Source organism: Mobula birostris, chromosome 14 (genome assembly GCF_030028105.1).
Source record: "Mobula birostris isolate sMobBir1 chromosome 14, sMobBir1.hap1, whole genome shotgun sequence".
Taxonomy (NCBI): domain Eukaryota; kingdom Metazoa; phylum Chordata; class Chondrichthyes; order Myliobatiformes; family Myliobatidae; genus Mobula; species Mobula birostris.
In genome coordinates, this window is record NC_092383.1 from 87,817,668 (window position 1) to 87,950,575 (window position 132,908).

Genomic DNA, 132,908 nt, shown 5'->3' on the forward strand with positions numbered 1-132,908 from the left:
ATTGAGTTCGATGGAAGCTTGGCTACACAATCATGGGTGTACAATGAGTACTGCAGGGGGCTGAGTACACAGCCTTGTGGGGCACCCCAAGAAGAGAAGATGGCTAAACCCACATCCCTGAGCAGAGCCTGTGTTGATTGTCAGCAAGTTGGAGATGCTACTTCCAATCTGCACAGATTGAACCAACGGACCAACAGAAGAAACAGCAGATGCACAAGTTGGAAATGCCTAACTGAGCGATTCCACTTTCACTGTAACTTCAAGAACAATCTCAGTGAAATAAGGATTAACATCAGAGATAAACTATTAAAATGGAACATGATCTCTGCAAAATCATGGAATTTTCTGAACAACTGAAATGATGAGTTTATATTGCTTACTGCACTTTGTTCTGGTGACGTGTGAGTGACCTTTCATTATTAATCTCTTCACAGGCTCAACTGCATTAACTGGACCTGAGAAGGTCAGAGGAGTAGAGGGAGAATCAGTCACTGTGGAATGTCGGTATGATCAGAAATACAAGGACTACGTGAAGAAATGGTGTAGAGGTGAAGCTTACTTTGGTTGTCAGGATCTGGTTTCGACTGAGCAGCCACAAAATGGACAAGTATCAATGACTGATAACAAAACACAAGGGATATTTTCAGTAACCATGGATAATCTAAAGATGAGTGACGAAGGGCTATACCAGTGTATAATACAAAGGGCAATGTTGATACCGAGCGAAAGGTTTACCATTTCACTGGAGGTTTCTGAAGGTATGTTAATTTTTTTTTTCACTCTCCCAGCCTGGGAATTTCCTCCCTCACCTCTGGGTGAAGTAAAAATATTCTTTATATGCCCTCTAAATCTTTTATTCCTCACCTTAAACTTCAGTCCCTGGTTACATATGCTGTGAGCCGAAGTTTACCACGAAAAATGCCATCTATTCCCCATATAGTTCGGCAGATATCAGTCAGTCCCCCTTCAGTCTTCACATCCCCAAAAAGAACAACCCAGTCTCTCTAGTCTTTCCACATAATTTTATTGTTACATACCAGGCAACATCCCGGTGAATCTCCTTTGCAGCCTCTCGGCCCTGCTCCCTGTCCTTCCCACAAACTGCTCATTACAACTGCACTAAAAGAATGGTTGGGATTTCTGACAATCTGAACAAAATACAAAATTCAAAAAGTCTGAGGATTGTAGGTAACATACCAAATCTCCTCAAACTGCGAACGAAATATAGTCTTTTTCATAGCTGCATCGATATGTTGGAACCAGACTAGGTCCTCATACCTAATGACACCCAGGAACTTGAAATTGCTCCCCCTCTCCACTTCTGATCCTTCTCTGAGGATTAACATGTGTTCCCTCATCTTACCTTTTTGAATTTAAATAGTAAGCTCTTTGGTCTTGAATGCACTGAGTGCAAGGTTGTTCCTGTGACACCACTCAACTAGCTGGTAGATCCCACTCCTGTATGCCCTCTCGTCACCATCTGAAATTCTGCCAACAATGGCTGTACCATCAGCAAATTTCTGGATGACATTTGAGACATCACAGACATTTACACCACATGCGGCATCCGCAAAGCAAACAGCATTATGAAGGACCCCAAGCACCCCTCATAAAAACTCTTCTCCCTCCTGCCATCTGGAAAAAGGCACCGAAGCATTCAGGATCTCACGACCAGACTATGTAACAGTTTCTTCCCCCAAGCCATCAGACTCCTCAATACACAGAGCCTGGCTTGGCACCAACCTACTGTACCCTCCACTGTGCCTATTGTCTTGTTTATTAATTATTATTATTTATTGTAGTGCCTGCACTGTTTTGTGCTCTTTATGCAATTCTGGGTAGGTCTGTAGTCTAGTGTAGTTTTTGTGTTTTTTCTGACGTAGTTCAGTGTAGTTTTTGCATTGTTTCATGTAGCACCATGGTCCTGGAAAACGTTGTCTCATTTTTACTATGTTCTGTACCAGCAGTTATGGTTGAAATGACAATAAAAAGTGACTTGACTTGACTTGACTTGAGCTGTGCCTAGTTATGGTTGTCTCGGGAATACTTTATACTTTTACTTCATTGTCGTCAAACAATTGATACCAGAGTGTACAATCATCACAACGATATTTGATTCTGTGCTTCGTGCTCTCTGGAGTACAAATCGATAGTAAATATTAAAAATGTAAATTATAAATCATAAATAGAAAATAGAAAAGGGAAAGTAAGGTAGTGCAAAAAAAACAAGAGGCAGGTCCAGATATTTGGAGGGTACGGCCCAGATCCGGGTCAGGATCCATTCAGCAGTCTTATCACAGTTGGAAAGAAGCTGTTCCTGTCACAATGGGGTGCTGGGAATGGACCCAAATGCAAGACACAGACACTTATGTACAAGGAACAGGACTTGAGTAGAGTAGGGTCGTGACAGGATACAGAGAAGGAGCAGAGACAAGAACGTAGACTAGGACTTGGACCCCGAGCCAGAGACTGGACAAGGACCCAGAACCTGGATCTTGCCTCGGGCTTGGGCCCCAGAACCAAGCACGGACATGACATGATTGCAGGACTGGAGGCTGGGGTCTTGAGGCTAGAGGCTTGGAGACAAGCTTGGGGTCTTGAGGCTTGAGGCTTGGAGACAGGCTTGGCTTGAGGTCTTGGATCTTGAGTTTGGCTGCTGGCTGGGGTCTTGGATCTTGAGCTTGGCTGCCGGCCGGGGTCTTGGATCTGGGGTCTTGGTCTTGAGGCCTGCCGGCTGGGGTCTTGGGTCTTAGGTCTTGGGTCTAGGGTACTTCGAGGCTTAGGTATGGACTCCGAGCCAGAGACTCGGAGGACCCAGAATCTGGGACTTGACTCGGGCTTGGACTCCAGAACTAGGCAAGGACAAGACGAGGCCACAGGGCTGGACATGGCTTGGGTGTGGAACTCCTGGGTAGGGCGAGACACACAGACAGGTAAAGGCACATGGACAGGACTCGGATAGGGCTGGACTAGGCACAGACTGGATGAGGGCCTTCAGGAGCATGGAGCCTTGGACTAGAAGAGACAGGAGCACAGAACACAGAGCTGGGACACCTCCTTGGGAACAGGACATAGGGCCGGGACTCACACACATAACACAGAGCTGGGACCCCTCCTTGGGAACAGGACGTAGGGCCGGGACTCATACACAGAACACTGAACATGAAGAGACAGATCCCAACACAAGGCGGTGGCAAACGGCGGGATCCACCTCGCGAAGGCGTGGACACAGAGACAGATCCCAACACTGGGTGGCAGCAAATGGCCAGACCCACCTAGCGAAGGCATGAACACAGAAGCAGATCCCAACACTAGGTAACGGCAAACAGCCGGACCTACCTAGCGAAGGCGTGGATCCAGAGAGACAATTCCACACAACGAAAGACAGTTCCTTATCTTGACCTAACAAGGCTCTGGTCTTGCTCCGGCAGTAAGACTTCAGCGATACAGGCGGGGTATCCAGGCTAGGTGAGCAGCCAGAGAGTCAGGCGAGGTATCCAGGCAGAGAGTCAGGCGAGTGGGGAAAGACAGGGATGGGAACAGGACAGTCCAGTAGGGAATCCCTAGTTTGCAGAGGTATTTATGTCTCAGCCCCAAAACGAGAAACATGTGACCACAACAGAAACTGGGGAAAACCAGAAATCCCAGAACAAGGAACCATAGACCGGACTATGACAGTTCCCAAATCTGGCCGTATGAGTCTTCAAGCTCCTGAGCCTTCTCCCAGAGGGACGAGGGATGAGAAATGTGTTGGCTGGGTGGATCGTGTCCTTGATTATCCTGGCAGCACTGCTCCGACAGCGTGCAGTGTAAAGCGAGTCCAAGGACGGAAGGTTGGTTTGTGTGATGTGCTGGGCTGTGTTCACGATCTTCTGCAGCTTTGTCCGGTCTTGGACAGGACAACCTCCATACCATGTTGTGATGCACCCTTTGGATGGTGTATCTATAAAAATAAGTGAGAGTTTTAGGGGACAAGCCAAATTTCTTTAGCTTTCTCAGGAAATAAAGGCCCGGGTGGGCCTTCTTGGCAGTGGACTCTGCTTGGTTGGGCCAAGTCAGGTCATTTGTGACATTAACCCCAAGGAACTTAAAGATTTTGACCTGTTCCACTTGCGCACCACTGATGTAAATGGAGTTGTGTGGTCCGCTACTCCCTCTGAAGTCAACAACCAATTCCATCGTCTTGCTGACGTTGAGGGATAGGTTATCGTCTTCACACCATGCCACCAGGTTCTTAATTTCCTTTCTGTACTCAAACTCATCATTACCCGAGATACGGCCTACATTTATGGTGTCATCAGCAAACTTATATATTGAGTTCGATGGAAACTAGGCTGCACAATCATGGGTATACAGTGAGTACAGTAGGGGGCTGAGTACACAGCCTTGTGGGGCACCCCAAGAAGAGAAGCTGGCTAAACTCACATCCCTGAGAAGAGCCAGTGTTGATTGTCAGCAAGCTGGAGACGTTACTTCCAATCTGCACAGATTGAACCAACAGACCAACAGAAGAAACAGCAGATGCACAAGTTGGAAATGCCTAACTGAGCGATTCCACTTTCACTGTAACTTCAAGAACAAGCTCAGTGAAATAAGGATTAACATCAGGGATAAAATATTAAAGTGGAACATGATCTCCGCAAAATCATGGAATTTTCTGAACAACTGAAATGATGAGTTTATATTGCTTACTGCACTTTGTTCTGGTGACGTGTGAGTGACCTTTCATTATTAATCTCTTCACAGGCTCAACTGCATTAACTGGACCTGAGAAGGTCAGAGGAGTAGTGGGAAAATCAGTCACTGTGGAATGTCGTATGATCAGACTAACAAGGACTACGTGAAGAAATGGTGTAGAGGTAAAACTAAAGTTGGTTGTCAGGATCTGGTTTCGACTGAGCAGCCACAAAAAGGACAAGTATCAATGACCGATAACAAAACACAAGAGATATTTTGAGTAACCATGGACAATCTGAAGATGAGCGAAAAAGGGCTATACCAGTGTATGATAGAAAAGGAAATGTGAAAACCGAACGTAAGGTTTACCATTTCACTGGAGGTTTCTGAAGGTACGTTAATAATTTTCTTCACTCTCCCAGCCTGGGAATTTCCTCCTTCGAGGGTCTCGGCCTGAAACATCGACTGTATCTCTTCCTAGAGATGCTGCCTGGCCTGCTGCGTTCACCAGCAACTTTGATGTGTGGTGCTTGAATTTCCAGCATCTGCAGAATTCCTGCTGTTTGCGTTTTTCAGATCACTATTTAGAAAGATTCCAGAAATTACACTCAGTGCCCATTTTACGGCTACTGAGGTATGTTCATAATCAATAAAATGTGAGAACACAGCTTTCAGGAAGGTGATGACTGCTTTGCTGGATGTTGATTGCAGTGTTGCAATATCTGGGTAATTGGAAAAGTAGTTTGTTACAACAATGTGATTCTTCCCATTACAATCAAACAAACCCACTCCAACATTGAAGTACCAGCTGTCTGGTACAGGTGTTGGTGTAAGCAGTTCTGCTTGCTAATTTCTTGTCTGTAGGTAAGGCCTATTTCACATGAAGCGATGGTCTGGTTGATGTCTCAGTTTATTCTTGACCAGTATATCACTTCACAAGCTCTACGTTTACATCTTCTTCACCAAGATGCCCTTTGTACATCCTCTGGAGCATTTCCTTGCATAGCAGCACCAGAATCACAAAACTGTTCCATTTGAGGACCATACCTTTCACTACGAACAGTTCAGCTCTGGATGCCCAAGAATCCTGAATACTCATTGGACAGTCATTCTTCGCTGCTGTCAATGCTTTCCATATTGTATCTTTGAGTTCTTTCATTGTTTTACCTGACCCTGCTGCTTTCCTAATCTGCTCTGTTCTTCTTGGAGATATTGGAAGGGAGGTGCTAATCATGTCAACAAAGACCTGTATATCTGAATTAACTTCTTGATCAATCTGTTCTTTCTCATAAATTGCACAAGACAACGCATCAGCAGCAAACTTTTATTTTCCCACAGTGTAGATCATCTTCACATCATATTTCTGCAGCCTTCTCAACATGTGCTGTATCCTCATGGGACAGTCATTCAGTGGTTTGGACAGGAATGAGACCAATGGTTTATGGTCTGTCTCCACTTCAAAATCTTGTCCATAGATGTACTGATGGAACTTTTTGCATGCATATTTGCTGGCGAGAAATGCTTTCTCTATTTGTACGTAGTTGTCTTCCACGCTTGCTAAAACCCTTGACGCACAGGTCACAGGTTGACATATGTCATCATGCTGCTGCAGTAGTACTGTTTCAAAGCCATTTCGGGACGCATCAGCTGAGGTCCTAGTACACTTTTCTGGATCATAAAACTTCAGCCTGTCTCTTCAGTTATGACTCTTTTCTCTTTTCAGCATTTGAAAACAATCTTCTTGCCCATGAGATAACTTTTGATGCTCAAGCAGTGACATAAGTGGTTTGACACAGCTGATAGTTAAGGGTGAATGTAGCCAGATAAATCACCATCCCCAAGAAATGTCTCAGCTCCTCTTTGTTTATGGGCCTCTCCATGTTTTCAGCGTCCGACGTCTTTCTTGGGGCAGCCACGACACCCGCTTCAGATATGACATTGTGGTGAACTCCTCGCATTGCCCACTGGAAACTGAAGTTTTTATTATCTAACATAATAACACGCAGAGTATCTAATAAAGTGGCCACTGAGTATATTTCCCAGCAAAAACCTGCTCACATGAGCAAGTTCCTGGGTAGGCTGCATAACATGTTGCTCTGAAATTAATTCCTCATGTACTCTACAATTTTTTTCTCTTTTATACCCTCGCCAGTTTGGTGCTTGCAATCAATATGAAGGAGCTTTTCATTGATATTCGAAAGTAGGATGCAGTACATGATTGTGTCTTTATCATTAATGCAGAGTTGGAGATGGGTGAGAACTTCAGTCACAGCTGTAGATATCACTAAGAATTTGTCCTGGCCCTGCCATATAGATGCTACAATAAGAAAGCACATTGACCCTCTACTTCATCAGAAGCTTAAGGGAATTTGGCATCTCCAATGACCCTCACCAATTTTTGTAGATGCACCACAGAAAGCATCCTATCTGGATGAATCATTATTTTTATAGCAACTGCTCTGCCGAAGACCACAAGAGCTAAACCAGTCTCCCTTCTTTGGTCTCTCTCTGTACTTCTGTCTCTTGTCTATGGCTCAGGAAAGCATCCATCAAAAATTAAGGACACCTTTCACCCTAGTAGTTTGCTCTTCTCCCTCCTCCTGTCTATCAGAAAGTGCAAATGCTTGAGAGCATGTACCACCAGGCTCGAGGACACCTTCTGCACCACTGTTAACAGATCCTGAGCAGACCTTTCAGACACTCAAAGTTGAACCCTAGATCTTCCATTCTACTTCATTGTGGCCCTTGCACTTTCTATGTAACTGCATATTACATTCTGCATTTTGTTTTCTTTTTACTGCCTTGACATACTGATGTAGAGAATGATCTGTCTGGAGGGAGTTCAAACAAAAACTTTCCAGTGAATCTCGGTACATGTGACAATAATCAATCAATTCCAATTCCCACTAAACTTTCCAGTGACGATTGCAGTCCCCTTCAAACATGCCTTTGTGATTTCCACATTTATGCTCCGAAGTAATGTAGGATCACATTTTGGGAGGTGGGGGTGGGTGTAGACAACTCCTATCTTCGCTTTGTACTTAGTGATTTTAACCTATTCTGATTCAACATTACTACCCACAGACTGAACCTGAACAACTCAAAACCCACTGATACCTTCCTTGATTAATAACACTTCTGCCACCTCATTTATGGTTTGTCCATTTGTTCTGGAACATTACGTAATCTGGATGAATGAGTACTCAGTCCTGGTCACCCTGTAAACATTCAATTTCCCCCGAGCTTCTCATAATCCTTCATCAGAAACTCCATCCTATTCCTGCCTATGTCCTCAGTACCAATGCTAACCATGGGATCTTCCCCATTCCCCAACTCCAACTTCTGCTTCAGCTCAGAAGGAATATACTTCCCCCTAACACACACAGACAACACAACTTGGAGCATTTTGAAAGTTGTGAAAGAAGTTTAATAATGTGTGTAACAGTGAGAAGGATTCTCATTCCTTTTGCTAATTACCTCAGTTAATACATTGCAATGTAAGTTGCTTTTTATAATGCTGTTTACATTGTAAATATATGCTGGTATTTATGAATTTATGTAAATTTTATTCCAAAGAGCATAAGACATAGGAACAGAATTAGGTAATTTGTGCTCCACCAATCCATTAATACCTTTCTCAAACCCATTCTCCTGACGTCTCCCTGTAACCTTTGACATCCAGACTAATCAAGGTTCTGGAAACCTTCACTTTAAATATACCCCATGATGTGGCCTCCACAGCTGTCTGTGGCAATGGATTCCACAGTTTCACTATTCTCTGGCTGAAGAAATTCCTCTTAAATGGACATACCTCTATTCCCAGGCTATGCCCACTGGTCCGAGACACTCACGTGAAAGAAAGCATCCTCTCCACATTTCATAGTCTATCCTGTCATTTCAATAGTCAGTTGGTTTATGAGATCGCCCAACATCATTTCATTCTTCTAAACATCAGTGAGTATAGGCTCAGAGCGATCAAATGCTAATTAAACATTAACCCTTTCTTTCCTAAAATCATTCTTGTGACCCTCTCCAATGCAAGCACATCTTTTCTTAGATAAGAGGAGCAAAACTGCTCACAATACTCTGTGCGATCTGACCAATGGCCTATGAAGCCTCAGCATTACATCCTGGCTTTTATATTCTAGTCCTCTCGATATGAATGCTGACATAACATTTACCTTCCTGACTTTACACTGACTCAACCTGCAAGTTAACCTTTAAGGAATCCTGCAAAAGGACTCCTTTGTACCTCTGAATTTTGAATTTTCTCCCCGTATAGAAAATAGTCCATCCTTTTATCTGTCTAAGACCTTCTGCAGACTCCCTGTTACCTCAGTACTATCTGTCTTTGCACCTATCTTTACATCATCTGTAAACTTGGCCCCAATGCGATCAATTCCATCATCCAAATCATTGACATAACATGGAAGGTAGTCCTAACACCAGACCCTGTGGAACATCACTAGTCATCAGCAGCTAACCAGAGAAGTCCCCTCTATTCCCATTCTTTGCCTTCTGCCAGTCAGCCAATATTCTATTCCTGCTAGTATCTTTCCAGTAATTCCACAGGCACTTATTTTGATAAGCAGCCTCATATGTGCCACCTCGTCAAAGGTCTTCTGAAAATCCAAGTAAAAAACATCTAGTGACCCTCCTTTGTGTCTCTTGCTTGTTATTTCCATAAAGAATTCCAACAGATTTATCAGGCAAGATTTCCTCTTACCTCTAACCTCTATCCTTGAAAGAATAAAGAAATAGATAATTCTTCATTCTTTCTAATGGTTTTTTGTTGCATGTTGCATCAACAAACACCACAGTAAATTCCAAATACGTGTAAATGTAAATAGTAAATAAAATGTATCCTTGATCCTTAACGCTTCGCTTATGGTACTTGGCCATCTGAAGATGACTTCAGCAGGAGGGGACTGCATTGGATCACCAGACTGGAAATTCTTGCTCAAACCGCTGGTATCAGGTTTGAACCAAGAATCAACCCGCACATTGCAGGAGACCTCCTAGCTGGGGCACTGCAGACACATCATGGAGACAGAAATTGCTTTAAGACATTCAATGAGCAGATATTTGATCCACTTTAGCTCCAGAAAAGAAGGCAACCACCTTGGAAATTTCCACTGAAACCATGTGGACCACTTCACCTCAGAATGAGATGTCCACCAGGAAAGCAGAATCCACTGAGTCTTCAGTTTCCTCACGTCAGATCAGGTTAGTCATTTCATGGGACAATTTGGCTTTACCTCAGCATTACAGTATTCAGAGAACAACTCACAGTAAATATCAGAGGAAAATGCAACTTTATCAGTACAGTAATATAGTGAAACTCACACGAAATGCTGGAGGAACTCAGCAGATCAGGCAGCATCTATGGAAATGAATTAACAGTCAACATCTTGGGCCAAGACCTTTCATCAGGACAGGAAAGGAATGGAGGAGATATCACCAAGAATCTATAGAACTGAATAAAGTACCTGCAGAGACTTAATAGACAGATAAGTGGGTAACAGTTAGGAGAAGGAAGGGCAAGAGTCAGATACTAGAGAGCACCCCTATGGCTGTCCCCCTTAACAATAAATATTCCTGTTTGAGTACTGTTGCGGGGACAGCCTACCTGGGGGAAGCAACAGTGGCCGTGCTTCTGGCACAGAGTCTGGCCCTGTGGCTCAGAAGGGTAGAGAAAGGAAGAAGGCAGCAGTAATAGGTGACTATAGTTAGATGGTCAGACAGGCGATGCTGTGGATGCAGGAAAGAAACATGGATGGTAGTTTTCCTCCAGAGCCAGAGTCCGGGATGTTTCTGATTGCGTCCACGATATCCTGAAGTGGGAAGGTGAACAGCCAGAGGTCGTGTTACATACTGGCACCAACGACAAAGGTAGAAAAAGGGAGGAGGTCCTGAAAACAGTCTACAGGGAGTTAGGAAGGAAATTGAGAAGCAGGACCTCAAAGGTAGTAATCTCGGGTTACTAATGGTTATTAATGGGGTGTCATGGTTGTGTAGTAGTTAGGTTAACGCTATTACAGCTCCAGAAACTCAGGTTCAATTCCCGTCACTGTCTGTAAGGCGTTAGTACATTCTCCCTGCGATTGCGTGAGTGTTCCAGATTCTTCCCACTTTCAAAATATATGTGTGTTAAGGTTGGTGAGTTGTGGGCACTGGAAACATGGCAACACTTGCAGGCTAGCCCCATCATATCCTTGGGTTGTGTTGGTTGCTGATGCAAACAACGTATTTCGCTATGTTTCGATGATAATATGACAAATAAAGTTAATCTTTATAAAGATATTAGATGTTTGTATTGGCATGGAGAGAGAAATGATCAACAGGTAGGAAGCAGTGAATAGGGACAATGGTGTCAACTTCAGATTACAGGGCAGTGTCACGAGGCTAATGTTTGCAATGTTTGCCCTCCTACTTCAAAACATCCACCATTGTTCCTGTACCTAAAAAGACCAAGGTAACATGCTGAATGACTAGTGTCCTGTTGCACTTACCCAGACATCCTACCCTGCAAAAACTCATTTCAGGGAGGTAGCACCATCAATTTGCAGGAGACTTCCGGAGAGGTGGGACGTCTGCAATAGAGTAGCTCCTTGGCAGCTAGCCAGCTAGTTTAAATAACGTTAGCTTTGCTAATGAACGAATGACACCTGTTAAACTCACCTCAACATGTCTTTTACAGTCTGAACCCACCATGGGCAATAGAAAAGTCACTGTTTCAAACAGTGCAGCGAGCAACACTGTCATTATTTTGACCCCTATTAGGCAGGGGTACACTTTAGTGTAGTCTGGGGTGACGTACATTTCATTTTTTTTTGGAACACTCTGCCATGGCGCGCTCTTGCTCGCGCTCTCTCTCTCTCTCTCTCTCGTGGTCGCTCACGGGTTCTCGCTTGCTTTCTCTCTCACTCGTTCTCTCTCCCTCTCTCGCTCACGCACTCTCGCTTGCTTTTGCTCTCGCTTGTTTTCTCTCTCGTTCTCTCTCTCGTATGCACGCTCACGCTCGTGGCCGCTCTCGCACTCTCTCTTGCTTTTCTCTCGCTCGCTCTCAAAAAAATTGATTTCCGTGGTAGTCTATATAATTTGCAGGCATCAGTGAGCCACTGTTAATATGCGGGAGACTCCCGGAAGTTCCGGGAGAGGTAGGATGTCTGCTCACTTCAATAATAAACAAATGCTTGGAGAGGCTGGTCAAGGACTACACCTGCAGCACACTACCACCCGTACTGGACCCCCTGCAATTCACCTACCGACACAACTGATCGACAGATGACACAATAGCCACAGCTATACACACCATCCTTACACACCTGGAGATGAAGAATGTTTATGGGAGAGAATGCTGTTCTTAGACTACAGTTCAGCATTCAACACCATAATTCCCTTCAAGCTTGACAAGAAGCTCAGAGACCTCGACCTTCACACTGCCTTGTGCAGCTGGATCCTGGACTTCCTGTCACCTCTGCCCCTCTGACCCTCAACACAGGAGCCCTTCAGGGCTGTATCCTAAGCCCTTCCTTTACTCTCTGTACACCATGACTGTGTCACCACCCACAGCTCCAATCTGCTAATTAAATTTGCTGATGATACTACATTGATTGGCCTTATCTCAAATAATAATGAGGCGGCCTACAGAGAAGAAGTCATCACCCTGACACAGTGGTGTCAAGAGAACAACCTCTTCCTCAATGTTACAATAACAAAGGAGCTGATTGTGGACAACAGGAGAAATGGAGACAGGCTAACCCCTATTGACATCAATGGATCTGGAGTTGAGAGGGTGAACAGCTTTAAGTTCCTCAGTCTGTGTGGTGAAAAAAGCACAACAGTGCCTCTTTCACCTCAGACAGTTAAAGAAGTTTGGCATGAGTCCCCAAATCCTAAAGAGTATCTATAGGGGCACAGTTGAGAGCATCCTGACTGGCTGCATCACTGTCTGGTATGGGAGCTGTACTTCCCTCTGCAGAGAGTGGTGCGGACAGCCCAACGCATCTGTAGATGTGAACTTCCCACTATTCAGGACCTGTACAAAGACAGGTGTGGAAAAAGGGCCGGAAGGTACATTGAGAACACCAACCACAAATTGTTTCAGGTGCTATCATCAGGGAAATGGTACTGCAGCATTAAAGCCAGGACCAACAGTTCTCTGACACAGTTTCTTCCACCAGGCCATCAGACTGACTAATTCAGGCTGGTGCAATTTTATTTCTATGCTATATTGACTGTCCTGTTCTACATATTATAAATTACATATTGCACATTTAGACAGAGACATAATGTAAAGATTTTAACTCCTCATGTATATGAAGGATGTAAGAAATAAATTCAATTCAATTCCAATATACAGTACAGTAGCCACCCCTACAGGCAATGTTTTGATCATCTACCTACAGAAAAGGTGCCAATAAGGTTGAAAGAGTACAGAAAAAAAATTCAAGTATGTTTCCAGGATGGGCAGAGTTATATGGGGAGATTGAATAGGTTAGGACTTTATTTCTTGGAAAGTATGTGGTGTATAGATAGGATAAATGCAAGTAGTTTTTTTTTCCACTGAATTTGGGTGCAACTGCAACTAGAGATTATGGGTTAAGGGTGAAAGGTGAAATGTTTAAGGGAAACATGACAGGAAATATCTTCACTCAGAGTGTTGTGAGTGTGTGGAATGAGCTACCAGTGCAAGTGATGTGAGCGAGCTCAATTTCAATGTTTAAGAGAAGTTCAGATAGCTACATGGATGGGAGGGGTGAGCGGGCTATGACCCAGATGCAGGCCAATGGGAGTAGTCAGTTTAAATGGTTTGGCTTGGACTGGATGGGCCATAGGGCCTGTTTCTCTCCTGTACTTTTCTACTTCACTATGACTCAATGTAAAGATAGGCAGGAAAGTAAGCTGTGAGGTGGGTAATAATTCACAGAGATTCTGAAAGATTAAACGAGTGGACGAAGATGTGAAGTTGATACTTTGGAAAGATGAGCGAAAGAACATTAAAACTATTTGAGTAGAGAAGAAACTGCAGAAAGTTGCAGTGTTAAAAGGTTTGGGTATCCTTGTGCACAGAAAGCCAGCACATAGTGAATCAGGTCAGGAAGGCTAATGGACCGTTGGCCATTTCTTCACCAGGGTTGGAGTATCATGGCAGGGAAGTCTTCTGGTTGCTAGTGAGACCTCATTTAGAGTATCGTGAATAACTTTGATCTTCCTATTTATGAAAAGATTTCATGAAGGCAGTTCAGAGAAGGATCTCTGGGGTGTTCCTGGAGGGATCCTGGAGGCCTGCAGGGATTGTCCAACAAAGTTAAAAGTTCAGCATTTTGCAACACTAGACTTTCATGCATACTCCAATGAGTGTGCAGTCTACTTTTAGAAGGGTGCAAGATGATCTTATTAAACTATGTAAGATTTTTTCTGGGGGTGATCAACATAAATTGTGAGAGGGAAGCACAAAAGACTGCAGATGTTGGAATCTGAATATAAAAATATCAAACCCCTGGAGGAACTCAATATGCCAAGTAGCCAAACCCCTGCATCAGGGGTGAGAGGGTAAAGAGCAGACCGTCAGTATAAATAGGTGACAGGGAGGAAAGTGGTAGGGACAGATAGGTGATAGGTGGGACCAGATGATGTGGGATTAATGGGCAGGTAAGGGTGGGGGACAGGAAAGTTCAGACACAAGAGGCTGCTGGGTGATCAGAAAGAAGAGATAAGGACCTAAAAAAAGGTCAGGTGGAGTCAAGTGGGGGAGGGGAGGGTGAAGGTGAGGTCAAAGGCTGGAGACTGATAAGTGGAACTCGATGAAAGTATGATAACCAGATAAAACCAGGTAGGGAGGAAAGGGATAGAAACGGTAAGGCCAAAGGAGAGGAAACCCAGGTGGATAAGTGTATAAGTGAGTGATGGGCAGAGGGAGAGGGAAAGGTGAACAAAGGGAGAGGGAATGAGGAAGGAACATGAAGGTGTTAATCAGTCTATTGTTTTGGGAGAAGTAACTGGTCTTGAGTCCAGTGGTGCTGGTGTGGATATTGTATAGTCTCTTTCCTAATGGGAGAGAGAGAAAGAGATGGACAGGATGGCTGTAATCCTTCATAATATTGCTGGCATTTTACCAGTACCTTTCTGTATATACTGCGTGTCCTTGAAAAGCGTCGGGAAAAGGCAAGCAATATCATGAGGGATCCTACCCACCCTGCTGACGGACTGTTTGGCTCCCATCAGGACTCACTTTTTTACAACCTTCTACAGGAACCTGCCATTTACTGTGTAAGTCCTGCCTTGGTTTACCTTCCCAAAATGTAACACTTCACACTAATCCTACTTAAATTCTATCTGCTATTCTTTGCCCCGCTCTCCAAATAAATAAAGATCCCGTTATAATCAAAGAAAACTTCTTTATTGTCCACTAAACACCAATTTTGGTGTCATCTGCCTGGAAACTATATGAGTCATGCCAGTTACTCGCTCATCCAAATGGTTAATATGGACAACAAACAAGTGGGTACATAGCACCATTTCCTGCGGTACAGGGCTCAGTACTGAAAAACAACCCTCCAATTCATCCCTCTGACTCCATCCACCAGAACAATTCTATATCCTCCACTTCAGCTGGCTGCAAATTCTACACTCTCACCAACCTCTGATTGAAGAAGTTCACCCTCATATTCCCCTTAAATATTTCACTGTTCACACCTAACCCATGACCTCAAGTTCTAGTCTCATCCAACGTCTGTGGAAAATAGCTTGTGAGCATTTACCCTGTCTAAACCCCTCATAATTTTGTAAACCTCTATCAAGTCTCGCTTCATTTCTCAATGCACCAGGGAATAAAGTCCTAACATATTCAAACGTTCCCTACACTGTTTCGGTTACTGATTACTTTGTGAGCAATAATTATATTTTCTTAGTCCATCAGGAACACAACGGAAAATTCACCACTTTTGGGCTCTGACCCGCTGGATAGTCTTTGGAGTTCTGGTTCTTTGCACCGTTTCAATACTTTGCATGACAGCTGTTCAAAGGTATATTGTTTCCAATCTCTTCACTTCCATGTTCACACTAAATGCAATCAAAGGCAGAATCTGAAGAGTTGCTGTGAATTCCCTGAGATAACTGCTTCACATAGGAGAGATTATAACCTGCACATTAAGTCAAAGTTGAGTTGATTGTCATTTGCATAGATACGTGCATGCACAAGTTCAACAAAGAACATGCAGCAACAACACAGACAGAGTATCAGGTGCACAACATTAAAACATGAATTATATAAAACTATAAAAGAAAGAACTCAATTAGACAAAAAAATCAATTATTGCAAAGACGTCAAAGTGATCATATAGTTGCCATACAGCAATGCCTCAAAAAGTGGCGTCCATTATTAAGGGCTCCCATCACCTAGCACGCGACCTCTTCTACAAGAGACACAGGATCCTGAAGGCACACACTCACCAATAGAATTCTCACCAATACAATACCAATTCTCCCCCTCTGCCATCTGATTTCTGAATCAAAATTGAACCCATAAACTTACCTTACTGCTTTTTTCAGCACTACTTATTTATTTTCACTGTTTTACATATATATACTTACTGTAATCCAGTTTTTTATTCTTATATATTGCAATGTCCTGCTGCTGCAAAAACAACAAATTTTAAGATATATGCCAGAGATATTAAACCTGATTCTGATTCTGATTACAGAGTGCCACGTTATTGTAGCAGTTAGCGAGATGCTATTACAGCTCGGGGCAGCAGAGCTCAGAATTCAATTCCTGTATCCTCATTAAGGAAACCTGTAGGTCTTTCCCAAGTGCACGTGGGTTTCCTTGAGTGCTGTGATTTCCTCCCACAGTCCAAAGACATACCAGTTCGTAGGTTAATTAGTCTATGTAAGTTGCTCTATGATAAGCCTGGGGTTAAAGAGGTGGGTTACTGACCGGCCACAACTCACAGGGCCAGAAGAGCCTGTTCCACACTGTATCTCTAAATAAATGAATACTGAGATAGAGATTACGGTTCTGCAGTTCCTTCAAGAACCAAATGGTTGAACCTTGAACCTGGTGATGTCAAACTTCAGGCTTCTGTACCTCCTGTCCGATGGTAGCTGTGATAAATGCATAGTCCAAATGATGGATCTTGCACGATGGTTGTTGCCTTCACAAGGCTCCGGCACCTGTAGATATGCCCAGTGGTGGGGAAGGATGTTCCCATGATGTAATAGGCAAAGTCCACTACCCTCTTCAGCTACTTATTTTTCTGCAATTACCAGACCACGATGTAACAAGTCAAGATACTTTCAAAAGTACATATTTAGAAGCTTGTTAGAGAGCTCCTTGAAATATTGAATCTCTTTGACTTTCTTTGGCATGCAATTTTTGTGATTGTATCTACTAACCATTATCCTTGGAGTGAAACAGCAGCGGCGACACACAAATGGTTATACGCCTGAACAAAATGTGTATAGACCATATGAGAAGAATAATATTGAAATGAAGGCTAATAACTGTATTTGAATTCAGATTCACATGTACATTGCAACATACAATGAAATGCATCATTTCCATTAACAACCAGCACACACAAGGACATTCACAAGTGTCACCACACATTATGGTAACAAAATAGTATTCCACATTTCTCCGCAGAACAATGTAAGCAACAACCGCAACAACAACAACAAAACAAATCAATAACAGCAAAACTAGTCCCTTTCCCGTCCCTTCCATACACTAACTCACCACCCCACCCCACACACATAGACAATCAGGCCTGCAACCCAGGCCAGGCCACCTCAAGGCCTTCAGTCCTTGAGCCAGATTCTCAAACTCAATCTATAAAAATTATTCTTCTGATGAAATGGCACTGCACACTCATGCTTAGCTTTTCAGGGCTAGAGAGGGTGGTCACCATTTGGAGACATACAAATCTCATCACATGCATGCCCTGACACTACGCTTCCATTTACCTCCAATCTAATTTCACCATACCCTTCTGACATGTTACTAGACAGCTCCCCCACCCCACCCACTCCCCAAACAACTTTATGGCACTTCACTCACAACTCCTGCAGCAAACAGCTCACAGTCTTCTCCCTTTGGGCCCCACCAGCCTGCACATCATCCAACATCCACACTCCACGCACTACAGCCCCAAGGAAGCCACACAGTTTAACAGACTCACACACCAGCCTACCAACACACCATCCACATCACCACCACATAAATCCATCCATCCCTGACACTCCACCTGGAGACTATCAACAGTGTCTCTTGATGAGAAATATCATCAATCACATTGCAAATTCTCACCTCTTAATCAGTGACTTTCTGTTTTTCTAGACAAGCAAATGAGAAAGTCCATGAAAAGCAGAACCTACGACTAAGACAAATCAGCCCAGTTTCCAGACCAGAGATTCGCTGAAAGGACCGGTAGTATTTTGACCTGAACTCACAAGTTGCTCTCAGTGATGTGAAATGTTTTACTTTTTACCAAATGAAAGATTGTGTAAAATTTTGCACAAACAATAATGGTCAAAATAATCCAGATTGAATAAAAATGACTGAACTTTGTAAACACTATTGACCAATCCTTTGTAATAATGCAACAACAACTTGCATTTCCGTGGCACCTGGAATATGGTAGACAAGTCCCGAGGTGCTCCATAGCAGTGTCGTCAGAATTTGCCACTGAATCACAAGACCTGTTATAAGCACACGACCTAGTGCTCAGTCAACGAGCTGGGATTAAATGAGCATCGTCAACAGGGACTGAGAGACTTCAGGTTTGAATCCAGAACTCAGAGCCTGGACTGATGAAGATATGACCACCAGAGAAAGAAGAATTAAGATCAGAGATGTTCTAGTCATCTAGCTCCAGGAAATATATCTACAGGAAAATCTGTAGATTTGGACTCTCAGGTTTATGATATGTTCCAGTTCTGGTCGTGGTTTTTTGCTACTGCTTTTGGGACATTTTTGAATCAGGGTGGCCTGCAGATAATGGAACACTGAGCTAAACTGTACTGAAATATGCCTCTTGAATTTGTGTCTTTATATTCCCTGCTTTTGCTCGGTTTTTTTTGTTAGTGCCTGCGTGATTTTTATGCGCGTGAGGGAGGGGGCTTTGATTCTTTTTCAAAGGGTTGGTTCTGTAGTTTTGTTCTGTGATAGTCTGTGGGGAAGACGAATTTCAAGGCTGTGTACTGCATACATATATTGATAATAAATGTACTTTTGACCATTAATAAGATTGCAAGACAGAAGAGAAAATTTACAAGGACGTTGCTGGGACTTGACAACCAGAGTTATGAGGAAACGTTGAACAGGTTCGGAATTTGTTCCCTGGACCATTTGAGATTAAGGGGAGATCTGAATGAGGTATACAAAATGATAAGTGTAAATACAAGCAGGCTCTTTCCACTGAGGTTGGGTGGGACAAGAACTAGAGGTCCTGATTAAGGGTGAAAGGTGAAATGTTTAAGAGAAAGATGAGGGGGAAGTTCTTCACTCAGAGGTTGGTTAGAGAGTGGAACAAGCTGCCAGCGGAAGAGATGGATGTTGGTTTTGTTTTCAACTTTTCTGAGATATTAGGATAGGTAAATGGTGGGAAGGGGTCGCAGCAGCAAAATAGTTCAGAATGGGTTTGTGCTGTAGTGCTCTATGACTCTACTCTCAAGAACACAGAGTCAATACCTTAGGGAGTCTGTTCTTGTTGCCAACAGCACAATATTGTAGGGAACACCATGTACTTGAATGGAAATTGGTCAATCGCACATGATGCTGATGCAGGTTTCCCATTTATCAAGCCTTTTGTGGCTGGGAATTCCCAGGACAGTGACAATTCTTGACACGGAGTGGCCAGTGACGTCAACAGCAATTAATTCCAATTAATGGAAGAAGTTCTGGGGAGGCTAAAGCTTCAACAAAAAGGCAAGACACACCTGCCTTCTCCCCAATGCCTACTCACAGGCAGACATCTCAAAGATGACTGACCATGAGATCTGAACACAACGCTCCCCACGATCCCTCCCCTCCACAAATGTCTATAATTTAAATGTACGGGGTCTTTTTTTTTCTTTGTATGTTAAATTTAAAATGGCTTCTTTGTTATGTTATACTGGGGAATGCTTCTCTGTTATGTTAAATGCTGAGAAAGTCTCTAGCTAGACAGTTGCTTGGGTTAATACAGACAGCAGGGTGCTATTAGCCAATGGGTGGTCATGTATCGTTTTGTTTCCGGGTGATAATGCTGTCTCATATGACTGGGGACGGGGTTTTTGGGGGGAGTCAGAGGAGAGACGGGGAGGACGGCGGACATGCGGAAAGGCTCCGGTCGATCACTTCGGGTGGTCTCGAGCCATGAGTCGACAGGATTCGGGTGGTCGTCAGGAATCAATTGAGCTCCAACGGTTGCGCACAAAGAACTTGGACTTTGATAAGTCTTGGCACCTTTTTTTTCATTACTTCCTTTTCTGTATCGAATTTATATTAATGTCATAGAATTAGTAATATCTATAAAGTGTACTTGGTAAAACGTACTGGGTGTGCTGGCTGATGATTGATGTTTGGGATTGATTCGGGCGGCAACCGACTCGGTGGGAAGCGTTGAGGCAGGTGCTGGGTGGGATTTCCCCGAGACATATACAAACCAATATAACTGAGCGTTATATAAATATGACTCAATTTTTTCCTAATCAGAGCCTCAATGCCCCTTGTCCACCTAATCCTGCCAGCTTTGCCCTTCACTCTAACTGGAATACATTGGCCCTGAATTCTCCCTAATTCACTTTTAAAGTCCTCCCAATTGCCAGCCATCTCTCTACCTGTAGGCAGCCTCTCCCAATCAATATTTCCAAATTCCTATCTAATACCATTTGGAATTAGCATTGCCCCGAATTAGGACTTCAACTATGGAGCAAACATATATTTTTCTATAACTATTTTAATGCTCATGGAAAAACAGTCACTGGTCCCAAATGCTCCCCCTGCTACAATTCAGTAACTTCTCCCACCACATTTCAATGTTCAAATTAAATTTTATTATCGAAGGACATGTATGTCACCAGATACAACCCTGAGATTAATTTCTTTGTCGGCATACTCAATAAACCTCTGGAATAACATACAGATCACAATCAATGAAAGACCACCCTACCAGGGTGTTCAAACAGAGTGCTGAAGACAATAAACTGTGCAAATACAAAAAGATGAAATAATAAGAAATAAATATCAAGAACATGAGATGAAGTGTCCTTGAAAGTGAGTCCAATGGTTGGCGGAACATTGCAATGATGGGGCAATTGAAGTTGAGTGAAGTTATCCAATTTGATTCAAGAGCCTGATGGTTGAGGGCTAGTTACTGTTCTGTTCCTGAACCTGATGGTGTGATTTCTAAGGCTCCTGTACCTTCTTCCTGATGGCAGCAGCAAGATGAGATGGTCAGGGTCCCTGATGATAAATGCCGCTTTGCTGCGACAGAGGTTTATGTGGATGTGCTCAATGGTTGGGAAGGTTTTACTCATGAAGGATGAGGCCATATCGACTACCTTTTGTAGCATTTTCTGTTCAAGGGCATTGGTGTTGTTCAACTGTTGCCTCCTCTCCAGTAGGGCCATCTACGTATTTCCTGAGAAAACATTCCTGGACAATACACACAAAATGCTGGGGGAAATCAGCAGTTCAGGCAGCATCTATGAAAATGAAGAAATAATCAACATTTTAGGCCAAGACCTGATGAAGGGTTTCAGCCTGAACATTGACTGCTTATTAATTTCCTTGACGCTGCCTGACCTTCCATCATTTTGTGTGCATTCTAGTAAAAGCAACTCTTGTGCTACTGATTTCCTAGAAAATTCTGCCCCATGCTAGTCCTTAGCAGCGTGGCAGTCCCAGTCAATATTAGGAAATTTAACATTGTTTGTGCTCTTACAGCTACCTGTGATTGCCAACATATTTGCTCCTGTAATTCCTGCTGACTATTGAGGCTATGATAACATTTCTTCAAACTGATCATTCCCTTCTTATTTCTGAATTCCATCCACACTGCCTCACTGGATGATCCATCAGGAATATCCGCTCCAAGTACTACTGTGATGTCCTTCTGAGTTAGAAACACAACTAGGGTCTCAGCCCAAAAAGTTGATTACTTTTTTCCATAGATGCTGCCTGGTCTGCTGAGTTCCTCCAGCATTTTGTGTGTGTGCAGTAAATGTCACAGGTAAGTTCTTTGCACAGAGATTGGTGGGTGCGTGGAATGCCTGCCAGGGATGGTTATAGAGGCAGATACATTAGGGACATTTAAGAAACTCTGAATATGGATGCTAGGAAAACAGAGGGCTATGTAGAGGGGAAGGATTAGATTAATCTTCCTAGGTTAAAAGGTCATGAGCCAAAGGGCCTGCTCTATGTTTATATCAAAATCATCATCTCCTCTTTGTTCACAATCAACTCTGGTACACCACAAGAATACGTACTTAACCCACTGCTCTACTCTCTCTTCACCCATGACTGTGCCGCTGGGCAGAGATCAAGTGCCATCTATAAACTTGCCAATGACACATACATTGTCGGTGAAATTTCAGACAGTGATGATGAGACATAGAGGAGCGAGATAGATCAACTGAATGTGTGTTGTCGAAACAACAATCTTGCACACAATGTCAGTAAGACCAAGGAATTGACTGTGGTCTTCAGGAAGGAAAAGTTGAAGAAACACACACCCGTCCTTATCAACGGATCAGCAGTGGAAAGAATGAACAGATTCAAGTTCCTGGGCGTCAACATCTCTGAAGCTCTACCCTGGGTCCAACACATTCATGCATTTACAAGGAAGGGATGATGGCAGCAATATATCATTAGGACTTGGAGGAGACTTGTTAGGTTACCAAAGCGATTATTTGCATCACCATCTTGTATGGAGGGTTCATTATACAGGATCAGAAAAAAGCTGCAGGAAGTTGTAAATTCAGCCATCTCCATCATGGCCCTCCCCAGCATTGAGGGCACCTTGAAAAAGTAATACCTCAAAAATGACGCTGGAGATATTGTAATGAGAGATGCAGAGATGGCAGAGGAATTGAATGTGTATTTTGCATCAGTCTTCACAGTGGAAGACACCTGCAGTATACTGGACATTCATGAGTGTCAGGGAAGTGAAGTTTGTGCGGTGAAAATTACGACTGAGAAGGTGCTCAGGAAACTTTATGGTCTGAGAGTGGGTAAATCTCCTCAACCTGATGGAATGCACCCTCGGGTTCTGAAGGAAGTAGCTGGAGAGATTGGGGAGGCATTAACAATGATCTTCCAAGAATCGATAGATTCTGGCATTGTACCGGATGACTGGGAAATTGCAAATGTTACTCTGCTATTTAAGAAGGGTGAGAGGCAGCAGAAAGGAAACTACAGAGCTGTTAGCCTGACACCAGTAGTTAGAAAGTTGTTGAATCAATTGTTAGGGATGAGATTACTGTGTACCTGGAGACACATGACAAGATAGGCCAAAGCCAGCATGGCTCCCTGAAAGGAAAATCCTTCCTGACAAGCCTACTGCAATTCTTTAAGGAAATTACAAGCAGATTAGACAAAGGAGATGCAGTAGACATGGAAAATCTTTGATTTTCAGAAGGCCTTTGACAAGGTGCCACTCATGAGGCTGCTTAGCAAGATGAGAGCCCATGGAATTACAAGGGAGTTACTAGCATGGGTGGAGCATTGGCTGGTCAGCAGAAAACAGAGAGTGGGATTAAAGGGACCCTATTCTAGCTGGCTGCCGATTGCCTGTGGTTCCACGGGGGTCGGTGTTGGGACCGCTGCTTTTTACAATGTATGTCAATGATTTGGACTACGGTGTTAATGGATTGGTGAGTAACTTTGCCGATGATACAAAGATAGGAGGAGGAGCAGGTAGTGTTGAGGAAACAGAGAGCCTGCAGAGAGATTTAGATAGTTTAGGGGAATGGGCAAAGAAGTGGCAAATGAAATACAATGTTGGAAAGTGTATGGTCATGCACTTTGGTGGAAGAAATAAATGGGCAGACTATTATTTAGATAAGAGAAAATTCAAAATGCAGAGATGCAAATGGACTTGGGAGTCCTTGTGCAAGATACCCTAAAGGTTAACCTCCAGGTTGAGTTGGTTGTGAAGAAGGCAAATGCAATGTGGGCATTCATTTCTAGAGGTATAGAATATAAGAGCAGGGATATGATGTTGAGGCTTTATAAGGCACTCGTGAGACCACACTTACAGTATTGTGTGCAATTTTGGGCTCCTTATTTTAGAAAGGATATACTGACATTGGAGAGGGTTCAGAGAAGATTCACGAGAATGATTCCAGGAATGAAAGGGTTACCATATGACGAATGTCTGTCAGCTCTTGGGCTGTATTCCCTGGAGTTCAGGAGAATTGGGGGGGGGGGGGCGGTTCTCAGAAACATTCAGATTGTTGAAAAGCTTGAACAGATTAGATATGGCAAAATTATTTCCCACGGTAGGGGATTCTAGGACAAGTGGGCACAACTTCAGGATTGAAAGGCATCCATTTAGAACAGATATGCAGAGAAATTACTTTAGTCAGAGGGTGGTAAATCTGTGGAATGTGTTGCGACGGGAGGCTGTGGAGGTCAAGTCATTGGATATGTTTAAGGCAGAGATAGATAGGTTCTTGATTAGCCAGGACATCAACTGGTATGGGCTGAAAGCAGGGGACTGGGGATGACTGTAAAAACTGGATAAGCCCATGATTGAATGGTGGAGCAGACTCGATGTGCCGAATGGTCTACTTCTGCTCCTATACCTTATGGTCTTTTGGTCTAAAAAGTGTATGGAATGGGGGCTCCCGGCGACGCTGGTGGAGGTGGATTATGATGGGGGCTTTTAAGAGACTCCTGGACAGATATATGGAGCTCAGAAAAATAGAGGGCTGTGGGTAACCCTAGGTAATTTCTCAGGTAACCTGTTCAGCACAGCTTTGTGGGCCGAAGGGCCTGTATTGTGCTGTAGGTTTTCTATATTTCTATGTTTCTTTGTTTATCTATCAATAAAGACTCCATCACCCAGGACATGCACTCTTTTCATTTCTATCATCAAGGAGAAGATACAGAAGCCTGTAGACACACTCACTCAACGTTGCAGGAACGTTGCTGGGTAGCCTTGGGATTTACAATATGAACACTAAGAAGACACCAGCAAATACGGCTTACACTAGAAAATTGAAAATGGAAAATTAAATAAAATAGATTTGGCACTGGCTTGCCTGTTTCAATCACTCCACAAAATGTGTTTGAATGGCATTTCAAAGATACTGAAATGATGCCTGCAGATATCCAACAAAGAACTTGCGCTGGAGAAAAGATAGCTCCTGTGGGAGTGATATTCATAACAGTGAAATACAACAGAAATGGAAGACCCTTGTGGAGGCCCCATGTGTCAGTACAACAACCAGCAAGCCACATTGGGCTTGTATTTGGTTAAGAACAGGAAGGCCAGTATTGCGGGACCTGATTGGCTGAGACATACAGAACTTGATTGGAGATCCATCAACCATTTGCATGCCACATCTCCGCAATATAGTCAACTGAAAACAAATGAAGAAAGATACCAAATGATGCCGTAGCAGTGGTCAAGGTTGGCACTGGAAAAATCAAACATATCAAGGGTACAATATTGTGAAATGAACATGCCACACCCCAATTTTACAAAGTCCATTTAGTTCATTATATTCTATGATAAAGAAGCCAGTGAGCTAGATTGCATGGAGGCTGAAGGAATTTTCACAAGGTTGAGTGGAGCACACGGACATTATCAGTGGTCCAAGTAGCCAAGAAGGATGAGTCTGTCAGGATCTGTGGTGATTTTCAGGTCCCATCAACCCAGTACTGAAGTAGACCAATACCTTTTGCCCAGGATAGAGGATATCTTTGCAAACCTTTCCGGAGGAAACGGTTTGGCATTGTGGACTCAGCTGTGGTTCCCTACAGTAGGAGATGAAGAGGACTCCAAAGTGTTCCTCACCATAAACGCTCACAAAGGTCTTTATTGCAATCACGGACTTGTTTTTAAAGTAGCATCTCCACGTGCAGTGTTACCTGAGTGACATCATTGTTACCAAGGATAACACGGAACATCTTTAAAATTCCAAAACAAGTGTTAAAATAGCTATGGGCTTACAGCACTATATGGCAAGTGTGATTTCTTTAAATCAAACATTACTTACTGTGGTCACAGTACTGATGCACAAAGATTACACAAGTGTACCAAGAAAAGTCAAGCAGTGGTGGATACCCCAGGCCAAAGGACCTGTCAGAGCTGTGGTCCTTTTCAGGATTTTTCAGTTACTATGACATGTTCCTGCCAAACCTGGCTGCCCTGATGGTTTGAACTCATTACTACAGATTGGGAAGAAATGGCAATGGACAAAGCAGTGTGAGGTAGCTTTCCAAAAGGCAAAGGAAATGGTGAAGTTAGACACTGCTCACACATTATAATCCACATTATCCAGTGAAACTTGCTTGAAATGCCTGGCCTTATGGTGGATGTGTAGTCTTGTCACATTAAGTAAACGCCCCATAGCCCTTGCATCATATTTCCTAACTGATGCAGAAAAAAACGCGCACAGATCGACAGAGAGATCTTGAGCGTGGTTTCAGATGTAAAATGATTCTTTCCTGTAATATCCATGGACTCTTATCTTGTTTAGCAGCTTTATGTGTGGCTTTCTGAAGTAACAGCATCCACTGATTCTCCTTTATCTACCCTGCCTGTTACTTCCTCAAATAATTCAGACAGACTTATCTGGCAAGATTTCCTCTTAAGGAAATCATGCAGAATCTGCCTATTTTTTTCTTCCAGTTTCTTATCTGCCACACTACTGCTCCCACATCACTATCCCACCCACACTCCCCACCCCCCGGCACCCACCATACACGACTACATTAAACTGAGTAGTAAGTCGCAAAATTAAGCATCTGAGCCAGTCTTGGAAGTGTGTGGGTCTTCGTAAGAGGAGCTTCTTGGAAGTGTGTGGGTCTTGGTAAGAGGAGCTTGTTGTGTGTGTGTGTGTGTGTGTGTGTGTGTACGCGCCCTTAACTCCTGGTGGTCGTCGGTTCACAGTCACGACAAGCTTTCGCACCGATTTTTTTGCGGATCGCTCATTGTACGGCGTGTCTTCAGCATATGAAACCTGGCGGAGACAATCCCTCTCCAAGTCTTTTTTTAACGAGGTCGAGTTGCTAGCTTGACACTCAACCCAGGCACGGATGGAGAGCGTGCAAGGTAGCCGGCCGGATTCGAACTCGGGACCTCTCACCCCGAAGTCCAGCGTAGATGCCACTACAACCAGCCGGCATTTGTTATAATACTCTCCTGATTGGTGCATTGTCCATGCTGGATCAGCTGACAGTGACAGGGAATCAATTTCACTCAGCACATTTGGGTTAAAACTGAGAGAGGAACTGGTTTCTTTGACTACTGCCTGAAAAAGGAAGTGACTAACTCAAACAGAACTCAGACACCCAACCCACTCGACACAGCTGGAACAGGGGGTGGTGCAGGGTGAATCTACCCACCAGAAAAGGCAGAGAACTACAGGAACAATTCCTGTGTAGGTTCTTACCTCTGTTGACATTTCATCAGATAAATAGTTTTTTTAATGTCCTTTGTGATTAATAACATGTAACTTCAAGAGTTCTTTATCAGCTTAGTGGATTCAAGTCTAAACCTCAATGTTGCTCCCTTCACTGGGTGTTAAAGGAAAGAGAAACCGTTCACAGCTTTGCAAATTCCTGATACTGCAGTATCTTCCTTCCATCACTGATGTAGGAACAGAACATTAGCAGCAAAGCAAGTTTATGAAACAGCAAACTCCCACGAACAGCAATGAGATGATGACAACGCAGCCTACCTTCTTTCCATTGCTTAAAGGGATTGTTTTTTTTTTGCCCAAGAACATGGAATTTCTTCTCTTTTCTGCAAGAAGTATTGTTGGATGAATCTCCTCATGGACTTGACAAATCACACAGTGGTCAGGCTGAAAGTCTCAATGATGCGGCAGACCTTAATCTGGAATGGAAATAAGAGTCGGATATTACAGTGAACAGTAAGGCCCTGGGTAGGGTTATAGAACTCAGGGGCTGAGGAGTACAAGAGCTTGGTTTCTTGAGAGTAACATCACAAATAGACTGTGTGGTGAGAAAGGCTCTTGGTACACTGCCCTTCCTCACCCCAGTCAGGGAGGAGGGAGGGGGATCGTCAACTCAGACTATGAGAGGCCTGTGTCGGGCATTTTCATGCCTTACAAGGCACAGATTGAAAGTCTGTGTGGGGCGCCACTCCTCGCACAGACATTTGAGCAATGTGTGATTAAGTGCCTTGCTCAAGGACACAAACACATTGCCACAGCTGAGGCTCAAACCAGCAACCTTGAGACGAACGCCTTAACCACTTGGCCATGGAATGATTATCGATTTACAGAGAGAGGTTGAGCTGACTGGGGCTTCTCTTACTGGATGGTAGTTGAATAAGGAAGATTTTACAGAGGTATATACAACCGAGATTTGTAGGTAGGATGAATGCAGTTGGGATTGAGGAACTAGAGGATGAAAGAGCAGAGATGTAATCGGCATTGACTTTGGGGGAGTCAGGAAGTGAGTCACCAAACAGTTCGTACACCACAGCTGATGTGTTTTATTTCAAAACAGGAACTAGTTTCTTTGAGATATCTGAATAAGGAAGTGACCAAGTCAAGACACAGTACAGGGAGCTGATCAGATTGACACTGCTGAAATATGGAGTTGCTGCAGGGTGAAGTCACTCACCAGAAACGGCCCAGGATTGTGGAATCTATCGCTTTCTTGTTTCTCATCTCTGTTGGTTTCATATCAGGTAAATCATTATTTTATAAAATAATCTGATCAGTTGAATTATTAACAAGTGGCCTAAAGTGTTTTTGTCAAAGCAACTGATGAATAACAGGAAATTCTGATGTCGTTCCCTCGCTCGGTGGTTCATCTAATGGTAAATCACTTAGTCTGCAGGATCCTGCAGTAACCTCCATCAGTGTCTGTGTGGTGTTCTGTGTAGCCAATGTGTACACAGCAAGTTCTCCTGAATAGCAAAGAGATAACTGCCCTCTGCCCTGCTTTTTGCCCTTGGTGGTGGGGATAATTCTCATCCTGAACAAGGAGGGTCCTCTAAGAGTGCCAAGCTCCCTCAGATGTACACTCCGTCAGTGCTCAGGCTCCTGGAGCGCGAGAGGAACCGGAAACTCTCTGACTCAGTGGCCAGAACATCACCCATTGAGCTTTACCCAGAACACACCGCTGGCACTGGGTGGGGTACAGCCAGCCTGGGAAAGCCACAGTGGACTGCTCGCGAAGTGGTGGATGCAGGTTCCATTTCAATATTCAAGAGAAATTTGGATAAGTACATAGATGGGACGAGCATTGAGGACTACAGTGTGGGTGAATGTTGATGGGTCTAGGCAGATTAATAGTTCATCATAAACTAGATGGGCTGAAGGGCTTGTTTCCATACTGTAGTGTTCAATGACTCTATGCCTCTATGACACTCTCTATACACTGCATGGGAAAACGTTGAATTATAGGACACTCTAATAAAAATGTGTGCAACCCAACCTTTGGAAACAGATGTTCTTCTGAAATCAGGAAGCACCACAAGCTCTTCTTAGTTTCACATTTGCAGAATTTGCCCCAATGTCTCCCTTCTGTTAAAAATCATCTGTTCACCACAATAAATCGCAACACAGCGGGCCCTAGTAGCTTGAGCACGTCTGCACAGTGGGCTTTACCCAGTCTCTGAAGATCAGGTTACTGAATTCCTCGATGGTAACCGGTGATTGATCTGATCACACATCTCCACACCGGCTCCTTACACTACACAATGGGGAGTGTGGTGTCCACTGCCCTCATTACCAGTGACTGGAAAGAGAATTGAATGATGTTATGTTTCAGAGACTGGATGACGTGCAGTGTGAAGATGTTCCCGAGCTGCCAGTATCCATGGCAGACAGTTTATTTCATGTGAGTGGCTACTTTAACTGTAATAGACCGAGCTTGAGGTTTGGAATCTACTCCAAGCTTCTGGGACACTATTCCCTGGTCTTCCTCCAGCACAGCCTGGGTCTCAGTATCGGACTGAATCCTTTTGTTTCCTACTTCTAACCAGAGGGAGTAACAATCCTGTCATATGAAGGCATGGATTTTCCACTGGGGTTAGGGGTTGAAACAGCAGCTTTCATGAGCAGCCATACAGTTTAATTCAATGGGGACGTGTGACATACTGACAGAAGGCAGTGTATGAGACGAGGCAAGCACAACTCCACATCATGCTCACTCCGCACTGCTGCACCACAGGGGTGTGTTCCATCCCCTCTGCTACTTTCTCCATGCACCAACGGCTGCGTCTTCCGTGATCCATCAATTACACTGATAAAGCTTGCTCAATCACTGACTAATCACCAGAGTCGATACAATCGCAACAACTTGGAGCTGAATGCCCTCAAAACCAGGGAGTGATGGGTCTCCTCTCCACACTCCTATCATCAACAACTCTACAGTGGGCACTGCTTCATCATTCAAGTACCTGCTCATCAGTATTTCACTTAAGATGAAAACATCCTTGGCTGCAGCCCACCATTACTGCAGGACTTGTACATGTCTAGGACAAAGAAATGGGCAGGGAAATTAACTGCATTCTCTGCCCACCCGGCAAACTACTTTTTCCTAAAGCTCCCTTCTGAGAAGCGCGATAGGCCTATTAAAACAAACACTTTACATCATTTTAAAAGTTTCTTCCCCCAGGTAACTATCCTGGATTGCACCCCCACTCATCCCTGTCTCTGTACTAACTGTAAGCACTACAAAACATTTTTTTAATGTTGTTTACATTGCAAGTATATACTGATATTTATTTATGCATGTTTTATTCCGTATCTGTATTTTAAGTACCAATTTATTTTTATATAATGTATTATTATTACAATTCTGAATGGCGATGTTTTCTTTTCTATCTCGCCAACACACCACTGCAAATTCCGAATACATGTAAATCGATATGGAGAATAAAGCTGATCTTTGATTAACGCACAGAACCAGACTGAATGACAAGCTGGCATCCAGGGAAGCAGGCATGGGCTTTAGTACGACTAAGGAGGGGGTGGTCATGATGTTCACCCCAGTAGGGAAGAGTTAGGGTACGGATGATCTGAAGCAAATCCTCAATCGACAGAGGTTCTGATAGCACTGGTTGGAAGGTGGAAGGTCTTCCAGTGGGTGGTGCAATTCCATGGAAGGTTTTGTTTCGGTGCCATGAGGAATATTACCTAGCTCTTGGTGATAAGTCAAATTTATGGTCACATGCACAAGTACTTTGATGTACAGTCACAAGGTAAAATCTGTTTGCAACAGCAACACGGCCATGTAGCTTTAGACAAACACAGAACAAAGAAACTGTGTAAAACAAGACATTAGAGCAAAACAAAAGCACAATTAGAGTCCAGTCCATGGTAGTGCAAGGGATGGTCCACTGTGTTCTGTTGCTGAGGTAGAGATAAGCCCATGCAGGCTGGTTCAAGACCCTGATAGTCACAGGAAAGTTGCCGCTCTGGAACCTGATGGGGTGGGATATCAGGTTTCAAAATCATTCTTCATAGTAGCAGTGAAAAGAGGGCATGACTGAATGTTGTCATGGCGAGTTCCCATAACCATTGGCCTCACTGTCAAGGACTCTTCATCTCATGTTCTTGACACTTATTGCTTATTTATTTATAGACATAGAAACATAGAAAACCCTCAATACAATACAGGCACTTCGGCCCACAAAGCTGTGCCAAACATGTCCTTACCTTACAAATTACCTAGGGTTACCCATAGCCCTCTATTTTTCTAAGCTCCATGTACCTATCCAGGAGACTCTTAAAAGAGACTTAAATTTATTATTGTTATTTCTTTCTCTTTCTACTTGCACAGTTTGTTGTCCTTCTGCACACTGGTTAAACACCCAGTTGTTGTGGTCTTTGTCCACTGCTCGATTCGCTTTACACTTATGCCTGTGTGCCTAAGCATGGCTCCAATGCCATATTCAAGTTTCCTGATGACACTCCTGTCGTTGGCTGAATCAAAGGTGGTGATGAATCAGCATATAGAGGGAGATTGAATATCTGGCTGAGTGGTGGCATAACAACAACCTCGTAGCATGTCCGCAAGTTCAAGGAGCTGATCATTGACTTCAGGAGGAGGAAACCAGAGGTCCATGGGCCAGTCCCCACCATTGCAAATTGTGAACAGTGGTGGTGAGGGCTTTACCCATGATCGACTGGGCACATCTACATGAAACGTTGTCACAGGAATGTAGCATCTGTTATCAGGGATCTTTACCATCCAGGACATGCTCTCTTCTCACTGCTGCTATCAGGAAGAAGGTACAGGAGCAACAGGATCCAATACCACCACCAGGTTCAGGGACTCTTATTACCCCTCAATCATCGGGCTCCTGAACCAGGGGAATAACTTCACTTTCCCCATCATTGAAACGCTCCCACAACCTATCGACTCACTTTCAAGGACACTTCATCGCATCTTTTTGATAATTATAGCTTAGTATTTCTTTCTTTTTGCATTTGCACATTTTGTTAACTTTTGCACACAGGTTGAACACCCAAGAGGTCTCTCATTGATTCTGTCATGGTTATTATTCTATTATAGATTTATTGAATAAACCCACTGAATGGACGTTGATAACAAATTTACGTTGCATTTGAACTTTTTCCGCTCTCTCCCTGCACCCTAGGCTATTAGCCATATGGGCAGGAGTTTCAGTGCATGTACAGTAATCACCAGGGTCCACCAGCCCCCCATTCTGTATATTCAGAGGTTCTCCCGATGGAGATCAGCTGGCTGTGTGAGTAAGTGTGTCAGAGCCAAAGCTATCTCATGCCACCTCCTTGAGCTCTTGATTTCCTTCTTAATCATACACCTGCATCTCCTTTACTGACAGATCCCAGTTGTTCCATGTATCCTTCTTTCCTCCTGACCATTGCTCTCATGATTAAGAATTCTTTATTCCTGCCAGCCATGACAATACTCCAATGGGAATATGGATTACCTCACTTTTACAAAATTCCCACTTGTCTGTCGCCCCCATTGCCTGCAAACAAACTACTCCAATCAACTTCAGCAAGTTTCTATCTAATATCATCAAAATTTGCAATGCTCCAATTTGTCCAGCCCATTTCCCAAGAATAGACTGGGCTTCTCGTTCTCTGTAGCAGAACCTTCTACATATTGCTTGAGGGAACATTTCAGAAAACAATTAATAAATACAACCCCATCAATTTCCTTAGCACTGAAGCAGATTCAATCTTTATTTAGAAAGTTAAATCATTCATGCAACTTTCTGTAACCACCTTGAAGAATTTGTTCCTCCAATTTAGGTTTATTATTAGACGGCCTCTAGTGTAATCGAAATAAAGTATTCACCCAGTTCTTCCTCTGAGTTTCACCCAAAAAGCCACACTGGATGATCCCCCAATAAATTCATTGAGATCTGAGCATCATTGACAAGGGCGGAATTTATTCTCTACCTCTGGTTGCCCCTAAGAATGTGATGACTCTTTCACTGAACCACAGCAGGGATCATTTTCCCAGAAGTCACAACCTGCTCTCAACAAGGATCAGAATCAGAATCAGGTTTAATATCACCAACATATTTTCTGAAATTTGTTAACTTTGCACTAGCTGCACAACGCCATACATGATAATATAGGAAAAAACTGAATTACAGTTGTTTGTATCACCATCTGGTATGGGACTGCACAGGATCGAATTAAACTGCGGAGAGCTGAAAAAATGTATAATGGATAAAAATTGTTTTATTGCATAAATACTGCAAAAATAGAAAAAGAAGACGTTATGTAGTGTTCATGAGCTCAATGTCCATTCAGAAATTGGAGAGCAGATGGGCAGAAGTTGTTTCTGATACTAGATGATGATGCAGCCAGTCAGATTGCTTTTCATGGTACATCTATAGAAATGTCTGAGGACTATAGGTAACATACCAAACCTCCTCAAACTGCGAATGAAATATAGCCTTTTTCATAGCTGCGTCAATATAACGGAACCAGGTTAGGTGCTCATACATATGAACACCCAGGAATTTGAAGTTGCTCACTCTCTCCGCTTCTGATCCTTCCCTGAGGATTAACATGTGTTCCCTCATCTTACCTTTTTGAATTTAAATAATAAGCTCTTTGGGCTTGCATGCACTGGGAGCAAGGTTGCTCCTGTGACACCACTCATCTGACATTCTGCCAACAATGGCTGTGCCATCAGCAAATTTCTGGATGACATTTGAGATATTACAGACATTTACAACACACGCTGCATCTGCAAAGCAAATAGCATTACGAAGGACCCCACACACCCCTCATATAAACTCTTCTCCCTCCTGCCATCTGGCAAAAGGCACGGAAGCATTCAGGCTCTCACGACCAGACTACGTAACAGTTTCTTCCCCCAAGCCATCAATACCCAGAGCCTGGCTTGACACCAACCTACTATACGCTCTACTGTGCCTACTGTCTTGTTTATTATTTATTGTAATGCCTGCTTTGTTTTGTGCACTTTATGCAGTCCTGGATAGGTCTGTAGTCTAGTGTAGTTTTTGTGTTTTTTTCTTACGTAGTTCAGTGTAGTTTTTGTGTTGTTTCATGTAGCACCATGGTCCTGGAAAATGTTGTCTCATTTTTACTGTGTTCTGTACCAGCAGTTATGGTTGAAATGACAATAAAAAATGACTTGACTTGACTTGACTTGAGCTGTGCCTAATCATGGTTGTCTCGGGAGTACTTTATACTTTATACTTTATGATTATGAAGATACGTAGTCCTCTTTTATTGTCATTTAGTAATGCATGCATTAAGAGATGATACATTATTTCCCCCGGTGTGATGTCACAAAACACAGGACTGAAAAAAACTGACAAAACCACATAATTATAACATATAGTTACAAAGAGTGTAACAATACCATAACTTGATGAGGAAGTCCGTGAGCACAGTAAAAAAGTTCAAAGTTTCTCGAAAGTCCCATATCTCACGCAGACGGTAGAAGGAAGAAAAATTCTTCTTGCCATGCCGACCCAAAGCCGACTCTGAGTCATCCGAAAGCTTTGAGCCCTGATCAGCTCTGTGACACCGAGTACTGAGCGCCATCTCTGTCCAAACGATTCGACCTCCTTCTCGGTCGCCAAAAGCAGCAAGGCCGGGGATTTTGAGGCCAACCCTCCGAAAGTTTCACGACCACACAGTAACGACAGCAGCGAACGGGCGTTTCAGAAATTTCTCCAGGTGTTCCTCTGTGCTTTAATTTCCATTCTCCATCAAATCAGAATTGTCCACGGCCCCTATTTAACAGATACAACATCATTTTCCCCGGAGAGCTGCGCACGCACAGCGCGCTGCCATCTTCTCCTCCCGCCTGCTTTATACTTTATTGTCACCAAACAATTGATTTCCTACATCAACTCAGGAAGTACAACCTGCCTCAGGAGCTGCTGATTCAAATCTATTCAGCAACAATCTAATCTGTTCTCTGTTCGTCCATCACTGTCTGGTTTGGATCAACTACCAAACAAGACAAGAATAGACTCCAAAGAACCGTCAGGGCTGCGGAAAGGATTATTGGTGTGAAGCTGCCCTCGATCCAGGACTTACCTGCATCTGGAGTCAAGAAGTGAGCAAGCAGCATCATTGTAGACCCATCACACCCTGGACATCACCTGTTCCAACTCCTTCCTTCTGGTAGGCGCTTTAGATCACTGTATGTCAGGACAAATAGGTACAAGAACAGTTTCTTTCCGTATGCCATCAGTCTTATGAACACTTGAATTTTAGTCCACCTGTACATACACAGGTATACCTCATTTGTATATAGTTCACGATTACTTGCACTATTGTTTTGTTTGCTTTTTGATTCTGTACTGCAAGAGCTCAGGGAAACCAGCATCAAGTTCTCTGTATGTGTCCACAGACATGGCGATAATAAAGGATTCTGATTCTGATTCTGATTTTTATTCTAGGGAGTACAATCATCACAGCAATATTTGATTCTGTGCTTCCTGCTCCCTGGAGTACAAATCGATAGTAAATATTAAAAATTTTAATTATAAATCATAAATAGAAAATAGAAAAGGGAAAGTAAGTTAGTGCAAAAAAACCAAGAGGCAGGCCCAAATCTTTGGAGGGCACGGCCCAGATCCAGGTCAGGATCCGTTCAGCAGTCTTATCACAGTTGGAAAGAAGCTGTTCCCAAATCTGGCCGCACGAGTCTTCAAGCTCCTGAGCCTTCTCCCGGAGGGAAGAGGGACGAAAAGTGTGTTGGCTGGGTGGGTCGTGTCCTTGATTATCCTGGCAGCACTGATCCGACAGCGTGCGGTGTAAAGTGAGTCCAAGGACGGAAGATTGGTTTGTGTGATGTGCTGGGCTGTGTTCACGATCTTCTGTAGCTTCTTCCAGTCTTGGACAGGACAACTTCCATACCAGATGTGATGCACCCTAGAAGAATGCTTTCTACGGTGCATCTATAAAAATTAGTGAGGGATTTAGGGGACAGGCCAAATTTCTTTAGCTTTCTCAGGAAGTAAAGGCACTGGTGGGCCTTCTTGGCAGTGGACTCTGCTTGGTTGGACCAAGTCAGGTTTATTTGTGATATTGACCCCGAGGAACTTAAAGCTGTTGACCTGTTCCACTTGCACACCACCGATGTAAATGGGGTCGTGCTGTCCGCTACTCCTTCTGAAGTCAACAACCAATTCCTTCATCTTGCTGATGTTGAGGGATAGGTTATTGTCTTCACACCATGCTACCAGGTTCTTAATTTCCTTTCTGTACTCAAACTCATCATTACCCGAGATACGGCCTACAATTGTGGTGTCATCAGCAAACTTATATATTGAGTTCGATGGAAGCTTGGCTACACAATCATGGGTGTACAGTGAGTACAGCAGGGGGCAGAGTACACAGCCTTGTGGGGCACCCCAAGAAGAGAAGTTGGCTAAACCCACATCGCTCAGGAGAGCCAGTGTTGATTGTCAGCAAGTTGGAGATGCTACTTCCAATCTGCACAGATTGAACCAACAGACCAACAGAAGAAACAGCAGATGCACAAGTTGGAAATGCCTAACTGAGCGATTCCACTTTCACTGTAACTTCAAGAACAATCTCAGTGAAATAAGGATTAACATCAGGGATAAACTATTAAAATGGAACATGATCTCTGCAAAATCATGGAATTTTCTGAACAACTGAAATGATGAGTTTATATTGCTTACTGCACTTTGTTCTGGTGACGTGTGAGTGACCTTTCATTATTAATCTCTTCACAGGCTCAACTGCATTAACTGAACCTAAGAAGGTCAGAGGAGTAGTGGGAGAATCAGTCACTGTGGAATGTCGGTATGATCAGAAATACAAGGACTACGTGAAGAAATGGTGTAGAGGTGATTCTAACATTGGTTGTTCCGCCGTGGTTTCGACTGACCAGCCACGAAGTGAACGAATAACAATGACTGATTACAAAACACGAGGGATACTTTCAGTAACCATGGACAATCTAAAGATGACTGATGAAGGGCTATACCAGTGTATAATACAAAGGGCAATGTTGATACCGAACGAAAGGTTTACCATTTCACTGGAGATTTCTGAAGGTACGTTAATATTTTTCTTCACTCTCCCAGCCTGAGAATTTCCTCTCTCACCTCTGGATGAAGTAAAAATATTCTTTATATGCCCTCTAAATCTTTTATTCCTTACCTTAAACTTCAGTCCCAGGTTACATACGCCGTGAGCCAAAGTTTACCACAAACAATTCCATCTATTCCCCATATAGTTTGGCAGATATCAGTCAGTCCCCCTTCAGTCTTCACCTCCCCAAAAAATACAATCTAGTCTCTCTAGTCTTTCCACATAATTTAATCGTTGCCTATCAGGCAACATCCCGGTGAATCTCCTTTGCAGCCTCTCCGCCCTGCTCCCTTATCCTTCCTACAAACTGCTCATTACAACTGCACTAAAAGAATGCTTCGGATTTCTGACAATCTGAACAAAATACAAATGATAAGAAGTGGGAATCCTTTGCTGAACAGTTAACAGATTACATTATCTCTGTCTCAATTATTAAAGAGATGAAATCTTGAACATTATTTTCACATCCCTATGGGAAATTACCAGAGCATTTTATATCCACCCTTCACCTTTACCCTTCCTTTCTCCCCCTCTCCACACTGATCACTCTCCCCTTCCTCAGTGTTCTTCCTTCTCTCTCCATCCCCACAAACCCTATTCCCACTCTCCCATCTCAGATGCTCCAGTTTCCCAGCAGTGGGAGTTCGAGGCCAGGCCTTTTCCCTGTAGTCCCAGCAGTGGACAGACTGGGATCAGGAACCTTCTGCTTTCACTCTGTCACCTTGGTTCAGCACAGAAATTTTGACCCAGTGGGATCTGCGCTTGTGACCAACAGCAAGAGCCCAGCTTCGGTGTGGGAGATGTCCCAGTATGGATGGAGGGGGAAATGCAGTCCCAGCTGCTGAGGGGATTTTCAGGGAACTGGGACACTCTCAGGAACATTCTTTGACCAGGAACACAATAGCTCATCTGGAGAGTGTCCACAGAAATCACTACTTTCCTCAAAACTGATGATAGCAAAAAGGTTGATCATGGACTTTCACCAGAAATAAATTCCCCAAAATAAAAGGAACTTTTTCAGATCACTATTTAGAAAGATTCCAGAAATTACACTCAGTGCCCATTTTATTATGCATTGCCTTTACCTAATAAAGAGGCTACTGATGTATGTTCATAATCAATAAAATGTGAGAACACAGCTTTCAGGAAGGTGATGACTGCTTTGCTGGATGTCGATTGCAGTGTTGCATTATCTGCGTAATTGGAAAAGTAGTTTGTTACAACAATGTGATTCTTCCCATTACAATCAAACAAACCCACTCCAATATAGAAGTACCAGCTGTCTGGTACAGGTGTTGGTGTAAGCAGTTCTGCTTGCTAATTTCTTGTCTGTAGGTAAGGCCTATTTCACATGAAGCGATGGTCTGGTTGATGTCTCAGTTTATTCTTGACCAGTATATCACTTCACAAGCTCTACGTTTACATCTTCCTCACCAAGATGCCCTTTGTACATCCTCTGGAGCATTTCCTTGCATAGCAACACTGGAATCACAAAACTGCTCCATCTGAAGACCACACCTTTCACTACTAACAGTTCAGCTCTGGATGCCTGAGAATCCTGAATACTCATTGGACAGTCATTCTTCGCTGCTGTCAATGCTTTCCATATCGTATCTTTGAGTTCTTTCATTGTTTCATCTGACCCTGTTGCTTTCCTAATCTGCTCTGTTCTTCTTGGAGATATTGGAAGGGAGGTGATAATCATGTCAACAAAGACCTGTATATCTGAATTAACTTCTTGATCAATCTGTTCTTTCTCATAAATTGCACAAGACAACGCATCAGCAGCAAACTTTTATTTTCCCACAGTGTAGATCATCTTCACATCATATTTCTGCAGCCTTCTCAACATGTGCTGTATCCTCATGGGACAGTCATTCAGTGGTTTGGACAGAAAAGAGACCAATGGTTTATGGTCTGTCTCCACTTCAAAACCTTGTCCATAGGTGTACTGATGGGACTTTTTGCATGCATATTTGCTGGTGAGAAATGCTTTCTCTATTTGTACGTAGTTGTCTTCCACGCTTGCTAAAACCCTTGACACACAGGTCACAGGTTGACATATGTCATTATGCTGCTGCAGTAGTACTGTTTCAAAGCCATTTTGGGACACATCAGCTGAGGTCCTAGTTCACCTTTCCAGATCATAAAACTTCAGCCTGTCTCTTCAGTTATGACTCTTTTCAGCATTTGAAAACAATCTTCTTGCTTATGAGATAATTTTGATGCTCAAGCAGTGACATAAGTGGTTTGACACATCTGAGAGTCAAGGGTGAATGTAGCCAGATAAATCACCATCCCCAAGAAATGTCTCATCTCCCCTTTGTTTATGGGCCTCTCCGTATTTAGAGCGTCCGACGTCTCTTTTTTGTTATCCATCACAGCCGCTGCAGGTATGACACTGGGGTGAGCTCCTCGCATTGCCCACTGGGAACTGAAGTTTTTTATTATCTAACATAATAACACACAGAGTATCTAATAAAGTGGCCACTGAGTATATTTCCCAGAAAAAACCTGCTCACATGAGCAAGTTCCTGGGTAGGCTCCATAACACATTGCTCTGAAATTAATTCCTAATGTACTCTACGATTTTTTTCTCTTTGATACCCTCGCCAATTTGGTGCTTGCAATCAATATGAAGGAGCTGGTCATTGATATTAGAAAGTAGGATGCAGTACATGATTTTATCTGTATCATTAATGCAGAGTTGGAGATGGGTGAGAACTTCAGACACAGCTGTAGATATCACTAAGAATTTGTCCTGGCCCTGCCATATAGATGCTACAATAAGAAAGCACATTGACCCTCTACTTCATCAGAAGCTTAAGGGAATTTGGCATCTCCAATGACCCTCACCAATTTTTGTAGATGCACCACAGAAAGCAACCTATCTGGATGAATCACTATTTTTACAGCAACTGCTCTGCCGAAGACCACAAGAGCTAAACCAGTCTCCTTTCTTTGGTCTCTCTCTGTACTTCTGTCTCTTGTCAATGGCTCAGGAAAGCATCCATCAAAAATTAAGGACATCTTTTACCCTGGTAGTTTGCTCTTCTCCCTCCTCCTGTCTATCAGAAAGTGCAAATGCTTGAGAGCGTGTATCACCAGACTCGAGGGCACCTTCTGCACCACTGTGAACAGATCCTGAGCAGACCTTTCAGACACTCAAAGTTGAACCCTAGATCTTCCATTCTAATTCATTGTGGCCCTTGCACTTTCTATGTAACTGAGCTTGAGGTTTGGAACCTGCTCCAAGCTTCTGTGACACTGTTTTGTTTAGATTATGAGAACAGTCATTTCTCTTTTATTGTAATTTAGAAATGCATATATGCATTAAGAAATGATACGATGTTTCTCCGACGTGATATCACAGAAAACAAGACAGGCCAAAGACTAACACAAACAAAACCACATAATTATACCATATAGTTACAGCAGTGCAAAGCAACACCATAATTTGATGAAGAACAGTCCATAGGCATAGTAAAAAAAATAGTCTCAAACTCCCCGAGTCGATCGACTCCCGAGTCCCCGATAACGGCGGCAAAAGGGAGAAACTCCCCGCCATAAACCTCCAGGCACCATCAACTTGCCGATGCCTTGGAAGCAGCCGACCACAGCCAACCCTGAGTCCATCCGTTCGAAAACTCCGAGCTTCCGAGCAGCCTTTCCAATACAGCCTCCCCAGCGCCATCCTCTGCCGAGCACCTTCGACCTCTCCCGGGCCATTGAAACACGCAAAGCTGAGGATTTCGAGGCCTTCAGCTCCAGAGATTCCTGTTACCACACAGTAGCAGCGGTAGCAAAGCAGACATTTCAGAAGTTTTCCAGATGTTCCGCTGTGCACTCACGTCTGTCTCCATCAAATCAGAATTGTGCACGGTCCCCTACTTGGCAGGTAACAGATATCCATCACCGGAGAGGCCACACACACTGTTGTCGCGCCGCCATCTTCTCCTGAAGATTTTTCCAGGTTTTCCTCCCGCACAGCCTGGGTCTCAGTATCGGACTGAATCCTTTTGTTTCCTACTTCTAACCAGAGGGAGTAACAATCCTGTCATATGAAGGCATGGATTTTCCACTGGGGTTAGGGGTTGAAACAGCAGCTTTCATGAGCAGCCATACAGTTTAATTCAATGGGGACGTGTGACATACTGACAGAAGGCAGTGTATGAGACAAGGCAAGCACAACTCCACATCATGCTCACTCCGCACTGCTGCACCACAGGGTGTGTTCCATCCCCTCTGCTACTTTCTCCATGCACCAACGGCTGCATCTTCCGTGATCCATCAGTTACACTGATAAAGCTTGCTCAATCACTGACTAATCACCAGAGTCGATACAATTGCAACAACTTGGAGCTAAATGCCCTCAAAACCATGGAGGTGTATATCGACTTCAGGAGTAAGGGTCTCCTCTCCACACTCTTATCATCATTCAGTGATGTATCATCACTGTTACATCATTCAAGTACTTGGTCCTCAGTATTTCACAAGAGCTCATGTGGAAGACCCATATGTCCTTCATTAACAAGAAGGCTCGGCAGAGGATAGAACATAGAACATAGAATAGAACAGCACAGTACAGGCCCTTCGGCCTACAATGTTGTGCTGACCCTCAAACCCTGCCTCCCATAAAAGCCCCCACCTTAAATTCCTCCATATACCTGTCTAGTAGTCTCTTAAACTTCGCTAGTGTATCTGCCTCCACCACTGACTCAGGCAGTGCATTCCACGCACCAACCACTCTCTGAGTAAAAAATCTTCCTCTAATATCCCCCTTGAACTTCTCACCCCTTACCTTAAAGCCATGTGCTCTTATATTGAGCAGTGGCGCCCTGGGGAAGAGGCGCTGGCTATCCACTCTATCTATTCCTCTTATTATCTTGTACACCTCTATCATGTCTCCTCTCATCCTCCTTCTCTCCAAAGAGTAAAGCCCTAGCTCCCTTAATCTCTGATCATAATGCATACTTTCTAAACCAGGCAGCATCCTGGTAAATCTCCTCTGTACCCTTTCCAATGCTTCCACATCCTTCCTATAGTGAGGTGACCAGAACTGGACACAGTACTCCAAGTGTGGCCTAACCAGAGTTTTATAAAGCGGCATCATTACATCGCGACTCTTAAACTCTATCCCTTGACTTATGAAAGCTAACACCCCATAAGCTTTCTTAACTACCCTATCCACCTGTGAGGCAACTTTCAGGGATCTGTGGACATGTACCCCGAGATCCCTCTGCTCCTCCACACTACCAAGTATCCTGCCATTTACTTTGTACTCTGCCTTGGAGTTTGTCCTGCCAAAGTGTACCACCTCACACTTCTCCGGGTTGAACTCCATCTGCCACTTCTCAGCCCACTTCTGCATCCTATCAATGTCTCTCTGCAATCTTTGACAATCCTCTACACTATCTACAACACCACCAACCTTTGTGTCATCTGCAAACTTGCCAACCCACCCTTCTACCCCCACATCCAGGTCGTTAATAAAAATCACGAAAAGTAGAGGTCCCAGAACAGATCCTTGTGGGACACCACTAGTCACAATCCTCCAATCTGAATGTACTCCCTCCACCACCACTCTCTGTCTTCTGCAAGCAAGCCAATTCTGAATCCACCTGGCCAAACTTCCCTGGATCCCATGCCTTCTAACTTTCTGAATATGCCTACCGTGTGGAACTTGACGAATGCCTTACTAAAATCCATATAGATCACGTCCACTGCACTACCCTCATCTATATGCCTGGTCACCTCCTCAAAGAACTCTATCAGGCTTGTTAGACACGATCTGCCCTTCACAAAGCCATGCTGACTGTCCCTGATCAGACCATGATTCTGTAAATGCCTATAGATCCTATCTCTAAGAATCTTTTCCAACAGCTTTCCCACCACAGACGTAAGGCTCTCTGGTCTATAATTACCCAGACTATCCCTACTACCTTTTCTGAACAAGGGGACAACATTCGCCTCCCTCCAATCCTCCGGTACCATTTCCGTGGACAACGAGGACATAAAGATCCTAGCCAGAGGCTCAGCAATCTCTTCTCTCACCTCATGGAGCAGCCTGGGGAATATTCTGTCAGGCCCCGGGGACTTATCTGTCCTAATGTATTTTAACAACTCCAACACCTCCTCTCCCTTAATATCAACATACTCCAGAACATCAACCTCACTCATATTGTCCTCACCATCATCAAGTTCCCTCTCATTGGTGAATACTGAAGAGAAGTATTCATTGAGGACCTCGCTCACTTCCACAGCCTCCAGGCACATCTTCCCACCTTTATCTCTAATCGGTCCTACCTTCACTCCAGTCATCCTTTTTTTCTTCACATAATTGAAGAATGCCTTGGGGTTTTCCTTTACCCCACTCGCCAAGGCCTTCTCATGCCCCCTTCTTGCTCTTCCAAGCCCCTTCTTAAGCTCCTTTCTTGCTTCCCTATATTCCTCAATAGACCCAGCTGATCCTTGCTTCCTAAACCTCATGTATGCTGCCTTCTTCCACCTGACTAGATTTTCCACCTCACTTGTCACCCATGGTTCCTTCACCCTACCATTCTTTATCTTCCTCACCGGGACAAATTTATCCCTAACATCCTGCAAGAGATCTCTAAACATCGACCACATGTCCATAGCACATTTCCCTGCAAAAACATCATCCCAATTCACACCCGCAAATTCTAGCCTTATAGCCTCATAATTTACCTTTCCCCAATTAAAAATTTTCCTGTCCTCTCTGATTCTATCCTTTTCCATGATAATGCTAAAGGCCAGGGAGCGGTGGTCACTGTCCCCCAGATGCTCACCCACTGAGACATCTGTGACCTGACCCGGTTCATTACCTAGTACTAGATCTAGGATGGCATTCCCCCGGTCGGTCTATCCACATACTGTGACAGGAATCCATCCTGGACATACTTACCAAACTCTGCCCCATCTAATTCCTTGGAACTACTCAGGTGCTAATCAATATTAGGGAAGTTAAAGTCACCCATGATAACAACCCTGTTATTTTTGCACCTTTCCAAAATCTGCCTCCCAATCTGCTCCTCTGTATCTCTGCTGCTACCATGGGACCTATAGAATACCCCCAACAGAGTAACTGTTCCCTTCCTGTTCCTGATTTCCACCCATATTGACTCAAAAGAGGATCCTGCTACATTACCCACCCTTCCTGTAGCTGTAATAGTATCCCTGACCAGTAATGCCACCCCTCCTCCCCTTTTTCCGCCCTCTCTATCCCTTTTAAAGCACTGAAATCCAGGAATATTGAGAATCCATTCCTGCCCTGGTGCCAGCCAAGTCTCTGTAATGGCCACTACATCATAATTCCATGTATGTATCCAAGTTCATCGGCTTTGTTCCTGATGCTTCTTGCATTGAGGTACGCACATTTCAGCCCTTCTACCTTACTGTCTTTACACTGTTTATTCTGCTTCTCTTTCCTCAAAGCCTCTCTGTATGTTAGATCTGGCTTTACTCCATGCACTTCTTTCACTGTTCTATCACTCTGGGTCCCATCCCCCTCGCAAATTAGTTTAAACCCTCCCGAACCACGCTAGCAAACCTACCTGCAAGGATATTGCTCCCCCTCGGGTTCAGGTGCAACCCATCCAATCTGTACAGGTCCCACCTTCCCCAGAAGAGATCCCAATGATCTGAAAATCTAAAACCCTGCCCCCTGCACCAACTCCTCAGCCACGCATTCAACTGCCATCTCCTCCAATTCTTACCATCACTGTCACGTAGCACTGGCAGCAATCCTGAGAACGCCACCCTTGAGGTCCTGTTCTTCAGCCTCCTGCCTAGTTCAAGAAACTCACACTTCAGGACCTCATCCCTCTTCCTGCCTATGTCGTTAGTCCCAAAATGTATCACGACTTCTGGTTGCTTTCCCTCTCGTACCAGGATGTCGCGCACCCGGTCACAGACATCCCGGACCCTGGCACCCGGGAGGCAACAAACCATGCAGGTGACCTTCTCACGTCCACAAAATCTCCTGTCTGCTCCCCTGACTATAGAGTCTCCAATGACGACAGCTCTCCTCTTCTCCGTCCCACCCTTCTGCACCACAGGGTCAGACTCAGTGCCGGAGGCCCTGCCACCGTGGCTCACACCTGGTCAGTCGTCCCCGCCAACAGTATCCAGGACGGTAAACTTATTATTCACGGGAATGGCTACAGGGGTGCTCTGCACTACCTGTCTGCTCACATTCGCTTTCCCCCCTCTGACTGTCACCCAACGACCTGCTTCCGACAGCCCAGGTGTGACTACCTCCCTGTAGCTCTCATCTATGACTGCCTCATTCTCCCTTATGAGTCGGAGGTCATACAGCTGCTGCTCCAGATTCCTTACACGGTCTTCCAGATCGCCCAGCCGTATACACTTCTGGCAGATGTGACTCTGCGTGAGAGGGGAGTTCCCCCAAGACTGCCACATCTCACTTGAGAGGCACATCACCGTCTCAGGAGACATTGTAAAAACTAACTGTGAGCAAGCTTGTCCTCCGCCTCTTCTTGTCGAAGCCTCAAAGCTCCCCTCCTTCGCTGGCCCACTCACTCACTGGCCACTTTCCACTGGCCGCTTCACTTGAGCTATCCCTCTATTTATCTGTTTGAACTTTTCAAAATGTTTGGTCACCTGACCTCGACTGCCCAAGGATGTACATCTTGTGACAGTTGGTGCAATTCCACCTTCCCCATAATATGCTGGTGCAATTCTACACTGTTATCTTAAAGAGCATACTCACATCAGCCACTTCCGCCTGGTTTGTGTAGCATCTCCTCACAATAAACAAAAGCTACAGTGAACTGTCACTTCAGATGAAAATATCCTTGGCTGCAGCCCACCATTACTGCAGGACTTGTAGGTGTCTCGGACAAAGAAGTGGGCAGGAAAATTAATTGCAGTCTCTACCCACCCAGCAAACTACTTTGACCTAAAGCTCCCTTCTGAGAAGCACGATAGGCCTTTAAAACAAAAGCTTTACACCATTTTAAAAGTTTCTTCCCCCAGGTAACTATCCTGGATTGCACCCCCACTCATCCCTGTGGCTGTACTAACTGTAAGCACTTCAAAACATTTTTTTAATGTTGTTTACATTGCAAGTATATGCTGATATTTATTTATGCATGTTTTATTCCATATCTGTATTTTAAGTACCAATTTATTTTTATATTATGTATCATTATTATAATTTTTGAATGGCAATGTTTTCTTTTCTATCTCACCAACACACCACTGCAAATTCCGAATACATGTAAATCGATATGGAGAATAAAGCTGATCTTTGATTAACGCACAGAACCAGACTGAATGACAAGCTGGCATCCAGGGAAACAGGCATGGGCTTTAGTACGACTAAGGAGGGGGTGGTCATGATGTTCACCCCAGTAGGGAAGAGTTAGGGTACGGATGATCTGAAGCAAATCCTCAATCGACAGAGGTTCTGATAGCACTGGTTGGAAGGTGGAAGGCCTTCGAGTGGGTGGTGCAATTCCATGGAAGATTTTGTTTCGGTGCCGTGAGGAAGATTACCTAGTTCTTGGTGATAAGTCAAATTTATGGTCACATACACAAGTACTTTGATGTACAGTCACAAGGTAAAATCTGTTTGCAACAGCAACACGGCCATGTAGCTTTAGACAAACACAGAACAAAGAAACTGTGTAAAACAAGACATTAGAGCAAAACAAAAGCACAATTAGATACAGTCCATGGTAGTGCAAGGGATGGTCCACTGTGTTCTGTTGCTGAGGTAGAAATAAGCCCATGCAGGCTGGTTCAAGACCCTGATAGTCACAGGAAAGTTGCCGCTCTGGAACTTGATGGGGTGGGATATCAGGTTTCAAAATCATTCTTCATAGTAGCAGTGAAAAGAGGGCATGACTGAATGTTGTCATGGCGAGTTCCCATAACCATTGGCCTCACTGTCAAGGACTCTTCATCTCATGTTCTTGACACTTATTGCTTATTTATTTATAGACATAGAAACATAGAAAACCCTCAATACAATACAGGCCCTTCGGCCCACAAAGCTGTGCCAAACGTGTCCTTACCTTACAAATTACCTAGGGTTACCCATAGCCCTCTATTTTTCTAAGCTCCATGTACCTATCCAGGAGACTCTTAAAAGAGACTTAAATTTATTATTGTTATTTCTTTCTCTTTCTATTTACACAGTTTGTTGTCCTTCTGCACACTGGTTAAACACCCAGTTGGTGTGGTCTTTATCCACTGCTCGATTCACTTTATACTTATGCCTGTTTGCCTAAGCATGGCTCCAATGCCATATTCAAGTTTCCTGATGACACTCCTGTCGTTGGCTGAATCAAAGGTGGTGATGAATCAGCATATAGAGGGAGATTGAATATCTGGCTGAGTGGTGGCATAACAACAACCTCATAGCATGTCCGCAAGTTCAAGGAGCTGATCATTGACTTCAGGAGGAGGAAACCAGAGGTCCATGGGCCAGTCTCCACCATTGCAAATTGTGAACAGTGGTGGTGAGGGCTTTACCCATGATCGACTGGGCATATCTACATGAAACGTTGTCACAAGAACGTAGCATCCGTTATCAGGGATCTTTACCATCCAGGACATGCTCTCTTCTCACTGCTGCTATCAGGAAGAAGATACAGGAGCAACAGGATCCAATACCACCACCAGGTTCAGGGACTCTTATTACCCCTCAACCATCGGGCTCCTAAACCAGGGGGATAACATCACTTTCCCCATCATTGAAACGCTCCCACAACCTATCGACTCACTTTCAAGGACACTTCATCGCATCTTTTCGATAATTATAGCTTAGTATTTCTTTCTTTTGGCATTTGCACATTTTGTTAACTTCTGCACACAGGTTGAACACCCAAGAGGTCTCTCATTGATTCTGTTATGGTTATTATTCTATTATAGATTTATTGAATAAACCCACTGAATGGACGTTGATAACAAATTTACTTTGCATTTGAACTTTTTTCGCTCTCTCCTTGCACCCAAGGCTATTAGCCATATGGGCAGGGGTTTCAGTGCATGTACAGTAATCACCAGGGTCCACAAGCCCCCCATTCTGTATATTCAGAAGCTCTCTCGATGGAGATCAGCTGGCTGTGTGAGTAAGTGTGTCTGAGCCAAAGCTATCTCATGCCACCTCCTTGCGCTCTTGATTTCCTTCTTAATCATACACCTGCATCTCCTTTACTGACAGATCCCAGTTGTTCCATGTATCTTTCTTTCCTCCTGACCAGGGCTCTCATGATTAAGAATTCTTTATTCCTGCCAGCCATGACAATACTCCAATGGGATTATGGATTATTTCACTTTTACAAAATTCCCACTTGTCTGTCGCCCCCATTGCCTGCAAACAAACTACTCCAATCAACTTTCTTGGGTCAGCCATCACACCCTCTTCAGATATGACACTGGTGTGAACTCCTCGCATTGCTCACTGGAAAGTGAAGTTTTTTATTATCTAACATAATAACATGCAGAGTATCTAATAAATTGGCCACTGAGTATATTTCCCAGAAAAAAACCTGCTCACATGAGCAAGTTCCTGGGTAGGCTCCATAGCGTGTTGCTCTGAAATTATTTCCTAATGTACTCTACAATTTTTTTCTCTTTGAAACCCTCGTCAGTTTGGTGCTTGCAATCAATATGAAGGAGCTGGTCATTGATATTAGAAAGTAGGATGCAGTACATGATTGTATCTGTATCACTAATGCAGAGTTGGAGATGGGTGAGAACTTCAGTCACAGCTGTAGATATCACTAAGAATTTGTCCTGGCCCCTCCATATAGATGCTACAATAACAAAGCACATTGACCTGCTACTTCATCAGAAGCTTAAGGGAATTTGGCATCTCTAAAGACTCTCGTCAATTTTTGCTGATGCACCACAGAAAGCATCCTGTTTGGATGAATCACTATTTTTATAGCAACTGCTCTGCCGAAGACCACAAGAGCTGTGAACACAGTTCAATCCATCAGTAAAACCAGTCTCCCTTCTGTGGTCTCTCTCTGTACTTCTGTCTCTTGTCTCTGGCTCATGAAAGCATCCATCAAAACTCAAGGACCCCTTTCACCCTGATAATTTGCTCTTCTCCCTCCTCCTGTCTATCAGAAAGTGCAAATGCTTGAGAGCGTGTACCACCAGGCTCAAGGACACCTTCTGTACCACTGTGAACAGATCCTGAGCAGACCTTTCAGATACTCAAAGCTGAACCTCAGATCTTCCAATCTACCTCATTGTGTTCCTTGCATTTCCCTGCAACTGCATATTACAGTCTGCATTCTGATTTCTTTTTACTGCCCTGACATACTGATGTAGAGAATGATCTGTCTGGAGGGAGTTCAAACAAAAGCTTTCCACTGGATCTCGGTACATGTGACAATAATCAAACAATTCCAATTCCCACTAAACGTTCCTGTGACTATTGCAGTTCCCATCAAACATGCCCTAGTGATTTCCACATTTACGCTCTGCACTAACATAGGGCCACATTTTGGAAGGGTGTAGAAAACTCTTGTCTTAGCCTTGTACTTTGGAATTTTAACCCATTCTGACTCTATGTTACTACCCACAGACTCAACCCTAACAACTCAACACCACTCTGACATCTTTCCTGATTAATAACACATACACCATCGCCTTTCCTTTATGTCCATTTGTTTTGGAACATTCTGCATGAATGAGTACTCAGTTCTGTTCACTCTGTAAACATACAATTTCCCCCAAGCCTCTCATAATCCTTCATCAGAAACTCCATCCTAGTCCCACCTTTATCCTCAGTACCAATGTTGATCATGGCATCGTACCCCTCCCCTAATCTCAACTTTTTCTTCAGCTCAGAAGGAATGTCCTTCACCCTAACAGCACACAGACAACACAGCTTGTGGAATTCTGAAAGTACTAAAAGAAGTTTAATAACGTGCATAAGAGTAAGAAGGAATCTCATCCCTTTTGTTACACCATTCCATTACTAATGATCTATTATCTCTCTCAACCCCATTCTCCTATCTTCTCCCTGTAACCTTTGACAATGCAGATCAACCAAGAACCTGCAAACCCCTGAACTTAAATATACCCCATCACCTGGCTTCGACAGATATCTGTTGCAATGAACTACACAGTTTTTTTTAATATTCATTTAGTTTCAGTGAGACCTCCCCACATCATTTTTCCAAACATCAGCAAGTATAAGCCCAGAGCAATCAAATGCAACTTAAATGTTAATGCTTTCATTCCCAGAATCATTCTTGTGATCCTCTCCAATCCCAGCACAACTTTTCTTCAATAAGAGGCCTAAAACTGCTCACAATACTCTGTGCGATCTGACCAATGGCCTTATGAAGACATGGTGTTACATCATTGCTTTTATATTCTTGTCCTCTCAATTGCCTTCCATGCCATTTCCTCAAACTGCAAGTTAACCTTTAAGGAATTCTGCAAAAGGAATCCCAAGTCCCTTTGTACCTCTCATTTTTGAATTTTCTCCTCATTTAGAAAATAGTCTATGTCTTTGTCTGTCTAAAACCTTGTGCAGGTTCCCCGCCTCCTCAAAATTACCTGTCTTTTCACCTATCTTTAAATCGTCTGTAAATCTGGCCACAAAGCAATCAATTCCGTCATCCAAATCATTGGCATATAATGTGAAAAGAAGTGGACCCAAAATCAAACCCTGTGAAACACCACTAGTCACCAGCAGCTTACCAGATACGTCCCCCTTTATTCCCACTCTTGCCCCCTGCCATTCAGCCCATAATCCATTTATGCTGGTATCTTTCCTTCAATACCACAGGCATTTAACTTGTTATCAACTTCATGCCTGGTTCCTTGTCAAAGGCCTTTTGAAAATCCAAGCAAACAACATCCACTGACTCTCCTTTGTGTATCCTGTTTGTTATTTCCTCAAAGAATTGCAACAGGTATTTCAGGCAAAATTTCCCCTTTCCTCTAACCTCTATCCTCGAAAGTACAAAGAAATATAAAATTATTTATTTATTCTAATTGTTAAGGGTTCTTTCTTCATTGCATGTTGCATCAACACACACCACAGTAAATTCCAAATATGTGCAAATAAAATTTATCCTTGATCCATGATACCCAACTCATGGGGTTTAGCCATTTGAAGATGGCTTCAGCAGGAAGGCACTGCAGTGAATCACCAGCCTAAACAGTATTACTCAAAACCCTGGTGTAGATTTGAACCAAGAATCTCCCCGCACATTGCCAGAGACATTCCAACTGGGGCACTGCTGATACATAATGGAGATAGAAATTGCTTTGAGACATTCAGTGTTCAGATATTTGATCTACTTTAGCTCCAGAAGAAGAAATTTCCACAAAAAGCGTATGGACCACGTGGACCACCTCACCTCAGAATGGGATGCACACCAGGAAAGGAGAATCCACTGACACATCAGTTTCCTTACATCCGATCAGGTTAGTCATTTCATGGGACAATTCAGCTTTACCTCAGCATTACAGTACTCAGAGAACAACTCACAGTAAATATCAGAGGAAAGTGTAGCTTTACAGTAATACAGTGAAACTCACATGAAATGCTGGAGGAACTCAGCAGGTCAAGCAGGATCTATGGAAATGAATTAACAGTCGCCATCTTGGGCCAAAATCTTTCATCAGGACTAGAGAGGAATGGAGAAGATACCAGAATAGGAAGGTGGGGGAGGAGTGTATGGAAGGAGGGCAAGCTAGTAGTACATGATAGGTGAAGCCAGTTGAGTATGGCGGGGTGCAAGTGGGGTGAAGTAGGAAGCTTGCAGTGATAAGTAGAAATGAGACCGGGCTGGAGAACAAGGAGTCTGAGAGGAGAGGAGCGTACATCATGAGGATCATGGGGAAAATAGAAGGAGGAGGAGATTCAGACAGTGGAGATAGGCAGGTGATGAGAAGAGGTGGCAAAGACTTATAATTTCCCTGGTCCAGATGATCTGCATCCTAGGGTACTAAAGGAGGTGGGTACTAAATTAATGGGGTGTCATGGTTGTGTAGCAGTTAGATTAACACTATTACAGCTCCAGAAACTCAGGTTCAATTCCCGTCGCTGTCTGTAAGGCGTTAGTACATTCTCCCTGCGATCGCGTGGGTGTTCCAGATTCTTCCCACTTTCAAAATATATGTGTGTTAAGGTTGGTGAGTTGTGGGCACTGGAAACATGGCAACACTTGCAGGCTGGCCCCATCATATCCTTGGGTTGTGTTGGTTGCTGAAGCAAACAACGTATTTCGCTATGTTTCAATGATAATATGACAAATAAAGTTAATCTTTATAAAGATATTTAATGTTTGTATTGGCATGGAGAGAGAAATGATCAACAGGTAGGAAGCAGTGAATAGGGACAATGGGGTCAACTTCAAATTACAGGGCAGTGCCACAAGGCTGATGTTTGCAATGTTTGCCCTCCTGCTTCAAAACATCCACCATTATTCCTGTACCTAAAAAGACAAAGGTAACATGTCTGAATGACTAGTGTCTTGTTGCACTCACCTCAATAATAAACAAATTCTTTGAGAGGCTGGTCCAGGACTACACCTGCAGCACACTACCACCCGTACTGGACACCCTGCAATTCACCTACCGGCACAACTGATCGACAGATGACACAATAGCCACAGCTATACACACCATCCTTACACATCTGGAGATGAAGGATTTTATAAGAGAGAATGCTGTTCTTAGACTACAGTTCAGCATTCAACACCATAATTCCCTTCAAGCTGGACAAGAAGCTCAGAGACCTCGGCCTTCACCCTGCCTTGTGCAGCTGGATCCTGGACTTCCTGTCACCTCTGCCCCTCTGACCCTCAACACAGGAGCCCTTCAGGGCTGTATTCTAAGCTCTTCCTTTACTCTCTGTACACTATGACTGTGCCACCACCCACAGCTCCAATCTGCTAATTAAATTTGCTGATGATACTACATTGATTGGCCTTATCTCAAATAATAATGAGGCAACCTACAGAGAAGAAGTCATCACCCTGACACAGTGGTGTCAAGAGAACAACCTCTTCCTCAATGTTACAATAACAAAGGAGCTGATTGTGGACAACAGGAGAAATGGAGACAGACTAACCCTTATTGACATCAATGGATCTGGGGTTGAGAGGGTGAACAGCTTTAAGTTCCTCAGTTTGTGTGGTGAAAAAAGCACAACAGTGCCTCTTTCACCTCAGACAGTTAAAGAAGTTTGGCATGAGTCCCCAAATCGTAAGGAGTTTCTCCAGGGGCACAATTGAGAGCATCCTGACTGGCTGCATCACTGCCTGGTTGGGAGATGTACTTCCCTCAATGGCAGGACTCTGCAGAGGGTGGTGCGGACAGCTCAACGCATCTGTACATGTGAACTTCCCACTATTCAGGATCTTTACCAAGACAGGTGCCTAAAAAGGGCCGGAAGGATCATTGAGTATGCCAACCACAAACTGTTTCAGGTGCTATCATCGGGGAAATGGTACCGCAGCATTAAAGCCAGGAACAACAGGCACTCACACCAGGCCATCAGACTGACTAATTCAGGCTGATGCAATTGTATTTCTATGCTAGATTGCCTGTCCTGTTCTACATACTATAAATTACACATTGCACATTTAGACAGAGACATAACGTAAAGATTTTAACTCCTCATGTATATGAATGATGTAAGAAATAAATTCAATTCAATTCCAATATACGGTACAGTAGCCACCCCTACAGGCAATGTTTTGATCACCTTCCTACAGAAAAGGTGCCAATAAGGTTGAAAGAGTACAGAAAAAAAATTCAAGGATGTTGCCAGGATGGGAAGAGTTATATGGGGAGATTGAATAGGTTAGGACTTTATTTCTTGGAAAGTATGTGGTGTATAGATAGGATAAATGCAAGTAGTTTTTTTTTCCACTGAAGTTGGGTGCAACTGCAACTAGAGATTATGGGTTAAGGGTGAAAGGTGAAATGTTTAAGGGAAACATGACAGGAAACATCTTCACTCAGAGTGTTGTGAGTGTGTGGCATGAGCTACCAGTGCAAGTGATGTATGCGAGCTCAATTTCAATGTTTAAGAGAAGTTTAGATAGCTACGTGGATGGGAGGGGTATGGCAGGCTATGACCCAGATGCAGGCCAATGGGAGTAGACAGCTTAAATGGTTTGGCATGGACTGGATGGGCCAAAGGGCCTGTTTCTCTCCTGTACTTTTCTACTTCACTATGACTCAATGTAAAGATAGGCAGGAAAGTAAGCTGTGAGGTGGGTAATAATTCACAGAGATTCTGAAAGATTAAACGAGTGGACGAAGATGTGAAGTTGATACTTTGGAAAGATGAGCAAAAGAACATTAAAGCTATTTGAGTAGAGAAGAAACTGCAGAAAGTTGCAGTGTTAAAAGGTTTGGGTATCCTTGTGCACAGAAAGCCAGCACATAGTGAATCAGGATGGGAAGACTAATGGACTGTTAGCCCTTTCTTCACCAGGGTTGGAGTATCATGGCAGGGAAGTCTTCTGGTTGCTAATGAGACCTCATTGAGAGTATCGTGAATAATTTTGATCTTCCTATTTATGAAAAGATTTCATGAAGGCAGTTCAAAGAAGGATCTCTGGGATGTTCCTGGAGGGATCCTGGAGGCCTGGAGGGGTTGTCCAACAAAGTTAAAAGTTCAGCATTTTGCAACACTAGACTTTGATGCATACTCTAATGAGTGTGCAGTCTAGTTTTAGAAGGATGCAAGATGATCTTATTAAAATATATAAAATTTTTTCTGGGGGTGATCAACATCAATTGTGAGAGGGGAGCACAAAAGACTGCAGATGCTGGAATCTGAATGAAAAAATAGCAAGCCCCTGGAGGAACACAATATGTCAAGTTGCCAAACCTCTGCATCAGGGGTGAGAGAGTAAAGAGCAGACCGCCAGTATAAATAGGTGAGAGTGGTAGGGGTAGATACGTGATAGGTAGGACCAGATGATGTGGGGTTAATGGGCAGGTAAGGGTGGGGGACAGGAGAGTTGAGACACAAGAGGCTGCTGGGTGATCGGGAAGAAGAGATAAGGACCTAAAAAAAGTCAGGTGGAGTCAAGTGGGTGAAGTCAGAGGCTGGAGGGTGATAAGTGGAACTTGATGAAAGTATGATAGCCAGTTAGAACCAGATAGGGAGGAAAGCAATACAGAGGGTAAGGCCAAGGGAAAAGAAACCCAGGTGGATAAGTGTATAAGTGAGTAATGGGCAGGGGGAGAGGGAAAGGTGAGTAGAGGGAGAGGGAATGAGGATTGGTGGGATTGGGAAGGAACATGAAGGTGTTGATCAGTCTATTGTCTTGGGAGAAGTAACTGGTTTTGAGTCCAGTGGTCCCGGTGTGGATATTGTATAGTCTCTTTCCTAATGGGAGTGAGACGAAGAGATGGACAGGATGGCTGTGATCCTTCATAATATTGCTGGCCTTTTACCAGTACCTTTCTGTACGTACTGCATGTCCTTGAAAAGCATCGGGAAAAGGCTAGCAATATCATGAAGGAACATTCTACAGGGATCTGCCATTTACTGTGTAAGTCTTGCCTTGGTTTAGCTTCCCAAAATGTAACACTTCACACTATTCCTAATTAAATTCTATCTGCTATTCTTTGCCCCACTCTCCAAATCGATGAAGATCCTGTTATAATCAAAGAAAACTTCTTTATTGTCCACTAAACACCAATTTTAGTGTCATCTGCCTGGAAACTATATGAGTCGTGCCAACTACTTGCTCATCCAAATGGTTAATATGGACAACAAACAAGTGGGTACATAGCACCATTTCCTGCGGTGCAGGGCTCAGTACTGAAAAATAACCCTCCAATTCATCCCTCTGACTCCATCCACCAGAACAATTCTATATCCTCCACTTCAGCTGGCTGCAAATTCTACACTCTCACCAACCTCTGATTGAAGAAGTTCACCCTCATATTCCCCTTAAACATTTCACTGTTCACACCTAACCCATGACCTCAAGTTCTAGTCTCACCCAACTTCAGTGGAAAATAGCTTGTGAGCATTTACCCTGTCTAAACCCCTCATAATTTTGTAAACCTCTATCAAGTCTCGCTTCATTTCTCAATGCAACAGGGAATGAAGTCCTAACATTTTCATATACCGTCTAGGTAGTCTCCAGCCCCTTGGTATGAACATAGAATTCTCCAACTTCTGGTAATTCCCTCCCGCTCCCCTCCTCTATCCCTATGTCACTCTGCCCCCTCCTCCAGCTGCCTATCACCTCCCTCATGGTTCCGCCTCCTTCTACTACCCATTGTGATTTCTTCTATTCCTTCCTCACCTCCCTGCTTCCCCTCCCCCATCCCTTTATCCTTTCCCTTACTGGTTTTTCACCTGGAACCTACCAGCCTTCTCCTCTCCACCCTCCCCCCACCTCCTTTATAGGGCCTCTGCCCCTTCCCTCTACAGCCCTGACGAAGGGTTCCGGCCCGAAACGCCGACCGATCTTTTCCACGGATGCTGCCCGACCTGCTGAGTTCCTCCAGCGTGTGTGAGTGTTACCCTAACATTTTCAACCTCTCCCTACACTGTTTTGCTTACTGATTACTCTGTGAGCAATAATTATATTTTCTTGGTCCATCAGGAACACCGAGCAGAAAATTCACTACATTTGGGCTCTGACCCGCTGGATAGTCTTTGGAGTTCTGGTTCTTTGCACCGTTTCAATACTTTGCATGACAGCTTTTCAAAGGTATATTGTTTCCAATCTCTTCATTTCTATGTTCACATTAAATGCAATCAAAGGCAGAATCTGAAGAGTTGCTGTAAATTCCCTGAGATAACTGCTTCACACAGAACAGATTATAACCTGCACATTAAGTCAAAGTTCAGTTTATTGTTATTTGCATAGATACCTGCGTGCACAAGTTCAACGAAGAACATGCAGCAGCAACGCAGACACAGAGTATCAGGTGCACAACATTAAAACATGAATTATATAAAACTATAAAAGAAAGAACTCAATTAGACAAAAAAATCAATTATTGCAAAGACGTCAAAGTGATCATATAGTTGCCATACAGTAATGCCTCAAAAAGTGGCGTCCATTATTAAGGCCTCCCATCACCTAGCACGCGACCTCTTCTACAAGAGACACAGGATCCTGAAGGCACACACTCACCAATAGAATTCTCACCAATACAATACCAATTCTCCCCCTCTGCCATCTGATTTCTGAATCAAAATTGAACCCATAAACTTACCTTACTGCTTTTTTTCAGCACTACTTATTTAATTTCACTATTTTACATATATATACTTACTGTAATCCAGTTTTTTATTCTTATATATTGCAATGTCCTGCTGCTGCAAAAACAACAAATTTTACGATATATGCTAGAGATATTAAACCTGATTCTGATTCTGATTACAGAGTGCCACGTTATTGTAGCAGTTAGCGTGATGTTATTACAGCTCGGGGTGGCAGAGCTCAGAATTCAATTCCTGTATCCTCATTAAGGAAACCTGTAGGTCTTTCCCAAGTGCACGTGGGTTTCCTTGAGTGCTGTGATTTCCTCCCACAGTCCAAAGACATACCAGTTCGTAGGTTAATTAGTCTATGTAAGTTGCTCTATGATAAACCTGGGGCTGAAGAGGTGGATTACTGACCGGCACAACTCATAGGGCCAGAAGAGCCTGTTCCACACTGTATCTCTAAATAAATGAATACTGAGATAGAGATTACGGTTCTGCAGTTCCTTCAAGAACCAAATGGTTGAACCTTGAACCTGGTGATGTCAAACTTCAGGCTTCTGTACCTCCTGTCCGATGGTAGCTGTGATAAATGCATAGTCCAAATGATGGATCTTGCACGATGGTTGTTGCCTTCACAAGGCTCCGGCACCTGTAGATATGCCCAGTGGTGGGGAAGGATGTTCCCATGATGTAATAGGCAAAGTCCACTACCCTCTTCAGCTACTTATTTTTCTGCAATTACCAGACCACGATGTAACAAGTCAAGATACTTTCAAAAGTACATATTTAGAAGCTTGTTAGAGAGCTCCTTGAAATATTGAATCTCTTTGACTTTCTTTGGCATGCAATTCTTGTGATTGTATCTACTAACCATTATCCTTGGAGTGAAACAGCAGCGGCGACACACAAATGGTTATACGCCTGAACAAAATGTGTATAGACCATATGAGAAGAATAATATTGAAATGAAGGCTAATAACTGTATTTGAATTCAGATTCACATGTACATTGCAACATACAATGAAATGCATCATTTCTATTAACAACCAGCACACACAGGGACATTCACAAGTGTCACCACACATTATGGTAACAAAATAGTATTCCACATTTCTCCGCAGAACAATGTAAGCAACAACCGGAACAACAACAACAAAACAAATCAATAACAGCAAAACTAGTCCCTTTCCCGTCCCTTCCATACACTAACTCACCACCCCACCCCACACACATAGACAATCAGGCCTGCAACCCAGGCCAGGCCACCTCAAGGCCTTCAGTCCTTGAGCCAGATTCTCAAACTCAATCTATAAAAATTATTCTTCTGATGAAATGGCACTGCACACTCATGCTTAGCTTTTCAGGGCTAGAGAGGGTGGTCACCATTTGGAGACATACAAATCTCATCACATGCATGCCCTGACACTACGCTTCCATTTACCTCCAATCTAATTTCACCATACCCTTCTGACATGTTACTAGACAGCTCCCCCACCCCACCCACTCCCCAAACAACTTTATGGCACTTCACTCACAACTCCTGCAGCAAACAGCTCAGTCTTCTCCCTTTGGACCCACCAGCCTGCACATCATCCAACATCCACACACCACGCACTACAGCCCCAAGAAAGCCCCACAGTTTAACAGACTCACACACCAGCCCACCAAGACACCATCCACACCCACCACCACATAAATCCATCCATCCCTGACACTCCACCTGGAGACTATCAACAGTGTCTCTTGATGAGAAATATCATCAATCACATTGCAAATTCTCACCTCTTAATCAGTGACTTTCTGTTTTGCTAGACAAGCAAATGAGAAAATCCATGAAAAACAGAACCTACGACTAAGACAAATCAGCCCAGTTTCCAGACCAGAGATTCGCTGAAAGGACCGGTAGTATTTTGACCTGAACTCACAAGTTGCTCTCAGTGATGTGAAATGTTTTACTTTTTACCAAATGAAAGATTGCGTAAAATTTTGCACAAACAATACTGGTCAAAATAATCCAGATTGAATAAAGATGACTGGACTTTGTAAACGCTATTGACCAATCCTTTGTAATAATGCAACAACAGGAATATGGTAGACAAGTCCCAAGGTGCTCCATAACAGTGTCGTCAGAATTTGCCACTGAATCACAAGACCTGTTATAAGCACACGTGACCCAGCGCTCAGTCAACGAGCTGGGATTAAATGAGCATCATCAACAGAGACTGAGAGACTTCAGCTTTGAATCCAGAACTCAGAGCCTGGACTGATGAAGATATGGCCACCAGAGAAAGAAGAATTAAGATCAGAGATGTTCTAGTCATCTAACTCCAGGAAATATATCTACAGGAAAATCTGTAGATTTGGACTCTCAGGTTTATGATATGTTCTAGTTCTGGTCATGGTTTTTTGTTACTGCTTTTGGGACATTTTTGAATCAGGGTGGCCTGCAGATAATGGAACACTGAGCTAAACTGTACTGAGATATGCCTCTTGAATTTGTGTCTTTATATTCCCTGCTTTTGCTCGTTTTTTTTTTGTCAGTGCTTGCGTGATTTTTATGCGCATGAGGGAGGGGGCTTTGATTCTTTTTCAAAGGGTTGGTTCTGTAGTTTTGTTCTGTGATGGTCTGTGGAGAAGACGAATTTCAGGGCTGTATACTGCATACATACATTGATAATAAATGTACTTTTGACCTTTAATAAGATTGCAAGACAGAAGAGAAAATTTACAAGGACGTTGCTGGGACTTGACAACCAGAGTTATCAGGAAACGTTGAACAGGATCAGACTTTGTTCCCTGGACCATTTGAGATTAAGGGGAGATTTGATAGAGGTATACAAAATGATAAGAGTAAATACAAGCAGGCTCTTTCTACTGAGGTTCGGTGAGACAAGAACTAGAGGTCATGATTAAGGGTGAAAGGTGAAATGATTGAGTTCAGTTTCAAATTTGAAAAGAAGAAGCTGGTATCAGGTGTATCGATATTTCAGTGGAACAGGGAAAATTACAGTGGTATGAGAGAGGAACTGGCCCAAGTCAATTGGAAAAGTAAACTAAATGGAGGGACGGCAGAGCAGAATCGGATGAAATTCCTAAAGGAAATAAGGAAAATGCAGGAAAAATATATTCCAAGAAAAAAGAAAATCATGAATGGAAAAATGGCACAAATGTGGCTAACGAGAGAGGTTAAGGCAAAAATAAAAGCAAAAGAAACGGCATACAAGGAAGCAAAAATTAGTGGGAAAAATGAGGACTGGAAGACCTTTAAAAACTTACAGAAAGAAACTAAGAAGGTCATTAGGAAAGAAAAGATGAATTATGAAAGGAAGCTGGCGATTAACAGAAAAAAGGATACTGAGAGTTTTTTTAAATATAGGAAGAGTAAAAGAGTGACAAAGGTAGATATGGGACCAATTGAAAATGATGCTGGAGTAATTATAATGGATAACAAAGAGATGGCGGAGGAACTGAATGAGTATTTTGCATCAGTCTTCACAGTGGAACACATGAGCAATATACCTGATAGCCAGAGGTATCAGGGAATAGAATTAGATACAGTCAAGATAACTAGAGAGAAAGTGCTTGGGAAGCTAAGTGGACTAAGAATAGATAAGTCTCCCGGCCCGGATGAGGTGCACCCAAGGGTTCTGAAGGAGGTGGCTTTGGAGATTGTGGAAGCATTGGAAATGATCTTCCAGGAATCAATAGACTCTGGCATGGTTCCGGAGCACTGGAAGGTCGCAAATGTAGTTCCGCTATTTAAGAAAGGAAGGAGACATCAAAAAGAAAATTACAGACCTATTAGTCTGACATCAGTGGTTGGAAAGATATTGGAGTCAATCCTCAAGGACGAGGTTATGAAATACCTCGAGATGCATGACAAGATAGGCCGAAGCCAGCATGGTTTCATGAAGGGAAGATCCTGCCTTACCAATTTATTGGAATTTTTTGAGGTAATCTCGAATAAGATTGACAAGGGAGAGGCTGTGGATGTTGTGTATTTGGATTTTCAAAAGGCCTTCGATAAGGTGCCGCATATGAGGCTGCTTAATAAGATGCCAGCCCATGGAATTATAGGAAAGATATTGAAATGGGTGGAGCATTGGCTGATAGGCAGAAAGCAAAGGGTGGGAATAAAGGGATCCTATTCTGATTGGTTGCCGGTTACTAGTGGTGTTCCACAGGGGTCGGTGTTGGGGCTGCTTCTTTTTACAATGTATATCGATGAACTGGATTATGGATTAAATAGTTTTGTGGCCAAGTTTGCGGATGACACCAAGATAGGTGGAGGAGCAGGAAATGTTGAAGAAACGGAAAGGTTGTAGAGAGACTTAGTCAGTTTAGGAGAGTGGGCAAAGAAATGACAGATGAGATACAATGTTGACAAATGTACGGTTGTACATTTCGGAAGAAGAAATAATCGGGCAGATTATTATTTAGATGGGGAGAAAATTCAAAAATCGGAAGTGCAAAGGGACTTGGGGGCCCTCGTGCAGGATACCCTAAAGGTTAACCACCAAGTTGGATTGTCAGTAAGGAAAGCAAATGCTATGTTGGCATTCATTTCAAGAGGAATAGTGTATAAGGGTAAGGAGGTGTTGATGAGGCTCTATGGGGCATTAGTGAGACCTCATTTGGAATACTGTGTGCAGTTTTGGGCCCCCTATCTTAGAAAGGATATACCGATGTTGGAGAGAGCTCAGAGAAGATTTACGAGGATGATTCCTGGAATGCAGGGGCTAACATATAAGAAGCGTCTGTCGGCTCTTGGATTTTATTCATTAGAGCATAGAAGAATGAGAGGGGATCTCATAGAAACGTTTCGAATGTTGAAAGGGTTGGACAGAGTAGATGTGGAAAGTTTGTTTCCCTTGGTGGGTGAGTCCAGGACAAGAGGCCATAGTCTTAGAATTAGAGGGTACCCAGTTAAAACAGAGATGAGGAGAAATTTTTTTAGCCAGAGGGTCGTGGATTTGTGGAATTCGTTGCCACCTATGGCTGTGGAGGCCCGATCATTGAGGGTGTTTAAGGAGGAGATTGACAGGTATCTAATTAGTCAGGGTATCAAGGGATATGGGGAAAACGCCGGAAATTGGAACTAGATGGGTGAATAGTTTAGCTCATGGGGGAGCTGCGGAGCAGACTCGGTGGGCCGAATGGTCTACTTCTGCTCCTTTGTCTTGTGATCTTGTGATCTTGTTTAAGGGAAAGATGAGGGGGAAGTTCTTCACTCAGAGGTTGGTTATAGTGTGGAACAAGCTGCCAGCAGAAGAGATGGATGTTGGTTTTGTTTTCAACTTTTCTGAGATATTAGGATAGGTAAATGGTGGGAAGGGGTCACGGCAGCAAAATAGTTCAGAATGGGTTTGTACTGTAGTGCTCTATGACTCTATGTTCAAGAACACAGAGTCAATACCTTAGGGAGTCTGTTCTTGTTGCCAACTGCACAATATTGTAGGGAACACCATGTACATGAATGGAAATTGGTCAATCCACATGATGCTGATGCAGGGTTCCCATTTATCAAGCCTGTTGTGGCTGGGAATTCCCAGGACAGTTACAATTCCTGACACTGAGTGACCAGTGATGTCAACAGCAATTAATTCCAATTAATGGAAGATGTACTGGGTAGGCTAAAGCTTCAACAAAAAGGCAAGACACACCTGCCTTCTCCCCAATGCCCACTCACAGGCAGACATCCCAAAGATGAGTGACCATGAGATCTGAACACAATGCTCCCCACAGTCCATCCCCTCCACAAATGTCTATAATTTAAATATGACTCAATTTTTTCCTACTCAGAGCCTCAATGCCCCTTGTCCACCTAATCCTGCCAGCTTTGCCCTTCTCTCTAACTGGAATACGTTGGCTCTGAATTCTCCCTATTTCACATTTAAAGTCCTCCCAATTGCCAGCCATCTCTCTATCTGTAGGCAGCTTCTCCCAATCAATCTTTCCAAATTCCTATCTAATACCATTCAGAATTAGCATTGCCCCAAATTAGGATTTCAACTATGGAGCAGACATATATTTTTCTATAACTATTTTAATGCTCATAGAATTACGGTCACTGGTCTCAAATGCTCCCCCTACTGCAATTCAGTTATCTTCTCCCACCTCATTTCAATGTTCAAAATAAATTTTATTATCAAAGTACATGTATGTCACCAGATACAACCCTGAGATTAATTTCCTTGAGGGCATACTCAATAAACCTCAAGAATAACATACTGATGAAGATATGGCCACCAGAGGAAGAACAATCAATGAAAAACCACCCTATCAGGGTGTTCAAACAGAGTGCAGAAGACGATAAACTGTGCAAATACAAAAAGATGAAATAATAATAAATAAATAAATATCAAGCACATGAGATGAAATGTCCTTGAAAGTGAGTCCAATGGTTGGCAGAACATTGCAATGATGGGGCAATTGAAATTGAGTGAAGTTATCCACTTTGTTTCAAGAGCCTGATGGTTGAGGGATAGTTACTGTTCCTGAACCTGATGGTGTGATTCCTGAGGCTCTTGTACCTTCTTCCTGATGGCAGCAGCAAGAAGACTGCATGTCTGAGATGGTAGGGGTCCCTGATGATAAATGCTGCTTTGCTGCAACAGGGTTTTATGTGGATGTGCTCAATGGTCCTTTACTCATGAAGGACGAGGCCATATCGACTACCTTTTGTAGGACTTTCTGTTCAAGTGCATTGGTGTTGGTCAACTGTTGCCCCCTCTCCAGTAGGGCAATCTACATATTTCTTGAGAAAACATTCCTGGACAATAAACACAAAATGCTGGGGGAAATCAGCAGTTCAGGCAGCATCTATGAAAATGAAGAAATTGTCAACATTTCAGGCCAAGGCCTGATGAAGGGTTTCAGCCTGAAACATTGACTGCTTATTAACTTCCTTGGCGCTGCCTGAACTGCAGGGTTCTTTCATCATTTTGTGTGTATTCCAGTGAAAGCATTTCTTGTGCTACTGATTTCCTAGAAAATTCTGCCCCATGCTAGTCCTTAGCAGCGTGGCAGTCCCAGTCAATATTAGGAAAGTTAAAATTGTTTGTGCTCTTACAGCTATCTGTGATTGCCAACATATTTGCTCCTGTAATTCCCGCTGACTATTGAGGCTATGATAACATTCCTTCAAAGTGATCACTCCCTTCTTATTTCTGAATTCCATCCACACTGCCTCACTGGATGATCCATCAGGAATATCCTCTCCAAGTACCACTGTGATGTACTTCCGAGTCAGAAACACAACTAGGGTCTCAGCCCAAAGAGTTGATTACTTTTTTCCATAGATGCTGCCTGGTCTGCTGAGTTCCTCCAGCATTTTATGTGTGTTCAGTGAATGTCACAGGTAAGTTCTTTGCACAGATTTTGGTGAGTGCATGGAATGCCTGCCAGGGGTGGTTGTAGAGGCAGATATATTAGGGGCATTTAAGAAACTCTTAATGTGGATGCTAGGAAAATGGAGGGCTATGTAGAGGGGAAGGATTAGATTAATCTTCCTAGGTTAAAAGGACATGGGCCAAAGGGCCTGTTCTATGTTTATATCAAAAATGTCGTCTCCTCTTTGTTCACAATCAACTCTGGTACACCACAAGAATACATGCTTAACTCACTGCTCTACTCTGTCTTCACACATGACTGTGTGGCTGGGCAGAGATCAAATTCCATCTATAAACTTGCCGATGACACACATATTGTCGGTGAAATTTCAGACAGTGATGGGGAGATGTAGAGGAGCAAGATAGATCAGCTGAATGTGTGTTGTCGAGACAACAATCTTGCACACAATGTCAGTAAGACCAAGGAATTGATTGTGGTCTTCAGGAAGGAAAAGTTGAAGAAACACACACCCGTCCTTATCAACGGATCAGCAGTGGAAAGAATGAACAGATTCAAGTTCCTGGGAGTCAACGCCTCTGAAGCTCGGTCCTGGGCCCAACACATTGATACATTTACAAGGAAGGGATGACAGCAGCAATATATCATTAGGACTTTGAGGAGACTTGTTGGGTCACCAAAGCGTCTGTTTGCATCACCATCTTGTATGGCGGGATCATTATACAGGATCAGAAAAAAGCTGCAGGAAGTTGTAAGTTCAGCCATCTTCATCATGGCCCTCCCCAGCATTGAGGGCACCTTGAAAAAGTAATACCTCAGAAACGATGCTGACGATATTGTAATGAGAGATGCAGAGATGGCAGAGGCAGTGAATGCGTATTTTGCATCAGTCTTCACAGTGGAAGACGTCTGCAATATGCCGGACATTCATGACTGTTAGGGAAGTGAAGTTTGTCTGGTGAAAATTACGACTGAGAAGGTGCTCAGGAAACTTTATGGTCTGAGAGTGGATAAATCTCCTCAACCTGATGGAATGCACCCTCCGGTTCTGAAGGAAGTAGCTGGAGAGATTGGGGAGGCATTAACAATGATCTTTCAAGAATCAGTAGATACTGGCATTGTAACGGATGGCTGGAAAATTTCAAATATTACTCTGCTATTTAAGAAGGGTTGGAGGCAGCAAAAAGGAAACTATAGACCTGTTAGCCTGACATCAATGGTTGGGAAGTTGTTGGAATCGATTGTTAGGGATGAGATTACGGAGTACCTGGAGGCACATAACAAGATAGGCCAAAGCCAGCATGGTTTCCTGAAAGGAAAATCCTGCCTGACAAGCCTACTGCAATTCTTTGAGGAAATTATGAGCAGATTAGACAAGGGAGATGCAGCAGACTTGGGAAATCTTTGATTTTCAGAAGGCCTTTGACAAGGTGCCGCACATGAGGCTGCTTAGCAAGATAGAGCCCATGGAATTACAAGGGTGTTACTACCGTGGGTGGAGCATTGGCTGGTCAGCAGAAAACAGAGAGTGGGATTAAAGGGATCCTATTCTGGCTGGCTGCCAATTACCAGTGATTTCACAGGGGTCGATGTTGGGACCGCTGCTTTTTACGATGTATGTCAATCATTACCAGGAAAGTGGATGAAGGGAAGGCAGTGGATATTGTCTACATGGACTTCAGTAAGGCCCTTGACAAGGTTCTGCGTGGGAGGTTAGTTAGGAAAATTCAGTCGCTAGGTATACATGGAGAGGTGGTAAATTGGATTAGACATTGGCTCAATGGAAGAAGCCAAAGAGTGGTGGTAGAGAATTGTTTCTCCGAGTAGAGGCCTGTGACTAGTGGTGTGCCACAGGGATCAGTGCTGGGTCCATTGTTATTTGTCATCTATATCAATGATCTGGATGATAATGTAGTAAATTGGATCAGCAAATTTGCTGATGATATAAAGACTGGAGGTGTAGTAGACAGTGAGGAAGGTTTTCAGAGCCTGCAGAGGGACTTGGACCAGCTGGAAAAATGGGCTGAAAAATGGCAGATGGAGTTTAATACTGACAAGTGTGAGGTATTGCACGTTGGAAGGACAAACCAACGTAGAACATACAGGGTTAATGGTAAGGCACTGAGGAGTGCAGTGGAACAGAGGGATCTGGGAATACAGATACAAAATTCCCTAAAAGTGGCATCACAGGTAGATAGGGTCGTAAAGAGAGCTTTTGGTACATTGGCCTTTATTAATCAAAGTATTGAGTATAAGAGCTGGAATGTTGTGATGAGGTTGTATAAGGCATTGGTGAGGCCGAATCTGGAGTATTGTGCTCAGTTTTGGTCACCAAATTACAGGAAGGATATAAATAAGGTTGAAAGAGTGCAGAGAAGGTTTAAAAGGATGTTGCCGGGACTTGAGAAACTCAGTTACAGAGAAAGGTTGAATAGGTTAGGACTTTATTCCCTGGAGCGTAGAAGAATGAGGGGAGATCTCATAGAGGTATATAAAATTATGATGAGTATAGATAGAGTGAATGCAAGCAGGCTTTTTCCACTGAGGCAAGGGGAGAAAAAAACCAGAGGACATGGGTTAAGGGTGAGGGGGGGGAAGTTTAAAGGGAACATTAGTGGGGGCTTCTTCACACAGAGAGTGGTGGGAGTATGGAATGAGCTGCCAGACGAGGTGGTAAATGCGGGTTCTTTTTTAACATTTAAGAATAAATTGGACAGATACATGGATGGGAGGTGTATGGAGGGATATGGTCCGTGTGCAGGTCAGTGGGACTAGGCAGAAAATGGTTTGGCACAGCCAAGAAGGGCCAAAAGGCCTGTTTCTGTGCTGAAGTTTCTATGGCTCTATGGTTCTAATTTGGACTATGGTATTAATGGATTTGTGGCTAAATTTACCAATGATACAAAGATAGGTGGAGGAGCGGGTAGTGTTGAGGAAACAAAGAGCCTGCAGAGAGACTGAGATAGTTTAGGGGAATGGGCAAAGAAGTGGCAAGTGAAATACAATGTTGGAAAGTGTAGGGTCATGCACTTTGATGGAAAAAATAAATAGGCAGACTATTATTTAGATGGAGAGAGAATTCAAAATGCAGAAATGCAGAGGGACTTAGGAGTCCTTGTGCAAGATACCCTAAAGGTTAACCTCCAGGTTGAGTCATTTGAGAAGAAGGCGAATGCGATGTTGGTATTCATTTCTCGAAGTATAGAATATAACAGCAGGGATGTGATGTTGAAGATCTATAAGGCACTCATGAGACCACACTTAGAGTATTGTGCGCAGTTTTGGGCTCCTTATTTTAGAAAGGATATACTGACATTGGACCGGATTCAGAGAAGATTCACGAGAATGATTCCAGGAATGAAAGGGTTACCGTATGAGGAATGTCTGTCCCCTCTTGGGCTGAATTCCCTGGAGTTCAGGAGAATGATGGGGGGATCTCATAGAAACATTCCGATTGTTAGAAGACCTGAACAGATTAGATATGGCAGTTATTTCCCATGGTAGGAGATTCTAGGACAAGCGGGCATGACTTCAGGATTGAAGGACGTTCATTTAGAACAGAGATGCAGAGAAATTACTTTAGTCAGAGGGTGGTAAATCTGTGGAATTTGTTGCCATGAGAGGCTGTGGAGGTCAAGTCATTGGGTATGTTTAAAGGAGAGATAGATAGGTTCTTGATTAGCCAGGGCATCAACGGGTATGGGATGAAAGCCGGGGACTGGGGATGACTGGAAAAATTGGATCAGCCCATGATTGAATAACAGAGCAGACTCGATGTGCCGAATGACCTACTTCTGCTCCTATATCTTATGGTCTTTTGCTCTAAAAAGTGCGTAGAATGGGGGCTGTCGGCGACGCTGGTGGAGGTAGGATATGATGGGGTCTTTTCACAGACACCTGGGCAGATATATGGAGCTCCGAAAAATAAAGGGCTGTGGGTAACCCTAGGTAATTTGTCAGGTAACATGTTGAGCACAGCTTTGTGGGCCGAAGGGCCTGTATTATGCTGCAGCTTTTCTCTATTTCTATGTTTCTTTGTTTATCTATCAACAATGACCTCATTAGCCAGGACATGCACTCTTTTCATTGCTACCATCAAGGAGAAGATACAGAAGCCTGTAGACTTACACTCAACGTTGCAGGAACGGCTGCAGCTATCACATTTCTGAGTGTACTATCAATCCATGATCACTACCTCATTATTTTCTTCCAATCTTTTTGCACTAGTTATCAGGTCAGACAGCATCTATGGAAATGAGCAAACAGTCAATGTTTCAGGTCGAGACGCTTCATCAGGAATGGAAAGCAAGGGGGAAATGATAGAATAAAAAGGTGTGTGGAGAGCGAAGATATCTAGAAGCGATAGGTGAAGCAAGGTGGGCGGGAAAGGTAAAGGGCTGGAGACGAAGAAATCTGATAGGACAGGAGAGTGGACCATAGGAGAACGGGAAGGAAGAAGGGCACCTGTGGGTGGTGATCAGCAGATGACAAGAGATAAAAGGTCAGAGTAGGGAATAGAAGAAGAGGGAAGGGTAAGGGATTTTTTTACTTGAAGGAGAAATCGATATTCATGCCATCAAGTTGGAGACTACCCTATTCCGCCATCTTTTTGGGTTCTTCTTCCCATAACACTTTTCCTTTTCCGGATGACCCTTTTTTTCAGCTATCTATCATCCCTTACAAATATTCAATATATAATAATATGTATTGGTGTTTCTTTTTTATTATTATTTCAGAAAATATAATACAAAGATATTTTATTTTACTGTATCTGTTAAATTTTTGACTTTTTTGTTGTTATAGGGTAGTTTTTCTTTTGTTTTGAATCTTAGATGCTCTTCTTACCAACATATATTTTGTGTGCTGACTTCTTGAGAAATGGGGGTAGATTTAGTGCTAGTTAGCTTTCTGGCTTTTTCTTGGCTTAGTTTGGGGTTTTTCTGGGGGGTGGGCGGGGGGGACTTTTACTATTAGTTTGCTTTTTTTCAATTGGGCTAATCTAGAACTACAAAAATGTCTGCAGTGCTGTAACTTCCGTTGCTTTCTCAAATGCTGGTTCCTCTTCCTATTTCATGAGTTTATACTTTGGTTAATTCTTTAAATACCAAAAGCTTGATTCTTGATAAATATGGCTCAGAGGATTAATTTTGTTTCTTGGAATACTAATGGATAAATCATCCGATTAAAAGGAAAAAGATCTTTGAAGTATTCCAAAGAATGAATGCTCATATTATTTTTGCCCATGAAACTCATGTGAAGAAAGAAGATAATCAGCACTTTTTTAAGTTTTGGAAGGAACACCAGTATCATTCAAACTCCACAGCTGAAGTGAAAGGAGTTTCAATTTTTATAGATTCCTCAATTGCTTTTGTACATCAGGATACTTTCTCTGACCCAAGTGGTAGATTTTTGTTAATCACTGGTTTACTTTTTAGTAGAAAAGTTGTTATGGTTAATGCTTATGCTCCAAATGTGGATTATTCAGAATTTTTAAGCAATTATTTACCTCCTTTCCTAATTTAAATGATTATATGTTGATAATGAGTGGTGATTTTAATTGTTGTTTAAATCCTTCAATGGATAAATCTATATCTACTCAGGCTTTACCGAACAATTCACCTACTATCATCAACTCGTTCCTGATCGATTCTGGAATCTCAGAGATCTGGAGATTTCTACATCCTAAGGATAAAGAATTTCCATTTTTCTCACATGTACATCATACTTATTCTAGGATTGAATATTCTTTATAGACTCTCGTTTAATTCCATCTGTGATTGATTGTAGCTACGACACTATTGCTATTTCTGATCACACACCTTTGAATCTCTCTATCAAGTTAACGGACATGCCCTCTAATGCTAGACAATGGCGTTTTAATTCTACTTTGCTTCAATATTCGGATTTTGTAAAATTTATTAAAGATAAGATTGATTTCTTTTTTTTAACTAATGTTATGGATGAAATTCCCAGAGGGGTTATATGGGACACATTTAAAGCATATATCCGTGGTCAGATTATTTCTTACTCTGCTGGATTTGTGAAAACATGTTAAGAATGAAATACTTGTGTTGATTGATAAGATCAAAGATATTGATTAAAAATATGCCATTGCTCCCAATGAGGAGCTTTAGAAACAAAGAGTTGAACTTCAAATGGAGCATAGTTTACTCTTAACATCATCAATTGAAAACCCACTAATGAAAACAAGAAGTGAAATTTATATACACAGTGATAAATCTGGTAAATTATTAGCTAATCAATTAAACACAGCTTCAGTCAAACGTCAAATTATTAAAATTTGTAAACCTGATGATACTTTGACAGTCGATCATGACGAGATAAATAAATCTTTTCAAGAATTTTAAACATCTCTATATCAGTCAGAATTTCCTCAAGATCCCAATCTGATGTATGACTTTTTAAGGAAATTGAACTTTCCAAAATTGACGTCCGAAGAACGTTTAAAATTAGAAATACCTATTACGGACGAAGAAATAAAGAGTGCTATTTCTTCAATGAATTCTGGTAAATCACCCAGTCCAGATGGTAATACAGTAGAATTTTTTAAGTCTTTTTCTTCCATTCTTTCCCCTTGGTTGTGCAGAATTTTTAGCGATGCAACTAGTATTGGTAAACTACCACAATCATTTTATAGAGCCTCTATTGCCCTAATTTTAGAAAAAAAAATAAGGATCCTACTGATTGTGCATCATATAGACCGATATCCTTGCTGAACGTAGATTCTAAGATTTTTTCTAAAATATTAGCATCTAGGTTAGAAAAGGTATGACCTTTAATTATTTCTGAGGATCAAACTGGATTTATTAAAAATCGTTATTTATCTTTTAATATTAGGAGATTAATGAATATTGTTTACACTCCTTCCCTTAGAACTCCAGAATGTGTTATTTCATTAGATGCTGAGAAAGCTTTTGACAGAGTTGAATGGCCATATTTATTCAGTACGCTTGAGATGCTTAACTTCAGTCCAATATTTATATCTTGGATTAAACTGATATATTATACTCCTTTAGCTTCGGTTTTTACTAATAATCAAAGATCTCCCTTCTTTTTGATTATTTCGTGGTACTAGACAGGGTTGTCCTTTAAGTCCTTTATTATTTGATATTGCTGTAGAGCCTCCAGCAATTGCGATCCAAGATTCACCAAATATTTTAGGTATTATCGTGGGAATGAGATACATAAGTTATCATCATACACAGACGATTTATTACTATATATTTCTGACCCAGAGAAATCCATTCCTGCAACTTTATCTTTGTTGGCTAAGTTTAGCAAATTCTCTGGCTACAAACTGAATCTTAATAAGAGTGAATTTTTTCCGTTAAACATGCAGGTCCCAAATTATAAAACCTCACCATTTAGATTAGTTACTGATTATTTCACTTACTTGGGAGTTAAAATCAACAAGAAGAATAAGGATTTATTTAAGGCTAGTTTTTTTCCTTTATTTGATCAGATTAAATGTTTGTTTACTAAATGGTCATGAATGACGTTGTTTTTAATTGGTCGAATCAACGCTGTTAAGATGATGATTCTACCTAAGTTTCTATATTTATTTCAAGCATTGCTTATTCTTATTCCAAAATCCTTTTTTGATAATGTTGATTCAAAAATTTCTTCATACATCTGGCAGAATAAAAATCCTAGACTAGGTAACAGATACTTACAGAAGCCCAAAAAGGAGGGTGGTTTAGCATTGCCGAACTTTAGATTTTATTATTGGGCAATCAATATTCATTATTTAAAATTTTGGACATGGAATTGGGACACAGTTTCAAGTCCACAATGGGTTAATCTTGAAAGTTAATCTGTTTCAGGGTTTTCATTAGGTTCTATTTTAGAGACTCTGCTTCCCTTTGATTTCTCTAAATTGGACAAACATATGGATAACCCAATAGTTAAATATACTCTTCGAATATGGTTTCAGTTTCAAAAATTTTTTGGATTGAATCAATTTATTTTAGCAAGCCCTATTCTATTCAATTTTTTCTTTCAACCCTCTTTTTTAGATCAAGCCTATCTAATCTGGAAAACTAGAGGTATAATGCATTTTTCTGATTTATTTTTGGATAATTGTTTTAAGTCTTTTGAACAATTATCTAATAAATATAATTTACCTAGATCCCATTTCTTTAGATACTTACAGATTAGAAACTTTTTAAATACTGTTCTTAGCACATTTCTGATTCCATATTCATCAGATATAATGGAAAGAATTCTAGATTCAAATCCTTTTCAGAAAGGTTTAATAGCAATTATTTATAATATGATTATGAAAATCAGATGTATCGAATTCAATTAAGGACAACTGGGAAAGGGAACTTTAGCTTACTTTACCTATAGAGAAATAGCAAAAATTTTTTCAGTTAGTTAATTCTTCTTCTATAAGCGCTAAACATGCGTTGATACAGTTTAAATAGTACACAGGGCTCATATGTCCAAGGATAAATTAGCTCGTTAATATTCTCATATAAACCCTGTATGTGATAGATGTCACTCTGAGATAGCTTCTTTAACTCATATGTTTTGGTCATGCCCTTTGCTGAAGAAATACTGGGACGATATCTTTGATATTATTCCAACTGTTTTGAATATTGATTTACAACCTCATCCTATCACTGCAATCTTTGGTTTACCAATGATAGAACAACACCATCTGACCCCCTCAGCTTGTCAGATGTTTGCTTTTGTTACACTAATGACTAGAAGATCCATATTATTGAATTAGAAAGAGATTAATCCTCCTACTACATTTTAATGGTTTTCTCAAACTACGTCTTGCTTAAATTTAGAAAAAAAAAATAGAAGCGTTATTTATGACCCTTCTATTAAATTTGAAGAGATTGGGAGACCATTTATTCGATATTTTCATGTAATGTAATTTGACCCTTCCCAATTCTATTTTGTTACTCTATATTCGGGGAGAGGAGTGGAGTTAACGACACTGATGGTCTTATCTGAGGTATCATAATAGCCCACACATCAAAGCTGCTGGTGAACGCAGCAGGCCAGGCAGCATCTCTAGGAAGAGGTACAGTCGACGTTTCAGGCTGAGACCCTTCGTCAGGACTCCTGACGAAGGGCCTTGGCCTGAAACGTCGACTGTACCTCTTCCTACAGATGCTGCCTGGCCTGCTGCGTTCACCAGCAACTTTGATGTGCGTTGCTTGAATTTCCAGCATCTGCAGAATTCCTGTTGTTTGCATATCATAATAGCCCATCTTTAGCTTTTTTTTCCTTTAGTTTAGTTTTCTTTTAATCGGGTTAGATTTTTTTTTAAGGGTATAATGTTTTTTTCTTTTTTTCTTTTTTCATGGTATTTTTATATTTTCACCTTTGATTTCCTATATCATATTTGTACTTGTTGAGATTTTGGGAGGCTCATCAATTATGTAGCAATTGAGCTCATACTTGTATAAACTATTTATCTATAATGTAATTTCAATTTCTCTGTATCTATTTTTTTTGTAATGTTTATGATGCTGAAATTAATAAAAAGATTGAAAAAGAAAAGTTGGAGGCTACCCAAACAGAATATCGCACATTGCTCCTCACGTTGATGAGTGTGGACTCATCGTGCGGAACAGGAATGAGAATCGGCATTAAAGACTCGGCCACCAGGAAGTTCCTTCTTTGGCAGATGGAGCAGAGCTGCTCGACACAGGCATTCCCCAGTTTACAATGGGTCTCCCCAATGTAGAGGGGAGCCACAGTGGGAGCACCAGATACAATGGACATCCCAACAGATTCACAGGTGAAACATTGCCTCACCTGGAAGGTCACCTTGGGGCCCTGAATGGAGCCAAGTGGGCAGGTATAGCCTTTGACCACTTGCAAGGATAACAGCTGGGAGGGAGACTAGTGGGAAGGAATGAGGAGACAAGGGAATCATGGAAGGAGTGATTCCTGTAGAAAGCAGAGGATATCAGGCAGGTAAAAATGGGTTTAGTTGTAGGATCCCTTTGGAGATGAAAGAAGTCTGAGAGAATAATGTGTTGCACGCGGAGACTCATGGGCTGAGGATAAGAGGAACTCTATTGCTGTTAAGGCAGCAGGAAGATGGGATGGGTGTGGATGTCTGGCAAACAGAGAAGATGCAGGTGATGGCAGTGTCAATGGTGGAGGAAGGGAACCACCTTTCTTTGAAGAAGGGAGACATCTCTAATGTCCTTGAAAGGAAAGCAGCATCCTGGGAATAGATGCAGTGGAACTGAGAAAAGGGAATTGTACTTTTACAGGAGACAGAGTGGGACCTAGTAGACTCTTATCTCCAGCTTCGCTGTTCCACTTTGATTAATTTCTGGAGTTACAAAATATAGCAGTAGTGACAAGGAAGTTTTAAAATTAACCTAAGACGACTACCCACCTGTTGAAGTGGAGTCTTGGTTTGCCAAAGGGGTTCGGCTCGAAGCGTCGACTGTACATGTTTCCATAGATGCTGCCTGGCCTACTGAGTTCCTCCCGCATTTTGTGTGTGTTGCCTGGATTTCCACCTTCTGAAGATTCTCTCTTGTTTGTGAAAGGGAGTCCATTTCAGCTCTTTGGCTGAATTGGAGAAGTTGTCAGAGCATTGTCAGTTCAGTATTGGGTTTAAAGATGCAATAGTAGATTGCTTAGTTTGTGGAATCTTATGAGAAACCATTCACAAATGGCTCCTAACTGAAGCACAATGCAAATTTAAAAGAGCAGTTCAAATTGCTGTATCAATGGAAACAGTCCAACGATTGCAGGCTGTTGATGAAAATCTGAGAATGATAATAATGACACAGGGCTGAGTAGCCTTGGGATTTACAATATGAACACGAAAAGGACACCAGCAAATATGGCTTACACTAGAAGTGCATGGCAAATTCAATAAAATGGATTTGGACACTGGTTTGCCTGTTTCAATCACTCCACAAAACGTGTTTGAACGGCATTTCAAACATACTGAAATGATGCCTGCAGATATCCAACAAAGAACTTGTGCTGGAGAAAAGATAACTCCTGTGGGAATGATATTCGTAACAGTGAAATACAACAACAAGCAAGCCACGTTGGGTTCGTATTTGGTTAAGAACAGGAATGCCAGTATTGCAGGTCCTGATTGGCTGAGACAAACAAAACTTGATTGGAGATCCATCAACCATTTGCATATAGTCAACTTAAAACAAATGAAGAAAGATACCAAATGATGCCACAGCAGTGGTCAAGGTTGGCATTGGAAAAATCAAACATATCAAGGGTACAAGGGTACATGTTAAATGAACATGCCACACCCCAGTTTTACAAAGTCCATTTGGTTCATTATATTCTGTGATAAAGATGTCGGTGAGCTAGATTGCATGGGGAGCTGAAGGAATTTTCACAAGGCTGAGTGGAGCCCATGGACATTATCAGTGGTCCAAGTAGCCAAGAAGGATGAGTCTGTCAGGATCTGTGGTGATTTAAAGGTCACCATCAACACAGTATTGAAAGTAGATCAATACATTTTGCCTAGGACAGGGGATACCTTTGCAAACCTTTCCAGAGGAAACAGTTTGGCATTGTGGACTTAGCTGTGGTACCCTACAGAAGGAGATGGAATAAGAGTCCAAAGTGTTCCTCACCATAAACACTCACAAAGGTCTTTATTGCGATCACGGACTTGTTTTTAAAGTAGCATCTCCACATGCAGTGTTACCTGGGTGACATCATTGTTACCAAGGAGAACACGGAACATCTTTAAAATTCCAAAAAAAACTGTTAAAATAGCTATGGGCTTACAGCACTATATGGCAAGTGTGATTTCTTTAAATCAAACATTACTTATTGTGGTCACAGTACTGATGCACAAAGATTACACAAGTGTACCAAGAAAAGTCAAGCAGTGGTGGATACCCCAGGCCAAAGGACCTGTCAGAGCTGTGGTCCTTTTCAGGATTTTTCAGTTACTATGACATGTTCCTGCCAAACCTGGCTGCCCTGATGGTTTGAACTCATTACTACAGATTGGGAAGAAATGGCAATGGACAAAGCAGTGTGAGGTAGCTTTCCAAAAGGCAAAGGAAATGGTGAAGTTAGACACTGCTCACACATTACAATCCACATTATCCAGTGAAACTTGCTTGAAATGCCTGGCCTTATGGTGGATGTGTAGTCTTGTCACATTAAGTAAACGCCCCATAGCCCTTGCATCATATTTCCTAACTGATGCAGAAAAAAACGCGCACAGATTGACAGAGAGATCTTGAGCGTGGTTTCAGATGTAAAATGATTCTTTCCTGTAATATCCATGGACTCTTATCTTGTTTAGCAGCTTTATGTGTGGCTTTCTGAAGTAACAGCATCCACTGATTCTCCTTTATCTACCCTGCCTGTTACTTCCTCAAATAATTCAGACAGACTTATCTGGCAAGATATCCTCTTAAGGAAATCATGCAGAATCTGCCTATTTTTTTCTTCCAGTTTCTTATCTGCCACACTACTGCTCCCACATCACTATCCCACCCACACTCCCCACCCCCCGGCACCCGCCATACACGACTACATTAAACTGAGTAGTAAGTCGCAAAATTAAGCATCTGAGCCAGTCTTGGAAGTGTGTGGGTCTTGGTAAGAGGAGCTTATTGTGTGTGTGTGTGTGTGTCTGTGTGTGTGTGTGTGCGTCTGTGTGTGTCTGTGTCTGTGTCTGTGTGTGTGTGCACGCGCCCTTAACTTTTGGTGGTCGTCGGGTCACAGTCACGACAAGCTTTCGCACCGATTTTTTTGGTGATCGCTCATTGTACGGCTTGTCTTCAGCATCTGAAACCTGGCGGAGACAATCCCTCTCCAAGTTTTTTTTTAACGAGGTCGAGTTGCTAGCTCGACACTCAACCCAGGCACGGATGGAGAGCGTGCAAGGGAGCCGGCCGGATTCGAACTCGGGACCTCTCACCCTGAAATCCAGCGTTGATGCCACTACGACCAGCCGGCGTTTGTTATAATACTCTCCTGATTGGTGCGTTGTTCATGCTGGATCAGCTGACAGTGACAGGGAATCAATTTCACTCAGCACATTTGGGTTAAAACTGAGAGAGGAACTGGTTTTTTTGACTACTGCCTGAAAAAGGAAGTGACTAACTCAAACAGAACTCAGACACCCAACCCACTCGACACAGCTGGAACAGGGGGTGGTGCAGGGTGAATCTACCCACCAGAAAAGGCAGAGAACTACAGGAACAATTCCTGTGTAGGTTCTTACCTCTGTTGACATTTCATCAGATAAATAGTTTTTTTTTAATGTCCTTTGCGATTAATAACATGTAACTTCAAGAGTTCTTTATCAGTTTAGTGGATTCAAGTCTAAACCTCAATGTTGCTCCCTTCACTGGGTGTTAAAGAAAAGAAAAGCCGTTCACAGCTTTGCAAATTCCTGATACTGCAGTATCTTCCTTCCATCACTGATGTAGGAACAGAACATTAGCAGCAAAGCAAGTTTATGAAACAGCAAACTCCCACGAACAGCAATGAGATGATGACAACACAGCCTACCTTCTTTCCATTGCTTAAAGGGATTGTTTTTTTTTTGCCCAAGAACATGGAATTTCTTCTCTTTTCTGCAAGAAGTATTGTTGGATGAATCCCCTCATGGACTTGACAAATCACGCAGTGGTCAGGCTGAAAGTCTCAATGATGCGGCAGACCTTAATCTGGGATGGAAATAAGAGTCGGAAATTACAGTGAACAGTAAGGCCCTGGGTAGGGTTATAGAACTCAGGGACTGAGGAGTACAAGAGCTTGGTTTCTTGAGAGTAACATCACAAATAGACTGTGTGGTGAGAAAGGCTCTTGGTACACTGCCCTTCCTCACCCCAGTCAGGGAGGAGGGAAGGGGAACGTCGACTCAGACCATGAGAGGCCTGTGTCGGGCATTTTCATGCCTTACAAGGCACAGATTGGAAGTCTGTGTGGGGTGCCTCTCCTCGCACAGACATTTGAGCAGTGTGTGATTAAGTGTCCTGCTCAAGGACACAAACACATTGCCACAGCTGAGGCTCGAACCAGCGACCTTGAGATCACTAGACGAATGCCTTAACCACCTGGCCACAGAATAAGTATCGAATTTGGGATGTTATGCTGTGGATAAACGAGATACTGGCAAGGACACATTTGGAATATTGTGTTCCATTTTGATAATCCTGCTACAGGAAAGATAACATTAAGTTGAAAAGATTTACAGAGAGAGGTTGAGCTGACTGGGGTTTCTCTTACTGGACCGTAGTCAAATAAGGAAGATTTTACAGAGGTATATAAAACTGAGATTTGTAGGTTGGATGAATGCAGTTGGGATTGAGGAACTAGAGGATGAAAGAGCAGAGATGTAATCGGCATTAACTTTGGGCGAGTCAGGAAGTGAGTCACCAAACCGTTCATATACCACAGCTGATGTGTTTTACTTCAAAAGAGGAACTAGTTTCTTTGGGATATCTGAATAAGGAAGTGACCAACTCAGACACAGTACAGGGAGCTGATCAGATTGACACTGCTGAAATATGGAGTTGCTGCAGGGTGAACTCACACACCAGAAACGGTCCAGGATTGTGGAATCTATTACCTTGCTGTTTCTCATCTCTGTTGGTCTCATATCAGGTAAATCATTATTTTATAAAATAATCTGATCAGTTGAATTATTAACAAGTGGTCTAAAGTGTTTTTGTCAAAGCAACGGATGAAAAACAGGAAATTCTGATGTCGTTCCCTTGCTCAGTGGTTCAGCTAATGGTAAAACACTCAGTCTGCAGGATCCTGCAGTAACCTCCATCAGAGTCTGTGTGGTGTTGTGTGTAGCCAATGTGTACACAGCAAGTTCTCCTGAATAACAAAGCGATAACTGCCCTCTATCCTGCCTTTTGCCCTTGGTGTCGGGGATAATTCTCATCCTGAACAAGGAGGGTCCTCTAACAGTGCCAAGCTCCCTCAGATGTACACTCCGTCACAGCTCAGGCTCCTGGTGTGCGAGAGGAACCGGCAACTCTCTGACTCAGTGGTCAGAACATCACCCACTCAGCTTTACCCGGAACACACCACTGGCACTGGGTGGGGTACAGTCAGCCTGCGAAAGCCACAGCGGACCACTCGCGAAGTGGTGGATGCAGGTTCCATTTCAATATTCAAGAGAAATTTGGGTAAGTACATAGATGGGACGGGCATGGAGAACTACAGTCTGTGTGAAAGTTGATGGGTCTAGGCAGATTAATAGTTCAGCACAGACTAGATGGCTGAAGGGCTTGTTTCCATACTGTAGTGTTCAATGATTCTATGTCTCTATGACACTCTCTACACACTGCATGGGAAAACGTTGAATTATAGGACACTCTAATAAAAATGTGTGCAACCCAACCTTTGGAAACAGATGTTCTTCTGAAATCAGGAAGCACTACAAGCTCTTCTTAGTTTCACATTTGCAGAATTTGTGCCAATGTCTCCCTTCTGCTAAAAATCATCTGCTCACCTACAATAAATTGCAACACAACGGGCCCTGGTAGCTTGAGCATGTCTGCACAGTGGGCTTTACCCAGTCTCTGAAGATCAGGTTACTGAATTCCTCGATGGTAACTGGTGATTGATCTGATCACACATCTCCACACCGGCTCCTTACACTACACAATGGGGAATGTGCTGTCCACTGCCCTCATTACCAGTGACTGGACAGAGAATTGAATGCTGTTACATTTCAGAGTCTGGATGACGTGCAGTGTGAAGATGTTCCCGAGCTGCCAGTATCAAGGCAGACAGTTTATTTCATGTGAGTGGCTACTTTAACTGTAATAGACTGAGCTTGAGGTTTGGAATCTGCTCCAAGCTTCAGGGACACTTTTCCCTGGTTTTCCTCCCGCACAGCCTGGGTCTCTGTATTGGACTGAATCCTTTTGTTTCCTACTTCTAACCAGAGGGAGTAACAATCCTGTCATATGAAGGCGTGGATTTTCCACTGGGGCTAGGGGTTGAAACAGCAGCTTTCATGAGCAGCCGTACAGTTTAATTCAATGGGGACTTGTGACATACTGACAGAAGGCAGTGTATGAGACGAGGCAAGCACAACTCCAAATCATGCTCACTCCGCACTGCTGCACCACAGGGGTGTGTTCCATCCCCTCTGCTACTTTCTCCATGCACCAATGGCTGCGTCTTCCGTGATCCATCAATTACACTGATAAAGCTTGCTCAATCACTGACTAATCACCAGAGTCGATACAATTGCAACAACTTGGAGCTGAATGCCCTCAAAACCATGGAGCTGTATATCAACTTCAGGAGTAATGGGTCTCATCTCCACACTCTTATCATCAACAACTCTACAGTGGGCACTGCTTCATCATTCAAGTACCTGCTCATCAGTATTTCACTTAAGATGAAAATATCCTTGGCTGCAGCCCACCATTACTGCAGGACTTGTACGTGTCTCGGACAAAGAAATGGGCAGGAAAATTAATTGCAGTCTCTACCCACCTGGCAAACTACTTTTTCCTAAAGCTTCCTTCTGAGAAGCGCGATAGGCCTATTAAAACAAACACTTTACACCATTTTAAAAGTTTCTTCCCCCAGGTAACTATTCTGGATTGCACCCCCACTCATCCCTGTCTCTGTACTAACTGTAAGCACTTTAAAACATTTTTTAATGTTGTTTACATTGCAAGTATATGTTGATATTTATTTATGCATGTTTTATTCCATATCTGTATTCTAAGTACCAAATTATTTTTATATAATGTATTATTATTACAATTTTGAATGGCGATGTTTTCTTTTCTATCTCACCAACACACCACTGCAAATTCCGAATACATGTAAATCGATATGGAGAATAAAGCTGATCTTTGATTAACGCACAGAACCAGACTGAATGACAAGCTGGCATCCAGGGAAACAGGCATGGGCTTTAGTATGACTAAGGAGGAGGAGGTTACGATGTTCACCCCAGTGGAGAAGAATTAGGGTGCGGATGATCTGAGATAATCCTCAATCGACACAAGTTCTGATACAACTGGTTGGAAGGTGGAAGGTCTTTGAGTGGGTGATGCAATTCCATGGAAGATTTTGATTTGGTGCCATGAGGAAGATTACCTAGTTCTTGGTGATAAGTCAACTTCATGGTCACATACACAAGTACTGTGATGTACAGTCACAGGGTAAAATCTGTTTGCAACAGCAACACGGCCATATAGATTTAGACAAACACAGAACAAAGAAACTGTGTAAAACAAGACATTAGAGCAAAGATAAGCACAATTAGAGTCCAGTCCATGGTAGTGCAATGGATGGTCCACTGTGTTCTGCTGCTGAGGTGGAGATAAGCCCATGCAAGATGGTTCAAGACCCTGGTAGTCACAGGAAAGCTGCTGCTCTGGAACTTGATGGGGTGGGATATCAGGTTTCAAAATCATTCTTCATAGTAGCAGTGAAAAGAGGGCATGACTGAATGTTGTCATGGCAAGTTCCCATAACCATTGGCCTCACCGTCAAGGACTCTTCATCTCATGTTCTTGACACTTATTGCTTATTTATTTATAGACATAGAAACATAGAAAACCCTCAGCACAATACAGGCCCTTCGGCCCACAAAGCTGTGCCAAACATGTCCTTACCTTACAAATTACCTAAGGTTACCCAGAGCCCTCTATTTTTCTAAGCTCCATGTACCTATCCAGGAGACTCTTAAAAGAGACTTAAATTTATTATTGTTATTTCTTTCTCTTTCTACTTGCACAGTTTGTTGTCCTTCTGCACACTGGTTGAACACCCAGTTGGTGTGGTCTTTGTCCACTGCTCGATTCACTTTACACTTATGCCTGTGTGCCTAAGCATGGCTCCAATGCCATATTCAAGTTTCCTGATGACACTCCTGTCGTTGGCTGAATCAAAGGTGGTGATGAATCAGCATATAGAGGGAGATTGAATATCTGGCTGAGTGGTGGCATAACAACAACCTCGTAGCATGTCCACAAGTTCAAGGAGCTGATCATTGACTTCAGGAGGAGGAAACCAGAGGTCCATGGGCCAGTCCCCACCATTGCAAATTGTGAACAGTGGTGGTGAGGGCTTTACCCATGATCGACTGGGCATATCTACATGAAACGTTGTCACAGGAACGTAGCATCCGTTATCAGGGATCTTTACCATCCAGGGCATGCTCTCTTCTCACTGCTGCTATCAGGAAGAAGGTACAGGAGCAACAGGATCCAATACCACCACCAGGTTCAGGGACACTTATTACCCCTCAACCATCGGGCTCCTGAACCAGGGGGATAACTTCACTTTCCCCATCATTGAAACGCTCCCACAACCTATCGACTCACCTCCAAGCACACTTCATCGCATCTTTTCAATAATTATAGCTTAGTATTCCTTCTTTTTGCATTTGCACATTTTGTTAACTTTTGCACACAGGTTGAACACCCAAGAGGTCTCTCATTGATTCTGTTATGGTTATTATTCTATTATAGATTTATTGAATAAACCCACTGAATGGACGTTGATAACAAATTTACTTTGCATTTGAACTTTTTTCGCTCTCTCCTTGCACCCTAGGCTATTAGCCATATGGGCAGGAGTTTCAGTGCATGTACAGTAATCACCAGGGTCCACCAGCCCCCCATTCTGTATATTCAGAAGCTCTCCCGATGGAGATCAGCTGGCTGTATGAGTAAGTGTGTCTGAGCCAAAGCTATCTCATGCCACCTCCTTGCGCTCTTGATTTCCTTCTTAATCATACACCTGCATCTCCTTTACTGCCAGATCCCAGTTGTTCCATGTATCCTTCTTTCCTCCTGACCAGGGCTCTCATGATTAAGAATTCTTTATTCCTGCCAGCCATGACAATACTCCAATGGGAATATGGATTACCTCACTTTTACAAAATTCCCACTTGTCTGTCGCCTCCATTGCCTGCAAACAAACTACTCCAATCAACTTCAGCAAGTTTCTATCTAATATCATCAAAATTTGCAATGCTCCAATTTGTCCAGCACATTTCCCAAGAATAGACTGGGCTTTCCCTCTCTGTAGCAGAACCTTCTACATATTGCTTAAGGGAACATTTCTGAAAACAATTAATAAATACAATCCCATCAATTTCCTTAGCACTGAAGCAGATTCACTCTTTATTTAGAAAGTTAAATCATTTACTATGACAAACCTAATATTCATGCAACTTTCTGCAACCACCTTGAAGAATTTGTTCCTCTAATTTAGGTTTATTATTAGATGGCCTCCAGTGTAATCGAAATAAAGTATTCACCCAGTTCTTCCTCTGAGTTTCACCCAAACAGCCACACTGGATGATCCCCCAATAAATTCATTGAGATCTGGACATCATTGACAAGGCCAGAATTTATTCTCTACCTCTGGTTGCCCCTAAGAATGTGATGACTCTTTCACTGAACCACAGCAGGGATCATTTTCCCAGAAGTCACAACCTGCTCTCAACAAGGATCAGAATCAGAATCAGGTTTAATATCACCAACATATTTTCTGAAATTTGTTAACTTTGCACTAGCTGCACGACGCCATACATGATAATATAGGAAAAAACTGAATTACAGTTGTTTGTATCACCATTTGATATGAGACTGCACAGGATCGAAGTAAACTGCAGAGAGCTGAAAAAATGTATAATAGATAAAAATTGTTTTATTGCATAAATACTGCAAAAATAGAAAAAGAAGACGTGATGTAGTGTTCATGAGCTCAATGTCCATTCAGAAATTGGAGAGCAGATGGGCAGAAGTTGTTTCTGATACTAGATGATGATGCAGCCAGTCAGATTGCTTTTCATGGTACATCTATAGAAATGTCTGAGGATTGTAGGTAACGTACCAAACCTCCTCAAACTGCGAATGAAATATAGCCTTTTTCATAGCTGCGTCAATATAACGGAACCAGGTTAGGTGCTCATACATATGAACACCCAGGAACTTGAAATTGCTCACTCTCTCTGCTTCTGATCCTTCCCTGAGGATTAACATGTGCTCCCTCATCTTACCTTTTTGAATTTAAATAATAAGCTCTTTGGGCTTGCATGCACTGAGAGCAAGGTTGCTCCTGTGACACCACTCATCTGACATTCTGCCAACAATGGCTGTGCCATCAGCAAATTTCTGGATGACATTTGAGACATTACAGACATTTACAACACACGCTGCATCTGCAAAGCAAATAACATTATGAAGGACCCCACACACCCCTCATATAAACTCTTCTCCCTCCTGCCATCTGGCAAAAGGCACTGAAGCATTCAGGCTCTCACGACCAGACTACGTAACAGTTTCTTCCCCCAAGCCATCAATACCCAGAGCCTGGCTTGACACCAACCTACTATACGCTCTACTGTGCCTACTGTCTTGTTTATTATTTATTGTAATGCCTGCTATGTTTTGTGCACTTTATGCAGTCCTGGATAGGTCTGTAGTCTAGTGTAGTTTTTGTGTTTTTTTTCTTACGTAGTTCAGTGTAGTTTTTGTGTTGTTTCATGTAGCACCATGGTCCTGGAAAATGTTGTCTCATTTTTACTATGTTCTGTACCAGCAGTTATGGTTGAAATGACAATAAAAAGTGACTTGACTTGACTTGACTTGAGCTGTGCCTAATCATGGTTGTCTCGGGGGTACTTTATACTTTATGATTATAAAGATACGTAGTCCTCTTTTATTGCCATTTAGTAATGCATGAATTAAGAGATGATACATTATTTCCTCCGGTGTGATGTCACAAAACACAGGACAAACCAAGACTGAAAAAAACTGACAAAACCACATGATTATAACATATAGTTACAAACAGTGTAACAATACCATAACTTGATGAAGAAGTCCGTGAGCACAGTAAAAAAGTTCAAAGTTTCTCGAAAATCCCATATCTCACGCAGACGGTAGAAGGAAGAAAAACTCTCCTTGCCATGCCGACCCAAAGCCGACTCTGAGTCATCCGAAAGCTTTGAGCCCTGATCAGCTCTGTGACACCGAGTACTGAGCGCCATCTCTGTCCAAACGATTCGACCTCCTTCTCGGTCGCCAAAATCAGGCAAGGCCGGGGATTTTGAGGCCAACCCTCCGAAAGTTTCACGACCACACAGTAACGACAGCAGCGAACGGGCGATTCAGAAATTTCTCAAGGTGTTCCTCTGTGCTTTCACGTCCATTCTCCATCAAATCAGAATTGTCCACGGCCCCTATTTAACAGATACAACATCATTTTCACCGGAGAGCTGCGCACGCACAGCGCGCTGCCATCTTCTCCTCCCGCCTGCTTTATACTTTATTGTCACCAAACAATTGATTTCCTACGTCAATTCAGGAAGTACAACCTACCTCAGGAGCTGCTGATTCAAATCTATTCAGCAACAATCCAATCTGTTCTCTGTTCGTCCATCACTGTCTGGTTCGGATCAGCTACCAAACAAGATAAGAATAGACTCCAAAGAACCGTCAGGGCTGCGGAAAGGATTATTGGTGTGAAGCTGCCCTCGATCCAGGACTTATCTGCATCTGGAGTCAGGAAGCGAGCAAGCAGCATCATTGTAGACCCATCACACCCTGGACATCACCTGTTCCAACTCCTTCCTTCTGGTAGCGCGCTTTAGATCACTGTATGCCAGGGCAAATAGGCACAAGAACAGTTTCTTTCCACATGCCATCTGTCTTATGAACACTTGAATTTTAGTCCACCTGTACATACACAGGTACACCCCATTTGTATATAGTTCACGATCACTTGCACTATTGTTTTGTTTGCTTTTTGATTCTGTACTGCAAGAGCTCAGGGAAACCAGCATCAAGTTCCCTGTATGTGTCCACATACATGGCGATAATAAAGGATTCTCATTCTGATTCTGATTCTTATTCTAGAGCGTACAATCATCACAGTGATATTTGATTCTGTGCTTCCCGCTCCCTGGAGTACAAATCGATAGTAAATATTAAAAATTTTAATTATAAATCATAAATAGAAAATAGAAAAGGGAAAGTAAGTTAGTGCAAAAAAACCGAGAGACAGGTCCAGATCTTTGGAGGGTACGGCCCAGATCCAGGTCAGGATCCGTTCAGCAGCCTTATCACAGTTGGAAAGAAGCTGTTCCCAAATCTGGCCGTACGAGTCTTCATGCTCCTGAGCCTTCTCCTGGAGGGAAGAGGGATGAAAAGTGTGTTGGCTGGGTGGGTCGTGTCCTTGATTATCCTGGCAGCACTGATCCGACAGCGTGCGGTGTAAAGTGAGTCTAAGGACGGAAGATTGGTTTGTGTGATGTGCTGGGCTGTGTTCACGATCTTCTGTAGCTTCTTCCGGTCTTGGAGAGGACAACTTCCATACCAGATGTGATGCACCCTAGAAGAATGCTTTCTACGGTGCATCTATAAAAATTAGTGAGGGTTTTAGGGGACAGGCCAAATTTTTTTTAGCTTTCTCAGGAAGTAAAGGCGCTGGTGGGCCTTCTTGGCAGTGGACTCTGCTTGGTTGGACCAAGTCAGGTTTATTTGTGATATTGACCCCGAGGAACTTAAAGCTTTTGACCTGTTCCACTTGCACACCACCGATGTAAATGGGGTCGTGCCGTCCGCTATTCCTTCTGAAGTCAACAACCAATTCCTTCATCTTGCTGACGTTGAGGGATAGGATATTGTCTTCACACCGTGCTACCAGGTTCTTAATTTCCTTTCTGTACTCAAACTCATCATTACCCGAGATACGGCCTACAATTGTGGTGTCATCAGCAAACTTATATATTGAGTTCGATGGAAGCTTGGCTACACAATCATGGGTGTACAGTGAGTACAGCAGGGGGCTGAGTACACAGCCTTGTGGGGCACCCCAAGAAGAGTTGATTGTCAGCAAGTTGGAGATGCTACTTCCAATCTGCACAGATTGAACCAACAGACCAACAGAAGAAACAGCAGATGCACAAGTTGGAAATGCCTAACTGAGCGATTCCACTTTCACTGTAACTTCAAGAACAATCTCAGTGAAATAAGGATTAACATCAGGGATAAACTGTTAAAATGGAACATGATCTCTGCAAAATCATGGAATTTTCTGAACAACTGAAATGATGAGTTTATATTGCTTACTGCACTTTGTTCTGGTGACATGTGAGTGACCTTTCATTATTAATCTCTTCACAGGCTCAACTGCATTAACTGGACCTAAGAAGGTCAGAGGAGTAGTGGGAGAATCAGTCACTGTGGAATGTCGGTATGATCAGAAATACAAGGACTACGTGAAGAAATGGTGTAGAGGTGATTCTAACATTGGTTGTTCCGCCGTGGTTTCGACTGACCAGCCACGAAGTGAACGAATAACAATGACTGATTACAAAACACGAGGGATACTTTCAGTAACCATGGACAATCTAAAGATGACTGATGAAGGGCTATACCAGTGTATAATACAAAGGGCAATGTTGATACCGAACAAAAGGTTTACCATTTCACTGGAGATTTCTGAAGGTACGTTAATATTTTTCTTCACTCTCCCAGCCTGAGAATTTCCTCCCTCACCTCTGGATGAAGTAAAAATATTCTTTATATGCCCTCTAAATCTTTTATTCCTTACCTTAAACTTCAGTCCCAGGTTACATACGCCGTGAGCCAAAGTTTACCACAAACAATTCCATCTATTCCCCATATAGTTTGGCAGATATCAGTCAGTCCCCCTTCAGTCTTCACCTCCCCAAAAAATACAACCTAGTCTCTCTAGTCTTTCCACATAATTTAATCGTTGCCTATCAGGCAACATCCCGGTGAATCTCCTTTGCAGCCTCTCCGCCCTGCTCCCTATCCTTCCTACAAACTGCTCATTACAACTGCACTAAAAGAATGCTTCGGATTTCTGACAATCTGAACAAAATACAAATGATAAGAAGTGGGAATCCTTTGCTGAACAGTTAACAGATTACATTATCTCTGTCTCAATTATTAAAGAGATGAAATCTTGAACATTATTTTCACATCCCTATGGGAAATTACCAGAGCATTTTATATCCACCCTTCACCTTTACCCTTCCTTTCTCCCCCTCTCCACACTGATCACTCTCCCCTTCCTCAGTGTTCTTCCTTCTCTCTCCATCCCCACAAACCCTATTCCCACTCTCCCATCTCAGATGCTCCAGTTTCCCAGCAGTGGGAGTTCGAGGCCAGGCCTTTTCCCTGTAGTCCCAGCAGTGGACAGACTGGGATCAGGAACCTTCTGCTTTCACTCTGTCACCTTGGTTCAGCACAGAAATTTTGACCCAGTGGGATCTGCGCTTGTGACCAACAGCAAGAGCCCAGCTTCGGTGTGGGAGATGTCCCAGTATGGATGGAGGGGGAGATGCAGTCCCAGCTGCTGAGGGGATTTTCAGGGAACTGGGACACTCTCAGGAACATTCTTTGACCAGGAACACAATAGCTCATCTGGAGAGTGTCCACAGAAATCACTACTTTCCTCAAAACTGATGATAGCAAAAAGGTTGATCATGGACTTTCACCAGAAATAAATTCCCCAAAATAAAAGGAACTTTTTCAGATCACTATTTAGAAAGATTCCAGAAATTACACTCAGTGCCCATTTTATTATGCATTGCCTTTACCTAATAAAGAGGCTACTGATGTATGTTCATAATCAATAAAATGTGAGAACACAGCTTTCAGGAAGGTGATGACTGCTTTGCTGGATGTCGATTGCAGTGTTGCATTATCTGCGTAATTGGAAAAGTAGTTTGTTACAACAATGTGATTCTTCCCATTACAATCAAACAAACCCACTCCAATATAGAAGTACCAGCTGTCTGGTACAGGTGTTGGTGTAAGCAGTTCTGCTTGCTAATTTCTTGTCTGTAGGTAAGGCCTATTTCACATGAAGCGATGGTCTGGTTGATGTCTCAGTTTATTCTTGACCAGTATATCACTTCACAAGCTCTACGTTTACATCTTCCTCACCAAGATGCCCTTTGTACATCCTCTGGAGCATTTCCTTGCATAGCAACACTGGAATCACAAAACTGCTCCATCTGAAGACCACACCTTTCACTACTAACAGTTCAGCTCTGGATGCCTGAGAATCCTGAATACTCATTGGACAGTCATTCTTCGCTGCTGTCAATGCTTTCCATATCGTATCTTTGAGTTCTTTCATTGTTTCATCTGACCCTGTTGCTTTCCTAATCTGCTCTGTTCTTCTTGGAGATATTGGAAGGGAGGTGATAATCATGTCAACAAAGACCTGTATATCTGAATTAACTTCTTGATCAATCTGTTCTTTCTCATAAATTGCACAAGACAACGCATCAGCAGCAAACTTTTATTTTCCCACAGCGTAGATCATCTTCACATCATATTTCTGCAGCCTTCTCAACATGTGCTGTATCCTCATGGGACAGTCATTCAGTGGTTTGGACAGAAAAGAGACCAATGGTTTATGGTCTGTCTCCACTTCAAAACCTTGTCCATAGGTGTACTGATGGGACTTTTTGCATGCATATTTGCTGGTGAGAAATGTTTTCTCTATTTGTACGTAGTTGTCTTCCACGCTTGCTGAAACCCTTGACGCACAGGTCACAGGTTGACATATGTCATCATGCTGCTGCAGTAGTACTGTTTCAAAGCCATTTTGGGACGCATCAGCTGAGGTCCTAGTTCACCTTTCCAGATCATAAAACTTCAGCCTGTCTCTTCAGTTATGACTCTTTTCAGCATTTGAAAACAATCTTCTTGCTTATGAGATAATTTTGATGCTCAAGCAGTGACATAAGTGGTTTGACACATCTGAGAGTCAAGGGTGAATGTAGCCAGATAAATCACCATCCCCAAGAAATGTCTCATCTCCTCTCTGTTTATGGGCCTCTCCATGTTTTCAGCGTCCGACGTCTTTCTTGGGTCAGCCATCACAGCCTCTTCAGATATGACACTTGTGTGAACTCCTTGCATTGCTCACTGGAAACTGAAGTTTTTTATTATCTAACATAATAACACGCAGAGTATCTAATAAAGTGGCCACTGAGTATATTTCCCAGCAAAAACCTGCTCACATGAGCAAATTCCTGGGTAGGCTCCATAACATGTTGCTCTGAAATTAGTTTCTCATGTACTCTACAATTTTTTTCTCTTTGATACCCTCGCCAGTTTGGTGCTTGCAATCAATATGAAGGAGCTGGTCATTGATATTAGAAAGTAGGATGCAGTACATGATTGTATCTGTATCATTAATGCAGAGTTGGAGATGGGTGAGAACTTCAGTCACAGCTGTAGATATCACTAAGAATTTGTCCTGGCCCCTCCATATAGATGCTACAATAAGAAAGCACATTGACCCTCTACTTCATAAGAAGCTTAAGGGAATTTGGCACCTCCAATGACCCTCATCAATTTTTGTAGATACACCACAGAAAGCATCCTGTTTGGATGAATCACTATTTTTATAGCAACTGCTCTGCCAAAGACCACAAGAGCTAAACCAGTCTCCCTTCTTTGGTCTCTCTCTGTACTTCTGTCTCTTGTCTATGGCTCAGGAAAGCATCCATCAAAAATTAAGGACACCTTTCACCCCGGTAGTTTGCTCTTCTCCCTCCTGCTGTCTATCAGAAGGTACAAATGCTTGAGAGCATGTACCACCAGGCTCGAGGTTACCTTCTGTACCACTGTGAACAGATCCTGAGCAGACCTTTGATACACTCAAAGTTGAACCCTAGATTTTCCATTCTACTTCATTGTGGCCCTTGCATTTCTCTGTAACTGCATATTACATTCTGCATTTTGTTTTCATTTTACTGCCTTGACATACTGATGTAGAGAATGATCTGTCTGGAGGGAGTTCAAACAAAAGCTTTCCAGTGAATCTCAGTACATGTGACAATAATCATACCATTCCAATTCCCACTAAACTTTTCTGTGACAATTGCAGTCCCCTTCAAACATGCCTTAGTGATTTCCACATTTATGCTCCGAAGTAATGTAGGATCACATTTTGGGGGGTGGGGGTGGGTGTAGACAACTCCTATCTTAGCTTTGTACTTAGTGATTTTAACCTATTCTGATTCAACATTACTACCCACAGACTGAACCCTAACAACTCAAAACCCACTGATACCTTCCTTGATTAATAACACTTCTGCCACCTCATTTATGGTTTGTCCATTTGTTCTGGAACATTACGTAATCTGGATGAATGAGTACTCAGTCCTGGTCACCCTGTAAACATTCAATTTCCCCCGAGCTTCTCATAATCCTTCATCAGAAACTCCATCCTATTCCTGCCTATGTCCTTAGTACCAATGCTATCCATGGGATCTTCCCCATTCCCCAACCCCAACTTCTGCTTCAGCTCAGAAGGAATATACTTCCCCCTAACAACACACAGACAACACAACTTGGAGTATTTTGAAAGTTGTGAAAGAAGTTTAATAATGTGTGTAACAGGATTCTCATTCCTTTTGCTTATTACCTCAGTTAATGTATTGCAATGTAAGTTGCTTTTTATAATGATGTTTACATTGTAAATATATGCTGGTATTTATGAATTTATGTAAATTTTATTCCAAAGAGCATAAGACATAGGAGCAGAATTAGGTAATTTGTGCTCCACCAATCCATTATTACCTTTCTCAAACCCATTCTCCTGACATCTCCCTGTAACCGTTGGCATCCAGACTAATCAAGACTCTGGAAACCTTCACTTTAAATATACCCCATGATGTGGCCTCCACAGCTGTCTGTGGCAATGGATTCCACAGTTTCACTATTCTCTGGCTGAAGAAATTCCTCTTAAATGGACATACCTCTATTCCCAGGCTATTCCACTTTAGCTCCAGAAAAGAAGGCAACCACCTTGGAAATTTCCACTGAAACCATATGGACCACTTCACCTCAGAATGAGATGTCCACCAGGAAAGCAGAATCCACTGAGTCTTCAGTTTCCTCACATCAGATCAGGTTAGTCATTTCATAGGACAATTCGGCTTTACCTCAGCATTACAGTATTCAGAGAACAACTCACAGTAAATATCAGAGGAAAATGCAACTTTATCAGTACAGTAATATAGTGAAACTCACACGAAATGCTGGAGGAACTCAGCAGATCAGGCAGCATCTATGGAAATGAATTAACAGTCAACATCTTGGGCCAAGACCTTTCATCAGGACAGGAAAGGAATGGAGAAGATATCATCAAGAATCTATAGAAATGAATAAAGAACCTGCAGAGACTTAATAGACAGGTAAGTGGGTAACAGTTAGGAGAGGGAAGGGCAAGAGTCAGATACTAGAGAGCACCCCTATGGCTGTCCCCCTTAACAATAAATATTCCTGTTTGAGTACTGTTGGGGGGACAGCCTACCTGGGGAAAGCAACAGTGGCCGTGCATCTGGCACACAGTCTGGCCCTGTGGCTCAGAAGGGTAGAGAAAGGAAGAAGGCAGCAGTAATAAGTGATTATAGTTAGATGGTCAGACAGGGAATGCTGTGGATGCAGGAAAGAAACACGGATGGTAGTTTTCCTCTAGAGCCAGAGTCCGGGATGTTTCTGATTGAGTCCACGATATCCTGAAGTGGGAAGGTGAACAGCCAGAGGTCGTGTTACATATTGGCACCAACGACAAAGGTAGAAAAAGGGAGGAGGTCCTGAAAACAGTCTACAGGGAGTTAGGAAGGAGTTGAGAAGCAGGACCTCAAAGGTAGTCATCTCGGGTTTACTGCCTGTGTCACGTGACAGTGAGCATAGGAGTAGAGTGACGTGGAGGATAAATGCATGGCTGAGAGACTGGAGCAGGAGGCAGGGATTCAGATTTCTGCATCATTGGGGCGGGCGCGACCTGTACAAAAAGGAAGGGTTGCACCTGAATCCGAGGGGGAACAAATATCCTGGCAGGGAGGTTTGCTAAGGTTATTGGGGAGAGTTTAAACTAGAATTGCTGGGAGGTGGGAACCAAACTGAAGAGATGGAGGAAGGGGCTGTTGGTTAGAGGAAGCTTGGAGAGAGTGCGAGAGGAAGCTTGGAGACAGTGCGAGAGGGCGGATAGGCAGATGATAGAGAAGGGATGCGCTCAGACTGACGGTTTGAGATGTGTCTATTTTAATGCAAGAAGCATCACGAACAAAGTGGTTGAGCTTAGATCATGGATCAATACTTGGAGCTATTATGTTGTAGCCATTACAGAGACTTGGCTCAGGGGCAGGAAGGGTGCCTTAGAGTGCCAGGACTTAGTTAGAAACATAGAAAACCTACAGCACAATACAGGCCCTTCGGCCCACAAAGCTGTGCCAAACATGACCTTACCTTAGAACTACCTAGGCTTACCCATAGCCCTCTATTTTTCAAAGCTCCATGTATCCATCCATGAGTCTCTAAAAAGACCCTATCATTTCCGCCTCCACCACCGCCACTGGCAACCCATTCCACGCACTCACCTCTCTCTGCATAAAAAACTTACTTCTGATATCTCAGAAACGACAGGGAAGGAGGCAAAAGAGGTGGGGACGTGGCACTGCTGATCAGAGATAGTGTCATGGCTGCAGAAAAGTTGGAATTCATGGAGGTATTGTCTACTGAGTCTCTGTGGGTGGAAGTTGGAAACCGGAAGAGGTCAATAACACTGCTGGGTGTTTTTTATAGACCACCCAAGAACAACAGGGACATCAAGGAGCAGATAGGGAGGCAGATTCTGGAAAGGTTTAATAATAACAGGGTTGTCATAGTGAGAGATTTTAATTTCCCAAATGTTGATTGGCATCTCCCTAGAGGGGGTTTAGTTGGGGTGGAGTTTGTTAGGTGTGTTCAGAAAGGTTTCTTGACACAATATGTAGATAAGCCTACAAGAGGTGAGGCTGTACTTGATCGGGTATTGGGAAATGGACCTGGTCAGGTGTCAGATCTCTCTGTGGGAAAGCATTTTGGAGATAGTGATCACAATTCTATCTCCTTTACCATAGCACTGGGGGAAGATAGGAACAGACAAGTTAGGAAAGCATTTAATTGGAGTAAGGGGAGATACGAAGTTATCAGGCAGGAACTTGGAAGCAAAAATTGGGAACAGATGTTCTCAGGGAAATGGACAGCAGAAATGTGGCAAATGTTCAGGGGATATTTGCATGACGTTCTGCATAGGTACATTCCAATGAGACAGGGAAAGGATGGTCGGTACAGGAACAAAGGCTGTTGAAAATCTAGTCAAGAGAAAAAGAAAAGCATATGAAAGGTTCAAAAAACTAGGTAATGTTAGAGATCTAGAAGATTGCAAGGCAAGCAAGAAGGAGCTTAAGAATGAAATTAGGAGAGCCAAACGGAGCCATGAGAAGGCCTTGGTGAGCAGGATTAAGGAAAACCCCAAGGCATTCTACAAGTATGTGAAGAACAAGAGGATAAGACATGAGAGAATAGGACCAATCAAGTGTGACAGTGGAAATGTGTGTGGAACCTGAGGGGGTAGCAGAGGTACTTAATGAATACTTTGCTTCAGGATCTTGTTGATTATAGGATGATTTACAGCAGATTGAAAAGCTTGAGCAGGTAGACATTAAGAAAGAGGACGTGCTGGAGCTTTTGGAAAGCATCAAGTTGGATAAGTCTTCGGGACCAGATGAAATGTATCCCAGGCTACTGTGGGAGGTGGGGGAGGAGATTGCTGAGCCTCTGGCAATGATCTTTGCATCATCAATGGGGATGGGAGAGGTTCCGGAGGATTGGAGGGTTGCAGATATTCTAGAAAGGGAGTAGAGATAGCCCAAGAAATTATAGACCAGTGAGTCTTATTTCAGTGGTTGGTAAACTGATGGAAAAGACTTGAGAGGCAAAATTTATGAACATTTGGAGAGGCATAATATGATTAGGAATAGCCAGCATGGCTTTGTCAAAGGCAGGTTGTGCCTAACGAGCCTGATTGAATTTCTTGAGAATGTGACTAAGCACATTGATGAAGGTAGAGCAGTAGATGTAGTGTATATCGATTTCAGCAAGGCATTTGATAAGGTACCACATGTAAGACTTATTGAGAAAGTAAGGAAACATGGGATCCAAGGAGACCTTGCTTTGTGGATCCAGAATTGGCTTGCTCATAGACGGCAAAGAATGGTTGTAAATGGGTCATATCTACATGGAGGTCAGTGACCAGTAGTGTACCTCAGGGATCTGTTCTGGGACCCCTTCTCTTCATGATTTTTATAAATGACCTGGGTGAAGAGGTGGAGGGATGGGTTAGTAAATTTTCTGATAACACAAAGGTTGGGGGTGTTGTGGATAGTGTGGAGGGCTGCCAGAGGTTACAACAGGACATTAATAGGATGCAAAATTGGGCTGAGAAGTGGCAGATGGAGTTCAACCCAGATAAGCGTGAGGTGGTTCATTTTGGTAGGTCAAATATGATGGCAGAATATAGTATTAATGGAAAGACACTTAGCTGTGTGGAGGATCAGAGGGTTCTTGGGATTCGAGTCCATAGGACACTCAAAGCTGCTGCGCAGGTTGACTCTGTGGTTAAGAAGGCATACGGTGCATTGACCTTTATCAACCACGGAATTCAATTCAAGAGCCGAGAGGTAATGTTACAGCTATATAGGACCCTGGTCAGACCCCACTTGGGGCACTGTGCTCAGATCTGGTCACCTCACTACAGAAAGGATGTGGAAACTATAGAAAGGGTGCAGAGGAGATTTACAAAGATGTTGCCTGGGTTAGGGCGCATGACTTATGAGAATAGGTTGAGTGAACTCGGCCTTTTCTCCTTGGAGCGGCGGAGGATGAGAGGTGATCTGATAGAGGTGTATAAGATGATGAGAGGCATTGATTGAGTGGATCATCAGAGGCTCTTTCCCAGGGCAGAAATGGCAATCATGAGAGGGCACAGTTTTAAGGTGCTTGGAGGTAGGTACAGAGGGGATGTCAGGGGTAAGTTTTTTACGCAGAGAGTGGTGAGTGCATGGAATGGGCTGCCAGCAATGGTGGTGGAGTCGGATACGATAGGGTCTTTTAAGAGACTCCTGGATAGGCACATGGAGCTTAGTAAAATAGAGGGCTATGGGTAACCCTAGTAATTTCTATAGTAAGTACATGTTCGGCACAACATTGACGGCTGAAAGGCCTGTATTGTGCTGCAGGTTTTCTATATTTCTAGTAGATATTTGGGGCCAAGATTCTTCATCAGGAGTGGAAAAGAAGGGGGAAGATGCCAGAATAAGAAGGTGGGGGGAGAGGAAGGAGGACAAGCTGGAACATGATAGGTAAAGCCGGATGAGTGGGAGGAAGGTGGGGGTGAAGTAAGAAGCTAGGAGGTGATATGTAGAAAAAACAAACAGCTGGAGAAGAAGGAATTTTACAAGAGAGGAGAATGAATCATGGGAGAAAGGGAAGGAGAAAGGCACCCAGTGTGAGGTGATAGGCAGATGAGGAGAAGAAGTAGGAAGCTTGATTGGGGAAATGAAGAAGAAGTGAGGGGGAGGGCAAAAATTACCAGAATTTAGGTTCGCTGCTGTCACGTTATTCCTTTTTATTTTGCTATTCATTAATTTTTGTAATTTAATGTCTTTTCACTGCACTGCTGCCACAAAACAACAAATTTCATGTCATGTAAGTCTCCAACATGAAGTTGGAGAAATCGATGTTCATGCCATCAGGTTGGAGGGTTCCTAGACTTAGTAATACAGTGGATTTCGTTGCTAGTTAGTGATGAACTATTGATCAGTGATGAGCATTTTCTGAGGTCTAATTGTGTGAATCCAGGATTACTTGACTCTATTTATAATTAATTCTTAACAGAAGCAATCGTTTTCCATTAATAGACTTACATAGTTGACAAAGGATTACAACAGGAACAAATTTGGAGTTGAAATGTATATTCCTTAGTGTTTCCTCAAGTACAAACAGGATTATTTGCAACATATACAAAATGCTGAAGGAACTCAGTAGGCCAGGCAGAATCTATGGGGGATGGGGGATATACAGTTGCCTTTATGGACCAAGAACCATCGTGAGGATTGGAAAGGAAGGGGAAAGAAGCCAGAATAAGAAGGTGGGAGGAAGGGGAAGGAGAAAATGTGATATACAAGATCAGATGTGGGTAGGGAGAGGGCGATGAAGTAAAAAGTCAGGAGGCAACAGGTGGAAGAGGTAAAAGGTGACCAACCTACCCCATCTCTTGCTCTCACTTGTCACCTGCTGTACTTGTTCTCCTTCACCTCCCTCCCCCCCACCTTCTTATTCTGGCTTCTTCCCCCTTCCTTTCCACTCCTAACGAAACAACAACAGTCTATTCCTCTCCATGGTTGCTGATTGATCCACTGAGCTCCTCCAGCAGTTTGTGTGTGTTGCTTTGGATCTCCAGAATCTCAAAGTTCACAAGTTCACCGACTACAACCCTGAGTTTAATCTTCTTATGGGCAATCACAGTATGTACCAGAAGCACAATAGAATTGTTGAAAGACCATACCCAACAGGATGGAAAAGCAACCAATGTGTAAAGGACAAAAAACTGTACATATACAAAAAGAAAAATAATAATAATTATCATAAGTAAACAAACAATAAATATTGAGATCATGAGATGAAGGAAGTGAGTCCATAGGTGTGGAAACTGTCCAGTGATGGGGCGAGTGAAGTTATCCCCTCTGGTTCGAGAACCTGATGGTTGAGGGGTAATAACTGTTCCTGAACCTTGTGTCGTGGGTCTTGAGACTCCTCTACCTTCTTCTTGATGGCAGCAGTGAGAAGAGAGCATGGCCTGAATAGTGGGGGCCCTTGATGATAGATGCTGTTTTCCTGTACCCGTGATCCATGTAGATGTGCTCAATGGTGGGGCGGGCTTTACCCGAAATGGATTGAGCCGTATCCACTACTTTTTATAGGCTTTTCTATTCAAGGGCATTGGTCTTCCCATACCAGTCTGTGATGTAGCCAATCAGTATACTCTCTACCACACATCCATAGAAGTTGGTCAAAGTTTTAGATGGCATGTCGATTCTTCACAATCGTCTAAGAAAACAGAGGCGCTGCCATGCTTTCTTTATAATGGCACTTATGTGCTGGCTCCAGGACAGATTCTCTGAAATTGTAACCAAGAAATTTAAAGTTACTGACCCTCTCCACCCCGATGAAGGATGTCTCACGGGCCACTAGCTTCATTCTACTGAAGTCAATAATCATCTCCCTGGTCATGCTGACATTGAGTGAGAGGCTCACGTGTTTAGGATAATTAGTAAAATTCTGGAATTTAACTGTGTTCAAATGTATATCATATTGGTATTTACCAGATCAAAAACATAGCGTAATACTGGAGAACCAGAAATTTTCAGTGTGCCCATTAGTCTAGGTCTGTTAATGTCTTCGTTGAATTTTGCAGGATGACACTTATATCCCAATGGCATATTATACTTGCAATTGCCTTGTCAGTTCTTTTCCTGCTGCTCATTACTGCCATGATTATTTGTGCAAAGCTCAGGCAGAAGATAAAGACTGGTAAGTTTAGTTAAGTATCAAGATGATGTCAAATGATGGTTTAAAAATTGCTCTCCTCTCTGATGTGCCTTTCACAAATTCAGACCATTCACCTAGTCTACAAAAGCAACCAGTTTATACATCTGCAAAGCACTGGTTAGACAACACCTTGATAGAGGTGTACAAGATGATGAGGCATTGCTAGAGTGGACATCCAGAGCCTATTACCCAGGATGACAATGACTAATATGAGAAGGCATACATTTAAGGTGATTGGAGGAAAGTATGGGCGGGGCATATCCGAAGTGTTATTTAATATACAGAGTGGAATGCACTCCCGGCAACGGTGGTAGAGACAAATACACTTGGGCCATTTAAGAAACTCTTAGATAGACACGTGGATGAAAGAAAAGTGGAGGACTATGGGCAAGGGGAAAAGAGAAGGGTTAGAATGGTCTTGCTACTGCTACTACTACTACGTCGACTCAGGCCTAGGGGGCCGGCGTCAGGCACGATGAAGGACTCTCCACTTCCCCCTCTCCCTCATCAGTGTGTTCGGTTCATCTACATTAGCCGCGCTGCTGTCTTCTAGGGGCGTGTTGACCATGGTCTTGGGAGGACGCCCAGGGTTCATCCTCCCGTGTTTGGGCTCCCATATGACGACTAGGCTGGCAGGTAGCTCTTGGAATGGTCTTGGAAGTAGGTTAAAATGTCGACACAGCATTGAAATTCCAATAACCTGTTTCATGCTGCATGTCTCTACAAAAACGATACCTGTGTCGGACGGTTGAAAGCTCTAAAAGATGATGGAAGTATTTTGGTTATACCTAGAATGAACAAGAATATTTTTCTTTGAAAGCCGCACAAACAAAGTGATGAAAGCGTCAAACCAGGAGTTAAGTGAAGTAGTTGAAAAGCAGAAGAAGCCATCCTGTTTCTCAATAGATTCAGACATTTACGCAATGTTATTTCATTTTGTAACTCCAAGTGCAGTTTATTGACATGTGAACAAGTACTTTGAGGTACAAATAGTTCTTCTTTGAACTGTTGATACTCCATTCAGTGGAAATTATTCGGAATTGTAAAGTCTGGTGTCAAGCTGTTCTGGTCAAGAAGTTATTCATTTATCAGAAGAATGTTAATAAGCTGGATGTCAATAAGCAGAAAATATTCATGAGAACATGACCAAGATTGGAGAGCTTGAGTAATAAAGAGAAGCTGGTAATGTTGGGACATTTTTTCCTGAAGCCTATGAGTTTGAAGGGTGACCTTACACTGTATATAAAATCATGAGGGATGTAGATAAATTGAATAGCTACACTTACTCCCCATGGTAGGACGAGTTCTGAGGCCTCCATTCATCAGGGTCGGCAATGGATGCTGTGTCCTAGTTGTCTTGATATGCAAGCATGGGCAGCACGATATGGAGAGCAAGCTGTTGCCCAGGCAGCAAGCTTCCCCTCTCCACGTATCTGATTAACCCAAAGGAATGGCAGGGACCGATACAGTTTGCCATGTACGGCATCGCAAGAATTGCTAGTCAGCACTGAACTCCACATATGACTGCCTTAGGGACTCCAGATCTGGATTTTTCTCTTGGGGTTTACACCCAAAGCCTTCCCCATGAGTGGACATAGCCAGAAAGCAGCGGAAGTATGAGATCAGAGTTTTCCTTCTCGTGGATGAGCTGCCAACCACAGCTGATAAGCCCCATCTGCCTGAAGTAGGAGAAGTTAAAAGAATGGATTTAATGTGAGAGGAGGGAAAACTTAAAAAGGAACCTGAGAGACAATTTTTTTCCACACAGAGGGTGGTAGACATATGGAAAGAGCTGCCAGGGAAGCTGCAGAGGTAGATACACTTACATTTAAAAGACATTTGGACAGGCACATAAATAGGAATGGCCAAGAGGGATATGGAGCAAATGCAGACTAATGGGACTAGTTCAGATGGATATCTCAGTTGGTTGGCATGGATTTAACATTGTACTGTGGTAGATTAATTTAGTATTTTGTACAGAATGCACTAGTATTACCACAATTCAGGTTACAGAATTCACAGACAACTTTCAGATGCAGAATAAAATACACTTCACAAATTTTGTGTGAACAAAGTAAATAAGTCTGCATTTTTTAGATTAGATAATCTTGATGTACGTTCAGATGATGTGGCTTCACTTTTCAGAAACAACATGATACCCTTTATCCTGGAACATAAGTTCCTTGTGAGATAGGGGGTCCCTGTAGTCCATTGCAATTTCACATGTAACAAGGTTCTGTGAAAAGCCTGTCTTGCATACTGTTCATACAAATGAATTCATTACACAGTGAATTAAGGCAGTACAAGGTAAAACAACAACAGAATGCAGAATAAAATGTAACAGCTACAGAGAAAGTGCAGTGCAATTAGACAACTAGGCGCAAGATCATAACGAGGTAGATTGTGAGACCAACAATCTATCTTATCACACTCGGGAACCATTCAAAAGTTTCACAACTGTGGGATAGAGGCTGTCCTCGAGCATGGCCGCACACGCTTTCAGATTCTTTTACCATCTGTCCAAAGGAAGAAAGGAGAAGAGAGAATGGCTGTGGTGGGTGGGGTCTTGGATTATTTTGGCTGCCTTACGCCTCTGCATTCGAGTGGTCTCTCTCCTTCAATATTGTCCAAGGATGTTTCCAGCATTCTGTGATTTATGGATTGGTCTGTGGACTGTGGGGTTTTCAGTTTTATGGTGTTAATGTTCTGTGTTTTCGCCTGCTTGTTCTTATGCCGTTTGGCACGATTTGTTAGTTGTTTTTGTGTGTGGGGGTTGGATTGGGGGTTGATATTCTTCTTGCTGTTTGTGTGATTTTTTCGCATGGGGGGGGTTGATGACTGTGTTGCCATCTTTCCTTGTTGCTGTTTGGCACTATTTGTTAGTTTCTTTGTGCAGCGGAGTTTGAGGGTTGATGTTCCTGTTGCTGTTTGCGTGATATTTTTCACATGGGGGGTTGATAATCATGGTGCCTTTCTTTCTTGTTGCCATTTGGCATGATTTGTTAGATTTTTGTGCCGGGAGGGGGATTGCGTTTTGATGTTCTTGCTGGATGCATGATGTGTTTTTTGTGTGGGGGGGGGGTTGATGTTTTTCTTTGAACAACTTCCATGGCTTTGTTTCATGGCTATCTGAAGAAGACAAATCTCAGAGTTATATACTGCATATATACTTTGATAATAAATTAACCTCTGAACCCTTAAACCTTTGAGGTATAGACAAAGACCATAGAGAGGAGGCTGGTTGCCGTGATTTGTTGATGTGTGCCCTGCAGTTCCTGTGGGCAAGGGCACAGCATCAAATATGACATCAATGAATAAACCTAACAGTAACCTTCCCAAATCTGAACTCAAGGAAATTATTGTTACATTTTCCAGGTACAAATGGACAGAGGATTAACGGTGCAGAAAATCTAGTAAGTTGATGCCACTTCATGTAAGAAACAGGGGAGAGTAGCCAACTCTGCTTGAAGATATTCCAAGAGATTCACACGACACATAGGTCACACGACAAGACTGTAACATAGTACATTAGTCATAAGCTGTCCATTCTTAACCTTCTCCACTGCCAAACTCAAAAAGAACATCGCATAGTCTCTGGGGAGACTACAACCCAATGGTATGAACACTGGGTTTGTCAGTTTCAGCTTACTCACACTTCATTTTCCCTTCCTACTCCTACCAATCCACCTCCCTCTTCCTTTGTTCACATTTCCCTTTTCCCTCTGCCCATCATATATTCACATATTTATCCACCTGGGTTTCTTCTCCCTTGGCCTTACCCTTCCTATCCCTTTCCCCATCTGGTTCCATCTACCCATCATCCTTTCCTTATTAAATTCCAGCGTCTGACTTCACCTTCTCCCTCCCCTCAACCCCACCTAACTCTTTACTTGTCCTTATCTGTTCTTCCTGATTGCCCACAGGTCTCTTGTCTCTGAACTCCCCTCTCCTCCACCTCTACCTGCCCATTAACCCTACGTCATCTGGTTCCACCTATTACCTACCATCTCCTGCCTCTATGCTCCCTCTCACTTCTTTATACTGACGGTCTTCTTTCAAAACTGTCACCCAGATGCAGAGTTTTGATTGCTTGGCCTGCTGAGTTCCTCAAGCAGTTTGTTTTCCTTTCCCTTTTAGATTCCAGCATCTACAGTCTTTTATGCTTCCCTCTCAGCTGACCACTCCCCGAAGAATCTTACATGTTTCAATAAGATCACCTTGCACATTTCTCAGAATGTGCATCGATGTCCGGCATTGCAAAGTGTTTAACCTTTTATTTTGTAGGACAATCCCTCCAGGCCTAGGATCATCCTGGTGACCCTTCTCCGAACTGCCTTAATGAAATCTTTTCTTAAATAGAAAGACCAAAATAATTTACAGTGCTCTAAATGAGGTCTCATTAGTGACCAGAAGATGTCCCTACCATGATAGTCCAGCCTCAGTGCAGTGAGGGCCAACAGTCCATTTGCCTTCTCTACCTGGAGAACTATGTGCTGGCTTTCTGTGCACAAAGACACCCAGACCATGTTACACTGCAACTTTCTGCATTTTCCTCCCTATTCAAATTATTTTAATGTTCTTTTGCCCATCCTTCCAAAAGTAAACAGCTTCACATTTTTGTCCACTCGTTTAATCTTTAAGAATCTCTGTGAAGTATTACAGCTTGCTTTCCTACCTACCTTTGCAATGAGTCATCGAGTATTAGAAAAGTACAGGACAGAAACAGGACCTTCAGCACATCCAGTCCATGCCAAACCATTAATACTGATTTTTCCCATCGGCCTGCACCCAAATCATAGCATTCCATACCCCTCCCGTCCATGTAGCTATCCAAATTCCTCTTAAACGTTGACATCAAGCTCGCATGCAACAGCTGTGCTGGCAGCTTATTCCACACTCCCATGACCATCTAAGTGAAGAAGTTTCCCCTCATGTTCCCCTCAAACATTTCACCTTTCACCCTTAACACATGATTAGTTGTAGTCCCACCCAACCTCAGTGGAAAAGGCCTACTTGCACTTACCCAATAACTTTATATACCTCTGTCAAATCGCTCTTCAACCTTCTATGTTCCAAGGAATAAAGCACTAACCTATTGAATCTTACCTTATAATACTGACCTCCAGTACCAGCAACATCCATGTAAATTTTCTCTGTACTCTTTCAACATTACTTACATCTTTCCAGTAGGTAAGTGACCAAAAACATTGTCTGCAAGTGTGGCCAAATGCCTTTCTTTCCTACCTCCAAGTTTTTTGCCAGATAGTGCAAACAGCAGTGAGCCAACCCTGACACCCTGCACTGATCATTCACTGGTAATTTGAAAATGAACCCGTTGTCCCTATTCACTTCCTACCTGTTGATCATTTCTCTCTCCATGTCAATGTAAAGATAAAAGATCTTTATAAAGCTTAGCTTTATTTGTCACATGTACCTCAAAACGTAGTGAAACGAGTTGTTTGCTTCAACAGCCAACACAGTTCAAGGATGTGCTGGCGGCAGCCCGAAAGAGTCACCATGTTTCCAGTACCATGGCATGCCCACAACTCACTAACCCCAACCCACAGGTATTTTGAAAGTGGGAGGGAACTGGAACTCCCCACACGGTCACAGGGAGAACGTACAAACTCCTTACAGACAGTGGCAGGAATCGAACCCAGGTTGTTGACGTCCTATCCTATTCAATATTATGAAGTAGTGTTACGCTAACCACTATGCTGCCATGCCACCCTGTTAATTCAGCAACCATATCCTTTAGTATCCTAGGATGCAGATCATCTGGTCCGGGGAAATGCCGAGTGCAAATTCCCCAAGATTGGTGATGGTATTTCATTCCTCTCTGTCAATAGTCTGTATTAATATGATGTTCACAATATCTTTAACCATAAAGACATTTTAATTCTCCGTTTCATCAGATTCAATTCATCATTACTGACTTATATAATGTGAAATTTGTTGTTTTGCATCAGCAGTGCAATGCAAAGGCAAAAAATTCCTCTGTTACACAAAAAAAAGTCAAAAAAGTATAAACCTAAATTCCTGTACTTTCTCCCCCTCTCTCTTCTCCCTTTTTCAATTCTTTATTCTGGCTGCCTTCTTACCCCCTCCGTGCTCCTCACCTGCCAATCACTTCCCCCTGGTGTCCGTCCTCCTTCCCTTTCATCCATGATCCATTCTCCTCTCCTTCAGCCATTACCTTTCCATCGGTCATCTCCCAGCTTCTCCTTTCATCCCCCCTCCTCCCACACACACCTTCCCTCTCACCTTGCTTCACGCAACATCTGCCAGCTTGTATCCCTTCCCCTCCCCTAACCTTCTCCATCCCCATCCTTTCCAGTCCTCATGAAGGGTCTCAGCTTGTAATGCTGACTGCTTATTCCTGTCCATCAGCCCTGCCTGGCGTGCTGAATTCGTCCATCGTGTTGTGTCTGTTGCTCTGGATTTCCAGCATCTGCAGAATCTCTTGTATTAGTAACAAGGTAGTGTTCATGGGTTTATGTACCACCCAAGAATCAGAAGGCAGAGGGGAAGGAACTGTGTCCTGTTCCTGAATCTTTGAGTATGGGTCTTCAGGATCCTGTGTCTCCTCCCTGACTGTAGTAACAAGAAGTCACGTCCTGGATGGCGTTTCTTTGCTCCCCATAACATTTCCCCAGGCTCACTTTCTATGTTTACATAGATTTTTTTTCTCTTTATAGACCTTAGAAAAGCTCTTAGGGTTTGTTTACGTACTCTGTGTTGGTTTACTTACTCTCGCATTCTTCTCACTGATGTTGTCTTCTGCTGTTTTCTGAGGTCACCCACTTGTCATCAGTCCACCACTAACTATATTTCTCACTTTACCATATAGGAAATGCCGGTGGTGTATGCCAGTGTGAAGCATCACAGAGACGACGTGGAAAACACGTACGTGAATCTTCGGGTTCAAGATGCTCCTGGAAGAGCCAGAACACAACGTGCCTCAGAAACTGTGACATATTCAGCAGTTGCTCACTAATAATCATTAACTCAAGCTCCAAAGAACACCCAGAAAACATCACAAATACGTTTCTTTGTGTGTTTCTTTGTTTTAGTGCAGCTGTTTCCCACAAGCCCTCAACCATGACAGCATCCTATGGGGCTGTGTTGGACTGGTGCTGGGGCAAGCCACTGGCGGCCACATTGGTCTTCATCCCTCCTTGTCCTTGAACAAGCTCAAGGGTGTTCAGCAACCACGGGCTTGATGAGACCTGTAGGCAAGACAAGGTGGCATGGAGCCCAATGCTGGGGGACTGTTGAGCTGGGTGAGGGATGGCTGGCAGCTGGTGCTTGGGGTTGGGTTGGTAGTTATCGGGGGTTGGGTAGTGGAATGGGCTGACAGAATGCTTTCAGGTAATGGAGGTGACAAAGTGTTGAGGAAGTGGTGCAGAGGGAAGCTCATGGTGTGTTGGGGAGAGAAAAGTTGGAGTGGTTTGGGGGGAAAGGGGAGTTGCTAGGGTGCTGGGGAGGGGAAAGTTGGCAGCGCTGGGGAGGATGTAGTTGGCGGTGTCGAGGTGGAGGGAGTTGCCAGGGTGTTGGGGAGTGGTAAGTTGGCTTTGGGTGGGGAATGGAAAGGAAGGAGTTAGCAACGTGTGGGTGAAGGGGTGGCGAGTTGTTGATGTATTGGGGAGAGGCGAGGAAAATTGACAGTGTGTTGGGGCAGAGATAGTGGAAGTTGTCAGTATGTTGGGAGGAGGGAGTTCACAGTGTTGTGGAGCGGAGAAGAAGATGCTGTCAGTGTGTTGGTGAGGAGTTGTCAGTATGTTGGGAGGAGGGAGTTCACAGTTTTATGGAGGGGAGAAGATGATGCTGTCAGTGTGTTGGTGGGTTATATTCAGTGTATTGGTGAAGAGTTGTCAGTATAGTCATAGTCATAGTCATAGGCATACTTTATTGATCCCGGGGTAAATTGACTTTCATTACAGTTGCACCATAAATAATAAATAGTAATAGAACCATAAATAGTTAAATAGTAATATGTAAATTATGCCAGTAAATTATGAAATAAGTCCAGGACCAGCCTATTGTCTCAGGGTGTCTGACCCTCCAAGGGAGGAGTTGTAAAGTTTGATGGCCACAGGCAGGAATGACTTCCTATGATGCTCTGTGCTGCATCTCGGTGGAATGAGTCTCTGGCTGAATGTACTCCTGTGCCCACCCAGTACATTATGTAGTGGATGGGAGACATTGACCAAGATGGCATGCAACTGAGACAGCATCCTCTGTTGGGAGGAGGAAGTTATCAGTGTTGTGGACGGGAGAAGGAGATGCTGTCAGTGTGTTGGTGGGTTATATTCAGTGTAATGGTGAGGAGTTGTCAATATGTTGGGAGGAAGGAGTTGTCAGTGTGTTTGGGAAGAGGAAAAGAGACACTGGCAACACACACAAAATGCTAGAGGAACTCAGCAGGTCAGGTAGGGTCTATGGAGAGGAGTAAACAGTCAATGTTTTGGGGCAAAACGCTTCATAAGTCCCCAACACACCGCTAGCATCTCCTTTCCAAATCCCCAACACACTGCCAACTTCTCCCCAACCCCTCCCCCAGCACAATGTACTTCACTCTATATCTTGATGTACATAGATTGCTGAAACTTGGTACGAACCAGGAACTGCAGCCTAAAGTTGAACTACAGGAAACTGATGCCTGGTTACCAGCCTAACAACAATCCCATAGACTCCCAGATAGAAAGTTTACCTGTGTACATAATAAGTTAAAAGCAGAAATGCACACAGCTCGTGAAACACACAATGAACTCTTCTAAGTAGAGAGGAGGATGTTCTCATAAGCTAGTACCTGGGACTGGCAAAGATAGCTATCCATGGGTCCTTGAGGTGGGCAGCAGAGGGCTCTGCCCAGGCTGACTGCTTGGCGATCTTCCAGGGGTATATCTGTGTCCGTGGACAACAGTCACGCAGTGTTCTCGGGTACCATGGAAGGGTTCTGGGACTATTGAGCTCTGCAGGGGATAAATATATCATAGACCGTGTTGGAAACATTTTAATTTTGTTCGAGTTAGTCATGGTATTGTCTCTGCTTTGTAGTATTGTAGAATTATAAAATTGCAATAAACATATTTTTGTAGTTAAAATAAAACAAAGTACCCAAACTTAAATGCACACAGAGGATGTAGACCCTGAAGCTTGACACTGTAAAAGCCTTACCTTGCTGAGAATACACCGCACATGTGGTGGAGAGAGAGTGAGGGAAAGACAGATTTAAAAAATAGTATAAGAAGAATGAAAGCTGAATCAGAGAGCATTCCTTCTGGAATGAGTGACTCCTCTGTTGATGATGGCTTTTAATAAAGAGGAAGTTTGCTCTGAAGGTAAACCCGGAGTGTGTGTGAATTCTGTCTGTCTATGATTGGAGCTGCAGTCTGAGCCCACGAGAACACTGGACCTATGGAGCACCACCCGCTCTAGGAGCCCATTAATGCACCACCAGGAGAACCAACAAGAATCAGACATGTTGGCGGGAAGGTGTCCAGACAACCTTAGGGACAAACAGGGGCAAGTGAGAGAGGGTAACCTAATCAGTAATTCAAACCTGGGGAAATGGAAGAACTGGCAGGTCGGAACTGGAAACAAGAATCAGTAAATATGTAAACACGAAGAATTCTGCAGATGCTGGAAATTCAAGCAACACACATCAAAGTTGCTGGTGAACACCGCAGGCCCGGCAGCATCTCTAGGAAGAGGTACAGTCGATGTTTCAGGCCAAGACCTGACGAAGGCCCGAAACGTCGACTGTACCTCTTCCTAGAGATGCTGCCTGGCCTGCTGCGTTCACCAGCAACTTTGATCAGTAAATATGTGTTGTATAGACCTACCACTGAGTTAGGAACTTATACAGAAATTTCAAGATCCAGTGGAAGACTCCAATGGGGCCACTATTAAATACTAAGAGGCTATACCCCCCACTCTGGTGGCTCTTTCACATAACCTGCCCATCAACTCCCTCTGATACCCTACCTCCTTCCTTTTATTCTATGGTCCACTGTCATCTCCTATCAGATTCTGTCTTCTTCAGCCCTTCCAGCCATCGCTCTTCCTTTCTCCTGCCAGTCTGTGCTCCTCCCCACCCCGCACACGCCCATTTGTTCTGGATTCTGTCCCCTTCCGTCCAGTTGCGATGGAGGCTTTCAACTAGAAACATCAACTGTTCATTCCCTCCATAGACGCTACCCGGCCTTTTGAATTCTTGCACCACTTTGCGTGTGTTGTTTAAAATTTCCAGCACCTGCATCTCCCTTGTGTCACTGGTAAGTCTCTGCGCCAAAGACCTACTCATAGGATAGAATTTTGCCATTTAGCCCACCAAGTCGATCAAGGCTGATTTATTTTCCATCTCAAACCAATTTTCCTGCTTTTTTCCTGTAACCTTTGATGCCCATACTAATCATAAGCCTAAGCTCTGCTTTAAATACCATAGTGAAAGTAAATTTATTATCGAAGTATGTACTTAAGAGCATAAGACTCTAAAACCATAAGAGCAGAATTAGGTTAATCAGCCCATTGAGACTGCTCCATCAATCGATCATGGCGGATCCCAGATCCCACTCAACCCCACACACCTGCCTTCTCACCATATCCTTTGATGCCCTGACCAATCAAGAAACTATCAACTTCTACTTTAAATACACCCACGAACTTGGTCTCCACCACAGTCTGTGGCAGAGCATTCCACAGATTCACTACTCTCTGGCTAATAAAAATTCCTCCTTACCTCTTTTCTAAAAGGTCACCCCTCAATTTTGAGACTGTGCCCTCTAGTTCTAGATAGCCCCACCATAGGAAACATCCTCTTTATCTAGTCCTTTCAACATTCAGTAGGTTTCATTGAGATAACCCTATATTCATCTAAATTCCAGTGAGTACAGGCTCAAAGCTGCCAAACACGCCTCCTCTGTTAACCCTTTCATTCCCAGAATCATCCCTGTGTACCTCCTCTGGACTCTCTCCAATGACAACACATCCTTTCTGAGATATGAGGCCCAAAACTGTTGACAATACTCCAAGTGCAGCCTGACTAGTGCCTTATAAAGGCTCAGCATTATGTCCTTGCTTTTATATTCTATTCCCCTTGAAATAAATGCCAACATTGTACTTGCCTTCTTTTCCACAGACTCAACCTGTAAATTAACCTTCTGCTAGTTTGCACGAGGACTCCTAAGTCCCTCTGCACCTCTGATGTTTAAATTTTCTCCCCATTTAGATAATAATCTGCACTATTAAATTGACTTTGTTACTTACATCCCTCATATACATGAGGAGTAAAAATCTTTACGTTACTTCTCTGTCTAAATATGTAATGTGTAATTTATAGTCCATCTGCCATTTCTTTGTCCCCCATTACTACCTCAGCAGCATCATTTTCCAGTGGTCCAACATCAACTCTCACCTCCCTTTTACTCTTTATATAATTTAAAATACTTTTAGTATCCTGCTTTATATTATTGGCTAGTTTGTCCTTATATTTCATCTTTTCCCTTTTATAGCTTTTTTAGTTGCCCTTGGTGGATTTTAAAAGCTTCCCAATCATCCAACTTCCCACTCACTTTTGCTACCTTATATGCCCTTTCCTTGGCTTTTATGCAATCCTTAACTTCCCTTGTCAGCCACGGTTGCCTACTCCTGTGATTCGAGAACTACTTCTTCTGTGGGGCATATCTATCCTGCGCCTTGTGAACTATTCTCAGAAACTTCAGCCATCTCTGAGCTGCTGTCATCCTCGCCAGTGTCCCCCTCCAATCCACCTGGACAAGCTCCTCTCTCATGTCGCTGTAATTCCATTTATTCCACTGTGATACTGATACATCTGACTTATGCTTCTCCCCCTCAAACTGCAGTATGAATTCAATCATATTATGATCACTGCCTCCTAAGGGTTCCTTTACGTTAAGCTCCCTAATAAGATCTGGGTTATTACACAACACCCAATCTAAGATAGCCTTTCCCCAAGTAGGCTTAAGCACAAGCTGCTCTAAGAAGCCATCTTGTAGGCTGTTACATGCCCAAGGAGATCTGTGTTTTTTTTGTGAGAATGATGTAATGGTCTTTTGGAGGTCACCTGATGTGATTTTCCCGCTGATGTGAGGTCACGTGATGACATGTACCATGGGTATATAAGGGTCGGCCCCAGATGACGCAGTTAGTTTTTAGTTTGTAGATTTCCAGGTAGAACATGCTGCGTCTCCGTTTCGGTTGCGTTTGTTTTTGTGACGCAGTTTCATTTTTAAAACGGAGTGTTGCGTTCTGTTGCAAGATACAATATTATTGGACTGGAAATTTTTGCTAGATGTGCTGATTTACCCTATTCCAGCAGTAGTAGGGGGAGTGAAGACTTCATCGAAGTACAGGACTCGAAGGATTGGAAGGAGTTGGCATCGTGTGGCAGTTTAACAAAGGATCGACCTTATTGAGTCTTCGTTGAAGGAGTAGCGACCTGCATCGAAGGTAACTCTTGCCAAAGGAGAAAAGAGTTCATGCAAAGGTTTGCTCTCTCTCTTTAAAAGGAAATTAAGATCAGTTGTTTTAAACTGTTTATTTACTGCATCGTGAATCCTTTGGACAGAACCAGCAGGAAAGTCACATCTATGAAGAAATCCTTCTCCAGAGAAGTCTCTCCCAATTGAACGTATAAATCTGTTGGACTTTCGAATTTACCATTTTAAGAACTATATCTGACTGTATCGCTTTAAGAACTGTTTTCACATTTAACGCTTTAAGAACCAGTGCCAAGTGACAATTTGTTGAACAGCTGCATAACGGTTAACTTCTGGTTAAAGTTTTTGTATTTTTTTTTCCTTATCGTTTATCCGTGTTTAATAAATGTTTGGTTGTTTTTATATAACCTGTCTCGATTGATATTCATTGTTGCCGGTTACGTAACAAGGCATTCAACAAATTCCCTCCCTTGCAATCCAACACCAACCTGATTTTCCCAATCCCCTTACATATTAAAGTTTCCCATTACAATTATGACATTACCCTTATTACATGCCTTTTTCAGCTCCCTTTGCAATCTCAACCCCAGATCTTGACTACTATTTGGAGGCCTATTAATGATTCCCATAATGTTTTTTTTTACTCTTGCTGTTTCTTAACCCTGTGCACAAAGATTCAACATTCTCTGACCCTATGTCACCTCCTTCTAAAGATGTAATTTCATCTCTTACCAACACAGTCACACTACCGCCTATGCCTTCCTGCCTGTCCTTTCAATATCAAGTATATCCTTTGATGTTAAGCTCCCCAACTTTGGCCTTCTTTCAGCCACGACTCAGTGATGTCCACAACGTTATACTGACCAATCTCTAATTGCGCCATGAGTTCATCCACCTTATTCCAAATGCTATGCACATTTAAATACAGCACCTTCAGTCCTATATTTTTTTCCCTTTTGAATTTTGCCTCTGTGGTCCAATTTAACTCTTTGCTCTATATGTATTTGTAAACTGCGGGCTCGTCCTCAGCTCGATCATACTGGTTCCCATCCCAAGGCCATATTGGTTTTAACCATTCCCAACAGCTCTAGTCAACCTTCCCGCAAGAATATTGATCCCCCTCGGATTCAAGTGCAACCCGTCCCTTTTGTGCAGGTTCCGTCTGGCCCAGAAGAGGTCCCAATTATCCAGAAATCTGAATCCCTGTCCCCTGCCCCAATTCTTCAGTCATGCATTTATCTGTGACCTCGTTCTATTCCTGTCCTCACTGTAGACCCGAAATTACTGCTCTTGAGATCCTGCTTCTTAACTTCCTTCCCAGCTCCCTGTATTCTGATTTCAGGACCTTCCTATGTTGCTGGTACCAATATGTACACGACTCCTGGCTGCTCACCCTTCCTTTTCAGGATATTGCGGACGTGTTCAGAAACACTGCGGACCCTGGCACCTGAGAGGCAAACTACCATCCGTGTTTCTTTCTCGCCTATCTGTCCCCCTAAGAATCCCCTATTACTGCTGCCATCCACTTCAGTTCCCTACCCTTCTGAGCCACAGGGCCAGACACACTGCTAGAGGCATGGCCACTGTTGCTTCCCGCAGGTAGGTCGTTCCCCCCACCCCCAACAGTACTCAAAATGGAGTACTTATTGTTGAGGAAGATGGCTACAGGGGTGCTCTCTACTATCTGATGTTCTCCCTTCCCTCTCCTGACAGTCAATCATTTATCTGTCTCCTGTAGCCTTGGGGTGACCACCTCCCTGTTGCCCTGTCTATTTCTTCTTCACTTTCTCTATCAAGCATCTCCTTATACAACCCTGAGATGCATTTTCCTGCAGGCATACTCAGCAAATATATATATATATTAACTTCTCACCAGGGCTAGTACACTAACTTGGCTTGTTAGCTAACTCTGTTAACAGCCACATAACTCAGCAGTGAGAAGGTTGCCTCTCAAAAGCAACATATGTCTAAGGAACCAAACAGGAACGTCGGAATGTTCTGATTAAAGGAACCTCAATGTGAGTGAATGCTGTGTAAATACTCCTCATGCACTGCTATCGGTAGTCCAGATTGTACACCAGCATAAAATTATAAAGTAAGTACAAACGTTTGTATATTTACCAACTTTACAGTTACAATAACAAGGAAAAGAAAAATACAAGGGCCCATTACAGTTATACCAGTCCAATGTGCCCATAAACGTTTGAGCTCATTTCTGGAGTAATCAAGGGGAGTATCGCTTTACTTACACGCTAGACCCACAGTCTGTGTGAAAGCACTTGCCACAGTCCAAATTTCCCACACACTCCATCTCAAACGAACTTGTTTTCTCAGGAGTATTGGCCCTTTCCCCTTCGAGCCATTCATCGGCACAAAGCACTTCTTGCAATGGTCCTTCTTTCTTGAAAACCATTAATCTGCACAAAGCACTTCTTGCAATGGGGACTCTCCTTCCACTGGCATTCTGCGGCATCTTCCCTTCTGCTCCACTCCGCAGCATCTGCCCTAAAGGATTCCAAACCAGACTACTGTCCATTACCACCCAGCTCTCTAGAACCTTTTCTACATCCCACAAACCCTGACTGGCTGACACAACATTTCAATGTTGGGAAAAAAGGCTCCGTAGCTTTAACTGAAGTCAAAACACTCGTACCAGTAGGACATACTGCTTTTACATAATACTGCTAAAATAAAATACCTCACAGCATAGCAGTAGAAATCTTAACGAGGGCATTACACTCTCTGCCCCACCAAAAATAGTCATGTCCTCATGATTTTGGAACCTATTAAACCATTATTAATAACACAGTATTCAAATGAAGTTTTGTGATTTCGGGATCCCCAATCCATTTGAAAATGCCAGTAACATATCTTACCATTGGTAGTAACATACCTCACCATGCCAGTAACATATCTCACCATTAGTATGGACTGAACACTGTTTCCCCTGTGCATCATATGCCAGCTTATTGGGAGTTTCCTGACTCTCTGAGACCATCTTATCACATCTTCAGCTTCTTCAGCCTCAGGCACTCCTCGGTACTGTTCCTGTTTTCTTGGGGATGCCTCCCCCATCTATCACTCGTACACTCCAGCGACTTAGGTCCTCTTGCCACCTTACTAAACTCAGCTTCATCCCCAATTATATTGGAGCCCAGTTTAAACTGGCACTGCCAAACATGCTCAACCTCTGCTCATGCTAACCAGCGAGACTTCTCTTGGAAAGGGGTGTCCTCTGGCACTCTAATAGTGTTGTGAGTCTTTCTCCAAATACATCGAATGCAGGACTTACAGTACTGTTCAAACTCAGGTTTCATTCAGGGCCAGTACAGCCTATTTCTGACCAATCCTGTCAAATCCGAAATGACCTGAATCATCATGAAGTGACTTCAACACAATCCTCTGATGCTTCTCAGGCAAAACCAAACAGGAATTCCAAGGCCTATCTGGAGTAGAAGTGACCCTGTATAGAACCTGGTTCCTCAACTCAAGTTTGTTCTCTCATTGGTAGAGATATGGCAGGGTGCTTCATCTTTTCATCTTGGGCCATATCCCCTTCTCTAACAGCTGACAAAACGGTAGCTGCACAAGGGTCATCTCACTGATCTGCCGCCACTTCCCCAGGACCCAAGGCAGGCAACTGCTTCATATTCAGAACGGTCAAGTTGCAGTAGGCTTGTGTAATGGCACACCCAGAAGCTCTTGAATGATCCACAGCTCTATCCTGCCCTAGCCTTGCCTCTGAGTTCCCCGTAGTAGAAAACTGGCACATTGCTTTAACTCCAGAGACAGAAATGCTCTCCCTCCATTTCCAGGCCTACATGCAAACATTGGGACAATGCATCCGCATCGATATTCTGGCACCCCAGCCAGTACTTCAGGCCGAAATCACAGGCAGACAATGCTGCCAACCAACAATGGCCTGTGGCATCCAATTTCACTGAGATCGGGGTATTATTGAATGAATTGTTGTCAGTCCTCACTTTGAACCTGGCACCATATTGTCACTGAATTTACCCACCACAGCCCATTTCAATGCCAGAAATTCCAATTTGTGCATGAGGTAGTTTCGCTCGGAGGGTGACAGACTCCAGCTGACAAAAATGACAGTTTTCAACCCTGGGCCGTGATACTGATATGAAACACCCCCTAAACCCTATTGCCTGGCGTCTGTATGCAGTACAGATGGCAAATGGGTTTTGCAAAGGCCAACACAGCAGCTCCTTCAGCAACTGGAAGGCCTCTTCACATTTTGCATCCTAACTAGCTCCAAAAGGCTCCGAAGGGCAAAGATAAACTTTACAATCTTCTCCTTTCGTCCCCCTCTCTTTCTTCCCCAAGGGAGAGTAACTGTATAGAAGCTGATTCAATATTCAATATTCAATATCTGATAATACCCACTCCTTAGGTCTAGCATACTGATCCATTTCACTCCACTCAGGCAGGCCAGCGCATCCTCGATCCATGGAACAGTATACTGGTCAGGGACTGTGTGTTGGTTCAGCGTCTGATAGGCAATACCTTCCCATTCTTCTTCCTCACCACCACTATGGGGACGCATAGGGACTCTGTGACTCAGTGATAATCCCAGCTTCCTTCAGTTTCCGTGTCGAACATCCTCCACCTCCACTGGTGCTAATCATTGAGACCTTTCTCTGAAAGGGGAGTCCTCTGTCGCATGGATGGTGTGGTGAGTACTCTTGGAACAACCCACATCAAACTCAACAGTAGAAAAGGCATCTTCAAGCTTTAACATCTTCTCCATCAGTCTCCTTCTCCAACTCTCAGGTACTGGTGAGTCACCAAAGTTGAATGACTTGGCTGTCGACTTTCCTGATGCAGGAGATTGTCCCTCTCCTGGTTTTCTCAAAGGAAGGTTAGACATTACCGTCACTGGGAAAAGATGTGGCATTGGCATCCCCCGCCTGAGGGTGACCTGTCACTCCAAGGTGTGCCTGACGATCACTGTCATCCTGTTTACGTATACAGCCAACAGTTTCTGCATTTCAGGCCTCGCCAGTACCCCAGCAAGTAAGCATGACTCCTCTTTGTGGTCTTCCGGAGCATCCACCAGAAGGGCCTCGGCGTCAGGCATTCTGGTCACTCTATCTTCTTCCCCAGGCCGTAACATGACAGGTTTGGACTGGATGTACCACACAACTCCTCGTTTGTGCTCGCATCATCCAGCCTAGGATGGGCTTACACTTCCTCACAAACAGCTCTGAACACCGGGTCAATGGACAAAGTTTTCAGAAAACTCTCTCCAATTCTCCCCTTGCAAGCTCCCACTAGTCTTAGACAATAGACAATAGACAATAGGTGCAGGAGTAGGCCATTCAGCCACTCGAGCCAGCTGCGCCATTCTGTGATCATGGCTGATCATCCACAATCAGTACCCTTTTCCTGCCTTCTCCCCATATCCCTTCACTCCACTATCTTTAAGAGCTCTATCTAACTTTTTCTTGAAAGAATCCAGAGAATTGGCCTCCACTGCCTTCTGAGGCAGAGCATACCACAGAACCACAACCCTCTCTGTGAAAAAGTTTTTCCTCAACTCCGCTCTAAATGGTTTACCCCTTATTCTTAAACTGTGGCCTCTGGTTCTGGACTCCCCCAACATCGGGAACATGATTCCTGCCTCTAGCGTGTCCAATCCCTTAATAATCTTATATGTTTCAATCAGATCCCCTCTCATCCTTCTAAATTCCAGTGTATAGCCCAATCTAAAGCCCAGTCGCTCCAATCGTTCAACATATGACAGTCCCGCCATCCCGGGAATTAACCTTGTGAGCCTACGCTGCACTCCCTCAATAGCTAGAATGTCCTTCCTCAAATTTGGAGACCAAAACTGTACACAATACTCCATGTGTGGTCTCACCAGGGCCCTGTACAACTGCTGAAGGACCTCTTTGCTCCTATACTCAACTCCCCTTGTTATGAAAGCCAACATGCGATTAGCTTTCTTCACTGCCTGCTGTACCTGCATGCTCACTTTCAGTGACTGATGAACAAGGACACCTAGATCTCGCTGTACTTCCCCTTTTCCTAACTTGACACCATTCAGATAGCAATCTGCCTTCCGGTTCTTGCCGCCAAAGTGGATAACCTCACATTTATCCACATTAAACTACATCTGCCATGCATCTGCCCACTCACCCAACCTGTCCAAGTCACCCTGCATTCTCATACCATCCTCCTCACATTTCACACTGTCACCCAGCTTTGTGTCATCTGCAAATTTGCTAATGTTACTTTTAATCCCTTCATCTAAATCATCAATGTATATTGTAAATAGCTGCGGTCCCAGCACCGAGCCTTGCGGTACCCCACTAGTCACTGCCTGCCATTTTGAAAAGGACCCATTAATCCCTACTCTTTGTTTCCTGTCTGCCAACCAATTTTCCATCCATGTCAGTACCCTACCCCCAATACCATTTGCTCTAATTTTGCACACTAACCTCCTATGTGGGACCTTATTAAAGGCTTTCTGAAAGTCCAGGTACACTACATCCACTGGCTTTCCAATGTCCATTTTCATAGTTACATTCTCAAAAAATTCCAGAAGATCAGTCAAGCATGATTTCCCCTTCGTAAATCCATGCTGACTCGGACCTATCCTGCTACTGCTATCCAAATATGTTGCTATTTCATCTTTTATAATTGATTCCAGCATCTTCCCCACCACTGATGTCAGACTAACTGGTCCATAATTGCCTGTTTTCTCTCTCCCTCCTTTCTTAAAAAGTGGGATAACATTAGCTACCCTCCAATCCGCAGGAACTGATCCTGAATCTATAGAACATTGGAAAATGATTACCGATGTGTCCACGATTTCTAGAGCCACCTCCTTAAGTACCCTGGGATGCAGAACATCAGGCCCTGGGGATTTATCAGCCTTCAGTCCCATCAGTCTACCCAACACCATTCTGTCCCTGATGTGAATTTCCTTCAGTTCCTCTGTTACCCTAGGTCCTCTGGCCACTATTACATCTGGGAGATTGTTTGTGTCTTCCCTAGTGAAGACAGATCCAAAGTACCTGTTCAGCTCGTCTGCCACTTCCTTGTTTCCCATAATAATTTCACCCGTTTCTGTCTTCAAGGGCCCAACTTTGGTCTTAACTAATTTTTTCCTCTTCACATACCTAAAGAAGCTTTTACTATCCTCCTTTACATTCTTGGCTAGCTTACCTTCGTACCTCATCTTTTACCCCCGTATTGCCTTTTCAGTTATCTTCTGTTGCTCCTTAAAAGTCTCCCAATCCTCTGGTTTCCCACTCATCCTTGCTATGTTATACTTCCTCTCTTTTATTTTTATACTGTCCTTGACTTCCCTTGTCATCCACGGTCACCTCTTACTCCCCTTAGAATCTTTCTTCCTCTTTGAAATGAACTGATCCTGCACCTTCTGTATTATTCCTTGAAATACCTGCCATTGTTGTTCCACTGTCATCCCTGCTAGGGTATCTTTCCAGTCAACCTTGGCCAGCTCCTCCTTCATGGGTCCATAACTGTAATACTGACACCCAAGGTTGTTAAACTGTAATACTGACACTTCCCATCTTCCCTTCTCCCTCTCAAATTGTAGATGAAAACTTATCATATTATGGTCACTACCTCCTAATGGATCCTTTACCTCGAGTTCCCTTATCAAACCTGGCTCATTACATAACACTAAATCCAGAATTGCCTTCTCCCTTGTAGGCTCTAATACAAGCTGCTCTAAGAATCCATCTCTGAGTCATTCCACAAACTCCCTTTCTTGGGGTCCAGTACCAACCTGATTTTCCCAGTCTACCTGCATGTTGAAATCCCCCATAACAACCATAGAATTACCTTTGCAACATGCCAATTTTAACCCTTGACTTAACTTGCACCCTATATCCAGGCTACCGTTTGGGGGCCTGTAGATAACTCCCATCAGGGTCTTTTTGCCCTTACAGTTTCTCAGTTCTATCCATACTGACTCTACATCTCCTGATTCTATATCCCCCCTCGTAAGTGACTGAATTTCATTCCTCACCAACAGAGCCACCCCACCCCCTCTGTCAACCTGTCTGTCCTTTTGATAGGATGTATATCGCTGAATATTCATTTCCCAGCCCTGGTCCTCTTGCAGCCATGTCTCTGTTATTCCCACAACATCATACTTGCCAATTTCCAACTGAGCCTCAAGCTCATCCACTTTATTTCTTATACTCCATGCATTGATATATAATACTTTTAATCCACTTAAAGTAATACTTTTACTCCCCTCACCTTTCACATCGATTCCCATTGCACTTGGCCATACTCGATGATCCCTTCCTGAGCTTTCTGCCTCGTTAATTCTGTTGTCTTTCTTAACTTTTCTTATTCTCTCTTTCCCTCTATCTCCATTCTTATATTTCTAGTTCATCCCCTCCCCGCCACTACTTAGTTTAAACACACCCGTGTACCAGTGGCAAACCTGCCTGCCAGAACGCTGGTCCCCCGTCTGTTAAGATGCAACCCGACCCTTCTGTACAATTCATCCTTACCCCAAAACAGATCCCAGTGGTCCAACAACCTAAATCCCTGCTTCCCGCACCAGCTCCTCAGCCACACATTCAGATCTCCTATCTCCCTGTTGCTGCCCTCACCAGCACAAGGAACTGGAAGCAAACCAGAGATAACCACCCTGGAGGTCCTGCTTTTCAGCCTTCTTCCGAGTTCTCTGACGTCACGCTGCAAAATGTCTCTCCTCTTCTTCCCGATGTCATTTGTGCCGACATGCACCACCACCTCCGGCGGATCACCTTCTCCCTTGAGGATGCCTTGCAATCGGTCCATGATGTCCTGGATCCTGGCACCAGGGAGGCAACGCACCATCCTTAAATCCCGCCTGTTGCCGCAGAAACCCCTTTCTATACCTCTCATTATGGAGTCCCCTACTACCACAGCTCTGCCTGACTTCTGTCTCCTCGGCTTTGCTGCAGCGCCGATTTTTGACTCGCAGACCTGTCCGCCTCTCAGACTGGCAATGTCTTCTGTCCCAACAGCTTCCAAGAGGGTGAACCTGTTTTCAAGAGGAATATCCCCCTGGGTCTCCTGTACTCCAAGCATCCATTCCTTCCTCATCGTCGCCCCTCCTCTCTCTTCCGGTATCTTCAGTGTAACAATCTTGCTGCAAGTCCTGTCCAGAAAAATCTCTGTTTCCCTGATGAACCTGAGGTCATCCAGTTGCCTCTCCAGTGCCTCAACATGGTCCTTCAGGAGCTCAACCTGGACACACTTTCCACATTTGTAGCAGCCAGAGGCACCATCAGCATCCCTGACCTCCCACATCATGCAAGCATCACACTGAATCAGTTGACCTGTCATTTCTTCACCACTTCTCACCCTCTCCAACTGTGGCATAGTCTCCTCCCTCAGCCTCATCGCCGAAGACTCTCGAGTCAAAGACTCACACTTTTCTCACAAGGCACTTCCCTCGACAAGGCTGCTCCCCGATATGCCGCTCCCCGAGAGCAAACCTTGATTATATTGGCTCATATTTTGACTAATTCATTTCACTTGTCACACCTCGGCCAACCTCGAACGTTTGTGTTGCAGGCTGGTCCCGACCGGGTTTTAAATCAACCGCTCCTTCCCAGCCAATGCCCTCACTCACTCCTTCAATTGTCGCATCTTCTCAGTCATCCTCCTTTTCCATTCCTCGGGTACTGGGAAGTCACCAAAGTTGAATGACTTTGCTGTTAACTTTCCCAAACCAGGAGAGTGTTCCTTACTGGTTTTCTCACTGGAAAACTAGACATTCCCATCGCAGGGAAAAGATGTGCCATTGGCATCCCATGTCTAAGGGTAACACTTCTCCGAGGTGTTCCTGACAATCACTGTCATCCTGTTTGCATGGACAGCCGAAGGTCTCTGCAGTTCACGTCTCACCAGCACTCCAGCAGGTGAGCATGACTCTTCTTCGTGATCCTCTACAGCATCCATCAGCAGGGTCTCACATCAGGCATTCCGGGGGACTTGGGGTTTCCAGTTGCTCCAGCTAGTTCTTCAGGTTTGGACTGGGTTTACGACACAATTACTCACTTATGCTCATCATCCCGCTTAGGAAGAACTTGTACTTTACCAAAGGCAGCTCTGAACACAGGGTGAGTGGACACGGTTTTCAAAAATTTCTGTCCATTTCTCTTTCTACATGCTCCCACAAGCCTTCTCACAATTAGAGTAATTGTTCCCACAACAATGGAAGCTTCCCCTTTATCAACCAGATCCTGGCAGACTGACACAGGGACATCAAAAGCCTCAGTTACTCCAACACCTGCTTCTGAAAATTGAACTTTCAACAATAAGTAACCATCGTTCAGGTAATCATCAGTACTAAGCCCCATAATCTCAAGGGAATCTCAATGGTCAGAAGACAAGGCATGTCATTAAAGACCCCTCACACCCTCTCCATGAATTGTTTGTTCTTCTGCCATCAGGCAAACGTTACAGGAGCATCAAAACTAAAGCCACAAGGCTACTAAACAGCTTCCTCCCACAGGAAGTCAGACTGCTAAGTAGCTGCTCTACCTGACTCTGCTTTGGACACTTTTAACTTGCACTGGACACTTATAACTTGATTTTAACTGACATGTGGCTGTTGTGTTTTACTATTTATTGTTATGTTTATTATTTAGTATTGTGTTTGTTACGTTATGATTGCACTGCTCCTGGGAAACACTGTCTCATTCTGCCCTGCAGAGCTGATGTACGGTTAGAATGACAATAAAGTTTTTTGAATCTTTGAATCTTGAATCTTAAATGCATCAAATACTGGTTGTTGAAGGATCTCTAAAGTGACGTAATTTGAGAATCAGTATCCAGTATGGCTCTAACATAAATACTTTCAATCTATATGGATACATCAGAGCTTGATCCCACTAAATCATCAGGAACAGTGTTTTGCACTTTAATACTTGCCTTGATACACTGATTAAAATGTATTCTCTCTGAGATGCCAGCACATTCCTTTACTGGGTCCCTGTGTAGTTTCTCCCCTCTTTGATTAACTGCTGCTGACTTACTTTTCGAAGATTTTCCCATCACTGACAGTCTAGCTTGAAATATCCATCTTCTCCACTGCTGTAACAGAAAAGTCCAGTCGCCTCTCCATTCAAAGGCCCTTTTTTAGCAGCATTCCTCTGCTTGACACGTCCTACAGGTTTGTCGCGTTTCACAACAGACGCGTCACATTCAGCTGACACATTAGCAGGCATCCATCGAGTCTGCTCAGCTCGAAGGGTTTTCACCTCATTCCTCAAAAGCTCTATCTTTGCGGCATCTGGAGCCCTTTTAACAGCAGAGGCTGCCACTGAAGACACTTCTCTGCTTTTGGAAATACTCCACTTCTCAACCATGTTTTCCACCACTCTAACTTCTCTGAGTAACTCAGTAAAAGACAGAGGAGGGTTCAGCTTTTGAGTTATTCGAATACATAAAGCAATCCTGTCATGTGACTGCATGCCCTCCTCAACTTGCTCCACCCTCAAGCAATTTCTTACAGGCAGTACAATGCCCCCTTTCTGGCACAAACATGGCCACAGTTTCTCCAACCTGAAAAGGTAAGCAGACAACGACTCCCCTTCCTCCTGGAATGTGTGCCTAAACTTCATCCTGTTACGCACCAGCAGCAATAGATATGAAATTGAGTCGGGTTTTTATTAATAAACAATGAAATTTATTAACCTCTACTCAAAAACATAGAAAAGTAAACAAACAACTAAACGAAACAGAGATTAACAGTGTTATGCGTCTATAGTTATCAAACAGTCGAACTTAGAGACAATTCTTAACAGATCTTACTCAAACACAGTCTTAAGGTGGTAGTTCAAAGAGTCCAAGTGATTTATGAAATAAGCGAGAGGAGAGACTTCCGGAACCAGCGATGAAGAAAAGACAAAACTGCTGACGCAGATGCCAGCTGAGATATGCCTTGTCTGAAGAGATCACACAGAATAAGATTTCTCACAGTAACTGACCTTTCGCCAGAGGTGGTCACCACACGACACCCGAGACCATGCAGGGGTTAACCAAAATTGTGTGCCACAATACCCGTATGGACCATACCAACTGTCAGTCATGTTCAAGGCACACAGAACACCATTGTTTTCTACCCAACTCTTGGGGTTTTTACGAAGTTGGCAATTTTTCACTCTCTCTCTCTCCTTCTACGAATACCTAACCACCCACTGTGACTCCCCAACAAATAAACTACGCAACAAACTGCGGTCTCCCTTTTTATACCGGTTGGAACATGCCATCACGTGATATCACATCACCCTACTATCATGAGTCAATTACATCATGTCAATATCACGAGACAATTACATCATGCTCACGAGATACTCACGGGACAGGTAACGATCCTAAGATCAACTGCACTTTCAGCTGTGTCAAAAGCATCTTCCAGAGCTTGCAGGGAATTAGCTGAAGTGGCTAATGGGTTTTCTGCCTTTAGGAAAATTCACTATATCACCCACCAGAACCTTTAAACTCTCTACCAGACTCAGTTTCTTCACACTATCTGAGCACTGTCATAAAACCAGTGACTGAGATCTGCTCAGCCCAAGTCTCATGGTCGTCTTCCCCATCGGGTGTGGGCTTAACTCCAGAGAACATTCTAAGCCTACGATAACTTCTGCTCTCCACAAGTACACTTTGGCATTCATCAACCAGTGATGTAACAGGCAAAACCAACTCGGAGCTTAAATCAACTGCTGGAGGACTTGATAGACTTCTCACATCAGACAACTCCTTTCACTCACTTCACAGAGCGAGAACAACTTATCCTTAAAGTCTTCACCCTCGGCTACGTTCCCACCTTCTCTAAAACTATGGACTGTCCATGGCCCCACCCCTCCAGGTGTCCCTATCCTATCGGGAAGCTCAACATCAGTCATGTCACTGGTAGCCTGGTCTATCATGACATCCTTACCAGCTGATTGGACAAAATACCATTCAATCAGCGTATCTTTTCTCAGTACTTTTACAGAACTCAGCACCCTCAGTAGCAGTTCATTTGGAATTCAAATATCAGAATACAAGCATTATTAGCGCATAATCTCTTCAAATCTCAGCAAACCTTAATCCCCACAGCACGCATATTAAAGTAACTTCATTACGACACACAACACACATCAAAGTTGCTGCCCAGGCAGCATCTCTAGGAAGAGGTACAGTCGACGTTTCGGGCCGAGACTCTTTGTCAGGACTGAAGGATCTGACGAAGGGTCTCGGTCCGAAACATCAACTGTACCTCTTCCTAGAGATGCAGCCTGGCTTGCTGCATTCACCAGCAACTTTGATGTGTGTTGCTTGAATTTCCAGCATCTGCAGAATTCCTCCTGTTTGCTTTCATTATGACACATGCCACTTCCCCCAACACCAGCTTAAACACACAAATAAACCGCTTAATCTATCCTAAAACAGCATTCACACAGTGTCCGACATCTGGGACGAGCACCCCACAAATGTAACCCTCTCACCGGGGCTCATGCACCAACTTGGCATGTTATCTAATTCTGCTAACAGCCATGTGACTCAGCGGTGTGAAGTCTGCCTTTCATAAGCAATATATGTCAAGGGTCTGTATGATTTGGTGTTCGACCAAACAGGAACGCTGGGATGTTCCAATTAAAAGAATCCCAATTTGAATGAATGAGTGTAAACACTGCCCATGCCTAGAAATAACACATCGTACACCAGCAGTGTATATACCAAATTTAAAGTTAAAAAAAGAAAAAAGAAAAGGGCCTATTACAGTTAAACCAGTCCAATGTGCACATTAATATTGGAACTCATTTCTGGACTAGTCAAGGGTGTATCACTTTACTCAGGTGCTGGACCCACGGTCTGCATGAAAGCAACTGCCATCGTCCATATTTCCCTCAAAGACTATCTCAAATGAACTGGCTCTCTTATGAGTATTGGCCTTTCCCCTTTGGAGCCATTCATCTGCACAAAGCACTTCTTGCAACGGGGAGAATGCTTCCAACAGCTATTCTGAGGCATCTTCCCTTCCGTGCCGCTTTGTAGTTCCCACCTTGATGGACCCAAAACAAGACTACTGTCCTTCAGAAATCGCTTTCTGCCCAGCTCTCTAGAACCTTCACTAAATCCCACAAACCTACAACATTCCTAAATTGGACAACATTGTTCCTTATCTTTAGCCAAAGCCAAAACACTTACCAGAAGGACACACTCTTACCAGGTTTTTAGAAAAATGCTAAAGTAAGTTACCTCCCAGGATAGCAGTAGAAATCATGGCTAATCCTTTATTCCCCTCCTCAGCCCCACTACCCAGCCTTCTCTCCAAAACCTATGATGCCATGTTCATTCACATATCAAGCTCTACCTTAATTATACCCAATGGCCTGGCCTCAACAGCTGCCTGTGGTAATAAATTCCACAAATTCACCACCATCTGGCTAAAGAAATTTCTCCGCATTTTTGTTTTAAATACATGCTCTTCACTCTTAAGGAATTAGCCTCTATTCCTAGATTCCCCCACCATGGGAAACTCTGTCTAGGCCTTTCAACATTTGAAAGGTTCCAATCAGATTCCCCTCATCCTTCTAAGTTCCAGCAAGTACAGACAAACAGCTATCAAACATTCCTTGTATGATAAGCCGTTCATTCCCAGAATCATTCCTGTGAATCTCCTCTGAACCATCTCCAATGCCAACACATCCTTTTGTAGATGAGGAGTCCAAAACTGTTCACAATACTCCAGGTGAGGCCTCACCAGTGCCTTAGAAAGCCTCAGCATCACATCCTTGCTCTTGTATTCTAGACCTCTTGAAATGAATGCTAACATTGCATTTGCCTTCCTCACCACCAACTCTTCCTGCAAGTTAACCTTTAGGTTGTCCTGCACAAGGACTCCCAAGTCCCTTTGCATCTCAGATTTTTGGATTTTCTCCCCATTTAGAAAATAGTCCGCATATTTATTTCTTCCAGCAAGGTGTGTGACCATGCGTTTTCCAACATTGTATTTCATTTGCCACTCTCTTGCCCATTCTCCTAATCTGTCTAAGTCCTTCTGCAGCCTATCTACTTCCTCAACACTACCTGCCCCTACACCAGTCTTCGTATCATCCGCAATCTTGGCAAAAAGCTATCTATTCCATCATCTAAATCATTGATATACTGCATAAGAAGAAGCTGTGCCAACACCAACCCCCACTGAACATCACCAGTCTTAGGCAGCCAACGAGAAAAGGATCCTTTTATTCCCATTCGCCGCGTCCTATCAATCAGTCACAACATCACACCTGACAATCTACAACAGTGCACAAGATCATCCACCTGATTTCTTATTTTTTTTTCTCTGGAGCCTTGCTTTTTAGGCTCTGCCTGTATACAGCGAGGAAGAGGACAGTTTACCAAAATGCAGTCTGGGCAAGGAACTGCAGGCATTCATTAACATAGTGCAGCAGCAGTCTGGAATGTAGGGACCTCTGGTGCTACAGATTATATGGTGGTGGTAACCGAGCAAGGTATTCTTCAAACAGGGCTGGTTGAAGTCTCCAGCTACAATTTGAAATGTGTCAGGATGGGCTGTTTCTTGTCTGCAGATGCCATGCAGTGTTGTGAGTGCTTGCTTATTGTCGGCCACCGGTGGTACATGAGCTGCTGTCAGAAGATTGGTCTGCAATTGATCTTTAGGTGTTCCAAGACGAGAATACGAGAATACACTTGTTTGACAGAATCGCCACGTCAGAGCAATGACAAGGACTGATCATAAAACTCACGCCTCCACCCTTTGCCTTACGTGAGTCCACACTTCGGTCCATTCTGTTAATCGTAAATGCTTCTGGGCTGACTGCTGCAGCTGGCCTGTCCAAGTTCCGATACAACAAACAATTGAGATTTTTCTCATCTCTGATATAGCAGTCTTGACTCAGATCCTCCAGTTTTGTTCTCCAGCGACCACACATTGGTCAGCAAGATCCTCACTGTTGCAATAGACAATAGACAATAGGTGCAGGAGTAGGCCGTTCGGCCCTTCGGCCCTTCGAGCCAGCACTGTCATTCACTGTGATCATGGCTAATCATCCACAATCAGTACCCCTCTCCTGCCTTCTCCCAATGTCCCTTGACTCTGCTATCATTAAGAGGTCTATCTAACTTTCTTGAAAGTATCCAGAGAATTGCCTTCCACTTTATTTTCTGCACTGCACTTTCTCTGGAACTGTAATGAGTTATTCTGCAAAATGTTAAAGCGTTTCATTCCCTCAATGCAATGCGTGAATGAAATGATCTGTGCAGATGGAATGCAAAAGAAAGTCTTTTTTTCACAATGCCTCGGTACATGTGACAATAAAAAAGCTAATTTCAGCATCGAATCTTATCCAAACGTAACTCCAGATCTGCAACAATGTGCATGGCCCTTTCAATCTGTCCTTCACGATGCCACAGGTAGTTTTATAATCACCACCACATAGAAACATAGAAAACCTACAGCACAATACAGGCCCTTCGGCCCACAATGCTGTGCCGAACATGTACATACTTTAGAAATTACCTAGGGATACCCATAGCCCTCTATTTTTCTTGCACAACTGCCAGAGGACTACACAAAATATCCAAAATACCAGCTGCACAAGCATCAATTTTATGTGTTTAGCACCTAAAAGCTTTCTTCCACTTTAATAGATGTGAATATGAAAAATAAATTTCGAATAATAGATTGAAAAAATATGTTTGCAGTTCAAGCCTCTGAGGTAGTTCCTGTTGTGTGCAGCATCCTTTCTCTGTGAATGTGTTGACTTTCAGATGAACTGTCAAGCATCAGTCAGCAAGAGTTAATGTGCTCAAAATGGAACTTGGTTAACATGACCACAGCAAGTTGTGAAACAGGGTGTATGTCAATGCCTTGTATTCTATGCCGTGTTGCAAGGATATTTGTTAATTTGTGAGGAAGTGAGAGACCCAGCCCAGGAGATAGAAGCTTGAGGTCTATGAGCCAATCTCAATAGAACAGAAATAGAGAGGGCCTGGAGTTTTAAATTCTTTGGTGTCAACAAGAGCACCAAGTGAAGAGTGGCGCACTAGCAATGAAGGGCGGCATGGTAACAAAACCATAAGACTAATTTCAGCATCTAAAACCATAAGGGCAGAATTAGGCCATTTGGCCCATCAAGATTGCTCTACCATTTCATCATGGCTGATCCATTATTCCTCTCAACCCCAATCTCCTGCCTTCTCCCCATATCTCTTCATGCCCTGACCAATCAAGAATCTATCAACTGTGGCAACAATTCCACAGATTCACCACCCTCTGGCTAAAGAATTTCCTGCTCTTCCTCATTCTAAAAGGACACCCCTCTACTCTAAGGCTGTAACTTCTGGTCTTAGATGCTCTCACCATAGGAAACATCCTCTTCACATCAACTCTATCGAAACTTTTAAATATTTGATAGACTTCAATTAGGTCACCCCTCATTCTTCTGAATTCCAGTGAATACAGGCCCTGAGCCATCAAACACTCTTCATATGAATTGAGGTCACTTTATTTCTTACTTCCTCCACATACATGAGGAGTAAAAATCTTTACATTATAGCAAGCTGGTCAATCCTGGAATCATTTTTGTGAACCACCTTAGAACCCTCTACAGTTTCAGCACATTCTTTTGAGGATAAGGGGCTCACATTTCGCCAAGTGAGGCCTCGCCAGTGCTTTATAAAGTCTCAACATTACATCCTTCCTTTTATATTCCAGTCCTCTTGAAATGAATGTTGACATTGCATGTAGCAATTTGTGTAACACTATATGATGCCAGTGATCTGCTTTCAATTCCTGCCGCTGTCAGTAAGGAGTTTATATGTTTTCCCCATAACCAATCGGGTTTCCTCTGGGTGCTCCAGCTTCCTCCCACAGTTCATAGATGTACGAGTTAGGGTTTGTAAGTTGTGGGCATGCAATATTGGTGCCGGATATATGGTGTGACCTGCAGGCTGCCCCCAGCACATCCTTGGACTGCGGTAGGAATGGGCGATCAGTACAAATTGGTGATGCTCTCTTCAGAATCCAAGACCCATCACTGGAATACTGAATTTCTCTTCAGTAATGTTACTCAACGTGAATTCAAGTTTGTATATTCGTATACACGGATAGACAGCACACAGCTACTAAATTATAAAGTGGTTGCTCTTCACTGAAAAGCAGTGATGCAAATCTGGTTGTAAGACAAAGGATCAAGGACCTGATGTGAACCTATTAAAAAGATGAGTTTTAATGCATTATTAAAAGCCTACTTGATGCATACCTGACTATCTAAGCTAGGTTCAAGTCGAGTTGATGTATATTCTGCTAAAATATTTGCATTCGGCTTACAACACATGCAAAATGCTGGATGAACTCAGCAGGTCAGGCTGCATCAATGGAGAAGAATAAAGAGACACTTCGGACCAACACCCTTCATCAGGATTCATGAATGGTCTCGCCTGAAACAACAAGTTTTTATTCCTCTCCATAGATGCTGCCTAATCTGCTTTGTTCCTCTAACTTTTGTATGTGTGTTGCTCTGGATCTCCAGCATCTGAAACATCTCCTGTGTTTATGGGTTAGGATTAGGCTTGGTTGTACTTGGTACAATCTGCATGATATGCGTCAGTGTGATGTCTTTTGTTTTTTGTCACACAGCCTATCAGGTTTGCCCTCCAATTTTCTCAAAACGCTTCCTGATCAGGTGAGTAAATATTTTCTTCTGAGTTTAGATGGAGATCAGACTGGCCATGGTTGAGTTCACTTGCAATTTTAATTCCCAGCAGAGTTCTACTCCATGAGAAGCCATCAATGAGTGAGATGAAATGATGAAGGAAGATTAAGATTTTTATTTCTATTGTGCCTTCCACATCCCTTTCAGAATGTTACTAAGATAGTTCACAGATAAAATACTTTTGATGTGTTGTCATTGCTGTAACATAAGAAACTCAACAGCAAACATGCACACAGCAAGCTCCCACAAACTTCAATAAAGACCAAGAATTGAGCACTTTATCTAAGGTTGTGGTGGCATTAGAGAGGGTTGATGAGAATTATCCCAGGAATCAAAGAGTTAATATGCATGCAATGGGCTGCCTGCGATGGTGGTGGAGGTGGATACAATAGGGTCTTTCAAGAGACTCCTGGACAGATAAATGGAGCTCAGGAAAATAAAGGGCTATGGATAACCCTAGGTAATTTCTAAGGTAAGGACATGTTTGGCACAGCTTTGTGGGCCGAAGGGCCTGTATTGTGCTGTAGGGTTTCTATGTTTCCATGTTTCTAATACATGAGGAGCATTTGATGTCTATGCGTCTCTATTCACTGAAGTTTAGAAGATTTGTTTTTTTATAATGGGGTGTCTCAGACCAGAGGACACAGCCTCAGAATTGAGGGACATTCATTTCGAATGGATATGAGGAGGAATTTCTTTAGCCAGAGGATGGTGGAACTGTGAAATCCAGAGCCCTTTTTATTGTAGTAGGAGGCCTTTTAATAGCCTTAGAACAAGTAGTTCCAGGGACCAAGTCACTGGGTATATTTAAAGTGCAAGTTGAAAGGTTTTTGATTAGTAAGGGGAGAAAGGAGGAAAATAGGTTGGAAAGGATAATAAATAAACATGTTGAATGGTGGAGCCTACTCGATGGGCTGAATGGCCTAATTCTGCATTATGTCTTATGGTCTTACAACCCGAAAATCTGTTTTAGTGATATTGATGGAGGAATGATAACATTGGACAACAAACTTTTTCAAAAGTGTTGCTTCCTCAGAATTTTTTTTGTTTATTATACACTGCTTGAAGACGAACACAAATGTAATTTCAGACTACTTGTATCACATAGGAATTTGGAGAAACAACAAGTTAACTTTTATTGGAGGAGGAGAAGCTGGCAGCGCGATGTAGCGCTCGTGGCCTCTCAGGTGATGATATCTCTTATCTGTCAAGTAGGATGCCGTGCACAATTCTGATTTGATGAAGGCAGACGTGAGAGCATGGAGGAACATCTGGCGAAACTTTTGAAATGCCTGTTTTCTGTTTCACTGTCACCGCTACTGTGTGATCGGAAATCTCCGGATGGGAAGGCCCCAAATCCTCGGCTTTGCTTGTTGCTCGGTGGCCAGGGTGGGGTCAAAGTGCTCAGCAGAGGTGGTGCTCGGTGTCAGAGCGCTGGTCAGAGGCTCGAAGTTTTCGGACGGACTCAGAGTCGGACTGTGGTCAGGTGCTTCCAGAATACTACATTGGCAAGTTTGCGGCGCTGGAAGCTCATGGCAGGGAGAGTTTCTCCCTTCTACTGTCTGCGTGAGATGTTGGGGCATTGGGACTTTGAGACTTTTTTTTACCGTGCCCATGGTCTGCTCTTATCAAATTACGATATTGCTCTGCACTGTTGTAACTGTATGTTATAATTATGTGGTTTTTGTCAGCTTTAGTCTTGGTCTGTCTTGTGTTTCTGTGATATCATACTGGCGGAACATTGTATCATTTTTTAATGCATGCATTTCTAAATGACAATAAACGAGGACTGAGTGTCCTCATAATCTAATTGAATATAATGTGTTTAATTGCATAATAGTGCTGATGCTTTGCAATAGTTCAACAAAGTTAAAAATATTTCGTTAATGATTTTCATTTGTACTCAGTGTCTTAGGCTTCTCGCTTAAGAGTTCAACAATAATTCGCCAGCATTGATGGATTTCAGTTGCCCTGGTATCTTTTCTCCGTGACCGCAATGTCCTGGTGAAACCTTTCACCATGCTCGTCACTAACAGCGCCAAGATTTGCAGGGAAGAAGTCTAAATGGGAATGCAGAAAGTGCATCTTTAGTGACATGTTACATTTCATGGTTTTACATACTTGAAGCATGCTTTCAACCAGTTGCATGTGGCTTGGTGCTCTGTAGATGCCGAGAAAAATTTCAACAAATTCCTTGAATGCCTTCCATGTGATTTTCTCCGGTCCCACTAGAAATTCTTCAAATTTCCTGTCATTG

General features: G+C 43.2%; 1 protein-coding gene across 1 annotated transcript; it reads left to right on the plus strand.

Moving 5' to 3' along the window:
- The first annotated feature begins 28,418 nt into the window (after positions 1-28,418).
- On the plus strand, positions 28,419-95,592 carry LOC140209412 (polymeric immunoglobulin receptor-like). Its single transcript, XM_072277658.1, has 8 exons — positions 28,419-28,559; positions 37,077-37,400; positions 51,765-51,885; positions 57,048-57,155; positions 79,524-79,624; positions 88,147-88,470; positions 92,787-92,928; positions 95,117-95,592. Exons 1-8 carry the CDS (start codon positions 28,463-28,465, stop codon positions 95,409-95,411), a joined length of 1,512 nt encoding a protein of 503 aa, XP_072133759.1. The 5' UTR covers positions 28,419-28,462; the 3' UTR covers positions 95,412-95,592.
- The last annotated feature ends 37,316 nt before the right edge of the window (positions 95,593-132,908 follow it).

Bases quoted from the DNA above. Each gene is read 5' to 3' on its own strand.
- LOC140209412 (XM_072277658.1), top strand. From the start codon at position 28,463: ATGGAGTTGCTGCAGGGTGAAGTCACTCACCAGAAACGGCCCAGGATT. The intron at 79,625-88,146 runs GTAAATCATTAT...ATCTCTTCACAG, and splicing joins CTCTGTTGGTCTCATATCAG to GCTCAACTGCATTAACTGGA. The intron at 92,929-95,116 runs GTTAGTCATTTC...CCAATGAGACAG, and splicing joins GTTTCCTCACATCAGATCAG to GGAAAGGATGGTCGGTACAG.